This window comes from Nannobrachium achirus (assembly GCF_963921795.1).
Source record: "Nannobrachium achirus genome assembly, chromosome: 9".
In the NCBI taxonomy this organism is placed as follows: domain Eukaryota; kingdom Metazoa; phylum Chordata; class Actinopteri; order Myctophiformes; family Myctophidae; genus Nannobrachium; species Nannobrachium achirus.
The window spans coordinates 37,746,565-37,890,743 of NC_137818.1; the positions used below are offsets into that span (position 1 = coordinate 37,746,565).

The 144,179-nt window shown below is 42.7% G+C and overlaps 5 protein-coding genes across 9 annotated transcripts in view; 1 reads left to right on the forward strand and 4 right to left on the reverse strand.

Moving 5' to 3' along the window:
* LOC308290818 (ankyrin repeat domain-containing protein SOWAHA) overlaps nucleotides 1-2,279 on the reverse strand; it is a 20,680-nt gene extending 18,401 nt beyond the window's left edge. The window contains exon 1 of the mRNA XM_080732729.1: nucleotides 1,981-2,279. Coding sequence (XP_080588855.1) covers nucleotides 1,981-2,119 — 139 coding nt within the window. The 5' untranslated portion in view covers nucleotides 2,120-2,279. The remainder of the gene's footprint in view (nucleotides 1-1,980) is intronic.
* A 9,923-nt stretch (nucleotides 2,280-12,202) lies between these two features.
* plekhg5b (pleckstrin homology domain containing, family G (with RhoGef domain) member 5b) lies at nucleotides 12,203-67,013 on the reverse strand (the record flags this gene model as incomplete). Of its 4 annotated transcripts, none has more annotated exons than XM_080732418.1 (19): nucleotides 66,944-67,013; nucleotides 51,227-51,368; nucleotides 50,160-50,259; nucleotides 49,802-49,862; nucleotides 48,294-48,385; nucleotides 47,943-48,079; nucleotides 44,860-45,029; nucleotides 28,685-28,879; nucleotides 26,821-26,991; nucleotides 25,077-25,172; nucleotides 23,424-23,624; nucleotides 22,829-22,939; nucleotides 21,342-21,629; nucleotides 20,857-20,976; nucleotides 20,161-20,293; nucleotides 19,532-19,647; nucleotides 15,971-16,128; nucleotides 14,175-15,212; nucleotides 12,203-14,055 (listed from the first exon to the last, which is right to left on the reverse strand). In XM_080732418.1, the coding sequence occupies exons 2-19, from the start codon at nucleotides 51,267-51,269 to the stop codon at nucleotides 14,046-14,048; spliced, it is 3,240 nt and encodes a 1,079-aa protein (XP_080588544.1). In that variant the 5' UTR covers nucleotides 51,270-51,368; nucleotides 66,944-67,013. The 4 variants fall into 4 exon arrangements, with proteins under 4 accessions (XP_080588544.1, XP_080588543.1, XP_080588546.1 ...); XM_080732417.1 differs by lacking the exon at nucleotides 66,944-67,013 and adding an exon at nucleotides 66,152-66,265; XM_080732419.1 differs by lacking the exons at nucleotides 12,203-14,055; nucleotides 66,944-67,013 and adding an exon at nucleotides 66,152-66,265 and having other exon boundaries at nucleotides 14,171-15,212.
* Nucleotides 67,014-101,374: 34,361 nt separating this feature from the next.
* nol9 (nucleolar protein 9) lies at nucleotides 101,375-112,640 on the reverse strand. Of its 2 annotated transcripts, none has more exons than XM_080734218.1 (13): nucleotides 112,610-112,640; nucleotides 111,078-111,572; nucleotides 110,740-110,950; nucleotides 110,465-110,595; nucleotides 110,204-110,339; nucleotides 109,898-109,994; nucleotides 109,652-109,749; nucleotides 108,100-108,267; nucleotides 107,646-107,898; nucleotides 106,339-106,453; nucleotides 105,964-106,138; nucleotides 104,288-104,421; nucleotides 101,375-102,689 (listed from the first exon to the last, which is right to left on the reverse strand). In XM_080734218.1, exons 2-13 carry the CDS (start codon nucleotides 111,546-111,548, stop codon nucleotides 102,564-102,566), a joined length of 2,115 nt encoding a protein of 704 aa, XP_080590344.1. In that variant the 5' UTR covers nucleotides 111,549-111,572; nucleotides 112,610-112,640; the 3' UTR covers nucleotides 101,375-102,563. The 2 variants fall into 2 exon arrangements, with proteins under 2 accessions (XP_080590344.1, XP_080590343.1); XM_080734217.1 differs by lacking the exon at nucleotides 112,610-112,640 and adding an exon at nucleotides 112,266-112,537.
* zbtb48 (zinc finger and BTB domain containing 48) lies at nucleotides 112,626-120,355 on the forward strand. The gene is made up of 11 exons (XM_080734216.1): nucleotides 112,626-112,732; nucleotides 113,318-114,065; nucleotides 114,212-114,510; nucleotides 114,594-114,699; nucleotides 114,943-115,035; nucleotides 115,154-115,240; nucleotides 115,477-115,631; nucleotides 116,055-116,191; nucleotides 117,009-117,173; nucleotides 117,817-117,905; nucleotides 118,133-120,355. The coding sequence occupies exons 2-11, from the start codon at nucleotides 113,388-113,390 to the stop codon at nucleotides 118,544-118,546; spliced, it is 2,223 nt and encodes a 740-aa protein (XP_080590342.1). The 5' UTR covers nucleotides 112,626-112,732; nucleotides 113,318-113,387; the 3' UTR covers nucleotides 118,547-120,355.
* A 131-nt stretch (nucleotides 120,356-120,486) lies between these two features.
* klhl21 (kelch-like family member 21) lies at nucleotides 120,487-137,732 on the reverse strand. The gene is made up of 5 exons (XM_080733649.1): nucleotides 137,602-137,732; nucleotides 125,189-126,273; nucleotides 122,684-123,089; nucleotides 122,423-122,495; nucleotides 120,487-122,329 (listed from the first exon to the last, which is right to left on the reverse strand). The coding sequence occupies exons 2-5, from the start codon at nucleotides 126,213-126,215 to the stop codon at nucleotides 122,000-122,002; spliced, it is 1,836 nt and encodes a 611-aa protein (XP_080589775.1). The 5' UTR covers nucleotides 126,216-126,273; nucleotides 137,602-137,732; the 3' UTR covers nucleotides 120,487-121,999.
* Nucleotides 137,733-144,179: the final 6,447 nt, after the last annotated feature.

Below are 144,179 nucleotides of genomic sequence, written 5' to 3' on the forward strand. Positions count from 1 at the left end.
ACACATTTTCACGACTTTTCAAAAATAGCAGATCTATATCTATATATATTTTTCATTAGCTAAAGTATAAAATAATTCCAGGCCCCTCCACCTTGGGCCCTAGTAACTCAGTCCCACTTCCCCCCTTGTGAAGCCCCTGTGAACAGATAAGCCTATTCAGATCTATACTCATCTTTGCTCGCTGTGCTATGTGTCTCTCGGTTATCAAGCAGACCTGTTTGGCATGCAAACACAACATGACTGACCGTGGAATGTTCCATGCTAAGGTGTTTTGTTAATCTCGAGGTGTGTGTGTGAGTACGAGCGAGGCTTTAGACAATTAAACCCTTTCCTTTTTCCTGACAGTTGCATAGTCTACATTCACAACAACAGGAAACCCAAAGGAAGTCGCCACTTACATCTGTCTTAACAAAAGCATTCCTGGCATACTGGTGCATGGTGTGAATAACACGGTGTGTGTATGTCCAATTATTTATTAGCCAGAGGTGTACAAACACACACATCTTCCCACAAACACGGACAGAAGAGACAGACAGACAGACAGACAGACAGACAGACAGACAGATAGATAGACACAACTTGATCCAATAGCGCTATACTTCCTTCCCCACCATGTCCCAATTTTTTTGTCCAATCCTGATGAAAAAGCTCTCTATTTTAGAGGCCTGGAACTAGCCATGCATGTGGAATTAATTATGATTAAAACACCATAATCACAATTATGACATGAAAAGCTGGAAGCACATGCTACTGGCTATAACAGGCCTTAAGTGTGTGTGTGGGAAGCATTTGACTAATTGGACAGCCATGTCAGATGGCCCACTATCAAAGCAGCTTTCTGAACCTCTGTCAACAACTGTAGTGCTAGCATGCTGACAGAGCATCTGGATGGTACATGCTGCGAACCACGATAAAAGGTCACTTTGGATAATCATTCGGGGAGGTTAAGGTCTAACTGTAGTTGCGTTGCAGGTGATGACAGAGATACTGTGATCCGATGATAGAATACCATGGTGGAAATACAGCTGCAATGTTTCAAAACAGTATCATGTATCTTTGTAAGAACAAGTTGTGCACTCTGCATCACAATACAATTGGTGAATGAATGGAATTCATTGTGCATTATTGCATATAGGGGCTGATCAACTCATGTGTGTCTATGTGGAACTCATGAGTTACAGCAGTGTTCCCAAAACGGGGTCCGGGGTCCATGGACCCCTTCTTGAGGAGGTTTCAGGGGACCTCAATGGAAAGATTGATAGTAACTTAAATGGACTTGAATGGTCTATATGGGTCTGTAACAGAGTGCACAATATAATGTAATGTTTTATTTGTACAATCTCTGAATTAACATGGGATCTTGTTTTACAGTGAACATGGGTCAGAGGCAGATAAAATAAGAATCAAGGGGGCCCGGGTGGCCAAATGCATATCAAACTGGAGGGCTCTTGAAATTAAAACGGTTGAGAATCAATCACAGAGCCTAAAAGATGATTACATGTTTCAGTGATGCACTGTCTGCATGCAGAGTTCAAACCATGGATGCCATGGCTACCACTGCAAAGCAGCTACAAACAACTGGCCTCAAAGAGGAAATGACAGAATTCCTGCTGAAACTATCTGCTTTCAGTGCCTTTAATCTGAACCAGATGTTTTACTTTTAGTGGGGAAGACGGGAACAATACGACATACGAAAAAAGCCACTCATGCAATAGAACCTGCGGTAGGGAGAGCGGGCTTTGTTAAAAAGCATAATAGCCTACTTGGACGATGAAACCTAAATATGAGTTTCTCAGACAAACACGAGGTGAGGTGAGCTACTCTCCGGTCAGTGACTTTAATGCCAATTTTCACACATCACGACCCGGTCTGTCTGTCACTGTTCCAGTCAGTCTGCTGCCTGTATATGTCGCCATTTTCGGGGGGAAAACATGTGAAATTGGTAAATCTTGCATGCAGCCGATCATCAGTGCTACTTACCGCGTAACTGCAGGTCATTATGGCCAATAAAAGGCTTATATGTCTTCAATAGATCAGCATTTTTTACTTTGCCTGAACTGCCTCCGACTGAGTAGAAATAGTCCAACAACGATTCTTCACTGACATCAGTCATCATCATATCTACTGAATGATATATACACCGTCTTTATGATAAAACTACTCAAATAAATGTCCGATTCGTAGACAGTTGTCTTAGTCGTTTACTCGGACATAATTCCCTCCTAGCTAAGCTAATTGTGTATAAAACGTGCATTACATATGATATGCTACATGCCCAACTTCACTCCACCCAAAGGAGCAGAGCAGCGCCTCCTCCTGTTAACCCTTTACTGCCCATCAAACTGGCACTATTTACACAGAGTAAGATTTAAGACAAGCCAATAACACGTTTTAATTTAAGAATTAACACCACTGGTAAAGTAACTAAGTACATTTACTTTAAGTACAATTTTGAGGTATTTGTACCCTACTTTACTTGAGTAGGCCTATTTCCAATTTCCAATACTTCTACTCCACTACATCTGTTAACCCTTTACTGCCCATCAAACTGGCACTATAGACGGGTTTCTTGTTTACAAACATTGAGACTAAATGCACAGCTGACTGTATCATGTAATCAATTCCGTCCAATCCCCAAACCTGTTGTTTTGGGGAGCGCTGGTTTCATTGGCTAATTTTGGTACGGACCCTGCGCACGCATCTAGTTTTATCAGTGTAACGTGGACCAGAAACCCGTCTATTTACACAGAGTAAGATTTAAGAACAGCCAATAACACGTTTTAATTTAAGAATTAACACCACTGGTAAAGTAACTAAGTACATTTACTTAAGTACAATCTTGAGGTATTTGTACCCTACTTTACTTGAGTAGGCATATTTCCAATTTCCAATAGTTCTATACTCCACTACATCTCGGATGGATCCAAATATTGGACTTTAAAGCCCGTATCAGAGTCGGTACCGCGGTGGTAAGCTATCCACCGCGGGCGCGGTGTAGTGCGGTGTAGTCTTTTTGAGTCATAAAACTACAACGTTAACGCTCAAAAAGACTACACCGCACTACACCGCGGTGGATAGCTTACCACCGCGGTACCGACTCTGATACAGGCTTTACTCCACTTCAATTATTTGAGCACTTTAGTTTACCGTTACGGTAACACTTTACTATAAGGTACAAAGTAATACATAATGCTTAACTAACACTTTATTCCTGATTAACTAATACATCGGTTAATCATGAATTAATCATGAGAAATCATCAAGTAATGTTGGAATAGCTATTACTTAACTAACTTAATCTATCAGTAGTTAAGACTAAGTTAGTTAATAGTTAGTTAACATCAACCATATTATGGATGGTTTGTAGATCTGTTTTTTCTGGTCCAATATGGGAGACCCCTGGAAGTTTTAGACCAACCAGTATCACCGGGTCAACGCACTAATCCTACCCGCCTATGAAGCACTCATCCCGGGCATAGAATTGACCAGAAAAAACAGATCTACAAACCATCCATAATATGGTTGATGTTAACTAACTATTAACTAACATAGTCTTAACTAGATTAAGTTAGTTAAGTAATAGCTATTCCAACATTACTTAATGATTTCTCATGATTAATTCATGATTAACCAATGTATTAGTTAATCAGGAATAAAGTGTTAGTTAAGCAATAACTAAGTGTATTACTTTGTACCTTAAAGTAAAGTGTTACCCAAGTGACTTTGCAGATTTTGATTATTATTACAAAACATACATTAACCACTTCAGCCATATAGGTCTATACATTTTGGCCATTTGAAAATAGCCGATCTACAAGTAGGCCTACAAGTTCACACAATGTGTTGCATCGCAATGCATTGTGAGCTTGTAGATTTTAATAAAATATTTGTATTTTTATTTAATAAAATATTTGTATACATTTGAAATGGCACATTCTGCACAATGAGTACTTTCTACTTTTGGTACTTTGAGTACATTTTGGTACCTTTTACTCAAGTACATTTTGAATACAGGACTTTTACTTGTAACAGAGTATTTCTACATATATATATTATATACTTTTACTTCACCACCACTGTTAAACACTTTAAACCCTATATGCCTAGTTGACCATACTCCCAAGGGCTTGCTAGGACATATAGTTGACAGGATTCCCAAGGGCACCAGGTTAAGTTTGTCGACACATTCAGTGCAAAGTCTGCAAACTGTGCACATAGATTATTAATAGTGGCCATACTGAAACTGAATAAGAGAACGGAAATATTAGGGGAGCCTGCTGGCCTACTGGTCAGGCAGGCGCATACCACTTGGGCATTGCACATAGGCATGGATGCCTGGTGGTGTTGCTGGTTCGATTCCTGATCCAGACGACCTTTGCCGCGTGTCACTCCCCATCTCTCCCCCATTGGACTGTCAGTACTGTCCTATCCAATAAAGGAAAAACAAATCTTAAAAAAATGTATATAACGGAAATACTAATTGATCCCAGAGTATATTGAAAACCAAATGCAGAGAATTGTTTATTGCAACCGAAGGTAGCACATTAGTATGTGAAACGGCACATGCTGACTGTACACTTTTGTACGGTCTATGGGTTTGCTGCTCTGACATGGGGAAATCCTGTTTTGGCGACGTAGCGTTAAGTCGAAGTGTACTAACATGGGCAAATGTACGAACAGGGTCTCCTACCGTACTGATAGGGCGACATGCAAATTTCCATTCACGCTTTTCTGCCGACTTCACCGTGATCAGGGGAACCACACTAACAGAATCCCTTTTATGCCCATATGGAGTTCTCTGATGTCATCAATATTAACCACACTAACAGAATCCATATGGCCAAGACAGCCCATATCAGTGTGGCTGGTTCTACAGACATCTCCATGTATGGGCATAAAAGGTTATGATGTCAGATGTCATAGACGTCCTATATAGGACTTTCACATAACAAATAACTGAGTAAGCATGTTTGGGCTCTCATATCCATATGCAGTACATGGATCTCCATAGATGGGTACCAGGGGCTCCATATGGGTATCTGGTCAGGTCAGATATACATCACTGGCCAGAAGGCCAAGACATGGCGTGACCTCGCCCTTTAGGGAGCATTTATTACTATCAAACCCGGCAGATCGTCAGTGAGTGAGTCAGTAGGTAGGTATAGGTAATAGCCTACAGCTAAACAATCCACCCTTGTTAAAACAAGGTGGGGATGCTATACTATACTATATGATATGACATGATATGATATGATACTATATACTACAGTTAGTTAGCTGCATTAGTATTTAGGGTGCGTTCGGAAACCCGCACCGAGTGTGTGCTCGGTGTAGTGAGTGCAGTGGGCGTGACGTTGGAGAGTGCGTTCAGTGTGGCTTATTTACGAACGACCAGTTTTAACAGGGAGCTGTGTGCTTTTTCACTCTGAACTCTGAAGTCAAACTTTCTGAAAAGCAGCAGTTGCTAAGTATGCTAACGTAACATTGACATTGAAAGGAGATGTAATTCATAGCATTGGCATACCTGCTGTTAGTTTACACGTTAATGCGTGTGAAACTATCAAGGCCAACGACCAATTAAGCTGCAAATGCTTCATTTTGCGGTAATTTCCTCCATTCTTCACAGCTGAGAAGCGTTCGAGACATGGCTATGAAAACCAACCAATCAGAACACCGAACCACCGCACCACACCGCCTAACCCCATCCTCTGAGTAGGGTTGTTCAGTGCGTGCACTCAACACACCAGTGCGCCGCGCACTGGATTTCCGAACGACAACGCACCAAGTGCACCGAATAAACGAACGACAACATGGCACACCAGTGCGTTGAGTGTGCATTTCCGAACGCGCCCATAGTCTGGCCAAGCCCGGCAAGGTAGGTAACACCTCAGCTCAGCTGACCTGTTGTGACATCACAGTGTTGACCCATATTTGGCAATGACAATACTTGTTGCAACACTGTATGGACACTTCATATGGCCAAGACAGAATTAATTTACAAAAGCCTCAATGTCTATATAGCTGACCTGATCTGACATGCTCATACTGTATATTTATGGAGATCCCTGATGTCATCAATATGAAGCCCATATCTGGGAAAGCCAATATATATATACTATATATACATATTATGTCTGTCTACCAGTGTGGCTGCCGCAACACAAGTCACACTTGCAAATTAATTCCGTCCTTGTCCTTGTATGCCCATATGGAGATCCCTGATGTCATAATATTAAGCCCATAGCTTGTGTGAGTCTCATGTGGTCTATAACATAAGACATCAATGATGTCGGACGTCAGTCATATCCATATTTGGGAAAATATTTTGTCCACATTTTGTCCAACTCAAACAACCAACCACAACTCGAATCACACTTCCAAATGAATTCAGTCCTTTGCGAATTCCGTCCTGCGCGACCTCGCCCTTAGGGCGGCTTACTGGTTATTATTGTAATCATTTTAGTTGAATCAAGTGTTCCTCATTTGGCCGGGGACCCCCTTTAAAAAACCCTCAAAAACCACAGGGGGTCCCTCCCTGGACCCCATTTGACACCACTGATTTAAGGTAGGCCTACAGTATTATACACACTGTAATATTAATTGTGTCGATGCATTGTGAATATTAAATGCGTATTTACAGTCCATTATAATCCTCCACTAGTTGCTGTACCTCTCCTGAATGGATTGTCCATTTAATTAAGAAATATTCTTGTGATTCCCATTTCATGTTTTACAATCCTAAAAAAAAAACAATATTGAAATTACAGTAAGCTTCTTATAAGCTGATACAATTACTGAGGTGAGGAATGTGTGTGCGTCATGTGCTCTCTCAATTGAGGAAACAACACAACTAAAGACAATTGATCCCTGAACATATGCCATGCCTTTGTGGAAGGAATTTATGCCAGACAGCATCTGGCAGTACTATTATCACCTTAATGCTATTCTCAAACCTTATGTCAGTGGTGAACCAGTGATTTGATTAATCTCCTAGAACTATCCAGGTAGAGAGGATATTAGAAATGTAGCATTGCTTCAAATTCATATAGATAAATTATGACGTAAATGTTACAATAGACTAAAAATGGTTAATTTCAAACACCTTCCGCGAAGCAAAAATGTTTAATAAACTAATTTGAGTGCTAATTTGTTAAAAAATGTCAGTTCAAAAGCTCATTTGTTAACAGATACATCAGTCTACCATCCCACATAGGCCACATGGTTCTCTGGCCATGCAGAGTCTCAAATGTCATATATCCATATTCCTTTGTAGTTACTTGTCTACTTAAACACTCTTCCTCTCACAGTGGTCCCTCGCAGGCACAAACAAGGGCCAGATGTTCAGCTGTGGCCCTTTGCATCACATGAAGGTCAACCTACCCACCCATAATGGCAGAGGCTACCTCGATCAGTGTGGCTCTGACACAGGGCAGCTGTTCACATGGTTATCCATTCCATATGGCTGCCACTTGTCCACGGGCCTTTTCACAGCACAGCCCTTGTAAACACGCTTTAGTTCCCTGTTCACGTTTTTTTTCCTACTCCTGTAAAACATGTCCCAAATCCAATCACAGTCCCGCTAACGGGGATGATGTTGATTAATGGGAATGTTTAGTGTGTAATAGTGACCTATAAGCCCCCAACTGAGATTACAGGCAGGCGAGCAGCCATGCAGCGAGCCCGCCCGGGGCCCAGGACAGCAGGAAACAAGCGGAGCTTAGTAAGGGATTGTTTTAGACAGACAATGCTGTCTACCTGATCCTCCGTTAAATCCTGCTCAGGAAGTGTACCGGGGATTGGTGCAGTTTAATAAATGAAAGTGCTCCCATAATCAGGATTTGCCAAAGTGCCCCTTTTGTGTTAATCTGACATTCTTTTTTTTACAGCATGCTTTTTGACATCTGTCATGGCAAGTGGTGTTAACCCTACATAGCCCCATACTACAGTGTAAACATTGCAACAGGATGGGGGCACCCTGTAATTTAAATATTACTGTATAATATATTGTTTCTTCACTGTACGAAACCGTTCTACTTTACTTGAAGCATTTAACCATACACTTTTACTTTGCAGTGGACACATACACAACAGTTCTGCTCTCACTGTGTATAACAGGGTTCCCCAATAGGCGGGGCTACTGTCTGGCCCCCACCAACCCCAGTAATAATGGTGGTATAAGAGCAGCAACAACACTAGTATATCGTCGTTATCGGGTGGAAATCTTGTATCTCCAAATTTGTACGTTCTTTCGCAAATCATACAAGGCCGTCGCACAAAAGTAGTGAAAACAGCAGATCTACAAGCACACAACGCCTCGCACCGCGAGGCGTTGTGTGCTTGTAGATCGGCTGTTTTCACTAGTTTAAATCATTTTTAAAATGATAAATTCAAAACGAACGGTTTTGGACATACAAGATTTTCACCCGACAACGACGAAAACTGTCGCTGGAGTATAGTGGGAACGCCACAGTCGCCCCCTGCAATGTTGTGGCCCTCGGCTTGGTACCCTAGACATAATTCGGCACTTGGGGAAAACTAATTGGGGAACCCTGGTGTATAACATGTCATTACTGTCAAGGATGCCCCCAACATGAGGTCATTACAGGGTGTGCTCCATCCCCATTATTACGTACCCAAGGCTAATAGAGCAGGGACGTGTAATTACATTGTCATTAAAATAGAAAGCTGCACTTTAATGATTAAAGTCCAGCGTACCAGCGATCAAGCATAATAAATTTGTTTTAAAACCAAGGAGTACAACGATAAATCCCACAGGGCCAGATGTGAGAACGGGAGGGGCCTTTGAGTTCTGGGCCAGATTAACAGGAAAATCCCAGAGGACTGCGCTGTCTTTTCTCTGCCGATTAGGGGCTTGTGTGGACTCAACATGCTGTAATCCACCGATTAGCTGATATAATCACCTGTAAATACACCTCGGCCATAGCATCGCTCTGGACCACTGACCACTAGCATATTCCATGACAATCTTCATGGACCACCCCACAACTGCAGTGTGTGTGTGTGTGTGTGTGTGTGTGTGTGTGTGTGTGTGTATACTCTATACTCTATACACACACACACACACACACGCACGCACGCACGCACACACACACACACACACACACACACACACACACACACACACACACACACACACACACACACACACACACACACACACACACACACACACACACACACACACACACACACACACACACACACACAGGAGAAGGCCCAGTCATTTCTATATATCTTTAATTAATATCTAAAATGACAGATCTTAAAAGCGGTGCATTTGTTGTGCACCAGGGTCGCACAGCCAACAAAGCAGATCTACAAGCCAAGCTCACGTCGCTCGTTGTTAAATTTGTATTGTGCATATCAATATATTATTTGTGTAAACCAATAAAACAAGATCTAAAACAAATAAATAAATAAATAAAGTATTGCCCTCTTAATACAGATACTTCTCATAAAATTTGAAGATTGTGTAAAATATCATTTTCTTCTGTAATATATCTTTTTTAAACTTTCATATATTTGAGATTAATTGTGTATGCAGTGAAATATTCAAAAGCTTTTTTTGTTTAAATTTAGATTTTTATGGCATACAGCTCATGAAATATTAGAATATTCCACACGACCACTCAAAAGAAGGATTTATAATACAGAAATGTCAAACTTCTGAAAGGTTATGTTAATTTATCCACTCAGTACTTTAGTGTGGGGATTAAGGGGAGCAAATGCTAATTTCGTGCAATTTTGACTTAAAGCGCGTAATTTTGCACAGATGTAGCCCAGGGCTTGCTCTAATGATTTAGCTAGGGCGCCCGAGTCTGCGACCTTCGGGGTCGCCACAGCGGCCAAATCAAGTTGGGCTCCCATTGACTTTCTATACAGGAGGAAAATACCCAGAATTATTATTTTTTTCTGGGTATTTAAGGAGGATCTGAGGGGTCTAACTAGGGGTTTGTCATGATGCTGAATCCATTGCAGGCATTTGTTTTGCACAAAAAACATTCAGTGGGCTAGAAATGGCCTCAGAAAACAATACACGTATGGGTGAGTATTCATGTTAGTCGGAGGCCTTAGGGTTTTTTTTTCTCGTGCTAATCAGTCTAAAAGTCCAAAATTTTGCACAGATGTAGCTCAGGGCATGCTCTAATGATTTAGCTAGGGCGCCCGAGTCTGCAACATTCTGGGTCGCCACAGCGGCCAAATCAAGTTGGGCTCCCATCGACTTTAGTGATGAAAAGTGATGAGTCATCACTTTTCAGAGTTTTAGAAGTGATTAGCACGAGAAGAAAAACCCTAAGGCCTCCGACTAACATGAATACTCACCCATACGTGTATTGTTTTCTGAGGCCATTTCTAGCCCACTGAATGTTTTTTGTGCAAAACAAATGCCTGCAATGGATTCAGAATCATGACAAACCACTAGTTAGACCCCTCAGATCCTCCTTAAATACCCAGAAAAAAAGATCTGGGTATTTTCCTCCTGTATAGAAAGTCAATGGGAGCCCAACTTGATTTGGCCGCTGTGGCGACCCCGAAGGTCGCAGACTCGGGCGCCCTAGCTAAATCATTAGAGCAAGCCCTGGGCTACATCTGTGCAAAATGTCGCGCTTTAAGTCAAAATTGCACGAAATTAGCATTTGCTCCCCTTAATCCCCACACTACTTGGAATGGAATACGCTTGAACAAATGTCTTCATCGATGGGGCGTGGCATGAAGGTGGTCAGCCTGAGGTACTGCTGAGGTGTTATGGAAGCCCAGGTTTGCTTTGATAGAGGCCTTAAGCTCATCTGTGTTGTTGAGGAAGATGTCTCTCATCTTCCTCTTGACAACACAACACAGATTCTCTGTGGGGTTCAGGTCAGGCCAGTTTGCTGGTCAGTTAAGCCCAGTAATACCATGGTCAATACACCAGTTACTAGTAGTTTTGGCTCTGTGGGCAGGTACCAAGAGCTTCTGGCTAAAGAAATCATCATCTCCATAAAGCTTGTTTGCACAAAGTGCTCCAAAACCTTCTGATAATGGTTGTGTTGACTCTGAACTTGATAAAACGCAGTGGGCAAAACCAGCATCGCTTTGTATTGCTGGTGTTGGTCCACTGTGTTTTATCAAGTTCAGAATTTTTGTTTGTAAATTTATTTAAAAAAAAAAAGCTTTAGAATATTTCACTGCATTACACAATGCTGTACAGCATTACACACTGCTGTACTCCCTCCAACTGTATATGTTCCCCGTTTTCAACTGTTTTTATTTTACTTGTAAAACTTGCTTCGGCAATGTAAACGTATGTTTTCTCATGCCAATAAAGCTCCTTTGAATTGAATTACATGCATAATGAATCTAAAATATATGAAAGTTTAAAAACAATAATTATATTACAGAAGAAAATTTACTTTTACACAATATTCAAATTTTATGAGAAGGATCTGTATTTAAATGGCCAGTTCACCTCTGGGGCAACCAGATCTTATTTTACTGTTGTTTGGGACACGATCAACACAATCCTGAGTAATCTTTTGTGTTCAATCTGTGTTTTGAGATATTTTAGTATTTCAGAATGAATGATGATGCATTTTGCATCATATGATGCAGCATGATGACTCATATGATGCAAAATGCATCATCATTCATGCTGAAATACTAAAATATCTCAAAACACAGATTGAACACAAAAAGAAAATATTCAGGATTGTGTTGATCGTGTCCCAAACAACAATAAAATAAGATCTGGTTGTCCCAGAGGTGAACTGGCCCTTTAAGTGTCAACCATGTCACCCTCACAGGAAAACTAAAACGAAATAATCCTGAGCCACTGCCGCCCCCTAAATAGCCATGGCCTTTATTTGATCTGGTTATACATGTGTATGTATGTACACTCGCTGATACGACCCAAACGGCTAGGCACTACAATGTGATAAGGATGATGCAAGCTATAATTTCTTAACATGACCATGGCCTCTTTCAAACTCCTCCTCACCATCCTGAATACTTTGTCTCCATCTGCTGGCTGACTGTATCAAAACAGGAGACATGGAGAATTGCATGTTCCTCTCTCCTCAACTCACTCCATTACATTGGATTAAAACATTAAAATAAGGATTACAAAATGTTTTTTGGATTTTTTTTTATTTTGTAAGACACTTTTAGAGACATTCCTGAAAAGGTCAAACGGATGGTTTTGGTTCGGTAGCACATTGTATGCCCGACAAAGAAACACAAATTATTAAGACTACATCGACAGAAAATGTACAAATCATGAAAGCCAACAATATAAACAATATCAAGTATAATAAATATGACACATAAACAAAAACTAAAAGTAAACAAAGTTAAACTATTTGGTTTGGGCAACATTGGGGGAAAAGGTTATAGGAGTTGGAAATTATATCACTTTTCAGAAACAGCTGAATGTGAGTGTGAACACTTTCATTTAGAGTGGCAGTCAATGATCCAATGTTTCTTTTCATCTGATTAGCCCTTCTGACCATTCACATGGCGGCCATTGTGCAATTAGGTTACTGTATACTCATGGTCATACACTGAGCTATGATGGAAAACGGCTGCCAGGTGAACAAGGTCAGTGTGGAAAAAGACAAACAAAAACTCTGCAGATTCACTTGTTACATATATTATGCAACCCAAACCACTGTTCAATCTCTTATTATTGTTACCATTGTGAAGAAACACAAAAACAAATGAATCCTCTTAAAAAGTGCCCCAAGACATGGATTACATAAGTGTAGATTTATTTTCTTTTTTTCCCCTCCTCCTATGATTTGATACCTTTAGGCCCCTGGGGTGAGTACATACCCACGCCATACTCCACTTTAGTGCATACATTACCTTGAAACAACTTAGTCACCCACATTCAGTTGACTCGTGAGTTAATTATTTTCTTCTACTCAGCAATCAAAAACCATCATCTTCATGTTAGTTCAGCATACCAAATGGCATTAGTCCAACCGAAGAACAACAGCCCCCAAAAAAACGTGTTTTTCAGTGATCTCTATATTGGCTGAAATGCAGCCATTTTGTGAGGTGGTCTGTTAAGGACAATCAGAGCAACAGATAATATATTCTAGTTATTTAATGGTTGCTGGACCACAGGTCTTTCGGTGCACTTTATTTGAAATCTACTGGCTGCTTGGGTCTTCCATCTTTGGGCATGTTAGCATGTTCACAGGAGATGGGAATCAGTTTGGTTCAGTCTGGAATTAAGGACCACTGTATCATTCACACAGACACACATACCAGACATTCTTGAACATTCACTCACACACACATAGACACACAAATTCACACACAAGCAGACATAAACATGAAACAAATTCAAATTTGATTGTACACACTGTGTGCAAAGTGTACACAATGTACACAGTGTGTACAGAAATTTAAACTTGCCCTCAATTCGCTCCTTTAGTGATTCTTCCATTTAACGACAAATACAAGGACTGCGCGATTGTGCAATATTCATTTGTTTTCTTTTCTTGAAGCAAACCTGGGGTGGTGGAAACACTCACGATGTCCCAGGTGCTGCTACTCAACCATGTTTCTAGTGAGTCTGATTTGGTGCGCCTCTCCTCTATTTGGGCATCTCTCTCCTGTGAGCTCTCCGGTCCAGAATGGGAGGAGATGGTACAACCTTTGCCCCAAGGCCCCACCTCTCCCTGTTCCCACTGCCTGCAGGGGTGACAGCTCCACCCCACCGACCCGGTGTACTCCAGTCCGCATTACAGTCCCAGCCACTTAATGCTTCTTCCGTTACAAAGTGCAAGCAGTTAATGTCTCCCTGCCTCTCCCCTCCATGCAGAAAATGAACGGAAAACTAATGCAAACAGCATAAATGGATTGTTATCGTTCAAAACGCAAAAGAAAAATACGGTTCAGACAGTGTCCAAGAAAAGCAATGCGAAGGGAGAAGGCAGACAGATAGAGTGCATTTAGAGTGTCACAAGGAACTCAGTTCATCCACGCAAGTCAAGTGTGGTTCCTTGTTATGGCCACTGATTCGTCTTCTACCAGAGTGGTTACACCTCCCTAGAAAGGAGAAAACAAACAAAACTAAATTAACATACAGGTACACATGCACTATAAAGAGGCAATACATTATGTGTTGAATTAAATGTAAGTGAGCATAGGGTTTAGGGATTACTTACGAGGCAGTGAGTGTAGAGTTGAGGACCAGAGTGTTACGTATCCTATAAAGCTGCGCTAGTGTCAGCTTCTTGTGCTGTTGTCCTGGAGACTTTTTGCATTGGGCCAATGTTCCCCCTGGGCCACCTGCGGCCACCAACTCGCACCTCCTCTCCATGGAGGCAAATGGCACCGTCTCCCCATCCGAGCCGCTGCGCTGTGCCTCACTGGCATCGCAGGCCTCTGCCAGGGCCGCCCGGACCTGCCTGGCTTGTGCCCTCGTCAGAGTGGCACAGAGTTTATCCGAGGTTACGGTTGAGTTAAGGGAGTCATAGGACTGGCCTAGGTCGCTGGGAAGCAATTCTATGCAGTTCTGGCCCAGTTCGGACAGGCTCTTGCTGTAGGACAACGATGTGGCGTTTTCCCTTTCGCTACATATGGACCGGTCGCGGGGCGCGGGGCTGTGTGCATGAAGGCGGGATGCGGGGGCATCACCGCGCAAGCGTTGCAGAAGGTTGTCCTCAGAGCGAGACATGGACAGCGTGGAGGGCCTCTGGAGACAGTGGAGGCGCGGCTGAACGTGGGGCCGCCGGCGAGGCTTCGACGACTGGATGACGGAAAGCTGGGACCCGATGGACGAGGTGTCTCCTGCCTCCTCCTCCTCTTCTTCCCCCTCCTCCGGTTCTTTATCTTCTGCATCCTCTTCCTCCTCCTCCTCCTCCTCCTGTTCAACAATGACGGCCTCCTCCTCCTCCTCCGTCTCCGTCTCCTCGCCCTCGCTCTGGCTCGGCTGTGCCTGCAGCTCTCTCAGGAGGGACTCCGGGGAGAGGGTACCGTAAGCGCTGTCCATGGAGAGAGAGCGGCTCTGGGGGTCCAGCTCCGCACTCTCGGGCCCAACCTCTGGATCCTGGATCTCAGGCTTTATGGGCAGGGTGATGTCCACGCCCGAGTCGGACGCTTTGTCGCCCATTCCCTCTGGATCTGTGATTGGATCAAGAGAGTCTTGCTCTGGCTCATCGATGTCCATCACTGACAGGGTCTCAGTGGAGCCATCCGATTGGCTGAAGGGAGAGAGAGAGAGTTAGCTTGACCAAAAGTGACATGCAAATTGACATCAAAGGCCGGTGCTGGGTAGAGGGAAATAGTCACGTCCACTTATGGTGATATGTGAGTAGTAAAATTGGTGATTATTTGGAGTTCCCTTCATGTTCATTAATAGGCCTAGAATTATTGAATGCTTTAACCAGTCAGTGAAAAATAGCAGATATACAAGCACACAGTGCGGCACAGAGTGCCGCGCTGCGACCTTGTAGATCTGCTATTTTTGAAGAAGTCGTGAAAATGTGTGCATACTTTGAATATATGTATTTTCAAAGCGAACGTTTATAACTCAAATTTTGCTTCTGGGTGGTCCCTGGAACTAAATATGTTGAGATGGGGGGTCCGTGGCCAAATAAATATCATTTTGGGGGTCCTTCACATGAAAAAGTTTGAGAACCACTGATATAGTAGTCTCTCAAGAACAGACTAACTGGGCTCCATTTAAGTGAAAAGGACCTTTTCTTTGACGACAGCTAGCCAGATTGCTGTCATAGAAACATAGGTTTTTCAAAAAAATCGTCGAAGGATTCAAAAGACACTTATAGAATCGGGTCAAAATTCAAATTGTCACGATTAAAAAAAAATAGCAGATCTACAAGCTCGCAGCGCGGCACTCGGTGCCGCGCTGTGAGCTTGTATATCTGCTATTTTTCAATAGTCAAAGCATAAAATAATGATACAATGTGTACCCATTCTAAATGGGTTTAAAGTGAAGTACCTGGTGTTCTGCTGGTCTTTGTGAATCAGACGTGGGGAGCTGGTGGTGGAGGTGCCGCTCTCATCCTCCTCCAGCTCGTCCTCATGACCCATGACACGACTCTTCAGACTGCTCTGCTGCCGGAGGAGCTCCTCAGTCCGAAGCCTCTGGAGCTGGTTCTGAAACACATTAAAAATACATACATATTCAAAGATTTGCACACATTTTCACGACTTTTTCAAAAATAGCAGATCTACAAGCTCGCAGCGCGGCACTCGGTGCCGCGCTGTGAGCTTTTATATCTGCTATTTTTTCACTGGTTAAAGCATTCAATAATTCTAGGCCTAAATGCTAGACGACTATTGCATATCATCGATAGGGCTAAGGAGCTGAGGACCCCCGCCGCAGTGTTGTCGCTCGATGCGTTGAAGGCATTTGATCGTCTGGAATGGTCTTACCTGTGGGCTGTACTAGATAAAATGGGATTTGGTGCTTCATTCATACATTTTGTTAAAGTACTTTATTCTAATCCGTCAGCGATGGTCCTAACCGGTAAGATCTGTTCGCCGCTATTCACGATTGGCAGATCTTCGAGGCAGGGTTGTCCCCTTAGTCCTCTCCTTTTCGCACTTTCACTCGAACCCTTGGCTCAGACAGTGCGTCAGTCTGCAGATATTACTCCTGTTTCGATTAACAACACACAGCATCGCATTTCCCTATATGCTGACGATATTCTACTGTTCATTGAGAATGCACCACAGTCAATTACTCATGTCCTCCAAATCTTTGATCAGTTCAGTTCCATTTCCGGCTACAAAATTAATTGGACGAAGTCAGCCCTTCTACCTCTAAATGATCAGATGAGATCTGCTATCCTGCCGCCCATAATCCCAGTAGTAAGCCAATTCAAATATCTTGGCATAGATATTTTCCCCTCTCTTCAGGCTATTGTTAAGAACAACTATGGTGACACTCTAAATAAGATTTGTCTTGATTTAGATAGATGGTCATCTTTGCCCAACTCTCTCCAAGCTCGAGTTTCAATCATAAAGATGAATGTTCTTCCTAGGGTTAACTTTGTAAGCTCTATGCTCCCTTTGCCACCACCGCCGCAATATTGGAATAAGCTTCACTCTTCGATATCTAAGTTTGTGTGGAAAGGGAAACGCCCTCGTCTTAAACTTTCTCTATTACAGCGTGCTAGAGATGATGGCGGCCTTTCATTGCCCAACTTTAAATTTTATTATTGGGCCTTCACGCTCCGCCCCCTTTTAAATTGGTTTAACCCAGCAAATAAGGTTTCTTGGAGAGAGCTTGAGGAGAGTTTAGTGCAGCCTGTTGAATTGAGAGATCTTATCTATTCAAACATAACTACACATCAATGCAAAGTTCGCTTTGGACCTATCATTTCTCATTTAGTGGCAGTATGGAGAGCAGCTGAAAAGATGTGTAAGATTGATTGTAAATGGAACTTATTTTCCCCAGTGTTCAATAATCAAAGACTTTTAATCGAGGATCGCCCCATTCGCTTTCCAAGGTGGAGGGCTAAGGGGATTCGTACATTAGGGGACTTATTTGATAGAAATGGTTTACGACCTTTTCGAGATTTGTGTGACATCTTCAATCTGCCTGGAAATACCCTTTTTTTCTACTTCCAACTGAGATTGTCCATGAGGACCTATGGGGTCCCATGGCAAGCTCCCCTTAGATTGCACCCCTTCCATGAGTTTATCTGTGATGGTAACAGAACAAGAGGTTTGGTTTCCACCCTCTATGGTTTTTTATTAGACTGTAGTTATGGGCCCCTATCTGTTGATACTGTTTGGAGGAATGATGTACCAAATTTGGACCCTGACTTTTGTTGGGACACAGTGTGGTCTAACATTAGGCTATCTTCTAGAAATCCAGACCATCAACAAATTCATTTAAATTTTGTTCATCGGACTTATTTAACTCCCCGCAGACTATGTGCTATGAGGATTTTGAATAATCCCAACTGCACTCTCTGCGCCTCAAATAGTATTGGTACCTTCCTTCACATGGTTTGGGAATGCCCAAATGTGTCGTCATTCTGGAATATGGTTGCCTCAAAACTTTCAACTATTTTTAGTATTAATATCATATCTTCTCCTTCTTTATTTTTATTAAATGACGTCTCACAGTTGCAACTAAACAATATACGCAAGCGCATCTTCTTTGCTGGATTAACGGCGGCGAAGAAGATGGTAGCTACGCGGTGGAAACCTCCTCATACGTTAACGTTTCGTCAGTGGGCCTTAACCTTTCTAGATATAGTATATTTAGAGCAGTCGATAGCAAGGTTACACGGAGCAAAAGAAGAAAACATTAATATGTGGTCGGACATTGCAGATAAGCTTAAGGCTATGATTCAAGAAATCACTATATAGTGGTAACAGCCTAGCACAGGCATGCACTATTGTACATTCCGTGTTGGTCCGGGGAAAGGGGGTGGGTGGGTTTTCTTTTCCTTTTCTTGTTTTGCTATTGTTTGTGTTTGTCTGTTAATTGCATTTTTCTTTTGATTAATGTTTTACTTTTTCTTGTTCTATTCATATGTATGTCTCTAATTTTATGTTATGGAAAATAAAAATAATTGATAACAAAAAAAAAAATAATTCTAGGCCTAAATGGGTTAATAGACTTATATGACCATAGAATGAGATCTCATCTAAATTGACTATTATGTCCTGTTAGAGGGTGGTTGCCATCAGTTCTTATGTGAGCAACCAGTCAGCGCTGTACAGCAGTGGTTTTCAAACAGTTTCATGTCAAGGACCAATAAACTGATCTGAAAAGATGTTGTGACAAATGTTAGTTTTTAATTTTTCTGGATTTTTTAAAAATGCTGCGAAAATAGGAGATGTACAAGCTCAAAAGGTGATGTGGTGCAACACATGTGAGCTTGTAGATCATCTATTTTCTAACATCTGTAAAAAGCGGTTATGATACTGTATTAAAGGGATATTTCACTTTCAAAAAAACCTTTGGTAATTTTATCATCTAATCAGGCTTTTATGAATAACCTGAACAGTTTTTAATTAGCTTGATTGAATAGTTAGATATTTGATGTAAATGTTACCAGGCCCAGGGCCTCTCCCCACACACACCCATTGTAACTTCAAACTTCATTTTAACCATGATAGATTCATTAAAAACACCTATTATTTTTTCTGGTGACTCATACTACCCTCCTAATATGTGAGCAGGCAGTGTTTTTTCAATAACCCTTTTCATTTATTTTTAATAATTATTTTTTTGTATTTAAAAATTTCCCAAATAATTATTAAAAATAAATTAAAAAAGTTATCAAAAAAACACGGCCTGCTCACGTATTAGGAGGGTAGTATGAGTCACCAGTAAAAAATAATGGGTGTTTTTAATGAATCTATCATGGTTAAAATGGAGATTGAAGTTACAATGGGTGTGTATGTGGAGAGAGGCGCTTCCACTGCTCCCTGTTGAAAGTGGAATATCCCTTTAACTACTTTATGAATCCATGGACCACACTTTGAGAACCACTGCTGCGTGGAGACGGTGAATATGATGCACTGGTTCTCCTACCTGGACATTGCAGATGGCATCTATCCAACTTCGCCCCTGGGTGGCGCTGTTGGCTTGGAGAGTGTAAGCTGCCACTGCATTCTTGAACTCATTGAGGTAGATAAGGGTGAATGAGCCTATGGGGAGGAGCCAGGAAAAGAAAGAAAAAACTCTAAATCAACTTTTCAGGTGAAATGGAGCAGTGTGAAGTGATTTTGAATGTTGATCCAAATACAGGTCAACTGATAACATCGATCTTTCAATAGTAAAGTAATCCAATACATTCTCCAATCCAAAGTCCTTTGGTTTTTGGCACCTTATTTCTAATCCATATACATTACTACATGCATCTTACAATGTTTTTGATGAATCTCTTCCCCTATCCCTTTCAGCATCAATAAAGTGGCCACAATGTTTTCCTGTTATTTGAATTGTTCTGTGTTCCTTAGTTTCCTTATTGTAACTCTTCCTGTAATTGCAATGTTGAGAGCTTGCACAACTAAATATTTCACCCACTCTTTTTACACCTGTGACATGACAATAAAGGTGACTGATTTTGATGCTGATGTAAAGCTTATGTGTGACCCCAGGAAGCATAGCGGCTGCAATGCAGAGAGCCCCTTCCTGTGAGTTCATACACTGTCTCTCACCAGGGTCTTTCAGCTCCTTGCAGATGACGTTGTGAATGAGGAGAGGTTGGCGGATGACTTTGACCTTCTCCACTCTCTTCACCGGCTTGGTGATGAGCAGCAGGTCCGTGAACAGGAAACAATAGACATCCATCTGGATTGGGAAACACGCTCATAATAAATATGCTATACTTTTTGCATGCATCATACCAGTGTTTCTCAATCTTTTTTGGCTCGAGTACCCCCTTTCCCTGACTTCTGAATCCAAGTACCCCCTTTACCCGACAACAACATTTTGCTTATAAAACTTTAATTAAAATATAAATAAATAGTGGTATATGATGCTATTTCAAGAATATAAAATCACAAATAAGTGGAGTGAAAGAATTTAAAACGGTTTTCATGTCAATAACCTCAATACACATCCCAGTTGCCTGTGCACCATGTAATTTGGGTTAGCAACTCAGGCTCATATCAAGTTTCTCCATTTGTCATCATTAAACATAACAGTACTCCCCCCCCCCCTCCTCCTAATTCAATTGTAGTCAATTATTTATCTTCTATTTTTCTCTTTTTGGGGGGCAATTTCTGAGTACCCCCTGCAGTACCCCCATTTGAGAAACACTGCATCATACCGTTCTAGATCAATTTCACATAAAGCAACTATAAAACAACCTGGATATACTGTGATATATTTGTTAAAAAAAGAAGTCTTACCCTGCTGTCTTTGCCTTCTTTCATTCTCAGCGCTCCCTCCAGGTGGAGCTGTCGAGTCTCCTCCGGTGACGTGCCCCTCATGGGGGCCATCAGGTCAAAGTGGCTGTATTCTTTAAGGATCTGAAAGACACGACCACAGGCCACAATTTAGTCACATCTCTAACTAACACTTGTTTCCGACCAAAGCGGCTCAGTAATCAGGATATTGTTATATATCGTCGTTGTCGGGTGGAAACCTTGTTTGTCCAAAACTCTTAGTTTTGCATTTATCATTTTAAAAAATGATTTAAACTAGTGAAAACAGACGATCTACGAGCACACAACGCCTCGCACCGCGAGGCGTTGTGTGCTTGTAGATCTGCTGTTTTCACTACCTTTGTGCGACGGCCATGTATGACGAAGCAGGGCTTTACCTTGTGAAAAAGAACGTACAAATATAAACGACGATATATTATAACATGTCGTTGACCACAAGGCGCTCTCACCTTCTCCACCTCCTCACTGCTGCCCTCTACAGCCTCATAGGACTCTATGCGGGTAGAGATGGTGGCCAGTTTCTGTCGCTCCTGCCGCTGCTGCATCTGCGACTCCACACTGTTGATGAAGCCCTCCACGGAGACCACCATGCTGCTGACGGCGTCGCGGGCCGACGGCTCGTCCGTCTTCTTGAGCACGCTCTTGAGCAGCAGGGGGTATTTGGTAAGCCTCTGGTGAGGCTTCGCCAGCATGTCAGCCAGCTTCAGACGGTTGCACTCCTCCTTTGTCTCGCCCCACTGGAAAAAGAAACACACACACACAAAGAAATGTTATAAATTAAAACGATTTATTACCCGGCTTGTTTGAATGCTTGATTCAGAGGTCTGATATTCCCCGATAACAGACCTGCTCCGCTCTTTAACAGACCGCTGCCTAATCAAAGGCTCAAAGCACCTGCTGCAGTCAAGCTGCACTGCGTGAATCTTGTGCCGTATTATCCAACATGTCAGCCATTTAAACAAACACACAGCGACATTTACAACTAAACGTTGCTCTCAAGAATGTTTTTAAAAATATTTTAAGCGAGAAATAGACGACGTAGTATCAGAAAATGAACTAGTTCGGGATAATTTGGACCTTATTAACGTCCTGGGTGCCTATCCCGAACTAGTTCGGCTTTTTAAAAAATATATATTTTTGTAAAAAGAAAATCTACAATCTGTTTACACGGCCCGCGAGAGCGTCGCGCCGCCGATATTTACCATCCACTCCAATGCAATCCAGGATCTTTAGATCTCATTTTCTCTGTTCCATGCATATCCATGAGGTGTGCAAGGTTTAATCATGGCTAAATCGCCGAAAATAGGGCTTCTAAAATGCTTGGTAGCCAATAGCTAACTTCAAGCTAACTTCATCCTGTTCCTGTACATGCACAAAGGAAAGTGTTCAGGCGCATCATGGCTGCGCACGGCTTGTGCATATACCAGCGTATCTCTATGGTGAATTCTATGGCCATTGGGCGCCCTCTAGTGGTGAAAGCTGGCACTGAAAGCGTTAATACCTCAAAATGACAAATTAAACATTGGCCAAATTGTCAAATAGAGGCAGAAATTGTGAAAATAGTCGATCTACAAGCTTACAATGCCTCGCAGCGCAGGGCGTTGTGGGCATGTAGATCTGCTATTTTCACAATAGAACCGTGTCATACAGAATGTAATGCCTCAACTCTCGTCAGTGTGGGAGGTCCCCAGTTCAAATATGATTATGTTGGGGGTCGCGGCCTGAAAAGGACTATCAGACAAGGAGTGCATTTTGAAGATTAGGGTTGTTTGCTGACAGCACGATTAACCACTTGTCTCCTATTAAAAAAAAATCACAAATAGCCGACTCCACAAGCTCACAACGCGAGCTTGAAATCTTTTTTGAACATTTTGAACATCAGAGATGTCATTGTGACAAGACGGTCAAAAGTGCAATAACAAAAGTGTTAACTGACCGTGACATAGGTCTTGAAGAGATCATTGTCCCTGAGAAGCATGCGCATGTATTCCATACATGACTCCTCCTCCATGCAGTAACGGATGTAGGGCTGGAACCTGGAGCCAAACTGAACCAACGACACAGGAACAAAACACCATGAGTCAGAGACATTAATGACGCGCATGTGCAGCGGGGAAGACTGATTTTATTGACACATGGTTGAGGATCAAGATCATCATGCACAAAACAATTGAATTAGAAGAAGCAAACAACTCCAGTGCCTTCGATTATTTGAAAGGCATGTTTACTGCATCTATTAAATAGACAAATAATGTATTTTCTAGAGTAGTTTTCTGGTGAGTTGTAGTAAGTATTTTTTCTTTGCCTGATGATTTTAGTCTATATCAGTGGTTCTCAAAGTGGATTAAAATTTGACAGTTCGAGAAACACCGGTATATATAAGTTCTTTGTCCATTCTCACCATACAGATAATACAAAGGCCGACTGGTCTCTTTGTGTGCAAACGAATCAGTGTTTTTGAGAGTTAGGGGGACAACTCTTGCCAACATGACAACATTCTCTCTTCTTGCGCAGGCCAAGACGCAACTCACCGTCCTGAATCCGTGGTGGAGGTCAATGGGGTCGAGTAGAGCCCTGGCCTCCCTGGCCTTCTCCAGGGCAGGAAGCATGACCTGGTTCCACAGGGCCGTGTGGAGAAGAATGAGGTCCTGGATGTTACTGAACAGCTTGGTGGGCTCCACCTCCGTCAGCAGCCCACTCTCCTGCAGGTTCAGCAGCCCACACAGGAACAGCTGGGGAAGAGGACAAGCAGCTCTGAAGATGAGATCTCATTCTAGAATTATTGAATGCTTTAACCAGTGAAAAATAGCAGATACCCACAGAGTGCCGCGCTGCGAGCTTGTATCTGCTATTTTTGAAAAAGTCGTGAAAATGTGTGCAAATCTTTGAATATATGTATTTTCAAAGCGAACGTTTGTAACTCAAATTTTGCTTCTGGGTGGTCCCTGGAACTAAATATTTTGAGATGGGGGTCCGTGGCCAAATAAATATCATTTTGGGGGTCCTTCAAATGAAAAGGTTAGAGAACCACTGACATAGTAGTCTCTCAAGAACAGATAACTGAGCTCCAGTTAAGTGAAAAGGACCTTTTCTTTGACGATGGCTAGCCAGATTGCCGACATAGAAACATAAGGTTTTTAAAAAAATCTTAGAAGGATTCATAAGACACTTATAGAATCGGGTCAAAATTTGAATTTTCACGATTTTTCAAAAATAGCAGATCTACAAGCTCGCAGCTATTTTTCAATAGTTAAAGCACAAAATAATCATACACAATATCTCATTCAATGACCCCCAGTTCGATATGCATTAGACCACTGTATCCCACACATTTGTGGGTCGCAGACAGATTTGTATGGGTCCCTTTGTTTTTTTATACATTTAGTTTTTTTAATTATTATAATTTTTTAAAAAGTCCACAGTGTTCATTTAACTCTGAGAGCGTACAAATGGATTTGTCCACTCTCAGAATTATAGACCCTTTAGGGTCTACCCATTAGGGTTGCAACCAAGCCCCCAGAACCCTGGGGGCGCCCTGAAACCAAATGGACATGTTGGCCGTTTTGAGGTACTGCAGTTGGGTCTACTCACATGAGCGCGCGTCTAGGCTTCTTTGTATTGTCGCGCGTTCATACCGGAAGAGCTCGTTCATGAAGCGCGTCCATGAACACAAATTATGATGAAAAATGCGTCACAGTAGACCCACTACGTCACGGTTTTACTAGCCGGAAGGAGGGGTGAAAACGCCTCATGCGCTGGGTGAGCAACTCAATGCAAGTGGACGGGCGGGGATATCTGTGTCCTCTCTATTCTTATTATAACTCTATGGTTGCAACAGACAAAACTGTAATCAGACAAGAGTTGATAAGAGATATCCCCCAACAGAACGGACCCACAGAAGGTACAGATTACAGAGTAATAACCGTGCTTCTGAACAAAGTTCATCCTAGTTGGCATCTTTGTTTAAGACCTACAAAAAGGTTTATTGTCTCGTGTCATCCCATGAAACATGGTACGAAAGACATGTTGCTGTGTAATAGTACAGCGCGGTACCATGGCCAGGTCATCTTACATAAGATCTACACTTAAATCAATGCATTATCTGTAAGACTGTAAGAGTGTGTGTGTGTGTGTGTGTGTGTGTGACAGCACAGAAGTTCATCATGTACAATAACAGTACTTACATCAGTGATGACTTTGAGTTTCTTGATGTAGGTAGCTTCTGTGTGCAGCAGCTCCCATATGGCCTCTTGCTGGTGGAACTGGCGTCTGGTTAAGACCTGCTTACACACACACCAACAAATGACAAGCTCAATGTCAGAAAAAACAAGAAAAAAAAAACAGTTTGCTCACGGATCAAACTGGATCAAGACAATCCGGACACTCAGGATTAAAAAGGAGGAACAAGCCTTTATTTATTTAAAAAGGCAATTGCCGACATGTTTCGACCGAAACGGTCTTCATCAGGGCGAAAAGAAATGCACGACATGCCTGTTTTGATGTGCAGTCGTATCGTGTATGATCTTTAAAACATCTATAAAATGTGTATGTTGTCATACTGTATGACCAAAATAAATCATTCATTCATTCATTATTCGACTTCATCATAACCTACAATGAACTAGGAGGTCCTAGATTCTAGGACCTCGAACAAGGCAGCGTATTCCATCATAATTGTATCATACACAGTGACGATTAACCGCAAAGATGAAATTACCCAGATAGACGTCGGAGGAACCAGGTCAAAGTCATTGTCATTACACTGTTACACCAGGATGATAACACCGTTCACACGGAACAAAGACTTATTATGTGGGCCATCAAGATAAAGGCCACTCGAACACCGAGTGGGGTTAAATTAAGCTCACAGTCGCACAATCCCTTGATCACACACATTCTACTTGTTTCAGGCACATACAACATGGTAAGTTGAGTACAGGTTATGGCAGTAATACCATTTCTGTGCCAAACACACACCCACACACACACACACACACACACACACACACACCAGTAACAGCTGGGAATGGGCGTCACACATCCTTCTCTAGAATTTAGACATCAACCCTATAGATCATAATGTGAAACAGACAGAGTTGGCATGAATGGCCATGGGAGAGTGCTTGAGTTGCTCAGGTGTGTGCAGCTCAAAAAAGCATCAATCAATGTCTAAGTGAGTAACTACACATAGTAAGGGGATTTTATAAGATATTTGAGCAATCTGCGAAGTAAATCGTTACCAAGAAATGTCTTCATCAATGTGTTTCTAAAGGTGTGTAATAATATGTACTAAAAGGTTGAAATTCAACTCCCGGGGAAACCTCATAAAAAACTGATTTGTGTTTGTGTCCCATTAATTTACTATACAGGGAAAAAAAATACAAAAAATAAATCTGCTTTAAGTATCATGTGAGGGGTCAAACTAGGGGTTTTTCATGATGCTGAATCCATTGCCAGCATTTGTTTTGCATGAAAAACATTCCTTGGGCTAAAAACGGACCCACAAAATGATGGTTTAGTGATGAATCATCACTTTTCACCGTTTTGTGGGGGCCATTTGTAGCCCACGGAATGTTTTTCGTGCAAAACAAATGCTTGCAATGGATTCAGCATCATGAAGAACCCATAGTTTGACCCCTCACATGATACTTAAAGCAGATTTATTTTTTGTATTTTTTCCTGTTTCTTGGTAACAATTTACTTCGCAGATTTTCTTATGTTCCCCTTACTAACAGTAGAATCATTTGTGTCAACTCTGAATGCTTGAATGATCCTTGTGCGCTCACGCCTTTGTGTGTAAATACAGTTTGTGTGTGTGTGTGTGTGTGTGTGTGTGTGTGTGTGTGTGTGTGTGTGTGTGTGTGTGTGTGTGTGTGTGTGTGTGTGTGTGTGTGTGTGTGTGTGTGTGTGTGTGTGTGTGTACTCTACCTCGGGGTTGTCCAGCAGTGTCTGCCAGCTGTCCTCCAGTGCCAGGTTGGTCTCCTCCTCCTCCTCCCCCCAGGCGTCCTGGTGGAAGGAGAGTTGCCGTGGCACCTTGGGGAGACCAAACAACGTGTAGCTGTGCAGCTTGTTCTGGAGCTGCTCCACGCGGTCGACTTCCTGTTAGAGACAAAGGACAGAGAGATGGGGGCATGAGCGGAAGGTAATGTTTAAGAAGTAGTGAGAATAGGGCGCCCGCTGGCCTACTGGTCCGGGCGCATACCACTTAGGCATTGCCACATATAGGCAATGCCGCCGGTTCGATTCCCGATCCGGACGACCTTTACCGCGTGTCACTCCCCGTCTCTCCCCCAATTTCCTGTCAGTCTACTGTCCCATCAATAAAGGCATAAAAGACTAAAACAAATCTTTAAAAAAAAAAGCTTGTAGATCGGCTATTTTCACTAGTTTGGGTCCCGGGCAAACATCTAATTTCTCTTTTGGGTCTTGAGCTAAAATGTTTGGGAGCCGCTGCATTAGTTCAACTCCATTTGTTGGATACCATTGTGTATCTCTGAGACCCCAACCTACGTTGTACAAAGGACAGGGAGATGGGGGGGGCATGAGCAGAAGGTAATTCCTACAACAACAAAAAATGAAAAAAGAATGACCCACCAGGCCAAACAGCTTAAACTGAAACAAAGGTTTATTAGTCGAAACAACGACAACAGCATGACGTTGTGAGCAGAAGCCTGAACTAATGCCATTCTACCTTCTGTGTGGAACGTTATTGTTACATTCCAACTTTAAGGGGGGGGACAAGCGTGTGTATTAGCATATAAATCCTGTCCTCACAGGCGCCTCAATTCTTAAATAAACCGGTAGCTGCTATTCAGTCTGGCAAGCCTCATGCGGTTATGAAAATTAGCTCTGTGCATTGAGACGAGCTGAACAATAGAGGGGGTGGCTACAGCCACCATAGAAAAAGTATGAGACACAAGGTTGTATGTATATTAGAAACATTTAATACAAATGTAGTACTATTTTAGGATCATTGATTACAATTATGTCACGTTTCTGTCAGTTTCTAACAATAGTTTTTGAGGTAAACTGATCCCAGTTTAGCATTGCTATTTCAAGAAACTCTTTATGAATACAGGCACTGGCCATGTTTCCTCCTGCTTTGTGCAGGGGCCAAGGGGCCAGGTCTCAGAGGTGGGACTCTGGCCTGGTCCTGAATGGGTTAATAAGGGCTGGGCAGGCTGAATAGAGATGAGCTCACACACCCACTGACAGGTGACTGACAGATACTGTCTTTCTCTGACATCTGCTACAACGCAAGATGTGACCTAAGCAGGGAGAAGACGACAATGGGAGTGTGTGTGCGGGCGTGTGCCTGTCTGTGTAATTGTGTCTGTGCACGTGAATGTGCCTGTACATGCTTCTAAACAAGCATTTGGACGAGCAAATACAATTTGTTTCCATGTGTAAGAACTTTCTAACTCATAAAATCCCATTACACAATGGAAAGAATTAAGTGAACATAAAAGCCCTTTCCTCACCTACTCAAATCCAGAACTGTTGCGTTTGTTTGTTCAGAGTAAAAGTATACGAGCCGACAAGACAGGAGGAGGCTTGGAAGGGAAATTATCTCACTGGAGCTCAGTGGATATGACCTTCTGACCTCCTCCTCCTGACCACAACCGGCTACCGTTTTTTTCCCCCTTTCTTTCTTTGACCAAAGCCCGCCCCCATCACTACAGCACTTTTATAGCCACGTTTACGTTTGAATATTAAAGGGTTATGATTCTTTGGGCTACGTAACGCATGGAAACCTGGGCTTTTCCTCTGTGAGCGACTGAGGTGTCCTTACCTTGCCGAAAGCCCCGCCTCCCGCGCCGGAGCTGAAGAAGCCGCTGAAGCGGCTGGCGGCGCGGTTCTTCCAGCTGTCTGGTCCCGTCCCCACACTGGGCAGGGAACCCCCCATCTGGCCCAGGGTGTCCGCCGGGGACGGGATGTTCGCCTCACCCAGGAACTCTGTCATGTTCTTCCTCCGTCTCGCCTGACCCTGCAATGCAAGAGAGCGGCGAAGGTGAGCGATTTACATGCAAGCCAGGTGGAACTTCAGTGGGAAGAAAAAGGGATTAACAGAAAAAGAAAGAACAATAAGAGATGGAGTGAGGGATGACATCACCTTGAGGGGGGAGTACTTTCCAGTGACACGGATGGAGAGAGACAGAGGAGGAAAGAGACAGATACACAAAGGCAGGATAAACAGGAAGTCAAAGGGGGAATTCGGAGTGAGTGACATCAGCAGGACCGTTAAGGGGATCCTAATGGCTGCAGACACAAACAGGAGAGGGAAGGAATGCCACTTCCTCTGAGCGAACATTCGTTACATCACAAGGAACGCGCGCGGGAGTGGGGGTTAAAGATTGTTCCATCGGGTGGTCAGGGTCTGGCCATTGTTCCACCTCCATTGTTACCCTGTCAGCAGGCCCAGCCGTGCACCGTTGCGCGTGCAATCTCAATCGCCTTTTTTTTTTTTTTTTTACGAGCGCCAGGGCAAAGCAAACAAACAAGGAGCTACCTCAGTATCTGAGGAAGCAGTTGTTTTTGCCATCGGAGTGTCAGTGCCGAGGAATCTACTGACTACTGGTGAGGAGTCAACAACAGTCTCTGCCCCCCACCAACGCCACCCCACTTTGTAACAGTGACAGAGAACACACATTCCAGGTCACTGACTGTTGTCCAAATCTATTTCAAGGGGATATTCTTGTTCTTTTGCCGGTAATGTCCAGTTTCACACCGCACACCGTCATGCAATCAAGATTTAAGGACACATATTGGCATAATAGAACACACAATGCGTTACCAAGTCCCTGAATTCTTTAATGGGAATACATCAACAAGCAGACTAAGCATAAACAGTGTGGAACTTGGTGAGGCCATACAGTATGTCCACAAAACCTCAATTGAATACTGTGTGCTGAGTGTATAGCATAGCACACACAACCCAGTGTACGAAAAGCAACATAAATATTGTACATAGTTCCAGGAAATTTTGTTCTACATTACACAGACCCCCCTTTTGGTCCCTTTTTTGGGAAGACTCTCGAAACCACTCAACGAGAGTAATGGCACACAAATGGTTTATGCTGGGTCAGACAAGAAGACAAGAATTCTGAGTGGAGGTTCTGAAACATTTCAAACAACTCAACTGCCTTTAATCTCTCTTAAATATGCATAAGAGAGAGCAGAGGGATTTTGTATATAGCTTTTAAAACAAAACTGAGAAATCAACAGAGGGAAATGGAAAGCAGTGCAATTCTGTCTTCCATATTTAGAATTGCTTCATTAAGGGGGAAACATGCCAGTTGAGGGCATTTCTGGGGGATCTTGCGACAGGAAAAACACTTTCAGGATCCCGGGACAGTCAGAGGGACTCTGGACCCTTTGCGACTGACAAATAAAGCGCAAACTAACAGTATGCTAGTTCTACAGTATGGATTGGTGAGGGTGAGCAGTTTGGAATGTTTACTTTTAAATCATTTAAAACATTGCATGATACAATAGACAATACATCTTTTATATATTAAAGAAGAAGATATTTTGCAGCCGATATATAATATGTTTCACAAGATCACCGTTCACCAGGTTCACTGCTAAACAAGCTGACAAAAGTCCTGGAAACTCCACATGCCCATGTTTACCCTAAAAAAACTATATTGGAAAACCGAATTCTCAAAGACAAACACAAGCAAAAATGGTGTACAATTATACGGCTCATAATATAAATACAGAATAGAGCCACGAGTTAACAGTACTTACCATTGAAGCCAGCGGCATGTCAAAGCTAACAAAAACCATCCTAATCCTTCAATTGGATTCATGGACAGCAGCCCATACTGGTGCCAGCTGCTGTGCTCTCTCAACTTCTAGCCTCCCCGTTCGCCCTCCACCATACAATACACACAAACACGCTATATTTGCATGTCCGCAGTGTCGACAGCTGTGAGAATCTGGGGTTATTGTCCATCAAGAAACTTCTTTTGAACTTGAAAATGTCCCGGTCCTGACTCGCAACAGTTTTTGACTGTCTGCCACACTTACTAGGCCCGATGTATCCCTCTGTCTCTGACTACACCCTGGTCACAGAGAGTCTCTTTGAACTGGGAGGTATCTCTTCTTGCCCTGTCCCACTGTCCAAACAGTGAGAGGTGAAGTCTACTCGCAGAGCGGTCCAGCCTTGCTGCATTTCCCTCAGACACTGGCCTGATGTCATAGCAACCAGGAGGATCCTGTCCCATTGTGTTTGGCAGGAAAGAGAAGGCGGAGCCACAGGGGAAAAGGGGGGCTTCGTCTCAATATTAGGAGGTGGGTAGAGAAGAAGGAAAAAAAGAAGAAAAAAAGGAAAAAGGTGTCTCCCCTTTTGTTAAGTGGCATTGGACGCCCCGTTTCCTTATACGGGCTCCTTCACCAACAACACGTGATACAGACCCCATCAGCCACGGCTGTCACAAACTAATTCCCACACAAAATTGTTTCCATTTACTATAAACCCCTTAAGTTCTGTCCAAATTGGACAACTGGGAATGGGAATTTTGCAAACTGCGGATGGCAATTTCCTCCTTCTGCTCTAAGCGAAAGCACAACTTTTCACTCAGTGCCACTTGCTGTCAAACTGTCAAAACTGGACATCTGGCTGCCAGACCGGTTATTGTTCTTTCAGTAAAAGCAAAACTTTTCACTCAGTTTCACTTTTGCCACTTATAATTTTGTATCTTATATCAGAGGAGTTATTTCAAGTCACATCAAGTCACGTAGCTTTCTAATTAATGTTTCCTCTATACCCAGGGAATTTCAGATGACAAATTACTATTGAAAATGCATGTTATGACTTGAAATTGGATTTACGGTACAGGGTTTAGTTATTATTGGGAGGCTCTCCCATTACTGTATGAGTGTATGCAGTCTGTATTCAATCACTGTTTTGCCCAGAAACAAGGCCCTTCTGGCTGACCACAACAAGGAACAAGCGGGCCAATAATCTCCTAACGGGAAATTCTCTTTGTTGACTTGCTTGTTCCAATACTTTAGGTAGGCTGCTCACGCTCAGATAAGATCAAGCATGCACCACCCATAAAATTTAGAGTGTAGAGACGCAGACATTTGCAAAAACACGCAACTGAATGTAATCTAGGGCGGCCATACTTCTGCAGGAAGCAATTCTTGTTCTTATCTAAAATATGACCAACTTCTGAAAAGTAGCAGCAAACCTCAAGAGCACGGACTAATATAGCCCTCATCTGGCTAGGCAAACACTAATCATGTTCACAATGTTTCAGGAGTTTCTCCTTTGTAGAGCGGTCAGTCTGTGGTAGTTGCTATGGCTGCAACTATCCATTATCTTCTTAGCCATTATTCGATTGATTACTTTTTCAATTAAAAAGAATAATCAATTGTGTTTTTTTATAATTTGATTAATTAAAAACAATTCATAGAAAAATATTTGTCCCACCCAAATTATTTGTTTTCTTAAAAAAAAAGTAAATAAAATCGATTAGTATGTGTTTTTCTTCAACAGGGGGTCCGGGACCCCTAGGGGGTCCCCAGAGTTACTACAGGGGGTCCTCCAAATCTTTGAGTGATAGAAACTTTTTTTCTCCTTTTTAATATTAACCACTTGAACCCTAAAATAGCAGATGTACAAGCTCACAAGGCCTCGCGCTGCGAGGTGTTGTGAGCTTGTAGATCAGCTATTTTTGGCAAAGAGCTTTGGTGTAGAGGGGGAAAAGAGTAGACTAAGTACAGAGTGAAAGGTCAAGTTTATTAAGTATTGACAGTTCAAGTGGTAAAATATCTGAAAACACAAATTTACATGAATCCAAAATACACCGATGATTGTGCTGTCAAACAATGAAACTATAATGGAATCTATGAACAGGTTCTGGGGGTCCCTGCTTCATCTCTCTCTCAACTAAGGGGTCCTTGGCCTGAAAACGTTGAAGACCCCTGAATTAAATAGATTAGTTAAGATTAAATGTGTCACCCCAAGCAGTGGCTCAAGAGACCCTGACCTCTTTTAGTGGATCTGACAGCTCTGGGAACTCAGTGGGGCTGGAGGAGGGGGCCCAGTCAGGTTAATGATATCAAGTCCTGTGTTCACAGCCTTATCTCATCACTGCCTTTTGTGGCTTTAACCTTGGCTTGGAAGCACAGGGTGACAGACCCCCCCTAAAGGGGAAGGGATTGCATTAAAAACCAAGTCGTCTCGCACGCACGCACGCACACACGCACGCACGCACGCACGCACGCACACACGCACACACACACACACACAGAGAGAGAGAGCAGCACCAATACCTTAAAACCCTTTGTTTATACTCGTCACCTGATAACGATTCCCCTTGATCAGGGGAGTTGATTAATGTTGGGAAAGGACTTCCTGAAAGCATGGCTACTCCACACAAAAAAAAAAAGGATATTCCTTGAGTGCTGGCGACTACTTCTTTCTCATACTTCATACTCCACACTCACACATACAGACAGACAGGTGACAGATTAAAGGGAGAACAAATAAACAAAAGGCTTTTTCATGATTAACTGAACAAGCTTTTTATGATCCCATTATGACATAATAAGCATTGAAAAGTATGGAAATGGAACACAGTGGTTCTCAACCTGTGGGTCAGATGATTAACTTTATGTGCACATTTTAACATTGTTTTCTCAACAGTAAACAAACCAACATAAAGTTTAAGTGTATAGAGCGTATCTGCACATTTCCAAAGTGACAATTTAAGGACTTTTAATATCTATAAAATTAAACATTTGCCAGATTGTCAAATATTAGAGACAGAAATTGTGAAAATAGCCGATCTACATGCTCACAACACCTCACGTTGCGAGGCGTTGTGATCATGTAGATCTGCTATTTTCACAATAGAACCATTATATACAAAATGTAATGCCTCAACTCTTAGTGCTCGTCAGGGTGGGGGGGGGACCCAGTTAAAATATGATTATTTAGGTGGTCGCTGCTTGAAAAGGTTGAGAACCACTGTTCTAACATATAGTTGCTCCACAACTTCTTAGACCCCATACCCTGACCCCACCAGCCACGGCTGTCACAAACTCATTCCCACACTAAATTGTTTCCATTTACTATAAACCCCTTCGGTTATGTGACTTCTGTCCAAACTGGACAATTGAGAATGGGAATTTTGCAAAACTGCGGATGGCTATTTCCTCGTTCTACTCTAAGCGAAAGCAAAACTTTTCACTCAGTGTCACTTACTAATCTAGTTGAGGTAGAACTGGGATTTACAGTTTCAGTTTCACCGCCCCCACACACACACACCAACACTGGCTTTTAGTGTCATTTGTCACTTGTGACATACACACGCACGCACGGCACGCCAGTGACCGGGAAATGTGAATAAATTGCAACCCTTGATGGTCAGCCAGCATACTGCACGTTTCAAGGCCATTTCCATACCACTGGCCGTGCTCCAGTAATCAAGGCCTGTCTACTAAAACACTGCAACAGTTGAACAAATAGAGGCTTTCAGCCCTGAGGGGAGACAATGCTCTCGTCACTTAACGGGACCCTAAACATGTAAGCACTGGACGAAAAGTATACCACCAGCTACCAGCATAACCCTACTATGTCCAATACAAGCTCAACCACCCCCACCACAGACCCTCATGGAACCCATTGAACAGCTAAAGTTTCCACTATTGAGGTGCATCATACAGCAGAAGGTCTTCACTAGTCAGTGCCACCAGTTTGAACCAAGCATAACACCTATTAAGTGCTGACACCAACAGAAGCTGTGAATATCAAGTTTTAATTGAATGAATCCCGAGTAATGGAAATGTCATCTCACCCAACCACTGGACAGGGGTCTCGGGCAAGGAGCTGCCTCTGGAATCTCTGAGTCCACATGAAGGAGGTCCCAGCTACGCCAGGACGAGAGGCGCCCGAAACGCACCATTATTATTATTATTACTACTTTACAAAATCCACAATCCTCAGACAGGAACACTCGTGTTAAATCCAAAAAGTCAAGGAGATTCCATTTTTCCAGGGAAGCCGGGGACGTTTTGCATGATAAGAGGAAAGAAAGCGCAGAAGCCCGGTGAAGCGTGTGCCCCAGGTAGATCCTTTCCCCTGCTACACGTCAGCGGCGTGTGCCTCAAAGCGACTATTGGGTCCTGCAGGTTGCACTCTGGTCACACACAGCGTCATAAAACAATTATGACACTGCGTGGGTAATCCAAGCTCCGTCAATCTTCACCTAAACTAAAGCACTGTGGGAGGTTCACCGTCTAGCAGGCACACACTGACACACACAGACAGACAAGAGAGTCAAATAGGCCACATCACTCTCTGTCACACACACACCTACTGCCATGGATACACACCTTGAAGGCTTTCTCAAAGACAATACGTGCTCCTTGCTCCGCCTACTCCCTGTGGGAAAGGAATATTACAGCCTCGCTCTCTCCACCCCCGACGACTTGACAAACACAGTCTGTAAAACACCTCGGTGTTCATTTAAATCATAGAGTGGAGAAATGTAACCCGTAAGAGATAATTTGCATACATTTTGTATGCTCTCTGGGTCAATAATGGATAAATTAACACTATGTTTGTGGATTTAAGTCACCTTAAATCCACAAACACTTTACACACGCTTATTCTGAACCGGCTGGAGTTACGCATCACAAATGAGAAAAAAATATTTTGGCATATTGACACCACTGCATTAACTTACAGTTGATTAGTAAAATCCGGAGTATTCGTTTAACTCTGAGAGTGTAAACAATGACCCTTACAAGTCTATTTAACACATAGTATTAAGACTTAAGTTTTGAAATCAATAGCTTCCTTTTTTGCAGTGAATCCCTTTTGAGTGCTGCTTATTCAGCATTTTTCCTTTCTTAAACTAGACTACTCAGCATTGCAAACCAGTTCTATTTCAATGGCAACTGTATGCACTTTTGTTTTACTATGAGGAACTCATCTGCGTCCCAGATACTTCCTACTCTGATAAACAATCTATACTGATCTCATTATGAGCCTCAATACATGACTTTTATGTGGATTAGATTATCGTCGTTGACACTGCCAATCACCCACAGTGATGGTGTTATCACTTATCACACCCCATCAAAGGCAGCAATGATGACTTTATGTGAAGACACTCCATGCTGCCATTGTCATTCAAAGTGGAGATGTGTTAAATGACAATCGTCCCCATTGTGTCATCACAGAGGTCAGCTAGGCGGTCTTTACATGAGGACGAATTATAGCTAAGATGATAGTTTTTACTAGTGATTCGGCCATTTTGACACGCAGAGCCGCGTTTTCATGACCCAATCCGATACTTTTTTGAATTCGGGTCTGAAAGTGGATTAGTGCGGTTTCGCATCGTTTTTTGCAGCTGTGTAACCAAAGAAAATGACCAAATACGGGAGAATACAATGATAGAACCCCCTCTCCCTCCCCCCGCCTCCACCCAAATGCACAGGAGAATTGAATTTTGTAGCCAAGTGACAGTCATCCAGTTCAGCGTATTTCGCCAGTGTAACAAATGGGACTGTCAAAAAAAGAAGGAAACCAAACTTCCTTTCTCTAAACGAAGTGTTGAATGCACTGTAGACGTCTACAATGAAAGCACACAGTCAATACGAATACAATATCACTGACCAAGGTTTCTATTCCGTTGTTTTTTGGAGAAGATGTATATTAAAGGGCCTATGTTTTGGGCAAAGACAAGCTGAGATATGAATCAATTTCCCACATTTATAGTTCTATTTACTTTATTGTATCTTAAATCTTATTTCATACTCTTTTCTCTGATCCGCTCTCTGAGAGCAATTCATCAAGTCGAATGCCTTGTATGTAGGGCTGTCACGATAATGACATTTTACATGACGATTAATTGTCACTCAAATAATTGCGATTAACAATTTAATTGTGTTTTTGTCGTTGACAATTACATTTCTGTTTGGCTTTTAGGCTTTGAAGTTGCACATGGCAATTATGAGTTTATGACACATAACCTAAATATACAAAGAAATTACAACGCATTGCGACGCATTGTGAGCTTGTAGATCTGCTATTTCCACTACTTTTTGAAAGTGTTTGAAACTATATTAACATTTCTCAACATGGAAACGAATTGCGATTAGACGATTATGTAATAATTGTGACAGCCCTACTTGCATGTAAACACACTAGCCCAGTAAACAGATTCTGACCCTGAATTTCCCATGAACGCAGATCTGGGCTGCACACGTCATCTCACGGTGCCTCCAGGCTTCTTGACTCAGTTCTTTCATGCTTTGTTAGTTACTAAACACCTCCGCCACCTCCTCCAGTCTGTTGCATAACGAGGTTCTCACTCCCCAAGGCTATGCCAGCAGACCTCTCAGTTCTCCTTTGTTCCTCTCTCAAGGCTAGGCCACCTTTAGTGTAACATGAAGCTCACAGGGACAGTGACGAGATAGGATTGCTGTGCTTGCGTATGTTCATATTCTATTTGAGTAACATAGCCTCAGATGGCTTGTACCATGTGGGAATACCACACAAAAACACTAGGCAGCAGTTGTCCCTGGAGCATACATGGGCAACTGGCGGCCCGGGGGCCACATGCGGCCCCCATGAACTTGCTTGTTTAATTGACTGGGTTTAGATTGTTTAGCTTATCTAGTTTCTAAATTTGCTACTGTCCTAATGCAATGAATAATAAAGGGGTTAAATTCAGTTTATAAATGTTTTTATGAAAATGTTTTTATTTATTTGTGTGTGTGCGCACGCATGCGTGTGTGTGTGTATGTAATAAACATTGTAAAGTGCTTTGGATAACGGCGCTAGAAAAATGCAGACCATTCACCATTTATGGATGTGTTATATAAAGGAGCAATTAAAAGAGTGCGAAGATCACTTTCGATCCTTACTGGAAATCATAAGTGTCTTGACTGGCAGGCTGGGCTATCTTTATAATTTACTGTAGACCATGTGACCATAAGTATCTATTCTCAAGAAAGCAGAAGCTAAAGTAAGGGCTTGTTGAGCGGTGGTAAACCGCTCCTAAGAGTGGCTGTGCGTGTGTCTGTAGCCACTTTTCCTCAGCGTTTTGCCATACCAATGAGTTTTCCTCAGCGTTTTGCCATACCAATGAGTTTTCCTCAGCGTTTTGCCATAGCAATATGTGTGTGTGCGTAGCCATATTACATCATATTACATCACCAATTACATCCTAGACCTATCTGTAGCCACTTTTCCTCAGCGTTTTGCCATAGCAATGTGTTTTCCTCAGCGTTTTGCCATAGCAATATGTGTGTGTGTGTGTGTGTTTGTAGCCATATTACATCACCAATTACATCCTAGACTTATATCCTAGTCTTTTTCCTCAGCGTTTTGCCATAGCAATGTGTTTACCTCAGCGTTTTGCCATAGCAATGTGTGTGTGTGTAGCCTGTATTACATCACCAATTACCAATTGAAGACGTTATGCAAGCACGACCACCGCTCACTTCACATTGGGTGTGATTTTTATCTTATACCAGTAACTTTAGCTGATGGAAACAATAATCTGTTGATATACACAACTTAATGAAGATCAATCCCTAACTCAGATGTCATTTGGAGATTTGTGTCTATTTCTGTGAGTCAGAAGGCCCCCGGTTCGAACCTCAGATCATCCAGGCTCGATGTAATTTGCCACATACAAATCATGACCTTAAATCAATGCATGTGCACTCACCTTTGATACTATAAAGAGCAGGCACGCGTGCATTTTATGGCGAGTGCCAAAGCCACTGCCATAGAAACCCCAAAAGACTGCAGTCAGCAACCAGAAGGCCAAGCAGAGCCTTTGTCTTGCAGGCTGGTCCCATGGGCTGAAACCCAAATAGGTCAAAGTTCTTCTGCTCTTGGGTCCCCACAAGATGAGAGTAAAAGTTTTAAAATTGTTCAAGCCAAGTGGACGACAATCATGAAATATATAGTTATAGTTATCTTTATAGTTATCGTGTCCAGAGGGAATGCTTTAGTGTGAAAAGTACAAATCACCCTGTATTATCCCAAAACTCAAGACAAAAACCCAAAGCCCTAGACTGAAAGGTTTAGTGTAAGTTCCTGTTCCTGCAATTGGAGCTAAATCATGCATTTACACTTGCATGCAATTTACACTGCCGGCTCTACTCTGTCCCTCCCAAACTCTCAATGGGCACGTCCCGTTTTGGCGACGTAGCGTTAAGGCGACGTAGCGATAAGGCGAAATACAAGCGTACTAACAGCCTTCAGGCAGCAATTAGCGATGGACAACTCTCTCTCTCTCTCTCTCTCTCACACAAATAAAATATATATAGGCTATTAAGCCTACTTGATTCATTTAACAATAAATAGCCCAAGAACACGTGGCCAAATAAAAACATAGCCTCAATAAGCGTCACCGTTTCCACATCAAATAATCTCTCTGTCTCTTTCTTTCAACGGGTCCATAAATATATTTCCTATTCTTATCAGGTTGGAAATGTGAAGCCAAATTAATAAATAACCTAAATAAAAACAATAAAATAATGCACAGGCCTACTCCCAAGTCCCAAATGTTGAATCTAGCATAGGCATATGCGTGTGAGCCATAACTTTATATGCGGTGGCGCATGCTTAACAAGAACAGATCTAACAGGATGCTAGCTTGCAGATCTGTTATTTTTAACCACAGGATACATTTTGCCCTGAAACATAACAGCCGTGCTATAAGGAATCCTATACTGTACTATCAGACAGTAAGCTTGCAAATCAGTTATTCATGTCGTCTTATCGGCAGTACACTTCGCCTTATCGCTACGTCTCCAAAACGGGATTTCCCCACTCTCAATATACAACAAAAGCTATCACCTGCTTTTCATAACAATATTAGCACTAGCTTTATATCCCTGTCGAGTAATTATTCCCAGCTAAGCTCTCATCTCTTCCATTTCTTTCAGGTACAACCCTATGCCTCCACTCAGTTCACCTTGTTTTCCTCACTACCAAGTATGTTGTCATGGGAGGAATTATAGGCCCAATAATAAGTCAGTCAGTTCTTTCCCCTCCTAGATAAACTTTATTTTGCCGCGCTACTCCTCCCATAGTTTTGGTGGCACGCATTAAGTCGCACATAAGCCATATGTCAAATCGACCGGCTTCATCGGGAATCGATTCCTTGCATTTTGCTAAGAGATATTTTAATTCATATAAAATCTGTGAATACATTTTCTCCATTGACTTTACTTAAAAAAATTACTTTCCCCAAATATGGAGATGACTGACATCATAGACCAAATGAGACAGACACAGTATGTCCATATATCGGCATTCCAAGATATGGGCTTAATATTGATGACATTAGGGATCTCCATATATGAGCATAAAAGGGACAAAGACTGACACAGAGATCTCCATATATGGCCATTAATGTATTAGCCCATTGACTTGAATGGAGAGAATTCAATGGTAAGATGAAATTCATTTGATTAATTGAATTTATTTATTTCGTTTTTCTCTTTCTAGGAAGAGAATGACTATGCTTCCCTCTAAAGTCTAGGAGCTGTGTGGGTGGGCAGGAAGGTGGGAGAGTATGTTTATTGCGACCGTCAGGTCGCATTTACTACCAAAACCTCCACCGGCTGTCCGTCAGTGAGTCAGTCCGTCACACTTTTGCCCTGCTCATATCTCCACAACCGTTGCCCCCATCCATGCCAAATTTTGCACACACACTCCTTACCTGCCAAATGTGCAAAAATGACCAAATGACCACCCCAACGGGGCTGCTCACGGGGAATTCCCGGGGACCACCCACTCCTGCTGCTCCAGAACGGATGCAAAAGTGGTGACGCCCCCAGTGGAGGACCCCCTACACTGCAGCTCACATAAAATGCTATTTGTCCGCCAAAGGCAACGCGGACACCCCACCCCTCATTTAGGAAGCAATGGCAGTTACAGCCCTCTTTGTGTATACATGTGACCTGACGGTCGCTTATCTCCCGATTAGGGAGTCTTACTGGTTCTTATCTGTATTTGTGTTGTTTAAGGAAAACAAAACAAAACAAAACAAAAAGCTGTCTCTGATACTCAGATACTTTGTATGCTTGATTGCATTGTCCTCTGCTGACAACATCAAACCCAACAAAAACTGACACAAAAGTCCACAGTTTTGTTTTGTCTGCCTGATCTCCAACATACACTGACCTTCATCAGGGATGTGCATGGCACATTACTGCCCCCCTGAGGTCAGCACAGAGAGCTGCTGCTTGCAGAGTACAATGACACTAGTACTGTATAGTACACATACGCACTTTTCTTTTTACCCTGAAAATGTCCTCTGGAACAAACGTTTTGGTGAGTGATTTTAATGTGACTAATACAATCGGAGCGGTAGAAGGTAAGCGATGAGTGTGCTGTGTGTGCTTTGTTACTTGACCACAGATGGATGGAAAAGGCCGTAACACCAACCTCATCTCTGAAACCTCTACCCGTTTCCAAGCCCAAGGCAATAGTGACGTCAGAGCTACGTTGACAGTATGCACATGCATGCTGCATGCATGACGCGCGCGCGCACGCACGCCGCGCACGCACGCACACACACACACACACACACACACACACACACACACACACACACACACACACACACACACACACACACACACACACACACACACACACACACACACACACACACACACACACACACACACACACACACACACACACACACAGTACTGTTAAGTGGGTCTAGACTCGCCTCAAGGGAGGATTACACCCATTCCCTTGTTTTCACTATGCAAAAGCGACAGGGCAAGCCCACACACGTCAATTATCTAGACTTGACTTGAGTCACTACTGATGTCTGGCTGGGAATGGGTAACATAGTCTGTACTATATACTGTATGGTCAACAAAAATGTATATACGTTGCTTAGCTGTCATAAAGAGATATGAAAGTCAAATAAATCTCTTGTGGCAGGTATACGTGCCAGTCCATGGATGGACTATGGCTAAAAGACAAAAGCTCCATTATTTCTATCAACTGCAACACAGCACAACATTACCCATTTAGGCCTAGAATTATTGAATGCTTTAACTATTGAAAAATAGCAGATATACAAGCTCTCTGTGCCGTGCTGCGAGCTTGTAGATCTGCTATTTTTAAAGAATTGTGAAAATTATAATTTTGACCCGATTCTATAAGTGTCTTTTGAATCCTTCTAAGGTTTTTGGAAAAAACTATGTTTCTATGTCAGCAATCTGGCCAGCCATCGTCAAAGAAAAGGTCCTTTTCACTTCAACTGGAGCTCAGTTAGTCTGTTCTTGAGAGAAACCTTTTCACATGAAGGACCCCCAAAATGATGTGTATTTGGCCACAGACCCCCATCTCAAAATATTTAATTCCAGGGACCCCCCCAGATGCTAAATTTGAGTTACAAACGTTCGCTTAAAAATACATATATTCAAAGATTTTCACACATTTTCACGACTTTTCAAAAATAGCAGATCTACAAGCTTGCAGCGCGGCACAATTCAATAATCCTAGGCCTAAATGGGTTAATTCACATATATCGGGACAAAGTGAACCCGGTGACTCTCTGTCCTAGTTCTGAGCTGCTCTTACACAGCAGCCAAGCAGACGGGAGTCGCACAGCCAGGCTCTCTCTCAGCACTTTCCCTCTGTGCCAAAGCAACCACTTCCTATAGTCACAGGATGCCCGGGATGGCAGAGCGACTGAGTGAGCTCATCCTCTGTGTGCCAAGGCCCGACCCACGCGGCACAGACTGGGATGGCGCGCGACGCGCGTGCGTGGTTAGTGCGCACACTCACGCCGGTGCCGAGCATGAAAGGAAACCGATGTGCAGTGGTGGAAAAAGTACATTTTTTTTTACTTAAAGGGGGCGTGACACGGCCAAAACAGCTAATTATGGCTATCAAATTAGCCAATTTTTTTAATGATGTCATGTACCCCCATGTTAAATGACCCAATCAAATTAATTTATTGTAGTTACTGTACTGAAAGTAGTACTTTCTGTACAGTAACCAAAATAAATTAATTTGATTGGGCTAATATGGGGGGAGGGGCGGAGTCGATTATCCATATCATTATCTTTTGAAACTGCCCCAAAAAAAGCTGTCCGAGGTGTCTTTCCGACTTTCTAAACCAACTTTAAAACTATCAGTTCTAGGGGTAAAAATGATATAGCATTCGCTATAAAATCAATGGTTAGACCGATAAAAAAGTACATGTCTTCTTCAAAAAAGGTGTCAAAAAAGGTGTACGAGGGTCAACACGCTTCTCCCCGTCTATGCGACGGTTTTGTCGGCCATACCCTGCTGTCTCTTGCCCTAACCTGGAGCACCCGGGACACCGGAGCAACCGTAGAACGAGGGACCAGCGATCTCCTCCTCCTCCTCCGCAGAGGAGGTCCGCGGCTCATACACTCTGTGTGTGTGTGTAGCCTGTGTGTGTGTGTGCTTTCGCGCGCGCGCGTGTGTGTGTGTGTGTGTGTGTGTGTGTACACACACAATAGCTCTCGCAAATAGCCGTGCGGTGCAGCGCTAGCCACGCTACACGCTAACAACAAGGTTGTGCGCGGCACCGCACAACGGACGAAGTATACATTGCGCGGCACCGCACGACGGACGAAGTATACATTCACTACTAACTGATACGGCCCCGCCTCCTTTTCAGACTGTTTGAAGAAACACCACGTGACCTACTGTATCATAATGTTAATTTTCGGCCGGTGTCGCCACTCCTTTAAGGGAAAGTATCAATACTGCAAAATAGAAATACTCTGTTACAAGTAAAAGTCCGGAATTCAAAATGTACTTGAGTAAAAGTAGGAAAGTGTTGTGAGTGCGTTGTGAGCTTGTAGATTGGCTATTTTCAAATAGTCTTAGGTATAAAATAGAGCTAAAGGGGTTAATGTATGTTTTATAATATTATAATTTATATCTGCAAAGCATAGCAACTAAAGTTTTCAAATAAATGTAGTAAAATTACAATATTTGGACCAGAGATGTAGTGGAGTAGAAGTAAAAGTATTGGAAATTGGAAATACTCAAGTACAAATACCTCAAAATTGTACTTAGGTACAGTACTTATGTAATTGTACTCAGTTACTTTACACCACTGCCAGTGTGCGCCACGATGGGCAGGCCGACAGATGTAATGGCACTTAAGGTCATGATTACCGTAATAATGTAATATAAGCCACTGGCATCATCGGATGAGTTTGGGGGGGAGGGGAGGGGGGTATTATGGAAAGAAGAGGGTGTGACCTAACAGAGGGAGGTGGAGGGACAGTCACAGGGTGTGTGTGTGTATCAAATGGAACCCAACCACCTTAAAAACCATTGTATATATCCCTGCTCTGCCTGCACGTAACCGTGATGCATGAAAACCGTTTTCACCTGTACATATTTTGTTCTGATTGTATAAGCCTTATTCATGGCCTGCCCACTCAGCAAATTTCTCAGCATCCCCCGGGTGCTGACATCAATTTAGAAGGGAAACTATAACAGAAATAGCTGGACTTAAAGCCAACAAATCATTATTTCGAACGGTAAAGTAAATTATAATGCTTTGTGCCTTTTACCATCTTGTGTTCTTGATCATGCTAGCCGTATTTTATACTGTACTATTCGGAAATTGCATTAAATTTGCGATTTCTGTGTTAACTCTATAGGCTATAGTAGGATTTTCCCATTCAAAATGTGACTTCAGCACCCGGGGGATGCTGAGTGGGCGGGCCGTGAATAGGGCTTATCGTGTACACTTCTGCTTTGGCAATGTAAACGTATGTTTTCTCATGCCAATAAAGCCCTTTGAATTATGCACACAGTATGTGTTTGAGGCGGCTGCATGATTGAGCTTGATGAACCAGACGTGCGTTCACACAGGAGCTGAGCTGAGTGTTTCATATTGTAAACATGTGAACATGAGTGACTGAATGGGTCAGTGTCCTCCTGCTCGGCGAGGTGCAACTCACCAACAGGTCTGTGCTCTCGCGTCGTCCCAGAGATCCGTGCTCCACCTTGAGCTCTGTGCTGGGGGTGAGGATGTAGGGGCTCTGGCCTCCCGAGTTCTTCATGTTGGGCAGGCTGAGGGATCGCAGGTCCTTCACGTCCTGCTCCACCTTAAGCTCATCACCTGGTCGTGCTGAACAACAAACAGAGGTGCATGGTTGAGCAGTCTTAGGAACTGGATTTATACCTGGTTGCAGGGACGTGCTGGCCATTGGGAAAAGTGGGACAACTCCCGAACGGCCGGTTCATTCCCGGCCGGTCCAGGCCGGCCATTAGGAAAAACCTCGTATCTCCAAGTTTCAAATGTATACATTTTTTCTTCATCATTTAAGGCCGTTGCACAAAAGTAGTGAAAACAGCAGATCTACAAGCACACAACGCCTCGCGGTGCGAGGCGTTGTGTGCTTGTAGATCGGCTGTTTTCACTAGTTTAAATCATTTTTAAAATGATTAATACAAAACAAACGGTTTTGGACATACAAGGTTTCCACCCGACAACGACGAAACATAACTCATGTACAGTAACTGGCCCACTGGCTTGTCACTTGTCATGATCTGAAATGGCAAATCTTTGAGTAGCAGCAGCGCTGTAGAGAGAGATCTCTCTCTATAGCGCGCAATGAGGGCCTCTCCAACTCTTTTTCCCGGGCTGAATCAGGGGCCCAGCACGTCCCTGCCTGGTTGCATGCCGGTGTGGCACACCGAAAATAGCTATTCCCTGGTTTTTGTGCGATGTGAGGGAGGGGGATGTCGGGGAGAGAATGCCGTCTCTCTGGTGGGTGGAGTGATATTTCCACTGCTGATATTTTGACAGATAGGAGTTTACAGAATAAATGGGGGGCAGGACATGAAATGTTTTAAAGTTATATAGTATGACAATTGACTTCACTATACTCAAGGGTTAGCAGTAGTAACACACATTTTAAATGTTTATCACAATAAGATAACTGTCAACAAATCTTATTTGATAAACCTCTGACATACATGTCTCACCCAATAAAGGTCTAAACAACAGAATAGTATGGGGTAGTGTGTATAATAGCATAGAACAGAATATGGAATCAATCAATCTAAACCAGTGGTTCTCAAACTTGGGGTCGGGCCCCAGAGTTGGGTCCCCAAATTATTTTGTGGGGTCCCCAGATAATTAGCTTAATTTTCTAACTCAATGGTAATCAAACCAACACACAGTATAAGTGTATACAGGGTATCTGCACATTTAAAAAGTCAGACAATTTAAGGACTTTCAAGACCGTTTTATACCAAACTGGCCAAACTGTCAAATATTAAGTAAGCAAGAGGTGAACATTGTGAAAATAGCCGATCTACATGTTCACAACGACTCACGTTGCAAGGCATTGTGAGCATGTAGATCTGCTACTTTCACAATATTTATCTGTGGAACCGAGTCACATTAAAGGTAAAACCTACAATTCCAAGTGCTGGTCAGGGTGGGGGTCCCCAGTTCAAATATGTTTATTTTGGAGGTCACAGCCTAAAAAGGGTTGCAAACCTCTGATCTAAACAGAATAGTATGGGGTAGTCACTACCCGGTATAGAACAGAATATGGAATCAACCAATACAATTCTGATGACAGCCCTTCCCCCTCCTCCACGACCACGTGACTGGCTGAGTCAACAGCTGTGGAGTGGATTGTATGCGTGGAGTTGACCCCTGTGTGACAGTCTGTATGTAACTCCAGACTGCGACTGAGAGGTGTGAGCCGGGAGGGTGGGGATTTCAAAAGAACAGCAAGCGCTAATCAGTCATGGTATGGGATCAGTTTTATGACAGGCTTAATATGGGCCTTTTGATCCGAAAGCTGCTACAACTGTGGTTCCTATGCAAGGGTCCAGGACTGATGGGCACCGTTCCCAGTTTCATCTGCAGATTCAGTGCCAGAATAAAGGATGAGGGACATGTGCCGTTGTGTGCGCGACATGTGCGTTTTACCATTGTTTTAAGCAGCTCTCGTTACTGGAAAAGGTTCCAGTACAATTCAGGAAGTATATTTTAATTTAGGCTTGAAAGGGCTGTTTTGTTGTTTTTTGGGGTTACATTTTCAATCTCATCTCCATATAATTGGTCCTCCCTAATGCTCATTATGAGATGATAGCGTTTACGTCTACTCATTTTGTGACTCGTTTGGCTATGGACAGTCCAGAAACCTGCTTACCAAGAACGTTAGCATGCTCAAATAGAAGCCATTGTTATTGCAAAGATATTAATTATAACAGATTTTGAATTTGAGATCATGTTTGAAATGACCAAATCTGCCTTCTGATGAGGTCCCTGGTAAGCAGGTTTCTGAACTGTCCACAGCCCTCCTCTGAGACACAGAGTGAAAATCTGTGAAGTGGTCCCTCAAGTGTACTAAGTGTATAAGTGTATGTCATGAAAATATTATCATTTATTGTACTTGACTGTCATCCAGTGATCAGACATGTTTTTTTGTGTAAGAGGACCACAATGGAAATAGGTCCTGGACTTTATTGTGTCTCATCCTGGGATGGTAATAACAATATGTAATTGCTTTTCAAATAAACTAAACCCATAAATGTAACATAAAGATTTGCCCATCTGTGGTTTTATCCACTTGAAATGAAACCGATTGAAAACGTTGATATAAATATTCCATTGCATGTTTCTGCATCCTAATTCTGGCAGGATGTGAAGACACAATCCACTTCTTTTTCCTCCTAGTATGAAACATGGGTGTGAGAGGAAACTAGGGCCATTGCCAGCTGTCCTGCCCAGATATTGTTTGTTCTTGGGTCATCTGAGCAGATATTCTCTAGAATAAAAGCCTAATAGCTTGTAGTTGTTGTGTTGCCTCAAGACTTTATTGGATCCCTTATCTTTGTTATGTCTCGCATGCACTCACTGCTAGGATCAAAAGCAGCACCACTTCATGAACTGCTTTGCAACCTCACTGCGTTCCAAAAGAAGCAGAGAGCAGCAGAGTAGGATAAAACTGTTCAAATCAGAAAGCAAGATATGGCATCACTCTTCCATCCCCCCCACCCCTGAACAAACAAGCCTTACCTTTGACTTTAAGATAGTGTCCACCAAAGCGATAGGCCTCGAAGTTGAGAGACAGCGGCGTGTTGGACTGATCCAAGAACAGGTCAACCCGGGACAGCTCAATGCCTTTCCTCTCAAACACTGGACCCAGAACCTCTCTATTAACACATTGACAAAAGGCAGTAATTACCACACACTCACACAATACACCTACTATACAGTTTATATTTAATCTATGATCTACGTTCTAGATCATTCCAATTCATCACGTCATCAAAATAAAATAAATAAAAAAGAAGCAGATGTGATCAGAAGAGCAGAATCAGTAGTACTGTTGTGTTAGTTGTTCATGCCACGCAGACAGAGCCTCACCTCAGGGTTTTCTTTTTCATGGCAGGGACGATTTCTGTGTCAATGTCGACGTTCAGATCAAACTTGAGGCTGAAGCACTCCTTACTAGGATCCTGCAGAGGGTAACAGATAACACAATGTCAATACAGACTCTCAAAGGAGCTGGCCAGAGCCTGATGAGTGTATTCTCCCAACATAACCACAAGGGGGCTCCTTCTTCTCACTGTTTAAAAGAATAAAAGTCTGCACAACAGCATTGCTCCTAAAGTGTGTTTTTCTTTTATTACTTAAAACACAAAGTGGTACAGGTGGTATTTAACTGTGTGTTGAACACGTGACATATTACAGAGCAGAAGTAGGTTACTTGTAACACAAAGACACAATTTGTGAGTGATTACCATTCCGAGTTGAGTGAGCTAGCCAGCAAGTGAGCGAGCGAGTGACAAAAAGAGGAAGGAAAAGAGACAGAGAGATAGATGCACAGAGAGAGACCACAGCAGTAGCAAAATCTGTGAACTGTTGTTGCCCTTTGACTTGAACTGAACTGAACTGAAACTAGATAAGAAAGATGCAATTCTGGGAAATCGCAAGTGTGGTTGCCGTGACGCGAGTCACGAGGAATCAGCTGGGAGATTAATTCCGTCAAACCGTTTATATTATATATTGTGATGTCAAGTGAAGCGTGGCCAAAAGCTTCACTTTTCTGTTTTGCAGCTGCCCAACCCGCATAACATTACTCAGAAAGTTTACAAAGCAGGTTCACTTTGCTGGGAAAATCTCTGACCGAATACTGTAGTTATGACAAGGGTTAGGGTTATGGGCTATGGCAACCACACTAATGAAATGACTTATTTAACTAGAGAAAGCATGACAGACATGATGAGAGAGGGTGTATGACTATTATATCACTGGATCTCTGTGTTGTACAACTTTGACAGAGGAGCAAACCACATTTTGATCCTTACTGCTTAATTTATTCTCGATTGCGATTTGCAGTGAGCTTGCAGATCGGCTATTTACACGCTGCCGTATGATGAAGTATACATTGGGCATAAGAAGACTTTCAAGAATGATCTCTCTTATTTAATGGAGGAACCAGGTGTGGGGTAGCTGCATTTCCTCTGCAGTCATTTGTCCGGCCACAAGGCATAGGACTCTGGGTGTAAATAGTGTAAATAGTACATGTGCTCTTTATATAATAATTATTTAATACTCTTATGTGTCGTGTTAGTGTCAGGTTTTTTGTGGGTTTTCCTTTTCTATGTATGTTGTTGTATTTTCTTTTTTGCTTGTTTCATCTGTATGTAGTATATTATTGTCCTGTACATGTTGTTTTGTATGTCTCTTTAAAAATGAAAAACAAAAATAAACATATTGTAAAAAAAAAAAGAAGACTTTCAAGAGCAGTGGTTCCTGTATGAGTGTGTGTGTGTGTGTGTGTGTGTGTGTGTGTGTGTGTGTGTGTGTGTGTGTGTGTGTGTGTGTGTGTGTGTGTGTGTGTTTGCGTGTATTTCTGTCTGATCACTCACATCAGTGTGCCGTCTCCGTGGCTTCTTCTTCACCAACTTCAGACCCCTTGTCTTACGCTCCCTGAAAAACAGTTGCACAAAGGTTAAAAATCTACACCATCTTCCCTTTCATAGAGCAATGCTCCAACAGCAGCCAGTGTGGAAAACATGCTTGTTACATAATTGCTAACTTCATGGGACCATTTTCTTTTCCCCGGCCCCCAATAACCACAATAATCCCTGTTTTGACGACAACAACACAGACATAGTTTGTCCCCCACTGCGAAAAAACAAACCGTCTTTCAGACAGTACAGCGTTACATGAATGGAACATTAGAGTTATGTAATAAGCTGGATGACCCAGCGGCGGACTACTGACCCGCGGTCATTGCCCCCCTCGTCTTCTTCCTCCAGGTCAGAGGGGGGGCTGGTCCGCGGGGGGCAGGAGCGCGTGGACACGTTCCGAGCCAGGATGGAGCCTGAAGGGCAAAGAAAAACACGTCAGATGTTGCTAGCTGTCAGCACAGCTGAGACACAGCTTTAATCAACCTCTAACGTCAAGCTTGAATGGCAAGTTTTAAACATCAAGCTTCAATAAACAGTGATGCAAGTGTCATCATGACCAAGCAGTCTGATTCATCGTTCATAAGACTTAGCATGCAAAGACTGTGATGAGCACACCACCACTCATGATTTTAACTTTTGGACGGAGGCCTTAAAGTCTTCAGGTCATGAACCCAATGTTTCATGATTAACATCTAGGCAAGGAAAATGTTGCGATTTATTTCCATATTCAGGAAACTAAGATAAAAATAAATATGTTATCTCGATATTTGTGGCACATGATCCAACACTAAGCTAGTTGGTATGACATCACCATGGTGCTTGCATGTTGTACTTGAATGGGGAAATACCAAATAAAGACATGTCAGGACTGTCCGCCTACTAGGGCATTCACGAATAGTGATTTTTAGTACCGGTATTCGAATTATTCGACCTCAAAGTATTCGAATATTCGAATATTCGACAGGACTGGTGAAACTGTCAAATATTAAGTAAGCAAGAGGCGAACATTGTGAAAATAGCCGATCTAAAGCGAGGCGTTGTGAGCATGTAGATCTGCTATTTTCACAATATTTATCTGTGGAACCGAGTTTGATTAAATGTAATACCTACAATTCCAAGTGCTTGTCAGTCCCCAGTTCAAATATGTTTATTTTGGGGATCACAGGCTAAAAAGGTTTGAGAACCCCTGGTATAGAGCATTAACAAATTCATCCACCAGGGGTATTGACAACTCATTGTTATGACTTCCAATCTAGCCAAGCTTTATAAACTATATATTTTTATAAAAAAATAAGCGAATATTCGACTTCGGTGAACATCATCGAATAGTGACTTTGATATTCGAATATTCGAATATTTGGTGAATGCCCTACCGCCTACCTTGGGGTTGCAGATCAAATCGGGGGTGCCGGTCAAAGTGCATGTTGTCTGTGTTGTCGGAATGGCAGCGTGAGTCACATGGCTCACACAGGTGAAGGGGACTTTTGCTGTTTAGATCCTGGCAGTCTGGGTGGTGACACACCTAAAGAGAACAGAAGAGGGAGAAACCCAATGTCAGGCCAGCAGAGGAGCAAAATTAGGGATGGAGGGTAGGGCTGTCACAATTATTACATAATCGTCTAATCGTGATTATTTGACATTATCGCAATTATTTTGTCATAATCGTGAATGTTGAAAAATTTCAGAAATCACAACGCGTTGCATCGCGACGCGTTGTGAGCTTGTAGATCGGCTATTTCCACTATCAATGTTATTTTTTAAGTAGTAAGTTGTCAAATATGTCAGTAGTTTATTTGTGTGTTTAGGTTATGTGTCATATCTGCCATATGCAACTTCAAAGCCTAAAAGCCAAACAGAAATGTAATTATCAACGACAAAAAATCGTTAATCGCCAATTATTTGAGTGACAATTAATCGTCATGTAAAATGTCATATCGTGACAGCCCTAGATGGAGCCCTAAACAAGGTTAGCTTGATAACCCAATAACAGATTTATTGAGTACCCGGTATCAATAAGCTTTGGGCTTATCAAGCTTGTTATCGAGCTTGGCAGCCCATGATGTCATTTTTAAGACAAGAGGCGACCAAGAAATTATTACAGTACTATCCATAATATAAAGCCATTTAACACCTATTGCACACTAATGAATGATTGTTTTAATGACATTTAATGATATTTGTTACTTTTGTCAATTGCCATCTTCATAGATGGTGGTCAGCCACAAACTCACAGACACAACAACTGGCCAATAAAAAAATGATACCGGTTATGTTCTGAATTTGTCGTCTCATATCTTTCCACAAAATATTAGAAAACGCTCAATAGTGGGCTCGATAGAAGCCCGGCTCAATAAGCAGGATCGATAAGGTGCTCATTATCAAATAAATATACACAAAGAGGTCAGACTGACGCATATGAAAACAGCATGTCAGAAAGACTGATTAAAGGTGAATGGGACAAAACAACACACATATTACAAAAAAGGAAAAAAAAAACACCTTGCACTGACTATCGTTTCTGCCACCATCGAATGGCCAGAGAGGCTGTCAGTGTTGACCATGGCATTCCTGAGTTGTGGTGACTCCCACCATCTGTCCTCCCAGTGATGATAACTAAGTTACCGGTACTTAGAGTCCCGCCCCTTGCCCCGCCGCCTTCCCGACCTGGGACCAGCTCATCCTTGCATAATCCAAAACCTGACCATAAGAGGTAAAGAGGCACATCTGACCATAGGTCAGCGGCAACTGTGGGAATGCCAGCCCCACATGAGTTACAAAGCCCCAAGGGCTGTGCAGACAGGCAGCAGAAGGCTGCAGGATTAAGCCCCTCTCTGCCTGGGGCCAGACAGATCCCTCCAAACCCCCTCCACCCTCCACCCCTCACCTCGCCAGAGGACCTCCAGGAGCATGCGGGAGGTCTCCCTGTTCCACCCCGAGCGGTCCCCTTACCATCTCCTCTCCTGCACCCCTATCAGGAAATGAGAATGTATGGGGAGATACAATGGAGGTCCCACTAATGTACTTCCTGTCATTGTTTCTGTGCTCACGAGGAGTTTTGTGTGTGTGTGTGTGTGTGTGTGTGCGTGTGCGTGCGTGCGTGCGTGTGGACTAGGGAAGGAGCTCATGCCAGTGAGTCTGGCTTTCATATAAACACAATAAACACAGATAATACACGAGGTGGACACTGTCCCGCCTGGCAAGATGCCATCGTATACTATCTTACATAACTACATCGTGGCCACACACAAACTAAGAACATATCAACTTTAGCTGTCTGCCTTACGGACGCAACACAGGCTCTCTGTGCAGCGCAAACAGCTTTACCCGGCATAACAACAACATTGTCTAAAGAGGACAGTTCAGACACTCACAAAGTTTAAACAACAGCACAACAGCGTGATTATCAGATTTATCACCCACCCCTTCATCGTACCGTCGATGCCCGAGGATGGGTGCACGGCGGTTCCATGTCCATGCCACAAAGAAGAACCTGCCGGGATATCCAAAAAAGTGCTACTCCACCACTGTTGTCAGATCACGCACAACAAGGGAAAACGCACCGGCGAAACACAGCGACTCATTTATCCACTCTCATCAGCGTCTAGTTGGGTGTAGGATTTAGAGGAAGTGGATGGGAGGCTGGGGGGAGGGGGGGGGGGGTGAGGAGGAGATAGAGGGATGAGAGAGGGGTGGGATTGGGGTTTAAGGCAGGGCAAGAAGTCCCAGTAGTAAAGACAAACTCAAAGCAGGAAGGGGATGAAAAAAAAAGAACAAGGGTCTGTCCAGCAGCTTTTCAGAAGTACAAAGCCCCCCTAATCTTGTGGCCTAATTGGTGCATGTGCTCTGTCAAAGCCATCTGACGGCCCTGCGAGAGATTAAACAGCCCCGCTCGGAGCTTTTTTCTAGCCAAGGTCCTCTCCTCTTTCTCCTTTCCCCCTGTTCTCGCTCTTCTCTGCCACCAAGTCAGGCTCCTCCTTTCCTCCCACATACAGTACATTGTGGGGTCACAGGCAGCACCCACAGCCACATCCAGCCAAAAGTTTTAAATAGAAGGGGGAGCAGAGCTAGTGGGAGACTCAGAGAGGAGCCAGAAACAAGACTGAGTGAGTTTTAGAGCTAAATTAAGTATGAGAATGGCCTTGTTTACTGTAATAGGCATGACTTGCTCTCCTCCAATAAGCACAATTGGGTTAAGTCAGTGTGCTTTCATGTTGTCAGACATATGATGCCATTGGTCTGTTCGACCGGCAGCCAGGCTCACGTGAAACTTGGAAACAGAGGTCTTGTTGTCTTCGCTGTTTGTTATGCTGGGAAAGTGATGTTTTACCAATGTTTGATTTGGGGAAGCTCCTCGGCTCTTCTAATCAGACTCTTCAATATTATATATTATTATTTATTATGAATCGAAACATATGATCAACATAAGCAACATCAAAATCTTTCATGCCATGGCTCCATGAGGCTAGAAGAGGGTATTTATTGTCTGTTTGTCTTCCTGTCTGTGTGTCCAGAATTCATCTCTCAAACCACTGGACTGATTAGCTCCAAATTTCTTGTTCCTAAGTGGATCGTGAGATCCCACATGATTAGATTTTTAAAATGGGCGTGACTAGCGATTCAGGGGTTGCAGCCAGGCGACAGCCCTCCGCAACCAAACACCAGGCCCTGCACTTCTCTGAGCTGAAGGCACAAACACAAACGCACCTTTCTTCCCTTTAGATCATTCACTCTTACGAGAAAGAATGATTCAGAAGTCCTGGCCATCAGACACAAGTTGCACAAGCCTTATTGAGATGTGGAGACCGGCAATCAGGCTGAAATAATGAGCAAATCACATGCCGTATTTAGACAACGGCTCTGAAAAAGGTGGGCCGGGGCTAACTAACAATTTAGGGCGTTCACTTTCCTGTCATGACTGTATCTGCAGGCCCAGCCAAAACAAATGAGCGAGTCAGATGAGGAAAAAAAAAGGTTCTTCTCCAGGACCAGGTAGACAACGGAAAGAAATGCTCTTGAAAAAGCCCTTGGAAGGACCCGCAACTGAAGACAACTGTCCACGCACGCGCACGCGCACACACACACACACACACACACACACACACACACACACACACACACACACACACACACACACACACACACACACACACACACACACACACACACACACACACACACACACACACACACACACACACACACACACACACTAACTAGAATAGGTATCGCCTAATATAATTGTGGTTTGACATTCAAATAGCTAAAAGGATAGGATCAGCGAGGATGCTTGCAATACTGAACATTCCTATTGATGAGAGGGGAGGTGATTGATACTTGAGGATGAGAATGGCCTGATTTCTATTATCCAGTGCGTTCTGTTCCAGCTGGACGCACTTCCAACGTCTTCGCACAGGAGCAGGTCTGGGTGATGCCGAGGAGTGGAATGGAAGCTAGAGCAGTGGTTCCCAATCTTTCACGCCGCCTTGTGAGCTTATAGATCAGCTATTTTCAATACTTCTTAAACATTGGTTTTCTAATTCATGGAATGTCTTTGATTTTTTAATGAAATTACTGGGGGAGAACAATCTTTGAAAATATTTTGAATAATAATTAAAAATATATATCTAGGAAACAAAAAAACTAAAGGACCCATAAAAATCTGTCTAAGACCCAATGGTCTCGACCCATTGTTTGGAGGCCAGTGCGCTAGAGAATGCTGTGCTGGAGGAGTTGAAGCATGGGGACAGCTGACAGAGTCTCGTGCACGGACAGTGAACAGGCATACTGCACTGTACATTGCGACTGCGAGTGTGGATGGATATGTGTAAGAGAGAGCATCTGTGTGTCCCACAACAAAGAAAACACCAACATGATGCCTGCACTAAGATCTGGCTGGATTAGTAGAAGGGCTGACCCCAACCCCAACCCACATACGTCGCACGCACACACACACACACACACACACACACACACACACACACACACACACACACACACACACACACACACACACACACACACACACACACACACACACACACACACACACACACACACACACACACACACACACACACACACACACACACAGGAACATGTACTGTCAGGGGCGTGCAGAGAATGTTAAGAGAGGCAGGGGCTGACATTTCTCAAAGGGACTTTTGATGAAAATATTGTAAAATAGCAGACCTCCAAGGTCACAACGCGTCGGGCTGCGTTGTGACCTTGGAGGTCGGCTATTTTCGGTAACTTGATGCCACACTAAACTATAAGCATAATCACAGGCACCTTTTACAGATAGGTAAAAGGGCAGGGGCTCAAGCCCGCTTTGATGTCTATGTGTGCACGTGCCTGTGCACTGTGCCCTCAGTTAGCTTAGCACATCAACTGCCACGTGCAGTTGCTTATACCCACCCTGTCTCCACGCATGCCATACGCGCGCCAAGACACACCAATAGGCAAGGCATGCACGCATAGAGGCACAGACACACACACACTCACACACAGATAAATGGACGTGTGAACACATGCATTCCAAAGGCTGAATCATCGGTACACCAGGCACTCAGCTGTACACTAAGGGTGTCGGGTTTCCCGCTCACCTGACGGCAGCTGTTGCCGTGAAAAAGATGACTGCACAGACTCCGGAGGTGACTCAGGGTTATAACTGTAACACTTAATCCTTCAAACTGGCACGGAAGATATTCCAACATTACGCCACCCTCTTTCTGCAAGGCTAATCTCATTTCACTATATAAAGGCACAGCAAATCCATTAATTAAAATAGCATAACGACAATAAAGAACTAATGTTGAACCAAATATTATGCGAGTACTGTATGTGTAATGTGAATGTTATCCGAACGGGGCTGTGTTGGATTTAGAGCAACTTCATTCTGTAGTAGGTGTGGGCGATATCCAACATGTAATGTAATGTGAATGTAATCGTAATGCAGTCCCACCAAATATCATTGCCGGGGTAGGTGATTTTTCATTTATTTATTGTATTACTTTATTTTAATTAGTATAAATTATTTCGCGATATTGTGGAAATATCGTAATACTCAATAGAACTCAAAATCAGACAAACTATATTCTTTCGAAGTTTTGCAGTACTGCTTTGCAGCAACTTATGCGGAGAGAACAAAGCTTACTTACCTATCTTCTCCGTCCTGGTTGGCGCATAAGGCCGCAAACATACAATGCCACCGAACCCTGTCCCGTGCTTTGGCCTGTGCTTCGTCCCAAGAAGGACCCGTCTCCTTAAAGCTGGACAACCAAGCAGCAAGGCCTTTTCCCTTTCTATGTCCAACAAGAAAATAGGGATAAACGACACTGGGTTACAGTGCCATGTGCCAAGAGCACTGGATTAAACCTATTGTCTCCCTGCAACCTGCCTGCATTCCCCCCTCCAACCCCAATCCTACTCTGAACACCATGTCCTGCCAGTACACCCAACACTTATGTAACACCATGCATCGCGTGCGTGCGTGTGTGTGTGTGTGTGTGTGTGTGTGTGTGTGTGTGTGTGTGTGTGTGTGTGTGTGTGTGTGTGAGTGAGAGAGTGTGTGAGAGTGTGTGAGAGAGCGGTAATAACATGATATCCGTGTAGATAGTGAGTTATACCATCTCCGAAACCACAGTAACACACACAGTGATACTTAGGTTGCAAGTATGTCCTTGCTTGAGATCTAAAAAAGGTGGATGGAATCACGTCAACAGATAACTCTACCTGGGTCATGCCAATGATGGCTGCATGAGATGTGAGCTAAGGGAAGTGACAGAATGTCACTTGGGAACAAGGCCTTTAATGAAGCATTTACTGTACATGGTTAACTGTGGTATGTGGTATGGGGTGTGAAGTGTGAAGTGTGATATGGCATTTGATATGGTTATTTCCATCGCATCTTGTTGAAGATAGTTTTAGGAAATGTATTTATGGACTAAATGGAATGTTTATTTATAGCACTGTCACTTTAAGACAACATGACATTTACCATTGTCATTGGTGTCATCTCTAGTTAATTAATTGAGTGATTAACTAAGTGATTTTGGGCTCAACCCATGCAAGTGCTTATCAGACAGACAGACACACCTGCATTCAGATTCAGATTAGATTCAGTTTGGAATTCAACTTGATGCCAACACATTGTTCCACCTCCCCTTTCCCCTTGAGTTTAGTATTGTTAAACGTATAGGAAATAAAATTGATTTTATATTTTGCTACACAAAGAAGTTGTCCGACTCTGCTGTATTCGCACCACACATCTAAATGAAAAACCTCATATTGTATGTTGACTTGCAATAAAGTTGAATTGATTTAGCGAAACATTAGCAACTGTAATGTTATTGTACTATCACCCAAATATTGTGGTATTACCACGCCTTTATTGATCATAATAATCTCTTACAGACACACAGCCGTTTGTCCACCACACCCACGTAGCAAACTCAAATCCTCGCTGGACCACCAACGTCCTTTTCATAGACCTCCACTCAATTACCACTCTCCCAACGCGCGCACGCATAAGCACACACACTCAAAACTGGCTTGAATCAACACAAAACACAACAGCATGACTAATACATCATTTCAGGACAATGGCTAATATTGTTTGGCTGAAAACGGAGCACAGGCCGTGTTGTTTGGGCTACTTTTGTGCAGCACTAAGAGGCTCTGTTTCACTTCGGCCCTCAGACGGCGCTCTGTTAAAGGCGGTGGGTGACATGATCTACCTTCGCACTGTGTTAAATTATATACGCATGCTCTAATCCTACCATCACTCCACTCCTACAAAATAAGCAGCTTCGAGGTCCTGCCCTGACATGTAAGCCATCATTGATTTGGCAAGTGGATGGGATTCACCTCTGCTCAAAGTTATGTTAGCTTTAACTCTACTCATCATCAGTCATGAGGATTTGGAGGAGTTGGCACACACTTGTGTCTCATAGTGACCACTTGTCAACGTCCTCAGACTGTATGCCATTTAGGGGTGGGCGATATGGAAAAATACAATATCACGATATTTTCCCAAGCTGTATCACGATACACAATTTTATCACGATTATTTTTCACGTTGGTTTTTATGGTTATTTTTCAAGTTACTTGACAAAAACTAGCTCTCTGGGTTCCTTTTGGGAGGTCTAAATTCAACTTTACAAGTATGTAACTCTGACAGTATACAAATGAAACCAAATGGACCCTTACGGGTCCATTTGGTTTCATTTGTATACTGTCAGAGTTAAGTGGAGACCTTGACATTTTAAAGTTTGAGAACTACTGATTTAGACCAAAATGCAGGTTTAAGTTGAATCCTGCAATGAATCTCTGTATTTTTTTTACAGGATTTTTTACAAGGCTCCCTCAACTGTATCACGATATATACGATATCTCTGAAAAGGCATATCGTTGAGACATTGTATCGTCTCAACGATAATTATCACCATATCGCCCACCCCTAATGCCATTGCCTGCCTCCCTCCCCATAAACACTCACAAATGCAAACACATATGTGGCATGAATTAGTTTGTTATTGCCTTCTATGCGTTTTCTCTCACTCACTCATGTGATGGTCGGGAGTCACTCGGGACCCATTTGTGGGTCGCAGATAGATTTTTATGGGTCCCTTTGTTTTTTGTTTCCTACATTTGTTTTTTAATTATTATTCAAAATATTTTCAAAAAACATTCCCAAAAAAGCTTTTTTTTCATGAATTACAAACTAAATTATTATTTATTCAGTAATTTCATGAAGAAACAAAGAAAATCTAACAAATAATTCTGTTATTTTCACTAGTTTGGGTCCCGGGCAAACGTCTAATTTCTCTTTTGGGTCACAGGCTAAAAGGTTTGGGATCCACTGATGTAAACTGACTGTGCATGCAGAGTGAGACAGCAAAATAGACCGAGATAAAAAGCAAGAGCCACAGACAACGAGACAGAGCAACTCCTGCGTCCTTCCTCGCAAACACACCCACACATCGAATGATTGGCTGGACTGTACAGAGTCATGCATGGTCTTGTACAAATAATGGGATTATTGTAAATACCCACGCGCCCAGACACAGACACAGACTTTGGTCATATAGTGCCTTCCAACTAATCAAGAATGCAGCAGCCACAGAGAAATGTACACGTCATCAATGCTTCATAGGTTTGTCTGGGGGGAAAAAAAGAAAAGAAAAACATTCACTATAAAATTCTTTAAATACCTAAGCCTCATCGTATACTTAATTGTACAACCTACAAGGTCACAATGCGACGTGACATGTTGAACGTATACATGAAAGAACGTATACAGGCAACACACATCAATACCAAACACCCAATACTTATTCCTGTGGGATATTATCAACTATCGGTTCTTGTCACTGTAGATTGTAGCATGGAGGCTTGACCACCCCAATCCCCCTCTAAGCCCCACCACCCGGTGCTGGTCTGGGAGTCAGTGGACAGACAAGAATCAACATCCATGGCCTCCAGCACTGTAGGCCTGGCTTATCCATCTTCCAATATAGTATATTATTATTATTATTATTATTATTATAATATAATTATTTCTTTATGTGTATAGGGTGCTGCTCTGACAGTGACAGCTAATCGCTGGGTTTTAATGGAGAGGCTATATGCAGGCACTGCAGCAGAGAAAAGTTGCTTCTTTGCTGCATGATTTATAGTTAATTGTACACTGGCATTGCGCCCTTGATAGCCATTTGATCTACAACCTCACTGAAGCTCATAATGCATCGTGATCTAACGCGTTGTGAACTTGAAGATCGGTTACTTCATACATCAGAACAGACACCAAGACAAGACAAAAGCCTGAGCGGTGGTGTGTCACTGAACATAGCAGATATGCAAGCCCAGAATGCAACATGGATGCCATGCTTTGTGGGTTTGTAGTTCTGCTGCTGTGTTCGGTGCGCGACCGTAAATATAAATTACAGGCAGCAGCCAGCAGCAGCCAGCAGCGAGAAGCGAGACAGTCGGGGGGGAAAGACAAGTAGAGAGATTGCAGACTCCAGTGTAAGATGAAGATGAGGATTCTGTGTATTACTTTGCTTGTTTTGTGTTAACAATTTTAATGCATACACCTTAGTGATGTGTCGGTCATGAGTGATTCGTTCATGAGAACGAATCACAAGAATGAATCATGAACGATTCGTTAATTTCCTTAAACACAGGATGGGAGGGCAGGCCGTACGCGTGACATAATACAAACGCTCACGGGACGATCGCGCTATGACCGTTGAACGTGAACAAAGCATTGCAGTGAACGAAATGATTCGTTCACTAAAATGACTGGTATTGCCCACCACTAATACACCTACAAAACACTATCGCTGTATGGAATGACATGAGCGTTTGTAAATGAGGTTTTATTCTATTTTCTCCACACATTTCACTGCCTAAACATATAACACAGTGAGCCGAATAATACATAATCGATTATCTCTCTCTCTCTTGCACGCACACGCACACACCACTCTCTCTCTCCCTCCCTCTCTCTCTCTGTGTTGCTGAGCTTCAACTGTTATATAACCATGCTGTTTTATATCATGGTTAATAGCAGCAGCCTTGGTTACCCACCAATCAGGTGGCAGGCACTAGGCAGGAACACCACTCAGTGTCGCTCCAGCCTTGCCACCATCATGACTGATGAATCCTGCACTGCGGCTAAAAGTACAGTATCAACTCGCAGTTTTACTGCATTAAGCATGATGGATTGGCACAGAAAGGTTTTAAGAGCTAAATGCCTGTGGAGGGAGCATGCTTTCCATCAAGCCAAGTCAACAGAGACTTTGAAACACATTACTTTCTTTTCGCTACCCTCTCTATTTTTTCTTTCCTTCTCATGGCCCCTTCGGGAGCCAAGCAGCACGTGACCCCCCCCCCCCCCCCCCCCCCCAAGGCCAAATAAGCAACTAAACTTCAGAAACAAGCCCAAACTATAGTAACCCACAACTAACAACATTATAGGAAAACGGGATCAAAGTCGCTTATAACGAGCAGACCTGGCAACACGCATGCGCACAACTGCGTACAGTAACTACAGTCGGCGTACAGTCGGCTGGAGAACAATGTGCTTAGTTTTTTTACAGATCTTTGCAGTCTGTGAACAGTTAGAAAGAGTCTCCTGTAGTATTTTCGGTGTGGAGGCACCTTTAAACATTGCACAGACTTGCCATTTGCTGTGAGGCTTGTAGGTAGGTGGGACTGGAAACAGCGTCCAGCAAGGCTGCCAGAGATCAAAGAGGGAGTGGGGTTTGGTGGAACCGGGTCAGGGCTGGCCCAGGTCTGATTTATTTTTCAATAAATAAACGTGTCGGCCTTCCCTCCGTTTTATTCTGCCGCCATCTGTCCTCTGGCTGGGTGGGGTGTGTGTGTGTGTGTGTGGGGGGGGGTGCCTGGCTTTTTTCTTTATACTGCAGGCCCACTCTGGTACACCACAGCACTTGCCACACACACACACACACACACACACACACACACACACACACACACACACACACACACACACACACACACACACACACACACACACACACACACACACACACACACACACACACACACACACACACACACACACACACACACACACACACACACACACACACACACACAGGCACTTGTTGTGTTTCACCATAGAGCATGTGTTTCTCAAACACATGTTTGAGCATGTATGTACGTACATAAACGCAGTACTCATTCATTCAGGGATCTCATATGGGCAAGGCCTGGTTGGCGATGGAGAACAGGGAGTGATGTCATCATCACATGTGAGGACAATGAGTGCAGGTGGCAGCGAAGCGGATTTGGAACCGCAGTAGATTGAGTGTATTTAATGATCATGAAAAGCCAGCTCTGGAGAAATGAAATGCAACTAGAAGCAGAGCTCTTCCGAGTACAGGTCTCCCTCAGGAGGTCAGGTAGGTGTGGCCTCCTGGTGGCGCTATAAGAGGCCAAGGTGAAAATGGTGCCATGTCTTTCACAGCAATTGGACACCGAATTCATGATTTGAGGCATTTTGTTCAAAAAATTTGTTTTGCAAATGTCGCCCTACTAGTGGCGCTATAACAGTCAAATGTTCCTTGACCTAGTGGGAATGTGCGTGCAAAACTTCTCCGAAATAGCACGCTGCGATCATGATTTGAGGCATTTTGTTCAAAATGGAGCAGTCCTGCAAACTTTCGAAGCCAATCTTAGCCAATCAGGATGGAATATGTTTCGCTGCCATCGCGGCAACGGTGTTCACAGACAGAAGGACAGGACACAGGGACGGACGGGCGGACGGACGGACGGACGGACGGACGGACTGACGCACAGGGTTCAAAACAGTCTCTCTCTCCATGCCTTTTGCCCTGGCGGAGACAATGAAGCATGGGAAATGACATGTACAACTGATGGTGGTCAATCTGGACAACACTGCTGGTAAAACAATCCAAAAAAGTCTATTACTTTAACTACTTTAACACTGGCATCCTTATTTTGGACATGTTACTATAGGTACATTTACACTTTTTCGAAAATAGCAGAATTGTAGATTCTAGGCTTGAGTGGTTACATTTGTATGGGTGTTTTGAGGACTTGTCAGCCAGACCATCGAACCACATTCAAGGTTTCATAATGTCTGTCCTCCTCTGCATGATGACACATGCTTGCTGTAGGAAGAGCATCAGGGTTTTCCCAGATTACAAACTATAGGCATTTTCATAGAGCGTCTTGTCTTCTGTCAATAACAGATTACGTCATTTTAAACTTTTTGAGCAAAGCTCCAACATCTGGCTTTGTCCGGTTCCCAAACAAGAGAAAAACGTGTTAAAAAATAAGTAAACTGAAATATTGGCCTACATCTGGCCTAGATATGGCCTACATCTTGGCACAAATGGCTTGAAGTTTGTTGATCAAGGTGTTTCATTTCCCCAAGTTATTTTAAGGCAGAACTGCCCTTCTCAGCATTATAATGCAGCGGCTGACTCCGCCACAGAGAACTACAGGTACCTTCCACAACATAAATACACCAACATGGTATAATGACCGTCAGAATGTTGACTGAAACATTAACAGAGAAGTCGATTCATGTGCGAAATACATATTTCCTAATTGTTGTCTAAAATTAACCCATTTTGTAGACTCAACAGATTTCTTTGCATTTAATCATGAAGCATGGCCACAACTTTTCTGCAGCATTTAAAATAAGATTTCGTGATTTCTATATCATATTAAGCATTTCCAAATACATCTCACAATCTTATTATTATATTATTATACTTATAGATCAAACTGTTGTCACATTTGGCTATTTTCTGAGTGTTCCCTTTATTTCAGACTAGTCCTGTAATCGGTTCCAAAAATATTGTTTAAACGACAGTGAGATTAGTCAATGCGCACATCCCTGTTCTTTACAGTAAAAAGCAATCTTGAAACAGATAGAAAATTCTCCAACCATAGACTGCCACAGTTGCCCAATAGATTAAGGTATGGAATTGTCAGGGTTTCAAAACTACATGCAACCGTTGTCACATCTCCATCTCATTCTTGCTACTATTGCCACAATCCAATATGGAAGAAATAACATGAACATAATCTAAAGAAGCTCCAACAAAGGCCAAATGTTCATTCATTTCAAACTGCTCATAGACAGTAAAGCTTGTGTTTTCCACAGTCAGTCACAAACTCAAGGACAATCACCTACGGCAGGCTCACAGGAAATAGCTCCTTCTTGTGAAGAAGACTATGCATTCCAGTGAAAAGTATGTTTCAACATGCAGCAAATGACAGAGTATTGCTTACACACTGCGGTGAGAACACACAAGGTGAGAAGCATTCGCTCCTTGTCTTACAGTCCCCCATACCAGGATCACAGCTCGCTACTCAATCAGCCAATTCAAAATATGATTTGAAACTCAAATTCACTCCCTGATACCAGAGCTAAGGCTGTCACGATATGACATTTTACATGGCGATTAATTGTCACTCAAATAAATAAAGCATAGCGTAAGTTTATGCAGGGCATGGGAGTCAAGTCGCCGCCAGTCTGAGTGTCAGTTGTCAGTCAGCTCTGTTCTCATACCTCATTAACATATCTGCTGGTCATTATGTCACATGACTGCCATACTCCAATCAGAGCTCTCAATCAGTAGGGAAGGCTCCTTTAAATAGAGCTTGCTTTCCCTACCAATGCTTGGTTCCGAAGCTTCGGAATCATTTGCTGCTTGCTTCCTCCTCCACCCCAGCCTCCACCTTTGCATGATCACTCTGGCTAAGCTCAAATACTTGTGATTGTCTGATTAAGTTACATGTCAATGTGGTTAAGCAAGTACTGTGATCTTGTCTAAGTTTCATGTCATGTTGTTAAGCTCATACTGTGATTTTGTCTAAGTTCATGTCAATGTTGTTAAGCTCAATACTGTGATTTGACTATGTTACATGTCACGGTTATTGCTATTTGCTATTCTATCCCTATGGGGGGTATTGCTGCGTTCCCTGATTTTGCTTAGCATGCTCAGAAATGCCTGCACAAAATTCAGGGAGCATCTCCGATCGCGGAGCCCTTCAAACGCCAAGTTTAACTGTATTCCATTTATGCAATAAATGGTTAAATATCCTTGCCAATATCTTGCCGAGTCTATCTGTTCATTATGTTATTAATTGTTATATTCTTGACGTGAATGTTCCTGCCTAAATTGCGATTGACGATTTAATTGTGTTTTTGTTGTTGACAATTACATTTCTGTTTGGCTTGTAGGCTTTGAAGTTGCACATGGTAGATAATGACACATAACCTAAATATACAAAGAAATTACTGACATATTTGACAACTTTCTACTTAAAAAATAACATTGATAGTGGAAATAGCCGATCTACAAGCTCACAACGCGTCGCATCGCGACGCGTTGTGAGCTTGTAGATCTGCTATTTCCACTATTTCTGAAAGTGTTTGTAAATGTATGAACATTTTCAACATTCACGATTATGACGATTAAGACAAAATATTTGCGATTATGTCAAATATTTGCGATTATGTCAAATAATTGCGATTAGATGATTATGTAATAATTGTGACAGCCCTAGATACCAGAGCATTTGTTGTTTTCATTTTGCTTTCACTTTATCATTTCATATGTTGGATTTGCTATACTGCTGGAAGACAATTTATAATCTAGACCAACCCAATACCACAGTCAACTACTGTATATGATGACATGATGACACATGCCGCTGCTGCCACCACCACCACCACACTGTTGTCAAATGCCACCAAACTCTCTTAAAACTGAAAGCAGAAAAGTTGGCACTCACCTGAAGGAGACTAAACAGTTTAGTGTCAGGTGTAGTTAAATGACAGGTGACGTTTTCAAGCCAACAGCTAATCAGTGTGATCACATGAGAAAAGCGCCACTCACCAGCAGCTGGTCTCTCTCTGTTCTAACAAAGTCAAGTGTATACTAGACTTTTCAGGCAACGTTGGCCTGTGCTGTGACGCAAACAGCCGCCCTAGCCGTAACTTCAGGCAGGAGAAGAAGGAGAGATACACAGCAGGGCGGTGTACAGGACCAAAAAAGGAGGAAGTGCGGGGAAAAAAGAAAACACTTGAAAACATCTCGACACTGGACACTTAAAGACAAATTAAGACCTGCTGATTTGGAAACAAGCTGTTCCGCTTTTGCCTTGGAAATCGATAATATTGAAAGCCACCTTCAATTTTCTACGAAGCGAGTAGAAAGGGGAGAACCCTGGCGGGTGCTGGGAAAGACCTTGGGGTTGTTGATATAAGAAGCAGATGTGAAATATGCAGACGCTGGGGGAAAAACAGACATAAAAGACTGCCAGGCTGCAGTGATTTCTGTGTGTGAGTGCCATCATCTCCTTCACTGGCAACACAACAGAAAAAACTCACATAAAAAGGTGGATGAAAATGGACGTAAATGGTCAGACGGTGATTATGGGTCTACTCAAGTGATGTCACATGTACACAAAACAGCCAAGTCCAGTCATCAGTCTGACAGTGTAAGGCAACCGCTTTCCTAGCCCCCCGCTGACAACTGACAAATTAATGAATGACAGTTCACATATTGTGGGAAAAAAAATCACCAAAACTAGTCAAGCATTAACAGGATACTCAACCTGAGGGAAGGAAGGAAGAAACATTCTAATGATTTTCTTTTGCATTTGGAAGGAACATTCTAATGATTTCCTTTACTGCAGTGCAAAATCTATTCTCACACTCAACAGAGAGAGAGAGAAAGAAAGAGAGAGAGAGCGTGTTCTCTGAAGTACCCACCTCCATAGACAAACACCACTTTGCCAGGGAAAGCAGGCCCGCTGGGTTTCGGTGAGAGTATTGATTAATAGTTCCAAGGTCCGGCTGCTGGCAGGTAATGAAGGTTAAAATCCCTCTCTAGACCGAGCTCCCTCTGCAGTCCGTCAGAGGGAGACAACGATGTGTATGAGCACTATTTGAACAACCTCCTCAACCTGCCCGAGGCTCACAGATACCACGGTCCACGGCAGCGCTTGATCTGGCAGGCAACAGGACGGAATGAGCGAGAACATGTGAGGAAGGAGAGGATGACTTAGTTTACTACAGCAGCACTCCTCCTGGAGAGCACTCAAACACACACACATGATCAGAAATGTCTTATCCCCGCCTACTCACCCAAATCACACCCAAACAAGCTCAGTTCACTTGAATCCTGGCTGACTCATAGAAAGTCACAGAGAATCTTCTCTTTTATTCTTAACTTTAATATTTTGGCTTAGGCCAAAAATCAGACTGTCGGCATAGTGAGGCTAAAGATCTGACTGTCAGCATGGTGCTCTGTGTGTGGTTTGTCCTATACGAAACTCCCCTGCTCAATTTACACAATTATTTGAACCTTGACCCCGCAGGGACACAGAGGTCAGGTCGGGGAGTTGTCGGTTTCCTTTCAAATGTGCTGAGCGAGGGAAATGTTGAATAGACTCTCCTATAAAAAGGAACGGGTATTCATCATCAATAGGGGGATGTTGAGGAGGTAAACAGAGTCTGATATAACCTCCAACAAGGATTTCAGTTCAGCATTTTGACTCACACGTTCATAAAGCCACCATGTGACCATGAATGGGATGCGTGCTGTTCCTGCTCACAAAAAGAGCAAATCCACAACAATTTGTGGTTATGAGTCTACACATACACTTCCTGGTTACAGTATAAACATTTTTTGTTCATTTACCTAATAGGTACCAACTACATGTTTTTTGGTTGGGCCTACAACACTGACCACAAATCTGTCACAGACTGACAGCGCTCGTCTTTCAAGTTAAGCCCATCTTTCTTAAATCCTCCACAATTAGCCAGCTAACAAAAACAATTTGGGCCTCCAAAGCTGCGGGGGTGAAGGGCACATGTTGGGAATGGTCTGTGTCCTGCACAGTGGTGTGGGGGTGTCTTAACCATTTGAATCCCTATTTTGTATTTCATTGTACAACAGTGTAATGCAAAAATGGCCAATTTACAAGCTTATAGATCAGCTTTTTTCTAATTTTCACCAACAATAACATGCCCAAAATAGGGACGCCAGGTTGAAAGTGGTTAGGGGCTTTAAAAACAATCTAAACAGAACCCATCACAGCCCTGTCACCCCTTGTTGTCAGCCTCAATTAGGACAGCCTATATTTAAAAGGCAGCATTGTTGCAATTACCCTGAAGGATTAGACCCAACTCGGCCATTGTTGCAGGGAGAAATGGGGGCTGAACAGACGTGACCTTCCCTTGATGCCTGACCTTGGCATTAACCGCTCCATGACCGCAGGCCAAAAATTCTTTGAACAAACGTAAGTCTTTCAAGGGCGAGATTAAATGAAAGGGAAAAGCAACGGGAAATGGGAGCGTGAAGATGAGTGTGTCTGTGAGTTAGTGTGGAGAAGAGAACAGAAGGATAAAAGCTGAGAGAAGGATATATATATATATATATATATATATATATATATATATATATATATATATATATATATATATAGATAGATAGATAGATAGATAGATAGATAGATAGATATAGATATATATATATAGATATATAGTTATATAGATAAAGATATAGATAGATAGAAGGGTAAAAGCTGAGAGAAGGATGAAAAGATAACAGCTCTGCTGTTGGATATTCCAGAGTTTTGTTCAGCTACAACAAATTTAGAAAGCAGAAGTAGCAGCCCCCCCCCCCCAACCCAAGATGATGCAAGAGCAAAATGGGCGCCGTGTGAATATGGTCCATTACTTATCTCCACAGTGATTTAATCACAACTAGAATCGGGAGATTTCGCCAAGCTTATTATCACCTCTCTAACTAAGCCACACAGACTACCACTCTTTAAAAAAACACTTCATTAAACACAGCAGTTGTTTACACACTAGAAAAAGTGGAACAAACCGACAATTAGTGGGGTTTTGCCCACTGAGAGGCGCTTCGCATGCAAAGGATTTAGGGTTGTTATCTTCTCAATCCATCTCATCACTGGGGGACTTCTCTCGAGTCTTTGAACGCGGCTATATTGGTCGGTCCAAACAAGGCCATTTCCATTCAAGCGTCAGTCAGGTGTCCTCTTCCTGTTATTCCCCTCTCTTCCTGTCAGGGATGCTCCTGGGGTTGGAGCTGGCGTCACTGGGACTACCTTCCAACGTTAATACTTCCCCAATAAGACATTCTTTCAATGGGCATGTGTCACTCAACCATCATCGTGTTTGTTATTGCTGGTGAACGACTTTTCTACACTCTATAACAGTGTTTCTCAACCACTGTGCCTGACTGCCTGGGGACCTTTGGTGTGCCCCTGAGAAGGGTCAAGTGTGCCCCTTGAAACTGCTTGAAAGACAGTATTGTATTTATCATTTTAAAAATTATTTAAACTAGTGAAAACAGCCGATCTACAAGCACACAAGTGTGCTTGTAGATCTGCTGTTTTCACTACTGTTGTGCGACAGCCTTGTATGATGAAGCAGGGCTTTACTTTGCGAAGAAACGTACTACCCGACAGTGACAATATTTACACCCCCATATTATGTTGCCGTGCCCATGGATTCTTGGGACATGAAAAGTGTGCCCATGCAGAAAAAAGGTTGAGAAACACTGCTCTATAACACAACAGCCTTCCTCTGTTCCATATCCTGGTGAAATCACAAAATAATTACATTGCATCCGATTTGTATGTCTACATTTGTCAGGAAATCTCAGTAAGATAGAGACCATACTGTACTGAAATTAACGGACTCAAATGGCATCCCAGAAAATTCTATATATGCGTTTGGAAATAGCCTGCAGTAGTCGTATCATCATTCTCCAAATCCACGATGACTTTCATTGGAACCATCAATACATGTAAAGGGAAAGTTACAAACGTAAAGCAAGCTAGTGAAGCCACTGATTCACGTAGTGTACGCATGGAGGTAAATTACACACTCTAGGCTGTATGGTCATAAATTAATCTGTCCTTCTTTCAGAAGTTCCCAAGAAACTGGAAAATTACAGTAGTGTGTAAAACAGTCATTGAATGGTTCACAGCTGTGTGCATGCATACGTGACACGAGAGCTTGTTGTAGCCTGCTGGGTTAGCCGGTAAGTCGGTCACAGGAGCCCGAAGTGTCTTTAGATAAATTGAAATTCAAATATCCCACTACCGGTTAATATGGAGCAATGAATGACGAGAAATACCCATGATAACTAGATGTAGCTAACAAGATGTACCGGTATGCCTACTGTGCTATGACTATCCCGTTTCAAAATGCCTAGGCGATCACAATTTGAAGTATGCAGGCCAAGAAGGGCCAAACAGATATATACGCTATATGTAGTAGTCAGCAATGTAAAAGCTTATCTAATGACAGATTGCTAATGATCAAATCTGTCAACCTACTGGGCATAGTGACAAGATGATTACAGAGTCAGGCAACTTGGGATGAATACAAAAACAGCAAATCACTTTCCAGCTGCCTTAAATATCTCACCAGGCTTTGTCTCCTGTTGTGCATTTAAACTCTAATGAAATGTATCAAAACATTTACAAAGACTAACTGCTCCTAAGAAAAGAAAAAAGCTCTCACAGGGAGCCTTCTTACAATATTGCCTCCCAAGACTAATATGTATGTTAAAGCTGAAATCTGTATGTTTTATGTCCTACCAGGGAGTCGATTCTGGGTCTCCCATGTAGGATACCAAACATTCATCACTAATTTTTTAAGACGGAATCCCTGCTTGGCCAGGGGAGATACGCTTATGAAATTCAGGAAGGGCTACTTGACAACCAGAAAGTGTCCGACCCCACTGGTTCTCAACGTCGGGTTTGGGGACCACCAGAGGGTCCAAATGGACCCTTAACTCTTTAACCGCTTTGGACGTTCCCGTTCGCCCCATTTTTCCCGGCGGCGCGATGCCAATAGTACGTTCTTTGGCTCGTTCTTTTGTACCCTGATTTGATGTCTGTAAACTGATGAGGGGTTGCGCGGGTGTGTCCCGTAGAGACAGCTCCCATAAAAGTGCTCTCAAAAACCCACTGGACGTTAGCATCAATGGAGTAACAAAACACTTCCATGTTATTTTCTCTGGGTCTATTGCTCTGTAGCGATTGAGCGGCCTTGACGGACGGCAGCCTACCGCGGCCATTTCACATTAATTCTTGCATGAGGCTGCCCTCTACTGCTAGTATAGCGAAAGTACACCTATTTAAGGAGAAAAGAAAATAATAATGATAAAAAAAATGAATACATCTTTGTCTATAACATCGCAAAGGTAAGGTGCTTTTGCTGGCACAAAACCCAATAAATAAATAACAACATCTGGCAGTAAAACTGTTAAGGGTCTGTAAGTCTAAAAGCACTTTCAGACAGGGGGCAATTGACATGCCTTAGTAATTCATTTTCAATGAGAGGCGGGTGCTTAGTTGGACACACGGAGAGGCAAGCAGACGGCCGGACGCGGTCCTGTGAAATTCTCTTGCTGCGTGATTCTCGTGCTGCGTGATTCTTGTGCTGCGTGATTTGCGGCATTTTGTTCAAAACGGGCCACTCCTGCAAACTTTAAAAGACGATGGGAATGGAATATGAAAAATCTGACAGAATTGTCTTGATCACATGACTATAGAAGTAATGTGTACTGATTTGCAGTATGTTTGGACAAAATAATATCGGCAAGTGCGGCCTAGCGGAGACAAAAGAAGCCTTCAGTATCACCAAGGGGTCCAATCAGAACAAAGATGTCTAAACAGAATCAATATATTTATCACTCAGTTATTCATTATTTAACTGTTTCCAATCTTCAATGCTAAAGTTTGTGAAACAGTAGAGACTTTTAGATGCCAACTAAACCTTTTACATGTAAATTAATAATACCTTTTCCCAACTAAATTGTGTTGCTGAATGAAAATTTTAATCTAAACCTTTTACATGTAAATGAATAATACCTTTTCCCAACTAAATTGTGTTGCTGAATGAACGTTTTAGTGAGTGAATCTCTGACAAAACATACACAACCTGCTCTCAGTCAGTGGTCCATTTCATATTGAGACGTGATCCAATTAATTTCCCTCAGCCATCATGAAGTCCAGATGAGGGCCAGATGAGATCAGAGTACAGCTGTTCGCACCGATAGCCTAAACCTACGTGATTTCATACAGGACTTTCTAAAAACTCATCAACAATTGTGAGGTTGTCTCTTTCTGACCAGAAAAGCCCAACCAACCGGAGAATCAGCAGCTTTCATTTAATCTTATAGGCCAATGCCACCATTATACCATATCTACTTAGCCTATACTGTATTTATCATGGCCTGCTTCACATAAGTGCAAAACAAGCTACGGGTTAGAATCATACATCAATTCTGCTCACATTCTCATATGCACAACCAAATTCAGGACAAAATATACAAGCACCAGGACGGAGGAGATGTATAAACTTCAAAATCTCAGTATAAACAACGGCTACATTTTAGGTCTACAGCAGTCACAGTGCACAGTAAAATCCATGGTGTTAATTTAACTCAGCGAGTGTACAAATGGAACCGCATGGAACCCTTTGGTTCCATTTGTACACTCTCAAAGTTAAGTTAACACTGAGGATTTTACTGTGTTGTCTTTTTTTCAGAGGGGAAGGTAGGGTGGATCGCGCCTGCGGCCCCCCTCGGAGCACATGACCGCTGCACAAACCAAAAGGAAAGATCCTTCGACCCCCCACAGCTTTTCAAATACATCCATAAATCATGTGGCGGCGTTGGCCGGCGTCAGGACCGAGACCTTTCCAAACACAGACTGCATGTTCCTTATTAGTCGTGGACCAAACAACAAAGAAACAAGAAGGATGAGAATCAAAGGAGGAAAAAGGGTAGCGTGGAATTAAAAGGATGTACACAGCTGCTCTAAATAGTCCTATAATCCACTGGTTCCCAAACACTGGGTCGGGACCCGTTTGTGGGTCGCGGACAGATTTTTATTATGGGTCCCTTAATATTTTGTTTCCTACATTTTGTCAAAACATTTTCAAAAAAACATTCCCCCAAAAGCAAGGATTTTCTGGAATAAAAAAAAAAGTAATTTAATAAATAAATACAAAATAAATCTAAGAAATAGTAGTAGTACTGAGAATAGCCAATCTACAAGCGCTGTTTTCACTGGTTTGGTTCCCGGGCAAACGTCTAATCTCTTTTTTGGGTCTCGACCTGAAAAGTTTGGGATCAGTCTGCCCACACCCACACAAAAGCAGAGGATCGCAACATCCCTCTAAGACGCTTAGCAACTGTGTATGTCAACTTGACTTAGTAGACCTACATCATACCTGGAGCTTGATCTATCAACAGACACCCACAGTACACATGGGAATATACCGTAATTCCAAAGTAAGTCCAAAGTACCGTGACAGATAAATAACATGACCTCCCAGTCTGCTTATAATGTTTACTTTAAAGACCTTGGCATGTCACTCGTCAATGCTAGTGAGGTGAGATGTTCAGTTAAGCAGTTCAGTATGGTTGAGCAGAAAGCAATCTGCACCAGATCAAGGGCCGTGTCTGAACTGTGCCTCCGGCATACATCAACTTCAATGCAAAGTGAAAAATATCGCACTTGGAGGAAACGTCCAATTAATTCATACGTATTCAAGGCAGCGGGTAAAACACGTCATTCAGTTGTCGAGAAATAGGACTGTGCTTCCTCTTACAACGTCAACAAAGTGTTACATAAAACTGGGGTGACAAAGACAGAAACCGAAAGGTGATAGGGGGGGAATAGATTTATTTTTAAAAAATGGGGATAAAGAAGAGTGAGTCAGCAACAACATGATTCAGCCAGCTGATAGAAACCCAGCCCCATTACCCCCTCTTCTGTTCCCTAACTATTCCCCTCCCTTCTCTTGCCTACAGCTGTTTGGGCTGGGAGGGGCCCGTTGCCATGGTGAACCACACCTTAAAGAACGCCCTGTCTGGTCCTGTCCTGTAAAAAGCTGTGGGAGGAGGGAGGTGAGCGAAGGAGAGGACGCACGGAGTGAAGCGAGCAAGTGATGGGGGGATAATTAGATCTTCTGTGTGGGAGCCCAGATCCCCGGAGCAAGCTCAGACTAGCTCTCAGTCCCCAGAGTTCCAGTTCAACTCAATCCCACCAACTCACACAGCTCCCTGATCTGGAGTAACTCGGATCAGAATAAAACAGCATCCTTCAGTGGCCACCTTGATCTACCCACGGCGAAGATCTTACACACAGATAGCCCCCCTCCCCATCTTTGAAATGTGTATTTACCTAATAACATCCTTTGGAGTGACGTTCTGTAATGTGGTGACTACACAGAGGCAGGCAAAGCACAGAAGGGGACACCTGGCGCAATGCAATGAATCATGGTTGCAACTTGCAGGTGAACCTTCGTTGTCCCACAGGCTTTCATGGTGGGACAGAACCAATCTAATCGCTGCAAGTTGATCTATGGCAGTGGTTCTCAAACTTGGGGTTGGGGTCCCAAAATTATTTTGTGGGGTCCCCAGATGTTTAGCTTAACATAATTTTTTTCCTCACTCAATAGTAAACAAACCAACACACAGTATAAATGTATACAGGGTATCTGCACATTTATAAAGTGACAATTTAAGGACTTTCAAGACCGTTTAGAATACCAAACTGGCCAAACTGTCAAATATTAAGTAAGCAAGAGGCGAACATTGTGAAAATAGCCGATCTACATGTTCACAACGACTCACGTTGTGAGGCTCTGTGAGCATGTAGATCTGCTACTTTCACAATATTTATCTGTGGAACAGAGTCACATTAAATGTAAAACCTACAATTCCAAGTGCTTGTCAGGGTGGGGGCCCCCAGTTCAAATATGATTATTTTGGTGGTTGCGGCCTGAAAAGGTTGAGAACCACTGATCTATGGTACTGGAGACCTTAAGTAGACCTGACAGGACCAGGTTTAGGACAACACATACAGTATGACTACAGTTAAGATCGCAGTGGTGTTGAGGCTGTCTCTCCCTCCCTTTATGCTCCTGTCCTCTTGCCAAACTGTTGGCAGTTCAATGGCACTGTTTTCTGAGTCTTTTAAATACTCTAGCGAAGAAAAAAGAAATGTCCGCACAGGATAAACTGCTCTCCCGTCTTTTTTATTCAAGGACTTGAACTTTAAATGCTTTGCTTTTGGCAATGTAAAAGTGTGTTTTCTCGTGACAATAAAGTTCCTTTGAATTGAATTGAGTTTAAATTGAACTTGAAGATTATCGTGTGTTGATAATTAAGTGATTTTTCTTCACTTTGTTATTTTTGAGTCCAGCACTGTTTATATTTTACTTTAACAGTAAAATGTAAAACTTTTAATGCTTTTCATCTTAGTAAAATTCCTTTCTCATGCGTCCAAAACGATTGAGGGGGGGATATCTTATAAAGTAGGGGTAGGCTGGCCTATTCATGTTCTGATTGTGTCTGGGTTAGGCAGTGCCAGCATAAGCTCACTCCTGAGAGGAGCATTAAGTAACCATAAGGCTTTTAGGACATGCTCTGCTGAGATACTGCCCCCTGCTGGTTAAGGCCAATCACTTTTATGGAGTGAGAGCCACACAGCTAATAATGAGAGATAAGATTACTGTGCCATCTTGTACAGTGTTAACATCAAACAACCCATCTGCTGTTTGTGGATGGATATCCCACTACATAAAAGACAGACAGACCAAAGACTAACAGGATTTTAGATGCAGAGATGAAGTGGAGAGACTGACAGATGTCCACTTTGTCCCTCCTTTAGTCCTCTCTCCGTCTCTCCCTCTCCCCGTCTCTTTCTCTTCCCCCCCCTCTCTCTCCCAGAGTCTACAGCAAGTCTTTACCTAATCCCCCTTACATAATGTCAGTCATGACCCTGGCGAAGGAGACAGGTGGGTCTGGACATACTTTGTCCCTCTCGCAGATAAAACACACGCGCGCGCGCCACACACACACACACACACACACACACACACACACACACACACACACACACACACACACACACACACACACACACACACACACACACACACACACACACACACACACACACACACACACACACACACACACACACACACACACACACACACACACACACTCTTTGCAACCTTTCAAAATTAACTGAGTCACACCCTAAATCTAACCTAATTCTAAAGTCTTTAAAGGGACTACACCATTACATTTTTATGTATTTTTTTGGTGTCCCAGAAGCACCTTCTATCCTCACAAAGTCCTATTTCTCAGTTTATGGGCAGATCTATGTAAGCAGGTCTCAGAACGGGCTTTTTGTCCGATTGTGACATCACAATCAGGACCTACTGCTACTGCTGTGCTGAGTGGGGGTTGGGGAGGGGTGGGCAGGCCTGAGAAGGAGGCAGGAGGAGCTTGGAGAGGGTTGGGGAGGGGTGGGCAGGCCTGAGAAGGAGGCAGGTGGAGCTGGGAGAGGCTTGGGGAGGGGTGGGGTGGGCAGGCCTGCTGAGCAGGAGGTGGGGAGGACTTTTGGGAAAGTTCACTTTCAAAACAAACTAGTTCAAGTTCAAGTTCAGAACTTCTAAAATGAACTAGTTCATTTCAAGTTCATAATTCTATATTTTGAACTAAAGTTTATGGTTCCCCAAAATGAACTAACTTAGTTCTTTTTCGTTCTTTTTTTAACCACAATTTTTTTTTATACTTTTGGCTATTAAAAAAAAGAAAAAAAGAAAAGAAAAAATAATAATAAAAAGAAAAAAAAATTATATATATATATATAAATGTTTAGACGTTGCTGCATGCTATTATTTGTCAAAATTATTGACACAGACCATATAGAACCACACACAGCAATAATTTCATCCAACTTAACATTGAGGTGCCCACAATATTTATCTGCCCACTGCCCAGTGCCCAGTCTTCCTGCACCCTTATTGTGAAGGGCTGAAGGCAGACGTTTCTAAACCTCGTGCACAGCATGTTTCCGCGTTGGTTAAAATAGCTGATCTACAAGCTCACGTTGTCTCGTGGATGCGACGCGTTGTGAGCTTGCAGATCAGCTATTTTCGCCGTACAACACACATACGACAAAGTATAGTCAGGCTTGCGAGACTTAACGAGGAGGAGATTCACAGTGCAGCTGCAGAGTGCAGACAGCACTGCATATCAACGTTCACGAGGAGCTGCGTGCACAGTGCGTACTATTGGAGCATGTGAATGAAAAGAGAGACGAGAGGACAGACGACCGCGGAGGCGCGGACCGCCGCATGAACGGCCGTCGAACGGCGACGAACGCCGTTCACGGGCGTCAGAATGACCGCGTTCGACAATATCGTTCAATCAAGCGAAAACAATTACGTTCAGTTCACGTTCGCCCAAAATATGAGCGTGTTCATGAACGATCGTTCTTTGAACGCGTTCGGGTACAACACTGGGGAGGAGTGTGGGGCCAAAAGTGGCTCAATAGCGCAGTCCTCCCACTCAGGACAAGGTGGTACTACAGCTGAAAATGCTCTGAAAGCCAAGCAGAAATGACAGGGGCTCTGTATTCAAGAGTGGTAATTTAGCCTCAAACCTTTTGAAAAACGTTTTTTTTTTGGGACACAAACAATGTTATATAAATAATTTTTAAATGCATGGTGTAGAACCTTTAAATTAAATTATTATAAAAAATCAGAAGAGCCATGTTTCTTGGTTCCTGTAAGTTGTGAGGGAGGAGGGATCGGGCTCCCGCATTGTCATCTTTGAGGGAGAGTGGAGTCAGGAGGAGACTGCTCAATAACATGAGGGAGAGCCGAGGAGGATTGTGCAGGTTCAGCACTTTAGCTGCCTCCTCTCCTCTCCTACTTTATTATTCTCAGTTGCTATGGACTATATATAACCATCTGTTCCTCCATGGTGCCTGAATTCAATGTGTGTGTCCCCTTTTGCTTGCAACCCTTCCATCCATGTGCTTCATTAAGGTGACAACATTTGCAGAACTAGGAAAAGCACAGGCCTCCCGCCAGGTCAGGTAGGTTATTGTGGCCTCCTGGCAGCGCTATAATATGCTATAATGTGAAGAGGGTGCCGTTTCTTCTTACACCTTTCACCTTGTTTGGCAAAAATCAATCTGCTGGTGGCGCTATAAAAGGCCAATGTGAAAAGGGTGGCATTTCTTATTCCTTGGCCTTGGGAGTTGGGAATGTGTGTGATTTGTTCACATGACTACAGAGATAATGTGTACCGATTAGCGTGATCTTTGGACAGCATCTGAAGGATTAATTGCGACCGTCAGGTCGCAAGTTACTATGAAAAGCTCCACCGTCTGTACGTCACGTCACGTCACACTTTTGCCTCTACTCTCTGGCACCATTGGCCCTATCGATCCCAAACTTTGCACACACACTCTTTGGATGGCAAATCACAACCTCCAGCCCTGATTTCTCACATGGTCCTCTTCTAGCGCCACCATCAGGCCGATTTTTGCAAAACACATTTTTGGACACTGCTCCTACAGATTTTGGCCTAAAATCACGCAAAGTGGTACACAGTCTCTCTAAAGTCATGTCTTCAACATGGATCTGTCCCATTTCCCATTTCCCTCCTGATTGGCTACGATTGCCTTCTTGACGTGGCGGTCGCTTATCTCCCGATTAGGGAGTCTTACTGGTATCAAATAATGTGTTTTACAAAAGTCGGCCTCCTGGTGGCACTATAAAAGGCACATGTGGAAAAATGCAGGGCAAGGGTTTTTCCTTGGCCTCCAGGGAGTATGTGTGCACAGTTTGGCAGTGACCAGGCCAAAGGTGCCGCAAACGCAACTGGTAACAGACAGATGGACACACACATACACGGACGGACGGACTGACACACATCACCCACGGACGGACGGACGGGCGGACGGGTTGCAACATAGTCTCGGCCATGCCTTTCGGCCTGGCGGAGACAATAATGGGGATGGGAAAAACGTGCTAATGCCTGGCAGCTGAAAAGGTGCAGTAAAGGAGCAGCTGACTAGCCAGCCAACTATAGACCCTTCTGCTGGTACTGCTGGTTTCCCTTGGCCAGACTCCCATTTTCAGAAACCAGTGGCTTCAAAGGAATAATTCATTTCACAGTCTGGTGGCCAGACATAGAAACTCACAGCCTGCGCCCATCTGAACACCTAAAAGAAAAACTGACTAGTCCAACCCCCCCCCCCCCCCCCATCAAAGAGATTCAATATAAGCTCAGTCTGCCCCGGGGACGTGATCCTGTTCCATCAGCACACCTTAACTCGACTCAAATGTATTTGTAGAGCCCTTAACCCATTTAGGCCTAACCTATAGAATAGGGCTAAATCAGAAATTAGCCTACAAAACAAATATGTTGCTACATACTGTACATGTACTGTAAGCCCCTCCCAAACAGCAAAATGTGTTTGTTCACTGTTACAGTCTCAAACAAAGGACACAAACGACACTCTCTGTTCTTAGACCCTCAATCAGACAAGGATGAACTTCCAAGAAAAAAGAAGAAAAAAACCTTGATGAAACACAAAAAAAAAAGAGGATCACAAAAGAGGGTCTTTCCTGGACAGGCGTCCAATAGGTACCAACTGCCAAGTGGGCAATATCCAGATGCTAAAAACAGACAAGTATGTATTTTGTCACTGTAAATTTGCACACTTGAAAGTTGTCCTTTTCATTTACCCATCATAAATATGAGAAGTATTTTATAACAATGCTCGGGAGCATTTAGGGTTTATTTGTCTTGGTCAGGGACGGGTCACTTCGACACATAGACCGGGGCCGGGACAAGAAACGGGGACCTTCCGTTTCCCATGCTGCCACTCTACCCACTCAGCTTTGCAACCAAACAAAAGAGCAAAGCTAGTAAATGTCCATGCTGGTAAAGTGACATCCACCGTAATAAATTATAACATGCAGGTTAGGAGTCTTACCTTGGAGGCCCGTCGGCGCTCAGGACACTCAGGGTGCTGGCACACAACCCAGTCCTCCTCCTGAACGGGCTTGTCATCTGAAACAGTGGAGACAAAAGACAATCTATATGCGTGGTTCAACATACAAACGTACCCAGGCCACAACCACACAAGCGTGTGTGCACGTGTGCAGGCGCACGCACACACACAAGCTTTGTGAAGCTGCAAAAACATATTGTATACTCATCAGATCTCAGGGTGCCTTTTATGTGTGTGGACAGAGAGAAAGAGAGAGAGAGAGTGAGTTGTAGTTTGAGAATGGGCACGTGAAACAAGAGAATAAGAAAAAGAAAACAAGAGAAAAAACTGAGATAAGAGAGAAAACCACAGAGACTCCTGAAATAAGGCCTCATATAATAAAATACAAGTTTCGTGCAAAAAAAAAAAGGGCAGAGGCCGGGGGTGTGGTGCTTTCTTGGGATGAGATCAGAGAGAAATCTAAATGACCAACAAGACAGGAAGAAAATGGAGGGAGAGACAGGAAGTTCCTCTCTTGGTCCAAAAGTGGACATTGTTGTTGTGCATGTGCACTACTGTGAACCAGAATAAGAAATGACCCCTCTCGAAAATACAGTAAACCTCCAAAATCTACTCCACTACTTGGCCAAAGACACTGCACTGAGGGTATGATAAAAGATGGTGTTTACTTTCCAAAAAGGTGCACAAGATAAAGATATCATAACAGAGACACTGAATGCCCCAATATTTATCTGTCCCTTAATGAGAAAAACAGAGAGGGGAATACATGTGGGGGAAGGAGCAGCTAAGTATAACCAGAGAAAGGCAGAAGCAAGGAGAGAGAGAGAGAGAGAGAGAGATAGAGAGAGAGAGACAGACAGACAGACAGACAGACAGACAAAGATTAAGAGAGAGAGTGAGAGAGAGAGAGAGAGAGAGAGAGAGAGAGAGAGAGAGAGAGAGAGAGCACGAGAGAATGAGAGAGAGAGAGAGAGAGAGAGAGTGAGAGAGAGAGAGTGAGTAAAGGTCACTGTTGCCAAAAGTCTCCAGTTTCCAGACATGACAGGGCTGTGCAGCAGAATCTTTCCAGGAAGCTTGGAAGAGAAGATCTGTTTCATTGTAACGCTGTCTCTTCACTTTGACAATCAATGGCAAATACTATGTCCTTAATAAATCATCACTATTAGAGATGGGCTGCCGTTCTAGCTGGGGGGGAGGGGGAGGGGGGGGAATAAATGATAATAATAATAATAATAAAATGATGGAAATAAGGCTGTCACAATTATTACATAATCGTCTAATCGTGATTATTTGACATTATCACAATTATTTTGTCATAATCATGAATGTTGAAACATTTCTGAAATAGTGGAAATAGCAGATCTACAAGCTCACAACGCGTCGCATCGCGACGCGTTGTGAGCTTGTAGATCGGCTATTTCCACTATCAATGTTATTTTTTAAGTAGTAAGTCGTCAAATATGTCAGTAATGTATTTGTGTGTTTAGGTTATGTATCATATCTGCCATGTGCAACTTCAAAGCCTAAAAGCCAAACAGAAATGTAATTATCAACGACAAAAACACAATTAAATCGTTAATCGCCAATTATTTGAATGACAATTCATCGTAATGTAAAATGTCATATCGTGACAGCCCTAGATGGAAACTGCAGTAAGATACTGCATAACTTAATGCTGTGTTCACACTGGCAGATCAAGATACTAAGATACAAAGCTACACCGCATATTTCTAGCTTTGCATCTCTGAAGCTGAAGTTGAAACCAGCTCAACTTTTTGTAGCTTTTGTAGCAGCTACACACGTTCACGTTGGATGTATTTTAGTATCTTTTGCTGGCTTCCATTGAAAATAAATGGAAGCCTGTATCTTTGTAGCTGCTAGTGTGATCGTAGCATAAGGCTTTTCTCTCACAAACATTCTCACTTCGTAAAAATGATATTACTAAATATAAAATGTTACCACACTCTCTCTGCATCAGAGCTAGGTGATGAGTCATACAAAAACATGAACGGTTTGAGCCAGTCAACGGAAACAAGTCACCAAGAGTCATCCAATTCATGGTTACAGATACACCATACTATACACCCACAGGTCAAGGGTCCTTGTGGGGAAAGGGGGGAATAAACACTGTAATTGGTGCATACCACAAAGACCGAAGCCCAGCCATCCCCCATTGGGAGCTGTTGCTGCCCCTCAAAGTGCCCGGGCTGTCTATCCTGACCTTGTTAAGTAGGAGAAGAAAAATAATCTTCTGACCCCCCCTGTCCTCATTCACCCGGGCCACCAACCAACCACCACACACGCAAACACAAATCACAATAACCCCTCCAAGCAGTGTGCGTTTGTTGCATTTCTATGCATCAACCCGCAGCACCCCAGCACCAAATGCTGTGCTGCAGCATCGTGTTGTTGTTCCTCCTAAGATGTGTCCTCCCCTCCCATTCCGGCTCCTTGGCCTTGTCCCCCTCTTGCACTGGGAGCAGGCCGAGACGCGCTCTCACCGTGGCCTCTGCCAGCACGCCTCAGGCCCATAATGGCTCCCTTAGGGTTTAACAAGCAGCAGTGCTGCGGAGGGGAGCCTCTGGGCTCCTATGGAGCGTTTCCCAAAGAACGGTAACAACTCCAATAGCAGCAAATTATATACTGTATTTACAGAAAAAGGAGCGGTGGGGGTGGTGGGCAGAGGATGCCACCGCCAAGGGGCTTCTTCCCTGAAGCTCACTGAGGGAGTGCGTAGTTTGACTCGCTGGGGGGCAAGCTGGTAGGGGATATTTTGAGGTCACCCATGTTTTAGGTTTTAAGTGTGGGTAGGGAAGAGAGCTCTTTAATGGCTGTTCGGGAATTCCACATTTTGGTGGCAGCATAGTAGAATGCATTTTTCTTCATATTGTGGCCGAATCTAGGGGGAACAATGTCAGAGGAGCTCCCTAGCTGGTTCTCTCACTCTAGACCAGTGGTTCTCAACCTGTGGGTCGGGTCGGGACCCCCAGGGGGTCCCCAAATTATTTTGGGGGGTCACCAGATGATTAACTTAATGAGCAACATTGTTTTCTCTCTCTCAACAGTAAACAAACCAGCATAAAGTTTAAGTGTAGGTTATCTGCACGTTTCTTAATAAAAGAAGGACTTTGCCACTTTTTAACCCATCTTCATATAATAGGTCCTCACTAATGTTCATAATAAAATAGTCCTCCATAGTATCTGTTTTTTCATCATTTTCCCCCCCAAAAAACATAATCAATATTCATTTTTTGAAAAAAATATTTAGATTTTTATTATCGCGAGAACAATGGCATCCACTTTAACATTGCAACATGTGTTGTATCGTGAAGTGTTGTGAACTTACAGTGGCTATTTTCACCATTTCAGAAGACATTCACCTATAATTACATACTCGTGCTCATACTAGAGACACCAGGTTGAATGGAATCATACTCAACGTGTGGATATTGGAAATTACTAGTTGCATTGTCAGTATGGGGGGCTCTTTCGTGGCAATGATTACATGTCAAATGGGCGCCACATAAAGCACATGCAGCAATGTGGTTATTACATGTGCTACTGCTTTGTCACACCTACAGCCTGACCCAGCACCTTTCCCACCATGTTGTTACTCTATAGTACCTTACTTAAGCCTAGCCCTGCCCTGTATCTTATGTCCATATTAAAGAGACATAACTTATGGTACAAATCCATTACCCTCCAAAAACGTCCTCCAGAAAAGGTTCCCCAAAAGCATGGTATTGTTTTCCTAAATCAGTGGTTCTCAACCTTTTTCAGGTCGCGACCCCCAAAAATCATATTTTAACTGGGGACTGGGGAAAACAATGTTGCACATTAAGTTAATCATCTGGGGACCCCCCAAAATTATTTGGGGACGTCCCGACCCACAGGTTGAGAACCACTGTCCTAAATGACCATTCCTCTGATACAGAGTCAGTATCAGAAGGATAGTGACTTGCTTTCTTTCGTGGTGAACTCAATCTTCTTTCACACTTAAGAGTATGTTTGTTAGTGACATACTCCCTCTCCCTCTCTCTCAATGGCGTTTTGAATCTCTCTCCCCCTTTCTGCCACTCTTTCTGATGAACAGGAATTCCTGAACTCAGCACTGCTGATTAAGCCAAAAACAAACACAAGCACACTCTCTACACAGGCTCACACGTGACAGCAGACAATGAGCTGGCAAACTAAAGAGAGAGCACAGTATCCCATCACATACACAAGCCGCTTTAGCTTGCTTTCTTTCTGCCTGGGGCACCGACCCATTTACTGTAGCACTAGTATAGGCTCAGTTAACGCTAGCATACGCATTCTCACACTCACCTATTAGCATCCACGTATTCATCCTATATTGCAGGGGTTTTCAACCTTTTTCATATCAAGGTCCATTATTTCACAGACCACCACTTGATTTAGCCTCTCAGACCCAATACTTACCGTTTTGACTTAACAGGCAAACAATCAAAATAACACTGGGCTTGACATTAACTTTTTGAGGCACTTGTGACAAAAGTAGGTTGAGAACCACTGGTGTAAACAAGGGCCGATATCGAAAGGCGGTACATTTGGTACCGAAATATTATGTCACCCTACCTGGTGAAAATGCCTGCATCGTTATTGAGCAATTATTGGTTCAGTGCCTTGAGCAAGACACTGAACTACACGGCTGGTGGTTCATTAATGGAGGAGGATTATTAGAGTCAGCCCAGCAAAGTCACAATCAAGGCATAATGGCATTCTAACATTTAGTATATCATCAACCCATCCATGACAACCCCCCCCCCACACACACACACACAGCCTCACCAAATATCCATGTTTAGGCAGAGCAAGGTCGAGCCAAGCACACATTTAGCCGTGAGCCTACACACTTTTATTAGGAATGTTAAGAATGCTTCAGCCTGTCTTCAATTTGGTGAACTCTTATGATGGAACATGGAAGGGGGGGGGTCCTTTGTTTGCACAGGTTCTGATTCCATTATTCAATGCAATGAGTGAGCTTACTCCTAGTCCATTCTCCTCCCCTCACCAAGGACGTGCAGAGAAAGTTAGAGAGGCAGGGGCTGAAATTTCTAAAAGGGCCTTTTGGTGAAAATATTGAAAATAGCAGACCTCCAACGCGTCGTGAGCTTGAAGGTTGGCTATTTTTGGTGCTTGATACCACACTCAGCATAGTCAAGTCAATAGTGGAGATGAGGTGTAACGGCATGGATTTCTACATAGACAGGGCAATTCTTTCAAAATAAGATGCTGCGTTCAAGTTCAGGAAAGTTTGGACAAGGTGGGACCGCAATTCTCTTGAATTCGGCCTTCGGGTATGGCATGGAAAGAGGGCATTTGAACTTCTTTAACCATAGTAAAAACTGCATTCATGGTCTGGAGAGGGCACTTTTTAACAGACTGATAAAAGGGCAGGGTTTCAAGCGCCCTTTGATGTGCACGTGCCTGCCCCTCACCCCTCCTCTCCAATAAGAACGGTAACGCAACATAGACCTCCTGGCCAGGGGAGAGCTATGCAATGACGCGGGCAAGACAAAAGGCAGATGGCTGGCAGGCAGGCAGACAAGGCAGGAAGGTAGATAGACCGACATGATGTGCATAATATAAGCTAGCAAGCAGACAAGATGTGAGGCAGGTGAGGGCAGATGGAAGAGCTGGCAGCGTCTATGGCACTAGAGAGACACTGGTATGGTACCATTGTTGGGGAGGGATGCCGACCAGTGTGACAGACAGTTAGCATAATAACAAAGTGCACTTGATCTTCCAAAGCAGTGGTTCTCAACCTGTGGGTCGGGACCCCCAGGCCAGAGGGGTCCCCAAATTATTTTGGGGGGTCCCCACTCCCCAGATGATTAACTTAATGTGCAACATTGTTTTGTGACAATTTAAGGACGTTTTAATACATCTAAAACGACAAATTAAACATCTGTCAAATATTAGAGGCAGAAATTGTGAAAATAGCCGATCTACATGCTCACAACGCCTCGCGACGCATGTAGATCTGTTATTTTCACAATAGAACCGTGTTATCTTAGTGCTCGTTAGGGTGGGGGGTCCCCAGTTAAAATAAGATTATTTTGGGGGTCACGGCCTGAAAAGGTTGAGAACCACTGTTCCAAAGAAAAGCCAGGAAAATTCTGGACTTTATTGACTCTATACCAGGGGTCTTCAACGTTTTCTCTAAGGACCTCTTAGAGAGATGAAGCAGGGACCCCCCTCAATCATATCAAAGATTCCATATAGTTTCATTGTTTGACAGCACGATCATCAATGTATTTTGGATTCATGTCAATTTGTGTCTTCAGATATTTAACCACTTGAACCGTCAATACTTAATAAATTTGACCTTTCAATCTGTACTTGGTCTGCTCTTTTTCCCCCTCTACAAAACCTCTTTGCCGAAAATAGCTGATCTACGCGCTGCGAGGCGTTGTGAGCTTGTAGACCTGCTATTTTTGTCTGGAGTTCTCAGAATATGGATGGTAGGGTTCAAGTGGTCACACAAACATTTGGAGGACCCCCTGTAGTGACTCTGAGGACCCCCTAGGGGTCCCGGACCCCCTTTTGAAGACCCCTGCTCAATACCTTACAGCTTGTATTCTTTGAGACACACACACGCTGTACAGGTATTTCGGGCTGTGGCCAAATCTACCATTGCTTCACCAAATGAAAACAACACAGCTATTAACATTGGGATTGCATGACAGAACGTATTCATTGTTAAATTTCATGAGTTTTTGTCCTAGCACAATAGTATTGTAGTGCAGGGAACTGCTACAACCATGTTATGAAAAATGATTACATGACCCTCAAACATTCTAAACTAATACGAAGCCTACAAATGTAGTCGGCGATAAAGAAGCACCTGTTTCGTCTGATTTCCTTTTTTCCCATGGCTTCTATGCACCGGGTTGTACTTATAATAACATGGCATTTGATTGATACGTCACGCATATTCATATTTTTGGAGCGGTGCTAACCGCTCCAATACGTGGCTTTGTGTTTCTCCAAGGGTTTTCCCATTGGATGACGTAAATTTGTAAATTTGACGTAAGTTCCAAGTTCCCTTGGGATTATAACTACACATTACATGACATCACAGGATATCAGGATATACAGGTATGTGAAGTGCAGCTTATAGTCAGGTGCGGCTTATATTATGTAATCTTTTTTTCCCCTAAATTTAGCTGGTGCGGCTTATATTCAGGTGCGGCTTATAGTCCAGCAATTACGGGTATGGACTTTTACATAGGTGATGTCACCTCAGACCTGTGATATCACCTGTGATGTGACGTCACAGGCAGCTTGAAGGTCGGCTATTTTCAGGGGAACCACAGTGTCAGGTGTGACCTGCAGACAAGATGTGCCGGTTTGCATGATAAACTTTAGAATGAATATCTGACTTCACATTTAAAATGTTGAATCTTCTTAATATTCATATATGGAGGTGTTCATTTTGAGTAGTGACATTAATGAATAGCATTCTCCTGTACGTGTATGTGAACGTGGTTAATAAATACACTTGCATACTAGCGTTCCAAACCAAACCTAAAGGTTACAGCTGTTATTAATGGAGCATGTTCAGTGGCTGTGGGGGCAGGACAAAGCCATCCTGTTGATGTTGTTTTGCCCCCATACAGGCGGAATTACACACACACAGGCACTTATACACGCATATGCATGGCACGCGTGCGCACACACACACACACACACACACACACACACACACACACACACACACACACACACACACACACACACACACACACACACACACACACACACACACACACACACACACACACACACACACACACACACACACACACACACACACACACACACACACACACCCTGTCTTTCATTCTCTCTCACCAACGACATCTAGGCGAGCCCATGCTTTAAAGTCCCAACCACACAACAACAAGTGGAAATTGTTTCAGTGAGGGGTGAAGTAGCACTCAATTTAAAGTAACCTAGAAATACAAAAGATAGTTTTGTTTGTTCAGACTATTCAATGACAGTAATAATTTAGGGTGAAACAATGAATTGATTATTGTTTTTGTACGTTTGGGAATGCTCATCTTTTTTGCGCGCGCGCACACACACACACACACACACACACACACACACACACACACACACACACACACACACACACACACACACACACACACACACACACACACACACACACACACACACACACACACACACACACACACACACACACACACATTTCAAGCTATGTGTTCAGTGATAATATGCATTTTTGTCTATAAAAACGATCAATAAAAGCAATCATTCAAAACTGGTGGCAACATGAGCATGACATTAAGGTAGAGTATTAGACTAAGTCTTAATACTCTATAATCACATTTGAGGAGGTCACAGATTTCTGCATAACTTGAATATTTCAGGGCATTTATGTCTGAGCTTGAATAGGGTTTATTATTATATAACAGGACCCCCATGCGTCAGAGCAATCTTTCTATAATTTTTGATGGGCTGGGATACAATGGCAGGCAAAAAGAGAGAGGTATGTTCTCTCATTATTAGACCCTAAGACTGATTATAGCCTGAGGAATGCTAATGTACACTTGTTCTCTAAGACAGGGGTCTTCAACAGGGGGTCCGGGACCCCTAGGGGGTCCTCAGAGTTACTGCAGGGGGTCATCCAAATCTTTGTGTGATAGAAACTTTTTTTCCTCCTTTTTTATATTAACCACCTGAACCCTAGCGTCCATATTCTAAGAACTTTAGCCAAAAATAGCAGATCTACAAGCTCTCAACGCCTTGCGCTGCGAGGCGTTGAGAGCTTGTAGATCGGCTATTTTCGGCAAAGAGCTTTGGTGTTATGGGGAAAAAGAGCAGACTAAGTACAAAGTGAAAGGTCAAGTTTATTAAGTATTGACGGTTCAAGTGGTTGAAATGAATCCAAAATACACTGATGATTGTGCTGTCAAACGATGAAACAATATGGAATCTATGAAAAGGTTGTGGGGGGTCCCTGCTTCATCTCTCTCTCAACTAAGGGGTCCTCTCTGAAAACGTTGAAGACCCCTGCTCTAAGATGTACTGTACACAGAGCTGCTGAAGTTAAGGCAGTGGAAAAGGGGCTATGCCTTGTGGGGTAGTTGAGTATACAATAAGAGTGGGACAGATACACATGGATAAGCATAGGCTTAGTAGAGCAGTAACTTAAATTACACATACTAGATTCCCACCTGACATAATTTTAAATATGCAATAAAGTGAGTAAACCAAACATCTTTTACATTTTTCAGTCATGACCTAAGTCATAATTGACATTTATGTTTCTGGATTCTCCAGTTTCAATGCAAATTCAAAAATGGTTATAATGAATAACTCAAGAGATACTGAAGCTGAAGCCTGCAAGTGTCTTCAGGTTTGGATCTCAATTAATATGCTTGTGCTGAAGTAGAGGAAATATTGTTGATGAAGACCGAGAATGGGTTCCCTGGCTGAGGCCAGAGTAGAAAGCTCTCGGAGATGGGAGCTGATTAAGTGGGGCTAGGGTTTTCAGCCTTTCAAAGGTCGAATGCTGAAATATCGGGAGAGGCACAGCACTGCAGCTGTAAGCTGAGGAGCTCTACAAAGCTGAGTGCTCCAGCAGCAGAGGCGGTAAATGTTTTCAGTAGCAGCTCAGAGCTTAATTACAGAGACGCTGAAAAGGTAGGGATCAAAGCGTTCGCTGTTTCCCTCTGCAGCATTCCTCCTGTTTTTCCTACTTTCTCTGCCAAGCAGGTCAGCCTGAGCAGGATCAGTCTATAAAGCTGACCAGAAAAGCTACCGGAACTCCAGGTTGGCACTTGGCAGGCTGGCAAAGAAGACAGGATAAAGAGCCCCCCACATCCCCAATGTTATCACTTCCCTCTCACTAATGGCATAGAAAAAGGCCACACAGCTGAAAGCGAGTGTGCCCCTGTGCCATGTCAAAGAGCTCTGAGAGGATACAGGGAAGCATTTCAGTAGCACTATGCACTTCTTCAGTGCTAAATATTTCATCTCCGGAGCCGTTCTTTTCATCTGTTCTTCCGCTCTTTCCCCGCTCACGTGAGATGCTGCTCGCCACACCAGGTCGAGTCCTTTCCACGGAAGAACAGAGCAACGGAAAAAAAAAACACTTTCCATGATGGCGTTTGAAATGCTAATAGGTCAGAATCCCTGATGTATGTGAAGCAGGGCATCTGCTTGCAGTAAAGGCTCATATAACAATGTGAAGTAATGTCTGATGACCTCTGACCCTTATTAAATGCTACAGAGCAACATCTCATATTAGATGAGGGTAAGACATAGATTTCATTGCAATTTAAATGTGACCGCAAGGATCCGATTTCTCTTGCCATTATACTGAAGAGTATTACAGTGTCAGTTGAGCTGGGATATTGTCCTAAGCAATATGACAAGGGAGAACCTGTATTCAAGTTCACAGCTTCTCACATCGTCCTGACCGGGAAAATTAAAAACCCTGAGACTTATTATTCAGGTGACCCACACCCCCAACTTACCATACAGGTCATGGATAACATCCAGGTCATGGATAACATCCAGAGATGAGGACCAAGAGTAACGATCTGCTCCCAGCTCAGACAGAGACGATGGCAGAGTCTCCAGCTCATAAGCACCTCGCTTCTTCCAGTACAGGAACATCCTGAACACTTGACCAGTCTATAGTCAAATGATCACACTTTCCCAAAAACCGAACTCGCCGCCTTTCAAAAAACACTCCTTTACAATTGCAGGTAGACAAGTGTTCAGCCTAACCTGACCTTAAACAAATATCAGAACTTGTCCAGGCAATTTCAAACGACCCTTCTCATCAGCCATCTTTAGACAAAACTTACCAGCCCAACTCAAATCTGAACTCTGCCAACCTCCTGTATGTTCAAAGCTATTACCATTACCTCATCCAAAAAACACTCAACACTTGCTTTGAACCTTCTTTCCAAGCCTGGGACCTTCCTCAAATGCAGTCCAAGTCAGCACTCAGCAGAGAAAAAACAGCTTTCTCTCAAGTAGAATTTAATTACATCTCAGAGGCATCATATTGTTGATTCTAAAGCTGGAGCAAAGTTTTAAATGCTTTCCAGGTTCTTACAAGTAAACTTGAGTAGACAATAGTGTAGAATGACTGACCACAACCAAACCTTTTTACTAATCCCCTGAAAAGACTGATACATCCGACTGTCCCAACCTATTCAATAATCCTGAAGCTTTTCTAATGTCTCCTACTGTTGATGCTACTGTAAACCATGTGCTGTCAAACAAGCACCAAATACTGTACTCTAGATCCATTTAACTAATCCATTATTGAAGACCGGTCCAACACCTCAAGGCTCAATTCTTAGAATCTCAAAACAGACAGAAGTTACTGTACAGTATTGCCCGACTTATTCCACAGCAAGTTAGATTTCCGTGGCTGTCTCCTTCCAGAGCCCCGACTTCATCCATGGTAAACTTTCTCAAATTCTCTAAAACTTGTGTATGAGACAAGTTGTTCATGGAATAGCCCTGTGTAGGATCTCTAGGCAATAGGGGGGCTTTTCGGCCCACTCCATCAGACAAGTGTTTTATTCATAAAGAGGTGAGTTGCATGCTGGGACTGGCAATCTGGGCCAATGGCTTTTGGTCTGGGTGACACAAAGATCTCTTTTAAACCTCCACCTACATCCAGAGTGGACTTTCTTTATGTTTTGCACAGACTGTAAAAGGCCTGACATTTTTCTGCATTAATTAGAACCCTCGCCCTTTATGTCTCTGGAAAGATGTATTCTTGTTTTTATGAATGCGTCAAGTCTGTGATGCCAGGACTCAGTTATTTCTGTGGAGGCACAATGAATATATTGGGGAATACACAAACATGACTCTTTGCAGATAAGAAAGATAAAATAAATAACCAAAGAAGTCTGATCCATTCCTTGATGCTGAACTGACTTGAGACAACAGTCTGCATTTTCAAAGTCTCTCTGAAAACAGCTGAAGGGTTAAAGCATAACATATCTGCGCAGAATATTTTCCCAGTGCTGCTTAAAGACTGATGCACTGCTATTACGCATCTAAAACGGGCAAAGAAACACTGAGAATGTACCGCGCAGGCCTGAGGAAGGGAGGGACATCGTCATACACAGCGACCCAAATGTCCAATTTTGGGATAAGAAATTAGAGGGTAGGATGGGAGCCGGTTTGCTCGGCTCTGGGCTTTGCAGACATATGGTAATAATCTGAACCAGCTTTGAGCACGCGGCTTCCTTTTTAATGAAGAGAGCAGTCGTGCAGCATGAGAGCTAGGCTGCTATATACAAGGGCCAATTTCCACCTACTGCAAAAACAAAGGGGGAACCAGAGGAGGTATTAGACATTCGTCATGTCTCAATGAGGTTGCCATTTTTAATAAAAAACACCTGCTGCCGGTCTGATTTTATATGACCCACACGGATATCTAATCTGTTAAATTCATATTTACTAAGAAAATGTGACAATTTAGGTAAGGACATTATGCCAGAACAAGTATAGGAGGTTCTAGCAGACCAATACTACTGTGGTGAACATTCTGTCACCAGATATATCCAGTCATCCCTTAGGTTGTTTATCACTGTTAGTAGAACCAGACATTTTCATAAGAATTACTTACTCATCACTATCATCATGAATCACATAGATAAGGGGGTGACTCATTATACTATATTTAAGAATCATATTCAGAGCATCATCGCATCCCGAAACAGCATAGTTCAAGGCAAATGTATTCCCAATAATAACAGTGACTTCCAGGATGACAGTAATCATATGAACAAGGCATGATTTGGTAAATTGCTTGGCGGTTTGAAAAGCATGTTTTGGAAGTGGTGGTGGTCATTATGCCAAGCACAACCATGCCGCATTCTGACAAAGAGCCAGAAACAATGTTCCACTGGCATTATGACAATGGAAGAAGGGCCATCATCATGGAACTGTTAGGCTACCAGAGATAAGACATGACCTTGTCTTTTATTAAGAGATTAAGAGTCAACACACATCATTAAAGAGGCTGTCACCAAAGCCTCTTCGCTGATGTTTCCACAAAAACAATGCCACAGGCTGTTATTGAACAAGTCAATTCTATTCTAAAGTATTTCGGAAAGAGACACAGCAGGCGATAACAACCTCCCAGTCAGAATAGCCTGAATCAATTGGCTTCTCAGTAAAATCACACTCACTTGAAGTATTAATGGGGTGTTGAGAAATGCATGCTTGACCAAGTGAGGGAACGACAAGACTGTAAATGAGCGTCTGTATACGAGTGTGTCTGCACTGGAGAAAGAGTGTGTGAGCCAGGGTGTTGACAGAGGGAGTGCAGTTGAAGGCTTGTGCGTGCCCATGCAGAGGAGGTTTGGGGTTATATTTAGCAAGGTGGCCCATCACACACACTGAGGTTAACCCTTCACCAACAAAGACTTGGGGAATAGTGGGAGACTAGTATTTATTTTGTTTGTTTTATACCAACAAAGAACAAAATTGAATGGTACATTTGCAAATAACATATTGCACACACTATATTGACAGCTCCACATTCTAAACATCAACACAAAATATTAACATTTTATTCTGAATGAGTAAAGACCAGTGTTGTTCTCATTTCAGTTAAGACTTAATTTTTTACTCCAGGCTCACCAGCCTGAGATAGTCTTCCTCTTGATCTAGTAGTAATGAATGTAAATATGGACCTAGGCATTTCTTATCTTTCTACCTTGCCAAGTTGTGGCTGTGCTGTTCAGACAAGCTGTTTGCCTGTCAATAAATCAATCACTAGGATAAGTCAAGTGAAAAACTATAATAGAATAAAGCAGATTTAAAAACAACTTTAACTGACCAAAGTGCTATACAGACAGCAGGTAGCTAAATCACAATTCAGAAATCATTGACCCTTTAAATGCTTTATTACATTCTATTTCCCTCTCCCTCAAATTCACTCCCCTCTCAATGTTCTAATAAAAGAAAGAAGTGTGAACAATTTATTCATTCTGGTTTCATTAATTCAAACATTTTCATTTATAAAATGGTTAAAAATAACAGCAAACTGCTTAGATTGCTGTCAAATAACACAGATGCATTGCCTTTACTGTTACGTCGATGTGGACAGATATGCAGTATGGTCATGCATAATCACCCCCCAAAAGGCCCATCCTGAGCTAGGAAAAACCCTGAGGTATGTGACACTTAATGCAAGAATAACAAAGTGTGACCGTGCTCTTTATTACAGCTGTGTGATATTGACAAAAACGAAGAAGATGGCAAAGAGATGGTGGTTGGCTGGGTGGGTGTGGGTGGGGCCCATACAGATACTCCCAGCTCTTCTCCTCTTGTCCTTGTGTACAGGACGTATGATGAGGTTTAGGGTTAGGGTTAGAGATAGGGTTAGTGTCGGAAAGGAGACATGTCGGAATGGAGACATGTAACCCCCTTCAGTGTAGCTGCTTGGTTGGGACGAGGCAGAGGACAACCAGATAGTGATGGAAGACGTGAGGACACATTCAAAGACGCAGGAGGAGAGACATAAGGACAGGCAGCGAGACTGGTACAGAAACAACAATCTCAGCAGGGCCTTCTTCTGCACAATGGCCGTAATGCAACTGTCCCATTTCAAAGAACTAGAGATGGTGATTCCCAGGAACTTTAATGACTCCACCACATTCACAGCTGTGCCATTAATTTCCAGGGGGAGGCAGGCAAGCAGTCTACGTGCATATCTCCACAATCTTGAGTGCGTGGAGTTCCAGATTTGTAGATGATATAATAATCCACAAAATAATACAATATACTGTAATGTACAAAGTATTATGCAGCTGTGCTACTTACAATATTCAAATAATTTCTTGCAAATGGCAGTGTATGCAGTAAGATGTCTTGCAAATGGCAGTGTATGCAGTAAGATCAACACTCAACTGACAGGAGGCTGCAAGGAACATACTGTGAGAAGTTAAGAACAGGGTGTGTAGGAGCATCCCCAATGAGAAAATTGCTATCAGACGTGTAATTTAAAAGTCCATCTTCAAACCGGCAATTCAGAGGGACAAACAACAACTGGGATGCTCTCTTCAACTTGTTGATATGAATAATCCCATAATTGAAACAATATGGTTAAAATTGCAGTGGGGGCTGCCCTTCAGAAGCCCCCCCAATAACAGACTCAACAGAAATCAAAACACTTATTCTCTCAAAGTACAGTCATTGTCATGTGGAAGGCTGCAATTTGCATAAACAGTAATTTAGCCCGGTAGGGGTTGGACGTGTGGAAGGACACGCTTGGAGATAAACATTTCCCCAACACTTCAAAAGCTAAGAAAGGTGCATGTTTGTGTGTGTGTGTGTGTGACCTTGAGATAGCCCTCGAATTATCCATTTGCCAGTTTTAGCAGAAGCAGCAACACGCAGCCCTCATTAAAACAAAAGAAAAACAGTGGATATTACATTGTGTTCACAGATAACTATCTGAGATTTTTTTTTCTCAAATGAACAACTCATTGGACTAATGTGGTTAAAACAAAATGAACCAACTCGTCAGCCAAAATGGAATGTTGACCACATGTGTTCCACATTTTAAATCCAATATAATTATTTTTTTCTCCATCCAGGAGATCCTAAAATGCAAAGCCGAGCCCAATGGCTGATTCCTTTGTCTGGCGATGCATCACAGCTGAATACACAAAATACAGTGAATGGCCTTTAGAGTAAAAGGCAGCGCACCCTCTGCAATTTGAACCCACGTTAACAAGGCTATTGCTGTGAAGCAAAGTCCCACAAAAAATGAGACTAGGAGAGCCATACCAAGTGCTTAGAAAAAGAGTAACAGGAGCTGAAGACAGAAGAATACTCGAACAGTATCAGCTTCTGCGACCATTTCCAAATGCTCCGAGAGTCTTTTGTGAAAGTGAGGGACGATGGGATAAGATATGTGAGAGAAGAAGGAAAATGGCCTCCAGCTGTGTGTGTCTGTTTAATGCCAGTGACTTCATGTGTGACCGATAACTTCACAGAAGAGATATACAAGGGACTGGTTTAAAAGCTTAGAGGATATGACACTTCCCCACCCCAAACAATGTACTCCCCCATATCACCATATCTGTGTGTACTGTACTATTCACCTTCAAATAATAGAGTTAATGACCCCGAGCCACAATGAAGCTACACAGGAGACCATTCTATCTTCTGTTCAAGAGACACATAGGCCTAACCATTCATTAGGGTAGTGTTTCCCAAACCATGGTTAGGAAATAAAGCCTGGCTGATCAGGTTCAGGTGACCAAGTGCTGTGCCTGTGCACATTGCTATTATTAGCAAATTAGCATTTACACATTGCCATCTTCTGTCTATTCAACGAATAACGATACAATGGCACACATCAATATCTGCCACATACATGTTTTCTAAAACTGCATGTTTAAATATTATTTTTGAAAGTCTCACAATTAGTAGGACAGTTGAAAGGGTCGAGTAGGCCATTCTCAACTCTGAGTAGTGAGAGAGAAGTGTGTCTCACAAAGCAAACAGTTAGGGTCTGGGTGTACACATAAAGCTGGGGTAATTATGCTTTAGTAGTGAGAAGTAAGATAGAGAGTGTGCAGGGAACAAAAGCAAACAACCAGTGTCCCATCAGGAAAATACAGGAAAGTGAATGGGGGGAAAGAGGAAATTACTGTAGAAAAAAAAAATGGGGGAACAATGGAAAGACGGTCCAAAAAAGGAAGTTTAAACCGCAACAAGCCACTGGCCAGGCCATAACCTCTACCCCCCCCTCCCCACACACTCTCCCACCCACAGCATATGCACTCAGATTATACCAAAGAGAGGCTCAAGTTTAGTTGCCTTGTGGCTTGGAACACCACCAGACACCCAGAACATTCCCTCAAGGCTACGTAGTATTTTAAGATTTAATGTAAAAGATTCTTGCATCACACAAACTGAATTGGCAATGACACCAATCATTCATTGTGCTCACACGTGTGTGACATTACCAGAAACACTTTTCAACTATTGATAATGCAGTTTCTCCAGACCATGTTCAATTTCATGGTGGTGGACCAGACTAGACATCCACCGGTCCCAGTCAGATCAGACTAGTGTGTTTACGACTGGCTTAAGACTGTGGTGGCCTGGAACACTGACTGAAAGGTTCCAGACTAAACCAATTAGGCCACTCAACTTCAACTCTTACTTCAGTCACTGTAGTAGTGTAGGCTACTACTTGTCTACTACTTACACAAGGGCTACCAGCACCTTCATAATTTGAAATCAACAAACAGCATAACTCTGGATGGCCTGTGGACTACATGCAAGCCATAGGCCTACAACCTGAAAATAGATAAAGGTATCTATCTATCTATCTATCTAAAATGATGTATAGGCGTCTGCGTTCAAAGTTAAATTGCATGGTTTTTAACGTGTGTGTGTGTGTGTGTGTGTGTGTGTGTGTGTGTGTGTGTGTGTGTGTGTGGTGGGACTGGGAGTAATAAAAAGGGCTACCTGTGATTGATTTAGAAGTTGTGAGATATATCATCTGATTCCATATACTAACAGTCCAGACTCCAGGCAGAGTACTTTCATCTGACAGCTTTGGAACCAGAGCGCTGTCTCAAGAGTGAAATACTTAAAAACCACCAACTGAGATGAATCCTTCCTCAACTTGCCAGATACAGCGATCAACTTGAGCAGACCAGGGCTTGATGTTCTGGTGGAATGAACTGAAGTACAGATCTGGTTCCTGACTGAGGGTTAAGTCGGTTTGGGGGATGCTTCCATGTTTCTTTATTTCTGGGCTGATAATTCCCCAGTGATGATTACAGCACTTCTCATTCAATGGAATGTTATGTAGCTAAATAAATAATGTATAATACTGTGTAGGTATAGGCTCTAATGTTGAGCTCACCTCTAATAACGACAACATAAGCATGAACAGAACAGAAACACACAACCAGTGGTGGAAAAGGTACTAAAATGTCTTAAAGTAAAAGTATCAATACTGCAACATAGAAATACTCTGTTATAAGTAATTACTTGAGTAAGTACAAAAGTATTGGTATCAAGTATCAATTAAGAACAAAGTGCCTACTCTTCATTATGCAAAATTGTCCTGTTTCACAAGTTTTCAAATAAAGTATAAAATACATATTTTGAAAATAGCTAAATCATATATAGGGCTGACGTAGGTGGCTAATGTATGTTTATAGTTTAGTAAAACCAAATAATGTTATCAAATAATTGTAGTGGAGTAAAATTACAACATTTGACTCTGAGATGTAGTGGAGTAGGCCTAGAGTAGAGGTAAAAGTATTGAAAATATTCAAGTAAAGTAGGCTACAAAATACCTCATTTGTACAGTTATTAAGTAATGTACTTAGTTACTTTACACAATAGCCTATAGAGGTTTTAACATTTGTACTCACTGAGTCGTAATCTGAGTCCAAGCCAACTCCTTGGTGGTGACTTGTGCAGAACAGAATTCATGGTCCACTTGTTTGGAACCATCAATGCGTGCAAGAATTCTTCTTCGGAGAATTCCCAGGCGCTGTTAACAGGTCTGTATGGGTGGCAGGCTTTAATGTCGATTCAAATGATATATCTGTCCTCTCAGCATGCCATTCTCTAATTGTACCCTCTTCGTCTATGCTCATTTCAAACCACTCTTAAAACAGGATCTGTGGCGAATACAAAGCCTGGAGCTACATCACTGTGTGAATGCAGTCTCCCATCAAAAATAGTCTTCCAAACGGGCGCCCTTTTCTTGATTTCTGGGTGAAATGTGTACAGTGTACACTGGAAGCTCTGAAAAGACAGGCTGAATACTATACAATAACCAAATGACCTGTTGCTGGCGGCTGTACGCACGAAATCTCCTCGACGTCCTCCGAAAAACAAACAAAAAAAGGTCTAAAGCTTAACGTAGCCTACGTCAGCGTTCCATTGTTGATCAGTGTGAGAAAACAGACTTCTGTATGATCTCCAGACGGCTGGATGGCATGTGGAATCCCCAGTAGCAGGCTAGCAGCAGCGTGTGTTATGGTATTGAAGTTGGTCTTGTTGTCTCTCCATCGGTGGTGGTGACTCTTTGGTCAAGTTGTTCAACCACCCGCTCTGTTGTCTGTTCCATTCATTCAGACAACCTGACGAGTCTACAAAGGCTTTCAGTAGCAAGTTTCATTCCACAGTGTTGCAGCTAGAGGCGCTGCAGACGTTATTTGCATGCATTTATTAATGACAGGTTGTCTCTTGGTTGTGGAAACAAACCTTTTGTACATTAAGTTTCGCATAAGTCCTCGATGTCACACCATCCAAAACTAAACGTGACTTTCCCATGCAATTTGTGTAGCCTTGTGTAGTGCTCAGACTGACAGGCAGACAGACAGACAGACAGACAGACAGACAGACAGACAGACGAATTGTGCTGGATGTTAGCCTAAGTTAATACTTTATCAAACACATGAATGGTGTGTATTGTACACCAAAATTTAATTTGATTATTTGAATAATACATTTACGGATAATATATTTACTTAACACTAGCTCTGATTTAGGAGTAGGCCTACAAATAGGCTGAACTTGGTTAAGGATATTTAATAAGATGAATTCGGTAACACTTTCTGAAGCCCACATTTGAACATTTGGACTTAAGTCATATTATAATTACAATCATAAGTGTCATTATAATGTTGTATGACTGTTAATATAGTGCTTCATAAAGCATTATGTGTGTTTGAGTAGTTATATAAATGTGGGCTTCATAGAAAGTGTTACCATGAATTCTATAAGATTGTTTTATACATTTATTAAAACTAAAAAAATGAAATATAACATTTACAAAAGTATACATGTTTGTTATGGCACTCAGTTGAGCTCTGGCATATCAATGGTCCTTGAGATACTTCTACAACTTGACTAGAATCCATATTTGACTGATGGAAGAAGTTAGGAAGTAGTGCACCAAAGGTCTTTCTAGAACCGAGTAATCTATTAGATAAACTAAGAACCCAATGGTCCCTATGAATGATGTCCAAAGTCTCTTTGTGGAGATTGGCGATTGGGCAAGCCTTTACAGAAAAGGACAACCATCGGTGCAGCACTCCATCAATCCTTTATGGCAGAGACGGAAGCCATTCCTCACTAAAAGGCACACAACAGCACACTGGGAGTTTGCCAAAAGGCACCTGGACAAAACTCTTCTATGAAAAGGCCTGAAAATGAAATGCAACTATTTGGCAAAAAAAATTCCCAAAGGCGAGTATGGAGGATCCAGGCACCGAGCGTCACTTCATTAATAACGTCAAAGTCAAATACAGTAGCAGCATCATGCTGTGAGGATGATTTTCTGCAACAGTGACAGGGAAAATCGTTGTTTTCCACACCATTGTTGTTCACACAAGTGACAAAAGGTTTGAATATTATCCCCAACAGTAGTCTGTTTAGTTCTTTTTTCAATACCCAAGGTTCCAAATAAACTATTATTCAACAAATAACAGATTCATAAAATGTTTTTCCTGACCCACTTTCAGGTTGAACCGTCTACATGGGATATTTTTTTGGGGTTGCATGAGCTCTAGGGGAAAGGTCTGTACTGACAAAGCAAAAATAGAGACATCGGCACAATGCAGCTCTACTTGTTTGTATAATTGATTTGTATGCTCTCACGTCCAACAAAGGAATGGGAAACAAAGCAAGACAAGGGGACAAACTGGGTTATGTTAACTCATTGAATGCCATTTCAAGATGGCCCCCAAGTACCAGACTGCCACTATCCTAGATTTCTAGTGCACGGATCAATTTTTAGTGCACGGATCGTGCACGCCCATGCACCATATATGCATCATATGTGTAGTACTTTTTAACAGCTTTCAAACAAAAAAATCCGCTTGGAAATCCGTTCAGGCATTCATGAGATAGAAGCCTTCAAAGTCAGACAAAACAAACACTGCCACCTTCCAAATTTCTAGTGCACGGATCAATTTTTAGTGCACGGATCGTGCACGGCACGCCCATGCCTAGATCATGCACCATATGTGTAGTACTTTTTAACAGCTTTCAAACAAAAAAATCCGCTTGGAAATCCGTTCAGGCATTCATGAGATACAAGCCTTCAAAGTCAGACAAAACAGCCATTTTTGACATTTTGAAAGATGTGTTTGTTATGGGGCTAAACATGCAATTTCGCAATTGCGATCATGCCTAATACATTTGAGGCATTTTTAGAAATTTTTTTATAAAAAAAATTTTTGAAAAAAAATTTTTTTTTTTCAAAATGGCTTCCAACTCGGGAAACTCGGGCTGTGGCAGCCTGGGAGTACTGTAATAACTCGTGAAACTCGTGCCTTGGCAGTCAATGAGTCAAAATGGCCCACTTAGTTGGGAGAGAATGCATGTTTAAAACTTTTCAATGTTTAGTAGAGTACCACAGCAGTCTTGAGATGTATGATTATATTCATTTATGAATATGATTGTGTACAAATCAAGTCCCTTTACCAACACTGCCCCTAAGCGGAAATATAGGAAAAAATAAAATAAAAATACATTATTTTTTCCATTTGCCAACAAAAGAATAAAACAGAAAATGAAATGCAAAGGTGGCATGTAGTCTGTACTCTTAAATCCCATTCAAGTCAAAAAGAACAGGATTATAGCTGAAAGAGTAAATTAGTTGTACATTACATGTATGATCAAGGGTCATGGAAAGGTAAGAAGAAAAAAAATCAAAATTGTGCCATTTCAATACAGTACGGACATCTAAAGCAAAGTATTAACAAAAACAGAGGCTCTGTGTAGCCCTACAAATACCTCAAGTTTGTCCACTCACACTGGTCGTCGCCAAGCAGAACAGTGTGTTGACAATTGACAACAATAATCACAAAGTATGGACAAAAGTTATTTTTTGTTTAATGTTAAATGACAAGATATATTCAGTCTCAGCTTTGGAATGTCACCTAGCAGGAACAGACACCAAACAAGAACTTAAAACTGGAAGTTTATATCACTGTCTATGACATAGATGTTTGACTCACACCACCAGCAAAACTGTACTCAGGTGAGGGTTGGACATGGCCCGTCTGAAGTCATCCAAATATAATTGACATGGATTGCCATTCCACTTGTCACCACAATGACCATCTCCAGCAGTCTTTGTTGTATTCGCTACACAGTCCCACTGAATGCAAACCCTCAGCATCGGCCCTGCACATTCAAAAGCCAATCCTGGCTTGGTGTAGCAAGCAAGTAAACAAGAAGGGTTTCAGAACAAAAATAATTGTCCCCGTGTGGAATAAAAATGTCATTTTGTCACCATTTGACTAGATCTTGCAGATGCAGATCCCTTGAAGATGCGAAGTTTTCCTGCCCCTGTGACATCGAAAGTGTAGTCTTTAGTGACATAGGGCATCTCTCCCTCAAAACCCGGCTGAAACAAAGACAGAGAAAGTAAGTAAGCAATTGGAAGAGAAAGCTTTGGACAAACATTTATGCATTTCCTCTGGCAATAGTAAAACTTTAATTCCATGACATCAAAAGCAATGTTTACTTTTTTGATAATTTTTTCTTGTGCTTCACTTGAGATCTGCAGCATCTGCTCCAAAAAGTTTTTTTTAGCTAGCCGTCATGGTATTTAACATTTATCTATGATGGATCTTGCTCTTGGGGGCGTACATTTAATTTGGGGTCAACTGAAATATTTGCATTTAATTCATATATTCTTTTAATTTCCTGTCTCCATATATATAAAATCTATGTAAACATCAAACCCCTCTCGTCCCCATTTCTCCACTCAGGGAGAAAACAAACTCTTCACATCCACCGAAGGCTCACTCCTTGAGTGTGTCTTTTAAGTCGCTTGTCCTATGTGTACCGTTTTTAATTGTTTTTTTGAGCAGTGGTCACAAGTCTCCTCAGAGTGACTTTGTCCATGGCTATGTTAGTCCGTAGCATGAGCTGCTGACCAAGTGGCACTGTTGCGTCACACACACACACACACACACACACACACACACACACACACACACACACACACACACACACACACACACACACACACACACACACACACACACACACACACACACACACACACACACACACACACACACACACACACACACACACACACACTTCAAACTTGGTTTGATTTTTTTGTGTGGTTGCCCCTGTAGGCCAACCAGACTATAGTACTTGTCCGACTTCATTCCATCTTCCATCGTCCCCAATGACAACTTTTTTTTTGCCGCGCTACTCCTCCAACATTTTTTGGTGGCATGCACTTGGGCCATATATCAAATCGACCGGCTTCATTTTGCTAAGAGATACGTTAATATAGTTTAATTAATATACATTTATTTGTGAATTAATTTTCTCCAATGACTTTAATTAAATGGCCCACAAGCTTTGTGATTAATACATTTCGGCACTTTTAATTGGTGGTGATACTGTGTTTATAACGGCGCAATAAAGTATTCTTGTTCACGCTTATTTATTAAGATTAAAAAGATCGCCAAAGTAATTTGCAGCTCTGGGGCTGAAGTGCTCTGTGTGAGTCAGACCAGGCTGCTTTGCCCAGGCAAAGAGCTCAATAGATGGTTCTCGCTGGGCATGGGCTAGTCACACAGGTGACACCCCTTGAAATGAACAGAAACAAACTGCTTTTATGACATAGCGCGACTATTAAAGATTTAAACTAGAATTTGTAGATAGGCAACTAACATACATACTACATACATTAACAACTAACATACATACATTAACAATCTATCCCCATGTGTTGTGGGAGCAGGTCATGGTTCTCCTGCATCTCACACATTTGTCCTCTGCTCACAGGAGAGGTTTACTGGTCGCTCAGTTTGTTTTTAAACAACCCATTCGCTTTAGCATCATGTCCCATCCTAGCTTAATGTTTTTACAGTATATATGTGATGAATAAATATCATGATTTTTGGCTGTATATCATAGAATATTATTTTGATAGAAAACGTCATGGTTTTCTCTACTGAAAGACAAACATAATCTGACCTGTGTTTTAAGGATACAGGAAGGTAACGAGACGGCTCCAAGGAGGAGACAGTTGACCTCGCGAAGGACAGTGGGATCCACAGGGGTCAGCAGGTAATACAATCCTCGTGTCATGTCAATGCCTCGAAGAACGCCTGGAAAAGAAAAAACACAAACTAAATACTCTCTTTATAGTTAAATGAACAATGACAATTTTACTGTGTAGTGTGCTAAAACTACCTACAGTACATAACAAGGGTGTGCAACCTTTTTCCGGCACATGATCACTTAGCCGTTTTCTAAGGCTGGTAGACAGTGAAAACCACCATTTGTCTTATTATAGACTGCTAAATAGAATAACTCAAGCACAGAACAAGTCTCTAGTAGATCTAGAAATGGTGGTTGCCCACTGCTTTATTATTGACTTTGTTCAGACTGGAGGTCAATCCGATTTGTTTCTCAGAAGTCATACCAGAGCATGTGAGCGGAGCGGAGCGGGCCGTTTTTGACGTGAGCAAGCGACTTTTCAAATGGGTCTGAGTCTGAGCGGCTTTGGAGCGAGGATTTTCCTCCACTCCGTGGAGTGCCGACCTCCTTCGCTCCTGGCCGACCCTGTTGGGGCCGCACACCGCATGTTTCCAACAAAACAGTGCCGATCGATGCAGTAGTGGCAGTGCAGCCATGTCGGCACCGCGGAGAGGAGAACAGACAGAGAATTACCTTTATCACGATATCACTCAAGTCAAATGTATCTATATCATCCACACACGTAGGCTATGCTTATAATAAATATCCTACCTTGTGTCAGTTAAGTTATATATCACCAGCCAGTCAAAGAAGGATACGATTTGAAATGCAAGTGAGACTGATTTGGCTGAATGAAAAACACACGCCACAAGTTGCCTCCCTCTCTCGGTTGTGGTGATTAATCAATAACCAACTGGATTTAATATTGCCCGTCTTATTAAAAAATACAATGCCTTAGATGGCGTATTTTGTAACATTGAAGGCAGCTCTCCATCAAGACGAGGCTCACGTTACCACAGGCATTTGTGAAAGTGTTTCGGATATGGTAGCAAAGCAAACTACTTTTTTTATTTTGGCTGCTGACTCTGATTGACGACCCTGAGCGGAGCGTGGAGCGAGAAATGCGAAAATCAAGGTGAGCGACGGAGCGGCGGGGAGCGGAGCGGCCCGGTGGCCGACCAGAGTGATGATTGAGCGGGACAAGAGCCCTCTGGAGCGCGGAGCGGCTTTCGTTGCCGCTCCACTCCGCTCACATGTCATACCTACAATAACTCTTTAGGACCGACTGTAATGTTCACACTGTTATACATGCAAGTGAGCAGATCTGATCAGACCAGACATGGTTTCCTTGTAAATCTTGGTGTTTTATTTTCATTTTGTAATAGTTGTATTTATATTGTTTTGTATTATCTAGTACTGTAGTACCTGGATTCCTCAGGTATCTCACCCTTACCCTACCCCCTAGTGTGGAAGGTATACCCACACTTTGCCCAGTCATTTTGTTGCATATGTGATTCTCAAAAATCAGTTTTTGACGTTTTTTTTCTTCTTCATCTCCTGTTGATAAAACCAATCAATCTCAATCCAATGTGGATAGGCCAAAAAAATGATTTGGGCTGCCACTCTGCACATCTTATCAGTCTTAGATTAAACTGAGACGGTATACATACCTAAGCCCACGCATGGACAGACAGGTGTCTGGGACAGCAGGGCTGGGCCTCCTCTACTGGTTACCTTCTCTCCCAGACAGCACAACCCCACCAAACTGGCATTGGCAGCATAAAGCATGTGATTGGGTGCCACCTCACAATGGGTCACACCTATAGCCACTGCTGAATGGGGAACCTATAGGAATAGGAAAAATATATTTTTACTGTGAAACACGATTAACCTTTGATTAGGGCTATCTACTATTTATCTTTTTTTTTTTTTTTCTAAGTAAAAGTCGATTAATTGAAAACTGAAAATAAACCTTGTAAAAAAAAAAGAAGAAAAAAAAAAGAGAAAAGAATAATCAATTGCCTGAAAAGGGCTTTCTTATGTACCTGGTAGGGAATAAGGCAGTGCAGAGGTCTAATGGGACTGGGATCAGGAGACTGCAGCTGACTGAGGTAGGCCAGCAGTGATAGTTCTCTTTGCTCAATATTGCGCTGGTGTTTCCTGTCAAAATCAATAAACATCAGTTTAGGCATGCATGCACACATGTTTGTGTTCACGTTCCTTTAATGACTTAACTAAATCGTCTCCAATATAACTCTTTTAGTGAACAAACTTATTTTGACAAGTATAACACAATTGCGGTGGTTAGTTGGTCTCCCCACTCTTCTATCAAGAAATCATCACTACTAGACAAGTGGTACTGCCTTGAAGTCAAAATACATTTTCTCCTGAGCAAGAAAGGGCCTGTGGTAAAAATCCCAGCACTTGTACGGGGGCACCGGGGTGACATTGACATTGATCGCAGAGCTGCGTGTCTCACAGCTATGTTAAAAACTATGAAAAAACAAGTAAGATGTCACCCATTCTGCATTGCTCGCCTCAAATGTTTTCAGAAAGATAATTAAATGTACAGTTTAGTTGTGAAATGAAATTGTAACACAGCTGCCATGTTTCTATTTGGTAGATCACTGCTATAACAGTATACAGCAGCACCCTCTGGTGTAGCATAATGAATCTTATTTGTGTTGAAGGTAGATTTGACACAATATTTGTCACAATTTATTTAATTGGTTGGTGCATATTTAGTTTTACATTAAGAAAATCCTGATTGGATTTAGATATTGATACCAATAGAAAGATGAAAAGATTAACTTCACTTCCCAATGTATGAATGAATGAACCATTAAAGCGCTTTGAGCACTTGGAAAAGCGCTATAAAAAATGCAATTCATTATTATTATTATTAAATTAAAACACATTTTACATTTCAACTGATAGAAGACAAATTCATTATGATGACATACGGAATTCTAGTGTTCACATATAGAAATTACTGACCTATAGCGGTATGGCACCAAATAGGATAGTTCTAGATTCCAAAAGCAGGAATGAAAAAACTATAAGACACTGCCCCAACCAATCAAATATAGTTTATACTATTATTTAGACATGGATTTCATTAATTAAACTTAGGCATATTGATAAGGTTAGGCATGGCTTTGATGAATTGTTACAGTTTAGGCAATGTTAGTAGTGGGGTTAAATTCTGGTAAGCAATCAAGGTTGAGCATTCTCTGCCTACACACTTCCTGAGATCTAGCACTACCCAAAGAGAAAGTTATGTCAGCTGGTGAAAGATCTGAACCATTTAAAAGTATGCTGCCAACATAGAACAGAGTAGAGGTGTACTTACCCTGTTCCCTGGCGTGATACACCTTCAAACTCTGACTGTACAGTGATGTGGACATAACTTTTAGGTGGACTGTGACTCTCTGTGAACTCGTCCAGAGCGGTCTGTGCAGGGGGGTGCGTCTGCCACCCATGAGCTGTCCTCAGAAACTCTGGAGTGACAACAGGACACTGGGAAACCCCGCTGTGACCAAGCTGCACTACGTGTGAGACAGGGAAGAAGCGTAGCATGTCCACTAGCAACTTGAATCCAAAACCTGCAAACGGCCAAAACACACAAACGGTTAAGTCTGATTTACACTTGGTTGCGTGGCAGTTTCGGTGTCAACAAATGGCAAGTAACCATGTATGAACCATATTTAGATCACATACGGATCATACTTTTATGCTCGAGTTGTATTTAGCTGCAGTCTTGGAGGCTCCATTCAATTTCAAATTCTAATTTGCTGAACGCTGACCTTTGACCCAGCCCATGGTGTTGATGATGACAGTGGTCTCCCTGCTCTGTGGTCGACGATGCCACAAGGACTTGAGGATCTCCATGTAGCGGTCCAGGTCCGTCTCACATGACGTCTGACCATAATAAATCATGTGCTCCGGTGTGCGCTGGTGACTGAAAGGAGGACCTGAAGGCAGGGAGAAGAACCCTAAACCATTAAGACCTTGAGGCAGATTCTCGGAATGCATTCTAAATCATCGGTTCTCACACCATCTGTTATCTGCTATTTTTGAGCGGTGGTCACACCGTCTCCATAGCGTGGCCGTGTGTGTATCCGTCCGTGTGTGTGTGTGTGTGTGTCTGTGTGTCTGTAGCCTCTGGTGTATGTAGCCTGAGTAGTACCCTGGGTGACCAGAGAGGTGCTGTTGAGTCTAGCCTGGCCTGTGCATCAACTGCAACACACACACACACACACACACACACACACACACACACGCACCCCCCCCCCCCCCCCCCCCCCCCCCCGCTCAGTTCACACGAGTGTGATTTTTGGAGCGGTGAAAGCGCTCCCAATGAACAGGTATATCCGTGGGTATGTGGCTGGCTGGCTGGCTGGCTGGCTGGCCCTGTCCGTAGCCTGGGCAATACCTTGAGTGGCCACACACAACACACTAGTTAAAGGAGGTGCGCTGTTTTGTGCAGGCCAGGCACACTCACCACTCACTCACAGGCACAGTTTACACTCACTCACTCACTCACATAGGGTACAGCTGCTCAAATTCACCGCTCCACTTCGAACCGAGGTTTGATTTTTTAATAGCCAATGCAAAAATCTAAAATGACAGTTTTTTTGGGTTCAAGGGATATTTCACTTCAAACATGTATGGGGTCATTTTAACATCTACTGTGGCTTTTGTGACCACCCCAGACAGTTTTTACGTTTCTTGATATATAGTAGAATATTTGGTATTCATTTTATCGGACACACCCCCTTCCTATCCAAACCCAACTTCAAACTCCATTTTAACCATGATAGATTCATCAAAACACCTGTCCTTGGTTTTGATGACTGATAGTTCATCTAATATGAAAGTGGCTGTTTTTTCTTCTTTTTTTCAATTACTTCTTTCATTTATTTTATTCTTTTCATTCTACCAAACATATTAGAAGGCCAATATCAGTCACCAGAACCAAGGACAGGTGTTTTCAATTAATCTAAAATGTTTCAAATCGAGTTTGAAGTTACAATGAGTTTATAGAGATAGGGTCCGTGTCTGATAAAAATGACGAGGTTTAGGCATAGTTTTACTGAAATTAGGTTTAAGCATAGGTTTACTGAGGTTACTTTTAGGAATAGCTAGTGGCGACCATTCCTAGGTCGCCGGATTAGACCTGGGGCGACCGTTCTTGTATTCTTCACAAAAGCCAGAGTAGACATTAAAGTAACCCCAAACATGTTTGAAAGTGAAATATCCCTTTCATTAAATGTCCCAATTACAAAAACAAATGAATCAGTGTATTCAATCCATACAGTACATGATTGATATAAAGTAATGACATTTTAAACATACCCAGAAGTGGTTCTCGAACAGTAGACATGGAGAGACAGCCAGAGGGGGTGAATTCCGTTTGACCCAAGTCGCCTTCCAAATAATCTACACAAGTGGTGCTACACACACACACACACACACACACACACACGCACGCACGCACAAACACACACAAGATTATTTTACTACAGAAAGCCTCAGACTGTTCCAAGTACCAAAGCAATCTTTTGTGTTGTTGTTGGAAGTGTTGTTGGAAGGATAACTTACTGATTTAATAAAGTATTGATGAGGATGCGGTTGAACGTGGACTTCCCTACATTCTTGCTTCCACAGACAAGGATCACCGCAGAGCCATCCATCTCACCTGTGAATGACACATCTCGACTAAATTTCTAAGCTTAAAGGTCACTAGTTTTTATAAATCTATAGAAATGGAGAACACCAATTAGTTTTTACAAGTATATTAAATAGAAAGGCATTTGTTAATGTCTGATAAATATGAAAAGCTCCCCTTTAGATCTGGGATTTCAAACGTAATGTCATATAAACTTATGTTCTTATTAAGAGTACTACCTCTGCAGGCGCTGACCACTGTATTGAGAGCATCTCTGCAGCTCTGTGACACAACGAGGCCTGGTACGGTGTTGACCAATGGAACAACACCCAAGCCGTTGAGTGGCGTGTCCAGCACAGCTGACATGAGCTCAGCCTACAAATCAGGAAGAAGACAATGGATACTGTTGAGCCTGAATCTCAAGCTTGATTATCTATAAAAAGTCTGTTTAAAATCAAAATTAATCTGTTGGCCAGAGTCAAGATGTAAAGTCAACTCACCGCTGGAGGACTGAATAATTCACTGAGCTCTGTGAAGCTTGAGAGGAACCGCGTAAGGGGCGTCTCCATAGGCTCCAGAAGAACCACAGATGATTCCCTACTTATCCTTTTCACCAACTTATTTATTTGTGCTGGAGAAGAGGTAGCAGATATAAAGGGTGTCAAGAGAAGGATGAAAAGGCTTTAGTGCAAACTCTATCAAACAGATCAACTATTTTCAAAACGTTTAAAACAGGGCATAAGTGGTTGACAGCTACAATATGACTAGTGGGTACCTAAAGTAAGAAACTTGTGGAGGATTTCAGCAGCCCCCATTCCTTCATCTCTGATGTCATCAGAGGCCCCCAGGGCTGTGATGGTCAACGGGCAATGGGAAGCAGGAGAGAACAGTGGGTACGACTGCTGGCCCTCCTCAATGGTAAATCCCATTACCTCCACACGACCATACAGGCAGCTCAAAAGGCACTTTCCACGGAAACACAAGGTCTGCAAGAGATACAAACACAAAACGTACTTGTTAGATAAACATGTCTGCACTGCATTATCTATAGAACCAGATATATATCCAAACATCTCAAACAGTTGAATTCACGTCTTCGGCTGAGAAGATTACCTGACCCTTCTGCATGACGAGCACTACATGGTTTTCGTGATCATTTCTCTCTGCACAGTGAACGAAAGACTCTCTGGTCTCCAATCTACCCAGGCCAAAATTCGGCACGCTATTCGAGGCCTGTGCTTCATTTCCAAGAACGTACTGGGCATAGGCATTCCAGTCCTGGGACTCCTCCGCTTCCCTGTCCATTGTAACCGTGGAGCCGCCATTGGTATGAGCATAGGACTTCTGAAGTCTCGACTGCGTATCAGAGTTATTCTTAGAGACAGAAACATGCTTGGGCTCCATCTTAAGTCTCTTGACTTTGTTTTTCTTCCTCACAGCGGTTTGATGCTTCTGTGCCAACTGGGGATTCTGGGCCAATGAAGCGCCATCAGACGAGTTAACCTTCAGCCTGCAGCCTTTTGCATCCTTCCACTTCATGGACTTTGCAGAGCCCTTGGCTTGCACGTATTTGTTTGCCTTCATGATTCCTGTGCAAACGGGGAAGCCCTGGGATGAGAGACAAGCAAAACAAGAGATCATCATCATCAGAATCTTTCTTCTCCTGCATAGACGATTCATTGATTCATTGATGCTTGCTTGCACAAGTCAAACGTAACAACACAGGGTGTGATGGGAGTGAAGTTAGTACTGTAGCCTGACTTGTGAAATTAATAAACCGTCCATATTAGCAGGCCACCTAAGAGTTTAACCACAAATATGAATTAGTTAAATGGTTCTCAAAGTGGGGACCGGGGACACCCAGGGGTCCCCAGTGTAATAGGCCTATATACCATTAAATGGGGGTCCGTAGCTCTGGTCCAGAGCGTCTGATGCACGCTCTGGACCAGAGCTAGGGGGTCCGTAGTCTATAATAATGCATGTCAAACTGGGAGTCCTAGAAATTTAAATGGTTAAGAATCACTGGCAGAGCCATAAAAAAATCTTCTCTTATGGGGTCCCTGGCATCTCTTATCAAATGGGGGTCCGCAGGCTAATTAATTTGGGGGTCCGACCTTGACACGTTTGAGCTTTGAGGGCCAGTTTATTAGTCATCGTAAAAGTGCAATCATCTCATTTGTCTCTGAACTAACGTAAACGTTGTTCATGTTACCGTTACAACATTGTTAGCTCACGTTATCTGAGGCTAGCTAAGCTAACTTGGTACTAACCTTGTATTCAGCCAAGATAGAAGCCACTTACCCCCTATGTGGAAATAAGGCGACGTTTCACTTTGGTGTATTTACTAACGGAATACTACTCTTTATATAAACGCACCTACTGCACGTATGTATGACAACGTTTACAGCCCCGGCGGCGCTAAACATGCTAACATACATGTGTGTCGTATGAGCCAAAAACAGAACGCTGTTGTGTCCAGAGTTGGTCGACTATTTGTTACACGGAGTGAAGTCGGTGAACTATACCGTTATTCCATATTGTCTTAGTATCTCCGCCAATTTACACTAATAATGAATAAACATACATTAAATGGGGGGCATAATGCTGCATTTGTGGACATATTTAATTGAATTGCAGATGAATACCTCAGTTATCCGTGTAGTTCCATGATGGACGATTGATGATTTTCGCGGAGTTCGAGTGCCAAACAGCGTCACATCCTTTTCCTCCTGCACTTTGCGGAGGCCTGCGTGTGTCTGTGAAACAAGGTGCATGTAGCCTAGCTACTGTTTTCTACGCTTTATTGTAAGGTAATCGAAAACAATGCGTCTTCCCTACAACTGGGACTGAATAATACATTTTAAATCATGCTGCGAAACGTGGGTGTCAGAAATTATGCGGCTCTCTGGTGCATGCAGAGCTAAGGGAGCGTCTTTAAATGTGTGTTGTGTAGTAAACGTCGAGGCGTACGTAGCAAGGGGTTTGCTACAATTTGAAGCAATCGTTCTAAACAAATACAAATAGGCATGTTTAGAACGCGTTTTAAGCAACTTCCTTTATAACTAAGTACTGAGGTGATACCTTCTTATTATAACTCTATGGGTGATACGTATGGTGGGATTTTAGTTAAAACATTCATACATAAATATAAGTGGAAATGCTGGAAATAGTTAAATAAATATAAAGTACAATAAACATTCAAAAGATAAAATATTCCACTTTATGTCCGTTATGTTATAACGTTGTTATAATGTTATAAATGTGAACTGGGGTCATGTATTGATAAGAGCAGTTTTCTTTTTGTACTGCCATCATTATAGTTGCTGAAGTGTTGTTATCGTTTTATTTTTCAGACATTCCTGATGAAGTGGTCATATACCCTGGTGTCCCGAGTAGCATCACCAGTCTCCACTACAGTGCGATATGCATCCACAAGGAGGCGATCATGCATTACATGTGCTGGCCTCTCTAAACCAGCAGAGATCGGTAGGGCGGTTTTGTGATGCTATGTTGAATGTGGGTGATGGGGTGGTCTACATGGCCCATCGCAACATCCTGGCCTGTTTCAGTGAAAGGTTCCAAGAAGAGTCCATTACCCCAGGCCAGACATGCACGGAGGTCTCCCTACAAGAATGCCCCGATGATGGTCTCGAACTGCTTTTGAACTTTGTCTACACTGGAGAGTTGAGGCTGGATCCTGTCAACCTGGACAGGGTGCAGCATGCAGCTGTCAGCTTGTGTGTACCACAAGCACTTGCACTCTGTCAGCAGTTCAGATCAGAATGCTCAAAGGAAGATGAGCCCATAAAGCGCAAAAGGGGTAGGCCGAAGAAGTCGACAGCAGTGAAAACTGCTCATTGTTCAGAGAAGGAGAAAAGTTCAGTTGTAGTTGATAAAGATGAGCCCAGCCTCGATACTGGCACAGTCACTGCCACTACCACTCGCTCTGGGCGCAAAGTCAAGGGCCCCCGGCGATTGGTTGGTGAGGACCCACTCATCGAGGCCACACTCCCTGATAGAGCCAGCAAGAGTGGATTGCTTATTTCTACTGAAAGTTCTGATGGTGTTCAAAGCCCACTCCAGCCTACAACTGAAACAGAGGTGAAAAAACAAAACACGTGATCTTTTGAAAGAGAAGTAGTTTTATACCGAAAGTAATATAATGAATTACATTCTTGTAATGTAGGTTAGTCATTAGCAATCAGATATAACATATTAGTATTGATTATTAAATATGTTATTTTCAGATGACCGAGTTGCAGATCGACATACATGACAATGGGGTATGTCAAGTGAATGAAAATGAGGAAGAAGACGATGAGAATTTCACAGGGCTCACTTTTGAAGACTTAGATGATGACTATGTTCCAGTTTCCCAACCCACTGCTCCATCAGCATCAACAATTCGAAGACGCAAGGTTTCGAGTAAAAATGATCAAAAAGAGAACGGCGAGGCAATGGAAGACGACCCTAAAAAGGACTCTGTCCACTGTCCCATATGTGACAAAACATTCCGTAGCAAATACTATCTCAAAGTCCACAACAGGTAGGCTACTATTCTACATACCTTTTTTCCCCTCCCAGTTGTGTGGTGGAAAGAATAACTTGTTTCTCTTGCTGTGCTTGTAGGCGACACACAGGTGAGAAGCCCTTTGCATGCATGAAGTGTGGAAAGAGATACTTCAGAAAAGAGAATCTTTTAGAACATGAGTCCAGAAACTGTGCAAAAGCAAATGTGAGTAAGAAGAGTTTCATTTTAAGTTGTATTGGTGATGGTTTACCTTAACCACTTAAGGGCTGCAATAATATGTCTCAACAAATAGATGTATTTATAATTGACTGAGTCGATAGACTGATTAACCACTTAAGCAATTTCTTTATACTTATACTAGTAAGTATTAGCAATCTCAATCATCAGTCAACTGAGATTGTTGAAACTATAGATCTTGTTCAGTGTTTTGTATTTGCCTTCTTGCAGCTGTTCTCTTGCCCAACCTGTGACTCATCATTTAACAAGAAAAAGGAGTTACGTTTACACATTATTTCCCACACAGGTGATATGCCCAATAAGGTAAAACTCACAGGCTTCAAACAAAACAAAACACAATCAAGATTAAATAAATACAAGTCTGCAGATGGTTTGGTTGTGAATAAAATAATTTATATTGTATTATTTATATACATTTTAGTGTACATCTTGTACTGAGCAATTCATGCAGAAGAAAGATTTGACTCTTCACATGATCAAAATCCATGGGTTTCCCAAACCACATGCTGTAAGTTATTTTTTATTTTACTTTTGTTTTCTGTATTTCAAGGAAATTTCAACTTATTAGTGGTGTACTGTTTTTCTTTTTCCCTTTTTGTTTGTAGTCAGCTGCAATCAGGGCTCTATTTTATATTTGAATCTTAAATGGATTAAACGGATGGATCCAGGATTGTTATTCATTTTGAATGTAAAAGGTAAACTTAAGTGTCTATAAAATAACAATTGTATTTTTTTGGTCCATAGTGTGCCCAGTGCACTAAGTGCTTCTTAACTCGCACAGAGTTGCGTGTACATGAGGCTGCTAAGCATCGCGGTGAGAAGCCATTTGTGTGTGAGGAGTGTGGTCACCGAGCCTCCAGCAGAAATGGCCTGCAGATGCACATCAAAGCCATTCACAGGTAATGGGATTTAGGTTCAATTACTGTAGATTACAATTAGATGACAGTAGGGTCTGGTCTATAGAACGAAAGTGAGATTGGTCGTTGGAAGTAGAAAATACAGTACACTAACAGAATGGTGAAGAATGGAGGTGGAGAAAACATTCAAAACAGTCAAAAAAGGTATTTGAGTTGTGGGCTGTTGGATCAGGATTCTCTTGTCCTCACTCAGACATTTCAGCATCAGCCCCTTGTGCCTTCAAGAATGCTATGTATGTATGTATATTTTTAGGTACACATATTGTAGCTTTCAGGTTTCACTCACAGAAATGATATTTTAGAAAGTAGAACAAAAATCTAAATTATTTGACGTGAATACCAACTCGGGGTGATTAAACTGCCTGAATTGGCATTCATGTACTAACTGCATATTCTACTTTACAGAAATGAACGCCCATTTGTGTGTATCCATTGTGGCCATGCATTCACCCAGAAGACAAATCTGAAAATGCATCTGCGAGTACACACTGGTGAGAGGCCCTACCAGTGCCATCTATGTGGGAAAACATTCAGGACCCAAGGTAACCCACTGATAATCTGTCATCACCTGTGAAGACTAATAAATGGTTGAAACAACTACACATAGTTTTAATTTTCTATTTGGTTACATTTGTACACTCTCAAGAGTTACAAATGGATAAATGAACACAGATTATTTTAGGGTGTATGTAACATTTTAAGATTTTTTTAATTTATTTTTTACTTAAGTAAAAGTAGCAGTACCACAATGTAATACTCTATTAGCCTTATTCACGGCCCACCCACTCAGCATCCCCCGGGTGCTGAAGTCACATTTTGAAGGGGAAAATCCTACTATAGCCTATAGAGTTAGTTAACACAGAAATCGCAAATTTAATGCAATTTCCGAATAGTAAAGTATAAAATATGGCTAGCATGATCAAGAACACAAGATAGTAAAAGGCACAAAGCATTATAATTTACTTTACCGTTCGAAATGATGATTTGTTGGCTTGAAGTCCAGCTATTTCTGTTATAGTTTCCCCTTCTAAATTGATGTCAGCACCCGGGGGATGCTGAGAAATTTGCTGAGTGGGCGGGCCGTGAATAAGGCTTATTACAAGTACTTGTACTTACTGAATAACCAAAGTATGAAGTGGGCTTAAGTGGTTATGGTAGGTTTAAGTAACTAGTAACAAAAATCTTCAATAATTGTAGTGGAGTAAAAAGTACAATATTTGCCTCTGAGATGTACAGGTGTAGAAGTGTAAAGTATTGAAAAATGGAAATAGTATAGTAAAAGTACCTCAAAATTATTCTTAAGGTCAGTATTTGAGTAAATGTAATTTACTGTTACTACTTTCCACTTCCGGATACCAGCCAGTCTCTTCAAGCACCATCGGACACATACTGGCGAGCGTCCCTTTAGCTGTGAGTTCTGCGAGCAGCGCTTCACAGAGAAAGGCCCCTTGATCCGCCATATCGCCAGCAAGCACCAGGAGGGCCGACCGCATTGTTGTAACATATGTAGTAAAACCTTCAAAGGTAAGACGTGCCAAACTGCTATTTTCGATGAATGTTTGGGTTCACTTGATTATTCTCACTAAGTCAGTGGTTCTCAACCTTTTCAGGCCGTGACCCCCAAAATAATCATATTTTAACTGGGGACCCCCACCCTGACAAGCACTAAAAGTTGAGGCATTACATGTTGTATAACACGGTTCTATTGTGAAAATAGCAGATCTATATGCTCACTACGCCTCGCAACGCGAGGCATTGTGAGCATGTAGATCGTAGATCTGCCTCTAATATTTGACAATTTGGCCAATGTTTAATTTGTCATTTTGGAGGTATTAAAAAGTGTTTAAATTGTCACTTTCGAAATGTGCAGAGACCCTCAATACACTTAAACTGTATTTTGGTTTGTTTACTGTTGAGAGAAAACAATGTTGCACGTTAAGTTAATCATCTGGGGACCCCCCAAAATAATTTGGGGAATTTGGGGACCCACTTTGGTCGAGAACCACTGCACTAAGTGAGATGTTAACAGTTTTCTGTGTCAGATATTCCACCATTTGAGTCCCGGAACAGCATATAATTTATACAATATTGCCATCATGATCAAGAAGACACTGATTTCAACAAAACCACCATGGTTAATAACATTCTTGTTTTGTAACTTCATCAGCCATGGAGCAGCTCCGTGTTCATGTGCGTCGGCATAAGGGGGTGAGGAAGTTTCAATGCGCAGACTGTGGCTACAAGTTTACCCGACAGGTAAACGGTGAAATCTCTTCTCCTTAAACACTTTCAACCTATCTTGGTCAGTTCATAGGCAAAAAGTTCCCAAAACTGTCAAAAGATGTTAAAGATAGCGAAGAGACAATCTACACACGCATTGTGAGCTTATAGATCGATATTCTCACTATTTATGGTCCAACCAAGTCTACAGAGCATACATGTAAGTGCTTCCCACCCCATACTCCTGTTTGTCCCTTCTCCAGGCTCACCTGCGGCGACACTGTCAAATACACAAACGCACTGAGAACTACAACCCACGGCAGAGGAAGCTAAGGAACGTGATCGTGGAGGAAAAGGACAATGGACAAAGTGACACTGAAGCCACTGAAAGCCTGCTGGTCACTGAAGAGGAGTGCTACACACACCATCCTGCAAATCAGGAGACATCCAACCCAGAGCCTGGCTCCATGCCTGTGTTGGATCCGGCTGACATTATCAGGGTGGTGATCCACACGGTTGACCCGGTGTCGGTGATGGAGGAACTTTTGCCCACCCAGAACCTGGGACATGTCCAGGCAGTGCAGAGCCTTGTGGTGTCAGACGTCTTGCAGCAGTCGCAGCTGGTCACCACGGCATACGAGCCCACGATGATCGTGGAGGCAATGGTGGAAAGCTAAATCTGAGGGCAAAGAGAAGCCATCTAAAACCCAACAATCAATTATGTCACTGGTTCCCAAACGCTTTAGCTCGAGACCCAAAAGAGAAATGTGATGTTTCCCCAGGACATTGAAAATAGCAGATCTACGAGTTAGCAACGTGATGCGACGCGTTGTGAGCTTGTAGATCGGCTGTAGTATTTTCACTACTTCAACACTAGTTTTATCATTTATAGAATTTTTCATTTTATTTATTTATTCAAGAAATCCTTTAGAAAAATCTTTGAATTCGTTTGTAATTAGTTTTTAAATGATTTATAATTCAAAACAAAGTGTAGGAGAAAAGAAAATAAGGGATGTTTACTCGTGACCCATACAAATGTGTCCGCCACCCACTAATGGGTCTCGACCCAGTGTTTGGGAAACAGTCATTTATGTGACCTTGAGCAAAGCTTACAATATCAAGCCTTAATGTGTGAGGACAACCCATGGAAACTGACCTGATTTTATTCCAGGACTTGTGTAGGATGGGATCAAGTTGTCATGTTTTCATTTTATTGTATCTATATGTACTGCATGCAGACCATCTAGCATACTGAAGTCTGCATAAAACCTGAAAAAAGCGCTCCTTGTTGATATGCAAGTGAACTGTATTTATATTATGTCCTGTATAGCTAATGTATGAGGAATATTCAAGATCACATAACACGGTTGATCCACATGTTGCGTGTTTTCTGATCAGTGCTGGTCTAAGGAACACCATATCATCTTATTTTGGGGGCATTAAGTGTTTGACTGTAATAGTGGGAGACTGTAAAGCAGTGGTTCTCAACCTTTTCAGGCCGTGACCCCTAAAATAATCATATTTTAACTGGGGACCCCCCCACCCTGACGAGCACTAAAGCCCTTTGCACACAGGACAGTTGCGTTTATTTCGTTTGCGGCATGAATAAAACGCATTGGATTTGGTGTGCAAGGCTGTGCGGAATCGGCGCTGCGGATCCAAAAAGGAGTCATAAAAGGAGTGATGAGTTTTTTACCGCATGCGACAAGACGCACGAATCGAACTGGTTTCGATCGAGAAAAAAACGCACGGCCGCAGCCACTCGTCGCACGGCTAATTCGGAGCCGGTGTGCACGAGGTCATAGAGAATCATTGTTTTCTTTTCAAAAAATTATATTGTCCGTTTTATCTGTGCGGTTAAACGTGCCTGTGTGCAAAGGGCTTAAGAGTTCAGGCATTACATTTTGTTTAACACGGTTCTATTGACGCGAGGCGTTGTGAGCATGTAGATCGGCTATTTTCAAATTCTTTGTCTAATATTTGACAATTTTGCCAATGTTTAATTTGTCATTTTAGAGGTATTAAAAAATCCTTAAATTGTCACTTTAGAAATGCACATATGCCCTCCATACACTTAAACTTTATGTTGGTGTTTTTACTGTTGACTGAGAAAACAACATTGCACATTAAGTTAATCATCTGGGGACCCCCAGTCCCGACCCACAGGTTGAGAACCACTGCTGTAAGAGGAAATGTGGAGAGAAAGGGGGGAAACTTAAGACATACAACAAATGGTCTGGCGAGCTAGGAATCAAACCAGAGACTCGCTGATGAAGGTATTTTGCACTGCGTGGTACTGTATATCCCTAACGACTTGACTATCGGATTGCCCCGATGACTCATGAACTTCAAATGTTTGTTACATAACAAACGACAGCTATACCCTTCTCTTGTTGAGTCAACAAGCTGTCTTCCTTTATTTGTGGCCTAATAAAATGTATTAATTTGCTCCTACTTTCTCTAAAATGAAACATCCTCACTGTCTCACCTGCTGTCAATGAATGTAGAAATGTTAATCACATCAAATGTGAAGCAGCACAATAAACGGATATTCCTGCCTGCAGTTTAATTTCTAATAATCACACAAAAGGAAATGATTACTATGCAACCCTGTTACATTACTTGTATGAAAACTAGTAAACAATGTAGTGATACTATAACAATACTTCAAAAAAGACCAAACGTTACTGTACAAAACATAGAAACAAATTGAGAGATCTTTACTTTTAGCTCTTCCAGTTATGCTTGCACCACTACAGCATACCATATCTCATTGATCTTAATGTTGCAACTGAAAAACTGAACATGACACTACTTCAAAAAGCATAAATATATCCATAAATAAACATTTCAAACTGTAAAACAATGCAAAAAAGATACTCAAAGAAACATCATGCACACTACTGTAGAATGGTGATTACAAACTCGTGGATGGGCCCTGTCAAGGCAAGGGTCAGGATTCTGACTGAGACAAGGTAATAAGTGTTCAGCCTATGGATAATAATCACTAAATAATAACCTAGCGGCAGTAGTTATAATCACAACAACCATTCTCATATTCTCAATATATAGCTTGAGGAACTGTTCAATGGACAGGTGGCGCCATTTTGAGAGGTTTTCGCTATTACTTTCAATGGGGTGACGTCACGTTCTCTTTCTAGATTGTGATAGAAGACCTCTCAGTGCAGTTTTAAGTACTGCACAGGACATTTGTCCTGGTTATTCACAGCTCTTAACTACTGAACACTACTAACTACTAAACCCAACTACCATATGCCTAATCTTTCAAGACAGATTCAGAGCTCCAAAGAAAAATTATTATTTTTTGGTGATGGTTTCTCAGATTGCCATATGCCTGGTTAGTGCTAAATAACAATGGTGACTGAATTTGCTTTTGGAATGTTTTGAACAGCTTAATGCTTTTGTGTTCTGGGGTGGTTGTCAACAGCAAGTTGATAAACAATTCAAATTTAAAGATGGATAAAATGGACATAAAATGCCTGTCAGCCCTCTACACATTTTTTAAATATGCTAGGCTGGTGGGGAGGGAGAGGCGGGAAGTGTGAGTGACAGTATGACTGATGAATCATGGGCTTTGGGGCAAGTAAGAGGGGGCAGCTTATGTGTGGTAACTTGATGAGGTGTCCAACTGTCAGCTACCACAAAACGCCACTCAATGTAAGACATTAGAGGGCCATGTGTTTCGCAGAAAACGTAGGAAAATTACGTTATGCAATGTACTGTATAATCAATATCACACCATGGATGCATTTGTTTTCGTTTTATTTTGTGGAATACAACCTATCCATAATACTCTTCTCCGTCCATCAACAGGTCTGTGCAGTTAGTGTTAACGCCTAGCTAGTCTGAAATACCTCCAGTCAATAGGCATGCTTTGGGAAATGGATGCTTATCAATATGACAGCATAGCAGGCAAGTAGATTACAAGGAGCCAAGTCAACGGCATGGTACACACTCAGTTCAAAGTCAACGGCATGGTACACACTTAGTTCCAACATGCCTTTTTTCCATCCTTACAGCTGTAGTCTAGTACTGATTTATAATCACAGTCATCCGATTACGGCACTATGGGGGGAGGGGACTGAATATGGGGTCATCAGGGTCCAAGCTCAGAGCTCTGGGTTCACACCCTGGTTTTGGTTGAGATTATTGTTAAGGTTGTGCAGGGCCTGGTGACGCTGGTGCCGATGCAAATGGATGGAATTGGAATCCGGCATGTCCACAGGCTCAAACGAACTGGACACCAGGGGCATGAACTGCCGAAATATACTGACACTGCCATGCCAAAAGGTGGGCTGGGGTAGTCGTCCAGCTGGGGTCCAAGTTCGGGTGACTGGGTCGAAGGCTTCCACCACATCAGAAAGTTCAAATGTGTTGTCATAGCCACCAGACACGTATAGTTTACCGCCGAGGGCTGCCACACTCCCTCCTACGTGGACCTGAGTGGGAGGATGGATTGAATCAGGACGGGAGGCAAAATAAATAAGATTCAAATGTTGCTAATTGGTTGCATGACTTACAGTACTACATACCTGTGTCATTGGACTGATTTTGTCCCACTCATCCTTCTGGGGATTGTAAACGTCCACCTCAGCTGAGTCATCCCTGCAAAAGAGAATCACAGACGTCAAGCTAAAACATTCTTACTCAAGTTAATCAATTGAACCCTAATGTTTTGTTAATGGCAAGACCAAAATAGGGTGTAGCTGAGGTGGGTCTCCATATGAAATGCAACTCATCTTTGATTTGACGCCACTATTTTGGTTAGTGATTTCTGCCGAGCCTCTCCTCACCTGACGAAGTAGATGAGTCCATTGAGGGTGACCGTTTTGGGCGCAAAGGACCAGGGGGGCAGCTGACCACTGTTGACCAGGGACCATCGGTTGGTGTCTGTGTCAAAGCACTGGATGGCCATGGTGTCCTCGCTGGTCAGAGAGCCTATGGCGTACAAGCGCCCATTGCAGGTGGTGGTGGAGCAGTTGTCCATGGCGTGCAGCATGGCCGGCAGTGCCTCCCAGCAGTCGAGGGCCTGGTCATAGCGCTCGGTGCTGTCCGAGGCCACCACGTACAGCTGGCCCTTCAGCACACAGGTACTGTGGTACTCGCGGGCCTTTAGCATGGGCGACACCTCTGTCCACTCGTTGACGCTGGACTTGTAGCGCCACACGCCATCATAAAGACGAGAGCCGTCAGAACCACCTGCAACACAGCAAAAATAACCTCAACCTTCAATTCACTCTAATGTCTTCATTAGTCAGATCCCGACTTATAGTCACATTTCTGCCTCCTCTGCCCTCTGTTATGGTAGGACATGTGACGATCTTGTGCACTTACATAATGCAGTAATGCACATGAGATCTTACAATGGGTGGCATAAAATACCACTAGGTTTAACTCCTAAAACAAACAGCAGTGATTTACATTTGGACATGCCATGGTCACATATTCAGCAGGTCACGAATTTCACTGTAACACTGTTATTCTGTAGGACGGAGGAGGGACAGAGGCAGACATTTGAGTACTGGGATCTAGCCATTGGGCTTGCTGACAGTTTTAATCCAAGGGCAGTCTCTGCCTATGTCATGGATAGCCATTACAAGGACATTGTGTTGAACTAAAATAGCAAACCTGGCAATCTGCATGTCAGCATGAAGGTACCTTTCGAATCATGTGCTACCTACTGAAAGAAACAGCACCACTAATTGTATTTGACCCCTCGTCATTGTCCTGTCAGAATTGCTGCTAACTCTGGTCCATAGCATTAGTGGAGTTCTCCCTAACGCTATGTTCCTCTATCTCCCAAATCCTTGGCAAATCCAGAAAGACCCGTCGTCAGGTCCGAAAATAACAAAAACTGTTTCGCACCTCACCAAACCAAAGGTATCAATGGACAGTTGAAAGCTTACTCTACTTAGTGGACGCGGTCTGAGCCTCCCACCACACGATTAAAATACATTTCTAGGGCGAAATGAAAAATATTCCACCGGATGGAGACGCTCTTCCTGGTTGAAGACTGTTTTTACGAAAACAGCGCTTCCAACGTCGCAGAGTTGAATAACACCCAGAGACTAATGCTCTGTGTAATTCGGTCCTCTGACCTGCGAGGCAGTAGTGAGTTGGCACCTTGATGGCGACGACATCCGGTGGAATATTTTTCATTTCGCCCTAGAAATGTATTTTAATCGTGTGGTGGGGGGCTCAGACCACGTCCACTAAGTAGAGTAAGCTTTCAACTGTCCACTGATACCCTTGGTTTGGTGAGGGGTGAAACAGTTTTTGTTCTTTTCGGACCAGACGACGTGTCTTTCCGGATTTGCCAAGAATTTGGGAGGTAGAGGAACATAGCGTTACCGTTAGGGAGAACTCCACTAACGCTATGGACCAGAGCTAAATTGCTGCCAAAGATGAAAGAGGGGTACTGGAAAGCTACTGAAATAGTGTGCAAATGTAACCACTGCAAAATGTATGCACCCAACCTATCAGATTTGTAATCAGTTAAAGAGAATCAAAGTGATAGATTAGTAGAAAGCATTTCAAACTACAGTAACATACCGTAGTAGTGTTTACCAATTTGGTCCAAGACAACATCTTGACAATTACTTTCTGGATTATTGCCATGTAATATTCTGTGCACCTTCATGAACACCATATGTGGTTTAGGTAATCCCATGCCCTTAGCTCCACTGCCGCTATTAAGTCAAAATTCCCACTCGCATACATTTTAATCCCAAACAAGATTATCTACAAAAGTACTTGCTGGATTGGCATGGAATTTGCTGTGCACCCTAATGCTTTCCGTTGACCACTTTCGTCCTATTTTATACTTTTGGCTTTCTTTTTTTATGTTTTGAAAAATAAATTGAAACGTGTAACATTTGTAGTGATTTAGATTTGATTTTCCTTTTTACAGAAAGCTTTTATGGGGATTTCTTTCTTGCACAATTCTTTTCTGATGAGCGTCAGACAAATACCACTGGACTAGAGAGAATAAGGACTGATGTTGTTTGCTTCAGCTTCAAATTATAATTGCAACATGAACTGCACATTGTACTTGCTTCTTTTACCATGCTTAAGAAAACATACTGGTGATAAACAGATCACTGGTGTGACCAACAAAATGTCAGTTCAATAGAGTGACACGTCTCCCACATTAAAGTTATTTTATTGTATCCTCTGCACCTTTACTCTAATTTTTTAACAAGTGGTGCTCTTTCAGTGGAGGGGTGGTATTTGTCTGCTCTTTTCCTTGAATATTGTTAGATTTAATAAGGAGTGTGCCTAGAATACAATCAGCTTACCTGTAACATACATATCATTTCCTAGGGACGCTATACTGTAGCCTCCTCCAAGGTGGTCGGGGAACTCAGCCAGGTAGCGCCACTGTCCGGTCTGGGGATTGTAACAGTCGACGGTGACCAGCTCATCACAGTCCTGGTCGCAACCTCCTACAATGACAAGGATCTCCGCCAAGCCGGTGGAAGGCCGTGGCCGCATGCGGTGGCAGGGTCTGTCATGGCGGTCGTACTCACACGACTGGAAGCTGCGGGCCTCACTGACCATGTGGAGGCAGGTGGGCGAGAGGTAGACCAGTGGATCGCTTTCCACATGGGCTAGCAAAAAGAACCTGCGCACGAAAGGCAGTCGGACCTGCTGGAGAAGTTCGGGCCAGTAGTGCAGCCTCCGCTGGAGGTCTGCCTTCACCCAGCGTGCAGCGATCTGGTACGCCGTCTCTTCTTTGTCCACGCACAGCTCATCGTCCGACACAATCTCCAGGAGCCGCTTCCACTTCAATCTCTCAAAGTCTGTCCCTTTGGCCAACTCCATGATGTTCTTCAGAACAAAGCGCCGTGCACTGGTGGCCAATTCTTGGCAGGCAAAGGCCTCTGCAAAGTCCTGGATCTCCAGGCAGTTGGTCACATCCAGTCGCTGCTCCAGGAATGCGCAGCACGCGTCTTTGACCGAGGGGAACTGGAACAGGTCAGCCGTTTTCAGCAGGAGGTCCACGTTGTCTTGCGTGACGGTGACCCGACCTGTATAGCAAAATTCCACCAGCAGGCCAAGCAGCTCGGCCGACACCTCATGCAAAACCACCCGGTCCATGCCACTTTCTCTGAGTGTTCCAGCAAACATGGCCCTGAAATAGGTGCTGGCCGCAGCCAGCACAGTACGGTGGCAATGGAACTCACGGCCCTCGGCGCACAGAGTCACATCGAAGAATTTGCACTCAGCACGCAGCTCATGGATTCCTCGCAGCAGGTTGAACGCGTGGGCTGTATCAAAGAAAGGCAGTGTGGACGGTTGGGTCTGTAAGGCAGGCTTCTCCATCTCTCCTCCTTCTGGGTGACTCAGTCTCAAGAGGTGGTGTTCAGAAGGCAATTGTCATCTGAAACATATATAATGAAAATGTGTTAATAGTTTCAGCCTTACTTTTTTCATTTGGTGTTATCAAACATGTTACATGTGCTTGAAACGAGTTCTATAAAGTGAAAGAAAGAATATAGTAAAGGGTGAGACAAAAACCCTTACAAGATGACAGCATCACAGAACCAATAAGGGTATTACTTCATATTGGGACGGTATCAGGTTTGTTTTTCAAAGCAGTGTGGGTGTAAGTTTGTTACCGTTGGTTTTCTCTAGTGTCCAAGCCCATTCAATGAATTAAAATTTCCCCAGGCGTCCCTAATCTTGTCTGGCAACACACGACTACTTGCACAGCCCCAGTACCAAATGAAAAACCAAAACTCAAGCCTTGTATAATTAGCCACATTTTAAATGGTGAATCAACAACGACAATCTAATCAAGAATGGAGCCTAAAATTTCAGAAACCAAATTCCCCCACCTGTGGAGAGTCCTTCCAGGCGTTTCCTCGAGGTACAGAAATGGCACAGTGAAAACAGAGGTCCTACGTACAACGTGTGACAGCACAAGCACAGCACAACTCCAGTGTGAATATGCACACTGCACAGCCCCTTGTACGTTTAAGAAAGAGAGCTTGCCCGTGCTCTATAAATACACTGGCAGTGTCCATTTCCAGGATGGGGAGGAGTGGGGGGGACTGAAAGCTGCTAGGGAGTATCAACAGTCAACAGTGAACACCCTCAACTCACGCTTAAGTAAAGGCTAATTTATACTTTGTCTTAGTTGAAAATGAGTCCGTTAACTGAAAACTGTCCCACGCGGTTGTACGACAAAGTATAAACTAAGCTTCTAAACTGGGTTTCTTACATGACAAAAGCCAGCCTAGCCCAGGCCACCAGCGTCAGCATAAACAGCAGCGGACCAAAACACTGCTTCCTGTCATAATATCCATCATGAGCTTGTAAAATCACAACAAACTGTGAACACAGCAGAGACTGCGCTGATCACAAGAGAATAACAAGAGGTGAAAAGGAATGCTACATTGCTACACCGTGTCAGAGAGATGTAACGCTACACAGGCGACATGAATCACTGCACCACTCATCACTGTGGTATCCACTTTTAGATGTAACCGTCATTCGCTTCATCATTTTATACTTACAGCTATTTGAACACGAATGATGCGTTTAGAAAGGAACACCTCTGGCTATACATTCTCTCGAGACAGAGGCTTGGAACTTGGAAGAGGGACAAACAGAATGGGTGTTCCCTTTTCTTTAGATTGCTGGCTATATGAACATATTCATAATTGGTTAATGTGCTATATACTATTTATGATTAAAATACGTACATATTTGATCAACTAGGGCAGGCTATTTGCTTCTGCGTTATGGGGTCAGATATATGGGTGCATTTCAAAGACCTTAACTGATTGCTGTCAAGTTTAATAATGGGGATGATTCCTTCTCAAAATATACAGGAGTCTCCTTAGATAGATATATTTAAAAGCTTGTAACATGCAGACAGACCTTCTGGTCTTCCATAGCTAAAACAGCAACTCCATGCTGAACAAATTCCACACTAAGGTTCAACAATGCAGCAGTGCACATAGCTCTCTCTGGTGGGGATCAAACTGCTCTCCTGAAGGGCAGGCTGGGCCCTAGTGGTTTCTCTGCTGTGAAGTCAGACTGCACAGACCTGTACTAGATACACATCCTTGATCCTCCTAACATCTGTGTTAGTGATTATTTTTTAAGACGTGAAAGGGTTTGCGTTTCTTTCTTAATGTAGTTGTTAGTAATTGAACACATGTAAGAAGAGTATAATGAAAATGTAGAATTATATTGGTGTCAGTTCAGTTTTGATCTAGGGCACCTGTATATCATAGTTGTACTTGTAATTCACTTATCAACAGCAGTGGACAGATACATTTCCGGAGTCGGACAAAGTAAATAAACAACATGAGAAGTATTGAGCAACATACGGTAAACGTGTTGACCAACCGGCCCCTTGAATAGCTGTCGCTGACAGAAACCTACACTCTCAAAGGAAGGGAGGGAGGAGAGGAAAGAAGGAAGGACGGGGGAGGAAGAGAACAGAGTGGTAGACAAGCAGTCTAGTATGCGAGGACGGGGTGAGTGACAGAGAAACTAGTGTGACGGTGAGCATGTGACTACAATCTGGCAACCACACTTCCCACCCAGATAGCGTACCCCCCTGTACCATGTACCCTAACAGTAATAGCTCTGTGTGCTCCAGGAACTCAACTCTCATGCCCAAACAGTTAGTAATGAGCTATCAGGGGAAAGCCCCTCAGAGACAGGCGAGGCATCATTCTTATTCTTAAACCTAACGAAAAGAGACATTTTCAAACAAACAATGTGGCACATTTTTTGCTTTAGCTATACCAAAGGTTTTGGTGCAACCACAGCCCAAACCATGATGGCACTTACTTTAGTCTGTTATGTTTGTGACAAACTTACAATTCCTGTAACAGGGAATTGCTGGGTGTGCTGTAAGCACTGATATCCATTGTACACAGACACACAAGCTGAAATTTGATGAATCAGCACATGACATGGCAGACATAAAGGAGACTGCATGACGGATATGAGTCAGTGCGAAGGACGTCCTTGAGGCTTAATAAGGCCTCATAGCCTTGATCTGTAACAAGACCCTTGTAATGCAGTGAATAGTTATTGTTATGTGTACACTGTATTACAATGTTACAATGTTAATAATGGACTGTAACCAGACACAATTTATCATTCCGGGACAGTGCCCCCGCCACTCAATCAGGTACTCCCCAATAAACACATTGCTGTGAATTGTGTGTCTGGCTGCTGTCCACTTTAAGGCCCGTTCACATTGAGCCGATCTCGGGGCCGAGGATCCCCGACCAGATTTCGGGAGGACCCCCCGGGAAAATCGTTTGGTCGGCCCCGGAATCGGTCTTGGGCTTGAACAGTACCCCGACACGATCGGATTATGTTAATTAGCTTTTTTATGACCTCGGGACTCGTCGGGAGCACTCACGATAATATCAAAAAAGCTTGATATTGTCGGGTCATCGGGTAGGAATCCTTTACAATTATTGTCGTCTGAATGAGCTCACGGGATTGCATCAGATTATATGAAGCCAGCTCCTCCCTTTTTTAGGCTGCGCAGAGTGTAGGCTATTCTGTCACAGCCTACACTTTTATTATTATTATTAGCCTACTTACTTTTTACTTTAGCCTACTCTCTCCCTTGTTGTAATCACTTGTTCAAAAACGTTATAGCCTATAGCGTTCTTTCTTCTTTTTTCTTCTTCTGCGCAGTCATTTGGCAACAAGGCAGTGTCTTTTTTTTGCTGCGCAGATTTGGCTAGGGCAGTGCTGTTCTATCCGTGTATTATAAGGGCTCTAAATTGACCTTGTGCAACTTGACAGACAGACACCCTATATATAGGCTAATATCTTATTCATATAATGTAATACTCAAAGTCAGAGACATTCCATTGCATTCCTTTTTTTTTTTACTTTTACGCGCGGGCTGCAGGCATATCATTGCGCCTCTCGTTCTGTCAGTTTGTTCATTGGTCCTCAAAGAGGACCGCCAGTCCTTGGGGAGTTCCAGGCCTATTATTATAGCTCTATGGTTCCAGGGGGTCCCCAGCTAAATGATATTGAGGAACCTAGGCCTGTCCCTATTCTATATGCTTGGATGTTGGTGGGACAGTAAAAAAAAAAAAAAAGCGAGAGGTTAAACTTTTTTTTTTCTGCGACTGCACGCCCACAACGGCGAGGTTTGGACATTCATAATTGCTATTAGCTGATTAAGCTCATGTCTGTTTAATGTCTGGCTGGTTGCCGTTAAAATGCTGGTTGATGCTTTTTAGGAGTGGACACTGGTCAATCAATGATATTGGAGATGCGACACTCTCAGCCGTGTCTTGCTGGATGCGCATCACATCTCGCGTCTCGCTTGCCAAAAACATAACTGAATATATAATTATAATATCTATAAAGTGAGCAGCGGCCAGTGTGCGCACAGTAGCCTACCTAGAAGACTACCAACCTACCTTTGTTTTTATAATGTTTTGTCATGATGGCGCAGTTATCACTTGTGTGCAAAGGACGATGATACACGAAAGAAGAATGTAACACCAACTTCTACCAATTAATCCATTGCTGTGACAGACAGACAGGGTGAGACAGCCAACGTGCTTCCTTGTAGACTACATAATCCACTGGGTCCAGCTTGGTTCAGATCAATCATATCAACATAACAGTAATAACACCAACCAAAGTCTAAAACACGGTGCCGTCAGCAGCTGTGTTGTGTGAGTGACAAGCCTGATTTGCGCTTCGCCGTATCAGCGACCACCACCTGGAACTGATGCGCTAATTATTGATCTGACCAGGGGTGAGATGCCATGGGCTCGCGTGTGCTATAGTTTCGCGCAATGATGTAGGCCTAATGATTAATTTGAGCAAGATATAACATTTTAAAAGGCTTTTATAGGCCTAGCCTAGGTCTACTCTTAATACTTTTTTCACGATGTAGCGCACTACATGTTCAAGTTCAAACTCTTTCATGCTCACAAGACTTCACACAACATGTCGCTTTGATGTCATGCAGGATGTAATGGGCAATTTCCTATATTGATCAGATACTATACACACCTGAAAGCATTCACGCTGATGAACAGTTAATTTGAGCAGTGATGGAAAAAGTACTCCAATTCTTTACTTAAGTAAAAGTATCAATAGGCCTACTGCATTATTAGCTACAAATATCGCACAGACAGAGAGAGAGAGGGAGAGAGAGAGAGAGACTCTTTATTATAGACTATAGCGAATATATTTGTTTAATTTCGCCGTTTTAATATTTAATTAGTAGCACTGCCACTGAAGAAAGCACCATGCGTGCCTTAATTGTTAAGAGGCTGCGCAAAAAAAGAAAAGGAAAAAAAGCAGCTGATCAGCGCTCGACGGCACTGTCATTTGATGCACATTTCCAGTAGGCTACTTTATGTCACCCATCCCCGCAGATAATGTGATACACGCTCCATATAAATGACGTTCCAACCTGCATCTTCGAGGTGGCTTTTGGTGGCGTTTCACCTCGCTAAAAAACCTCCATGATTTTCACCTTCAACAGATTGGCAGCACTGCGGGACTCATTGCATATGCGAACAGAAGGTAATAAAATGGATTTGGGAGCATAGCCTAATTACAATGGATGTCTCATAAAAAACAATATATATTTTATAGTTGAAGGGCAAATACACTTATACACAGTAGTATGGTCAGCAATGTGCGAACGTTAGATAGCGAATATATTTGTTTAATTTCGTCATTTTAATATTATAAAATCACAACCCATTTCCTTAGAATATATGTATGTAAACATGGTTTCATACCCTTTCTGTACATCTTGTACCCCTGTGGGTCCCGATCCACAGGTTGAGAACCATCTAGTCGTGTCTCTCATGGCACCACCCCCCCCGAGATCGTGGGTGGCTAGAATCGCGAGACGTCGGTCTCATTTGTAATGGTCTGAGATATTTCACTTGGCACAGCGGGATATACCGGGCCCGAATTCAAGACTGTCGTTTGAAATGAACACCGATAAACCCCCGGGCACGAGATCTGATCGGATCCAACATCGCGTTTCGTCTGTGAGGCTCTTTAGCCTTGTGTTGTCTGAATGCACCTCCTGCAATGTCTCATTGTCTTTGAACTAATAATGTGAGTCCTGTATTCTGTTGATAATTCCCAAAACCTAATTGTTTTGTGAAATGCCTAAAAAAGGTCCACTCCATACCTCATACTTTAGAATAAAATGTTCTCTTTCAAACTTGAGCCACAATCTTCATATGACTACATGTTTTAAACACTCCAAGGAGTCAGTGAGAGAATGCTTTATTTTGGAACGACTCTGCATGTAAAGTTTAAACAGGGTAAATCAAAAACAGATTGTTGTATATTATGCTTCGAGTGATCCCTCCCTTTGTTACAAAACAACTTGTGTTGCCCCTTGCTGGTATGATGTGGTAATTACCACCATTGAAGAGAACAATAACAAAGTGGCCTGCTTCAACACTGTAAAATTTCTATCATATCATGGCAACACTGATACTCTGTGTTGTGTGCATGTATACTTTATTAAGTAAAACCAGGCAAGTAATACTATTAATATAGATTTTTTTTAACGGTAGGACAACTGGATTATAAACTAGTTTTTGCAATACCCAAAAGATCCCCCTGAAATCCTATTAAATCCACAAAACATGTAGCATCAAAGCTGGTGAATTATAATTTTTGAATATTGTTAATCATTAGCATTGCTATATTAATCGAACTCAACAACAATATCAACATGACTCATTCTACAACAGCCCTCACATTCTACTGCACCTGGTAGACAAATGTCCAACGACAACACAGCTGCTCTCTCTACAGTCAAAGCAGCCTGCTCAGTTTGCATACAGGCAGGCTAGCAGGCCAAGACAATCTTCAGAGTGAAGTGATGCAAAACCCCTCCACCACACAGCCGAGCTTGGCTTGGCCATAAAAAGGCAAGACACTCATCACATTCCATCCAAAGAGCGAGGACCAGCATGAGGCTGCCAAAATGCAGAACTAGCCTACTTAGATAAGGACACAGTGAAAAGGAATACCATGGAAGATTAATGCCACCACATTGTCTCTGAAACACAGTGAAGTATCCGCAGTGCATTATAGCAATGGTATTCTGTCCCTAGAAAAAGATTATAATTAGACAAACAAGCAGCCACACACAAACATTCCTGAGGACAGCAACCGTTACATTACACCTAATAAGAACAAGAATTGACACAGTCAATATATAAGCTGGTCAGATGAAAAAAAAAATGTTTTTTGAAAAAAAAAAAAAAAAAAAAATGTTTTTTTTGAAAAAAAAAAAGTTTTGGAAAAAAATGTTTTTTGGAAAAAAAAAGTTTTGAAAAAACTCGGGCGTGCTCAAACAACAGTAATAACTGCGTATTACCTTACTGTACTTTACTGTACTGTATACTGTACCTCACTGTACTGTACTGTACATATTCTGTGTTCTATATCTATGAAGTCTGTGTTCTAGATCTATGAATTTTGTCACTCCCCCCCCCCCCCCGTGTATGTGTGTGTGTGTGTGTGTGTGTGTGTGTGTGTGTGTGTGTGTGTGTGTGTGTGTGTGTGTGTGTGTGTGTGTGTGTGTGTGTGTGACTTTTACTTATAACTGAGTACATCTACAGTGCAGTATTGATACTTTTAAGATACTTTAAAAAAAACAAGTGTAAAACATTTGAGTACTTTTTCCAACAGCTACTTTCCCCCATAGCCTGGAGGACTCCTGCTAAGTTTACAGTTGCCATATAGCCTATTACTCTATAAATCTATCTGTGATGTCTGATTTTACTAAAACTAGCATGCTTATTAGGCAGTAGTGGGAAAAGTACTCGCATTCTTTACTTAAGTATCATACAAGTGGAAGACTTGTATTCAAAATTTACTTGAGTACAAGTATAAAAAGTATTTGTATTGAAATGTACCAAAAGCAGAAAGTACGCATTATGCAGAACTTAATGTAACCAAGGTGTTCAAATAAGTGTATTGATTGTAGGCATTTTCCAAAATCTTGTGGTATTTCACTGCTACATATCGTTCTAAATATATGCTTTCTTGTCATTTAGTACAATGAATGTGTTACCGTGTCTCTAGAAATGTGCTCATTATTTGTGAAGATACTAACTGTAATTCTCAAAGACTCACATTGGTTCATTCAGCACATCGTTTTTGCTCTGTTTCATTTGATATTAAAATGCAACTCGAATTAATCTACTGTGTGGACACTGATCAGATGACAGGAAGAAGCAGCTCATCAATGAATGTACTTTGTGTTGCTTTTGTAAATTGTGTAGGGTACGATATTTTCATGACTTCACACCAAAGCCCATATCATGGTCATAGAGTTAAATCATTGACAACTTGCATACTCGTTCAGTTCATATGTTAATGCAGATGGTATGCAGATGGTGTGACACATCACCTACTACAGCCTACAACGATGCCCAGGGCAACACTGCATATTGTCTATAAATGGCTCACAGTTTAAATAACGTACGGTTTATTTGGACAATCATCTGTAACAGATGAAGTATAATTAAATACGACGTGATTAACGTTTGTTTGACATCCTCATCACAATTACATTGGATGCATCGCGTTGATTAAAGTGAATGGCTGCTATAGTTTTGCTAGTTTTCATCACCTAATCACCTTCCTTTCATAACCTAATCTCTACGTTTAGAATTGAAAGAAGAAAAATAATGTTAATGTTAGTATGAAGCTAATTATAAAGCTTAAATGGATGATGACGTCAACAATGACTTGTGAAAATCAAAGAATGATAGCCGATCTACAAGCAATCATACAAACATTTTGTACTTTGATGCCAATACTTTTGTACTTTTACTCAAGTATAGAACTCTCTTTTCTTCTGTTTCATTTATCACAAGCAGGCTGGCCACAGGCACCGCCTCAGTGTGAAGGAATGGTGCTCCCTGCTGGACAAAATATGTCATTACAGCAGTACAGATCTGGAGGGCCTGGCCAATGGATCATGAGCTCGGTGACCATGTGACATGGACAGCCAATCGGCAAATAGGTCCCCTAGGTCCCCTAGGTCCCCTGAATGTCTCAGGACAATGTAATCTGTTTAAAGAGCTGGTCCTGCTGACCAGCTAATAAAAATCACACCCGTGTGAACTGAGCGGTGGTTTTAATGGCAACGTGTGTGTGTGTGTGTGTGTGTGTGTGTGTGTGTGTGTGTGTGTGTGTGTGTGTGTGTGTGCCCCCTGTGTGTGTGTGTGTGTGTGTGTGTGTGTGTGTGTGTGTGTGTGTGTGTGTGTGTGTGTGCCCCCTGTGTGTGTGTGTGTGTGTGTGTGTGTGTGTGTGTGGCCCCTGTGTGTGTTTGTGTGTGAGTGTGCCTGGCCTATGCCTGGCCTATCCTGAACAACAGCGCCCCTCCCTTGTCAGAAAAGGTTACTGCAGGCTACATACCCGGAGACAGACAGACATACAGACAGACAAACAGACAAACAGACAGACAGACAGACAGACCCACACACACGGCCACGTATAGGAGCGTTGTGACCACCGCTCAATAATACCGTAATTGCCAGACTATAAGCTGTGGCTTATGTTTTGAACCCTGCGGCTTATACAACGGTGCGGCTTATATTCAGGTGCGGCTTATAGTCCAGCAATTACGGTATAAGACATTATAAGAAGTTAAGTTTCTAATGAACACGACCTGCGCCTGTTGTCCATTGCAGCATGCCTGTGGAGGTGACATGGATTCCAGTATGCAAATAGGCAATACCTTGTATTTACCCACTTACTGTAAATCACTCTGGATTAATGAGTCTGCTAAATGCCAATACAGAGATACAGTCTAATGCTGTTATACAATATAATATTTCAGGGCAAAAAAAATCCACCATTTAAGCAGGGCCGGTCCCTGTTATAAGCAATATAAGCAGTCGCTTAGGGCCACAACCACTAAGGGGGGCCACATCAATTTTTACATATTGTTACAGTATGTCAGGTATCCCCTATCCAAAAACGAGTGTAGGCCTACTAGACAACAATTTACTTTTCAGTGTAACTGCAGTTAATGACGGAAGTTTAGTGGATTGAATTAAATACTAAAAATGGAAATAACACAACACCGGACGAGAATATCTAGTTAAGGCCGGCCTGTGCCAAGTTGCCAACAACAATGTTAAGTTCATTTATTGCGCCGTAGGTCGCATTTACTACCAAAACCTCCACCGGCTGTCTGTCTGTCTGTCTGTCTGTCTGTCTGTCTCTCCGTCACACGTCACACTTTTGCCCTGCTCATATCTCCACAACCGTTGCCCCCATCCATGACAAATTTTGCACACACACTCCTTACCTGCCAAACTACAACCTCCAAGGACCCCCGGAGCTTCAGGGACCCTGGGGGACCCCCAGGTGTAAAAAATGACCAAATGTGCAAAGCTGCTCACGGGGAATTCCTGGGGACCACCCACTCCTGGTGCTCCAGAACGGATGCAAAAGTGGTGGCGCCCCCAGTGGAGGACCCCCTCCACTGCAGCTCACATAAAATGCCGTAACTCGGGCTAGGAGCGTCCGGGAGAGCCGGGGCCAGTACCTATTCGTCCGCCAAGGCAACGCGGAGACCCCACCCCTCATTTCTCACATGGCCCTCTTCTAGCGCCACCTTCAGGCCGATTTTTAAAACACATTTTTGGTTTTAAAAACACATTTTTGGACACTGCTCCTACAGATTTTGCCCTAAAATCACGAAAATCACTACACAGCATGTCTACACTCATGTCATCAACATGGATCAGGAAGATTTTGGAAAAACAAATTTTTGCCCTATTTGTATGGTCGCTTATCTCCCGATTAGGGAGTCTTACTGGTAGTCTTTCCTTATTAAGTTGTGTCTGTGTGTGTGTGTGCCTATGCTGTGCTACAGTGGTTATGACTTTGTAAGTGTTATGACAGGATAGTGGTTTCTGCTGGTGTTTCAGTGTATCAAAGGGTGCGTTCGGAAATGCGCACCAGGTTTGTGCTCAGTGTAGTGAGTGCCTAGCCCTAGACCTAACCCTAACCTCAGTAAAATGATGCCTTAAATCAACCCTAACCTCAGTAAAACTATGCCTAAAAGCTAAAACTAACCCTAACCCGAACCAAAACCGGTGCGCATTTCCGAACGCACCCTTTGATACACTCGGACTGAAACAACAGCAGAAAACACTCTCCCGTGTTGTGACCTGCCAGTCACATGGCTGCTCCAGTCACTTACTATCAGTAATAAATCACTGATCAGGGCGACACCTGTCATTCAAAGACACCCATATCCGGGGAAACACACACAAACACGCGTGCATGTGCATCCATCAGTGGGGTGTCACATAAACTAATCTTGCAGGGCCACGACCACCTGAGTCCTAGGTCCGCGGCCCTGCACTGAATATTCAAAAACATATCTAAAAGCTAAAAAAAACAAGTTCATAACGCTGACTGACGCTAAACTCCGAATTGTACATTTCTAGACCACGTCGTGTCGTATCGTATCAATAGATTACGTCGCCATTAAAAGTAAATTACAGCAAACGCTCATCTTCTGAGTTCTGACTATGAAACTTCAGAGCTTGCGTTGATGTGTGTGGCGGATCATGTCTGGCATCCATCTGTTCTTCTCTTCGTGGAAAGCACGACCTTCACCGGAGACAGACGAGACGAGTCGCAAACTAGCAAAAACGCAGTTTAATTTTCTTTGTCTACTTACCAACAGCAAGCCAAGTCCTGGGATTCACGCAAGGTCGAAAATATTATAGATTATAACGCATTAATAACTAACATGATGATATAAAAAGAAACTTTGACGGTGCTGCTGTTCTCTTCGGGTTTTCTCTGCGCCATGACCGTTCCATGTAATGTTTGATACCTGACCTACAACACTCCTCATTGGATAAGACGAAGCACACACATGACGTATGCACTGGTTCACAAACAGTGGGTCCGGAACCCATTTGTGGGTCGCGGGCATATTTTTATGGGTCACGAGTAAATGTAAAAAAAAAAAAGAAAGAAAGAAAGAAATAATAAAAATATTTTCGTAAATAAATAAATCTAAGAAATTCCATAAATTAGAATTTAGAAAGCAGATGTTTCAGAAGTAGTGAAAACGGCGGCACGCACGTACCTGGACTGGAGTTCCGGTCCTGTTATCCCGGTTGAATGGGAAAACATTCTATGGAAAACATTACAAAACTGATTTATTGCATTCGAATGAAGGCAGGAAGAGAGACTGGTTTACGAGGCTAGTTGTTTCATGCCGTCGTGCATGTTTTATGTACCGCCGGGTGGAAAGTTCGACTCCGTCGTACGACGAAGTGTAGTGTAGGCCCTAGTGATAAAGTGCCCAAGTGAAGAACTAACAAGAACACAAAATAAAATGGAAACAGTGTGGTAAAGTTACCTCAGGGCTTCTAGACTACACCGAAGTTCAACATCCCCAAAAGGATTAAATAGAAGGGCTACAGTAACTGGATTGATTACATTCATGGTAACGATATTCAGGTAAGTTAGGTTGCAACTTTACTGTCTACAAAGACTTGCTATCTGCGCAGTGCTTGCTCCACCATCATATTAACTATTTGTTGTTAGATTGTTTCTGATTAATATGCAAAAATCACGATAAAGCGCTAGTCTGCACAGCTACTGTGTAAGACAAGTCTTTGCTCCACCATGCACCTTGAATCCCCTCCCCTCCCCCATATGTTTTTTTGCACATTTTTTTGTACATTTTCTTGCTGTCAACATAATCAGCTGTTGTGTCAAAGCAAACTGATTTAGGGAGAACATTTTATATCATACATGTTGCTGAACTACCAACTTATACATCCATGTGATAGATGCTAGCTGAAGATTACCCGGAATTGATAAGAGATGTCCTTTTTCCTGTGGGGTAAAGTGAGGTTCATTACCCCAACATGATGTTGATGAGAAAGCTGTAAAAACGTGATTAAAGGATGTACCAAACTTTTCTCATGTATTTTTCCCTATAGAATCCATCTATGCAATACATTGTTTTGTATTGTGCATAATTAATGAGATAATTAGCATATTTGACTAACTGTGCTAATTATCTCATTAAACCATTTTATCATTTTTATATATTTTTTTCCTTTCTGCTATGTACACTTGTTGTATTGTGCTTATTATTTAACCTGGTTAACTGTGTTTTTGTGTTTTTATGGTAGTTTTAAAGTGAAAAAAGTAAGTGGATCACTTTACCCCCTTGATTTCTCTGGTCTGTCTCAGTTTACCCCCGTGCTGGGGTAAACTGAGACACACAACCACTTATTTTTTTTAAATAATCATATTTTCACTGCCTTTTGTCTTGAATACATTCTGATAACTTCCCAAATTACTGGGAAATGTCACCCTGTGGACAATATGCCTTCCGGTTGGTTCTAGCGGAAGTGGCGGAAGTGCTGCGTTTAACGGAAGTTACGTCATGCGTTGCAGTCTTCTGGTGAAATTCTCACGGCGGAAGTTGAACGGTCTCTGCCTGATATTGTCACCATGCAGGCTTTTCTCTTCGCAGATGATTTAAGCCTGGCTACGCGAGAAGAATAGGGAAATGTGTAACATTTTACTGATATATCTTTTAGTTCGCCTAGAGGGGAGCAAATGTAAAAAGTGTCAGTTTACCCCACTCTCCCCTATACTTTTTCCATCATCATTGTTGCCATGCTATCCCCAGCTAGACAGGTATTTGTCAAGAATACAGCCCACAATAGGTAATCTCTTCCTTGCTAGAGATTACTGTATCATCAACTTTGACCATGAAATTGTTTACATTTATCTCACTTAGAGAATGTCTGGTCCAAAAATTTGGTGACTTCTGAGCTGAGAGCTTCCTCAACCTGCAATTCGTCCTCTCCCGAGATCAGGAGTGCTGAGCACCAGCGAACAGGAAGAGCTTGCTGTTACAGGCAGTTTTCATGTCATTAGCGTCCAGTGTGGAGTGTGGACACTACCTTCCGCTTCTATTGAAAACGATATTTGTCTCCACCAGCCGAAGGCTGAGGGAGAGTATGTTTTCCCCTCCGTCCGTCCGTGTGTCCGTCCGTCCGTGCGTGCGTGTGTCCTCGCAGTTTGTGTGCAGCTAATCTCAGTCGCCGTTGGCCCGATCGCTGCCAAACTGAGCACACACACTCCCTGGATGCCAATCTAGAACCTCTGCCCCACATTTTTCAAATCAGCCTCATGGTGGCGCTATAACAGGCCGATTTGTGTGGCCTGGTGGAGACCTGTGCTCGGAAGAGCACTGCTTCTAGTTTTTTATCTTTTTCGTCACACTTGTCACACTAGTGTTTACACTGGAAAGACTTTTTCCCCCGTATGGACGCGCTGGTGCTTCTTCAGGGTACTTAACTGACTGAAACCCTTGTCACACTGTTTACACACAAAGGGTTTTTCTCCAGTGTGGACACGCTGATGTGTCTTCAGGTCACCTGTCCGACTGAAACCCTTGTCACACTGTTTACACACAAAGGGTTTTTCTCCAGTGTGGACACGCTGATGTGTCTTCAGGTTACCTGTCCGACTGAAACCCTTGTCACACTGTTTGCACACAAAGGGTTTTTCTCCAGTGTGGATACGCTGATGTGTCTTCAGGTGACCTAAGTCACTGAAACCCTTGTCACATTGTTTACACACAAAGGGTTTTTCTCCAGTGTGGATACGCTGATGTTTCTTCAGGTGACCTAAGTCACTGAAACCCTTGTCACATTGTTTACACACAAAGGGTTTTTCTCCAGTGTGGATACGCTGATGTTTCTTCAGGTGACCTAACTCACTGAAACCCTTGTCACAGTGTTTACACACAAAGGGTTTTTCTCCAGTGTGTACGTGCTGATGTGTCTTCAGGTTACTTAACACACTGAAACCCTTGTCACACTCTTTACACACAAAGGGTTTTTCTCCAGTGTGGGTACGCTGATGTGTCTTCAGGTTACTTAACACACTGAAACCCTTGTCACACTCTTTACACACAAAGGGTTTTTCTCCAGTGTGGACTCGCTGATGCCTCTTCAGGTCACCTGTCAGACTGAAACCCTTGTCACACTGTTTACACGGGAAAGGGTTTTCTTTGATGTGGACATGCTGGACACGCTGTGTCGATACCTCAATGAAACTCTTATCACATAAGAGGTTTTCTTTCCTGTGTAGGTCATCAAATGTTTCTTTACTTCTCCCGGCTGCGTTGTTGAAGTCCTCGCAAGAACTCGGTTTGTCTGTGTCTCCTTGTTGCTGGTCGGTTACACAGCTGAGGTTCGTCGGACAGGAGGATGAGGGCAGCTGTACATTGCTCATCATTTGACGGCAGAGGTTGTTGTGGCTCCGCGTATGGACACCTTTGTCTTGGAAGATTGATTCATGGACACCGCTTACTTGGACTGTAAATTGGAAGGCGTTTCTTTGTCTGCTGCAGGTTGGAAAGACTAATATATTCTCTGTCAATCTCTTTGTCTCTATATGTCCCTGACCCTCAGACTCTCACAGTAGAGTACACAGACTAAATGTGACGTTTAGAAACTGTGTCACATTTTATTCAGGTCGACCAGAGCTCTGGTCTGACGTCACACAACACAAACCATTTACATCATTCTAACCAGTAAGACTCCCTAATCGGGAGATAAGCGACCGTTGGTCGCTTATCTCCACAAATAGGCCAAAAGTTTGTTTTACCAATTATTACACTCTATGTGAACATTTACATCAACAAATCCCAAGTACTATGCAGAACGACCCATTTCAAGTTTTTAATGTACAACAATATTTAGAAAATAGGTCTACAAGCTGACAGTCCTCGTCCCTTATATTCCCATAGGTTATATGGAGATCTCAGTGTTTGTCAGTCCTTGTTCATTTATGCCCATATATGGACATCTCTATATCTACTGTAACAGTCCTTGTCCCTTTATGCCCATATATGGAGATCTCTTAACTGTAAGTCCTTGTCCCTTTTATGCCCATATATGGATATTCCTGATGTCATCAGTATATGAACATATATGGGCTTTCTGATATGCCCATATATGGAGATCTCTTAACTGTAAGCCCTTGTCCCTTTTATGCCCATATATGGATATCCCTGATGTCATCCGTATATGCCCATATATGGGCTTTCTAATATGCCCATATATGGAGATCTCTGTATCTCCATATATGGGTATAAAAGGATACTTCAGGTCTGACATCAGGTTTGTTTATATTGGGTTGCTAGGTTTGACATCACAAACTCTATGGGCCATCTGACCTAGAAATCTATATTTGGGCATAGATGACTCATCGTGACCTCATCACACGTCGACCGCACGTGTGACGTGCGGTCGACCGCACGTGTGACCGACGGACGGCCGGTGGAGGTTTTCATACTAAACTGCGACCTTACGGTCGCAATAACACCGATTTGCACATCTGACAGTTGCATTTCATCCATCTGTGAATTTAATTGAATCATTGAATCAAGTTGATGACCAAACCAAAGACTCAAGCTTTTCGGACATATGCCCATCTATGACCATCTGCATATGCCATGCTATGGGCCTAGACGGCCCTCTCGTGGCCCTTATATATGCCTCGGTATTATGACGTCACCCTTTGCTCCACTCTAATTGGCTACAGGCATAGACGGCCCCTCTCGTGGCCCTTATAAATGCTGTTTTGACGTCATTCCTCTCTGATTGGCTACGGGCCCATGGCATAAACACAGACACTGTTGACATGTTTGTCCCTTTTTACAGTCTATGGTTTGTCCCCTTCTCATCTCTGCCACATCTCTCGTGCGACAGTTCAATGTCTGCCGACATTTCCCTCCCCAGCCCAAGAGTCTGTACCTTGCAAGTTGCCCTACTTAGAGCAGAGAGGTATAAAAGACAGGGCTTTGTGCTGGTACCGTGCTGGGTTTGAGAACAGCTGTGATTTTGTGAATGAACTTGGAACTGCAACTCTTCAAAATCAGTAGACCAGGCAAGGCAAGTAAGTCCCTGCAGTATGCATGCATATGACTTTACTGTCCTCTTGTTGCTCACTCAGACTTTAGTCCAGTGGCTTAATGGTTCAGGTTCAACTTCATCTGTATCTATACTTCATCTTGGTCACATGACCCTGGCCCAGACAGAATGTGTACCATATAGTCACTGTTGAAAGATTGCAGATTTACAGTATATATACAATATGAATTTGAACTCAGTCAGACAAAGTGTAGATGTCTATCTAACTATTATCTCTCTACTCTTCCTATAAAAATCACACCCGTGTGAACTGAGCGGTGGTCGTGGAGGCTGTGCAACAGCACTACTGGGTGGGTGCAGCGGGGTTAGTGTGCTTTACAATGCTGTAGTTTCTTCACACACTCTAATTTATTTGACCCTAAAACATTCAGTTTGTTAATAATAATTATACTTGACCACACATGCTGACCCACCCTTCTCCCCTGTGTGTGTGTGTGTGTGTGTGTGTGTGTGTGTGTGTGTGTGTGTGTGTGTGTGTGTGTGTGTGTGTGTGTGTGTGTGTGTGTGTGAGAGAACAACAGCGCCCCTCCCTTAACATGTGTGGTCAGAAAAGGTACTGCAGGCTTGAGGCTACATACACGGACGGACGGACGGACGGACGGACGGACGCATACACACACGGCCACGTATAGGAGACGGTGTGACCACCGCTCAAAAAACTAAAAATGAAATGACCTACTTGGGTTGCATCCTTGAGGCTGCATAGATAGGCTGGATAGATTATATCCAGCAAAAAGATGACTTCACAGGTAATCAAAAAATTCAACCAACGTACTCGTTTCTTACAGAGGATAGCTCTGATGGTCAATAAGAAGACTCTAGCGGGTGCAATCATTCTGCCCCTCTATGACTATGGAGTCCACGTATGGTATCGTAACTCCTCAAAGGCCCTGAAAACAAGGCTCCAAACAGCCCAAAACGAAATAATTAGGGTCCTGCTTAACTTTCATCCTCGGGCTCAACTCACCCCTATTCACCACCACCAGTCTAGCGTGGGGTGGCTCAGGGTAGATGACAGAGTACAGCATCTGGCAATGGGCCTGGTGTACAAGATACGCTTTGATTGAATCAAAGAATCACTAAGATACCAATGTACTGACAAAATACTTCCAAATCGTCAGGGATACAATTACAACACCAGAGGCAGCGCCACAGACCATGTTCAACCCAGAGTCGACTCAAATAAAGGGTCAAATTTGTGGAACGCCCTCAGAAGGCCTTAAAGGAGTGTAAATCCCTAACTTTCTTTAAAAGGCCCTGAAAAACCACCCGAAAC

What these genes read in the sequence shown, in the direction of transcription:
- klhl21 (XM_080733649.1), bottom strand. Translation starts at nt 126,215, where the DNA reads ATGGAGAAGCCTGCCTTACAGACCCAACCGTCCACACTGCCTTTCTTT. An exon ending in AAATGATATGTATGTTACAG is followed by an intron (nt 123,090 to 125,188) that starts GTAAGCTGATTG and finishes GCTGTGTTGCAG; the next exon opens with GTGGTTCTGACGGCTCTCGT. An exon ending in AAATCAGTCCAATGACACAG is followed by an intron (nt 122,330 to 122,422) that starts GTATGTAGTACT and finishes CCTCCCACTCAG; the next exon opens with GTCCACGTAGGAGGGAGTGT.
- zbtb48 (XM_080734216.1), top strand. Translation starts at nt 113,388, where the DNA reads ATGCATCCACAAGGAGGCGATCATGCATTACATGTGCTGGCCTCTCTA. An exon ending in GAAAACATTCAGGACCCAAG is followed by an intron (nt 116,192 to 117,008) that starts GTAACCCACTGA and finishes TCCGGATACCAG; the next exon opens with CCAGTCTCTTCAAGCACCAT. An exon ending in ATGTAGTAAAACCTTCAAAG is followed by an intron (nt 117,174 to 117,816) that starts GTAAGACGTGCC and finishes TAACTTCATCAG; the next exon opens with CCATGGAGCAGCTCCGTGTT.
- nol9 (XM_080734218.1), bottom strand. Translation starts at nt 111,548, where the DNA reads ATGAAGGCAAACAAATACGTGCAAGCCAAGGGCTCTGCAAAGTCCATG. An exon ending in GTATCACGCCAGGGAACAGG is followed by an intron (nt 106,454 to 107,645) that starts GTAAGTACACCT and finishes TGATTTTGACAG; the next exon opens with GAAACACCAGCGCAATATTG. An exon ending in CCTGTATCCTTAAAACACAG is followed by an intron (nt 102,690 to 104,287) that starts GTCAGATTATGT and finishes TCTTTGTTTCAG; the next exon opens with CCGGGTTTTGAGGGAGAGAT.